This window comes from Cyprinodon tularosa, unplaced genomic scaffold (assembly GCF_016077235.1).
Source record: "Cyprinodon tularosa strain WSP-4 unplaced genomic scaffold, ASM1607723v1 ctg323, whole genome shotgun sequence".
NCBI lineage: Eukaryota > Metazoa > Chordata > Actinopteri > Cyprinodontiformes > Cyprinodontidae > Cyprinodon > Cyprinodon tularosa.
Genome location: NW_024039034.1, coordinates 721410 through 844857, shown reverse-complemented (window position 1 = coordinate 844857; position 123448 = coordinate 721410). Strand labels below are relative to the sequence as shown.

General features: G+C 38.1%; 1 protein-coding gene and 1 long non-coding RNA gene across 2 annotated transcripts; one reads left to right on the top strand and one right to left on the bottom strand.

The window, feature by feature from the left end:
* The first annotated feature begins 34664 nt into the window (after nt 1–34664).
* LOC119788676 lies at nt 34665–41587 on the top strand. Its single transcript, XR_005281501.1, has 3 exons — nt 34665–34878; nt 38273–38454; nt 40342–41587. It is a non-coding gene; the product is annotated as an uncharacterized LOC119788676 (long non-coding RNA).
* epb41l2 (erythrocyte membrane protein band 4.1 like 2) lies at nt 40725–97963 on the bottom strand. Its single transcript, XM_038293242.1, has 24 exons — nt 97800–97963; nt 77310–77548; nt 77033–77221; nt 76279–76536; nt 69993–70097; nt 69862–69904; nt 66201–66276; nt 64232–64328; nt 63986–64110; nt 63753–63840; nt 62228–62380; nt 62042–62139; nt 61529–61701; nt 60695–60780; nt 54763–54822; nt 52260–52427; nt 51665–51859; nt 50354–50422; nt 49015–49695; nt 46803–46931; nt 46486–46584; nt 45899–45979; nt 45053–45167; nt 40725–43520 (listed from the first exon to the last, which is right to left on the bottom strand). Exons 2-23 carry the CDS (start codon nt 77532–77534, stop codon nt 45063–45065), a joined length of 3303 nt encoding a protein of 1100 aa, XP_038149170.1. The 5' UTR covers nt 77535–77548; nt 97800–97963; the 3' UTR covers nt 40725–43520; nt 45053–45062.
* Between the last annotated feature and the right edge of the window lie 25485 nt (nt 97964–123448).

Genomic DNA, 123448 nt, shown 5'->3' with positions numbered 1-123448 from the left:
GAAAAACCCTTCTTTTTTTAATTTACACGTTAAAAAATACAGCATTTTTGTTTATGCATCTGCACGGTATGAGAATTGTTTGATTTATACCACGCCAAATTCCTCTGCAGTAAAGCTGATTAAACCAAAGAGACAAACACATCCGGCATGAGCGCCAGGTGAGTCACCAGTGGGCTTTACATCTGTTTTCTATTGCTTTCTGAAATTCACTTTCTGCCTTTCCGTTCCTTCACCCATCCATTTTCTTAATCTCACATTGTCCCCCACAGTTTGCTCTCTACCTTCATCATCCCGTCATCCTTTTCTTTAGCTTTTCAATTATTTCTTCCCGTCACTGGGCACCCTGCATATCTATTCCCTCATATGTATTTCCACTGTCTCTGTTTCTCTGATCCCGCCTTTCTTTTCCAGTCCCTCTCCTGTTTCAACTTCAACTCAGTTCCCTTCCTTTGTGTTGAGGATGACTTTAAATTTTCAGTTTCTCTGCAGTAAGTGCTGTTCAGAAAAGCAGGCAGTGAGACACTCCAGTGAGAAAAGATTTGAGTTGATCTCTTAAGGCAGTGAAGCCTCACCTGTTTGTGTCTCACTGTGGATGTTTATTCCAACTAATAAGGTCATCAGTAATATCTGAGAGAAATTCATTTGTTTCCACATTACTGGAAGCAAACATTTACAGATGGATCCTTTGGCTTGACCATAAAAAAATAACTGAATACTTGTAAATGGGAGTCTGAGCCTGCAGCCACTGAAATGCTGTGTAAAGTGTGTTACAATCAATGCAGCCATGTTTTCAGAGCAGTTTAATTCCATCTTACAATAAAATGTTAAACTAAGATTGGAAATTTGCTTTAAAGCGACTTAAAAAGTAGTTATAATATAATTTAATGTTGTGTATTCTTTGACCAAAATGTTAGATATATTAAATTAGTTTTCAGGTCAATAAACAGAACTTGATGCTTATCAAAGTTCAGTGCAGGCTGCTCTTCTGGAAAATCGCCCATGTAACTTGAGAGGGTCGGAGCTGTCTAAATGAAAATTGTGACCCACAGCACCACTTTACTGTAGTCTGAGCTCCCCTAAAATATGAGCGGATTTTTTTTTTTATTTTTTTTTTTTTTTACAGTGTCCTGTCTGGCAATGTGGCAATAAGAATAATTGTCTTGATGCCAAAAAGAGCCCAACAGATTTTACTTTCACAAGTGTAGCGGTATGGCAATTGCCATACCGCTACACTTGTTTCATGCACACTGCAATGTAAATAAAGCAGAAAAACAGAAGAAAAGGAAAAGAGAAAAAAAGAGAGAAAAGATTAAAGAAAGAAGAGATAGAAAGGAGACAATGACAAAACATTTTCAGTCTGCTTCATCACCTGTAACGAGATGAAAAAAGAACAGCACAACCAAAAGACATGGTACGAGACATACAATAAAGCAACACCTTGAAACTATCGCTAAAGTAGTATTATTAAGTCTGACATGTACTCTGTGTTACCTGAAGATATGAATGTGGGGTTTCTGTATGGAAGTGAATCTCTGAGTACCTGGAGCCAAGCACCTGTAATTGTTTGTGAGGGTGAAGTTGTGCATGTAAAGTTGATCCATAGAAAAAAAAAAGCTCAATAGTGGTTGTGGAGAGCTGGAGAGGCACCCCCCCCCCCAGAGCACTGAGTCCAACGCCGGGAGACCCAAAGCCCCAGGCGCCCAAAGGGACCCCAAGCACGAAGGCACCAAGGAGGGGCCAGCCCCAGAAATATGAGCGGAAATTAAACTACAAGTTATTGTTTCAATCTAAACAGCTGTGACACTGATTTAATCAGGAATTCATTGTCTGTATAAGTAGCTCCTTGCCATCTCAATCTGCTGGTCCAAAGTGGTCAGGTATTAGATACATAAACACAGAGAGAAATTGTTTACTTTTTTGACAGTGCAAGGCTTCCAGTAGCTTTGGAGAACTAAACCTGGAGGTTACTGTTTAGCAACCTTAGTGGTTGAAAGTTACAGGGTGTTACTTTAAGTATAAAAAAGGCTTGAGACTCTATTAAGACTCCAGACTTGTACTTGAACTTGTGTTCTGAGACCTGTCATACAGTATATGCAACTTTGATCTCAAGTAAAACTTAAATGTTATTGTGAATGGATGTACTTTATATTTGTGAACAATGGGCTGTTAAAAGGCCTATATGAGGCAATTCAATTCCATTCAGTTTATTTATATAGCGCCAATTCACAACCCATATCACCTCAAGTTCTCCAGATCATACAGTCAAATTAATTCAAAGTTTGCATCGACTCATTGACTCAAAAGCAATCTGTCACACTAAACATTATTGTAGCAACAGTGGAGAGGAAAAACTCCCTTTTAACAGGAAGAAACCTCCAGCAGTACCAGGCTCAGTGTGAGCGGCCATCTGCCGAGGCTGACTGGGGTTCAAGGAGACAGAAGCAGAGACACAAAAAGCAGCTGTAAAAGGCGGCCCGTCCAGGAAACACAAGGGCAGGCAGACGAGCTCCGAGCCAACACCCATGTCAGAGGATGAAGAGAGCACATCCAGCCAGTCACAGTCAGAGAAACAGGACTACACTGAAAAACAGGCCGATCTCTAAGCAAAATCTATTTTTTGAGATTTTAACCGTCATTATAACAAACCAACGAGTGAACGGTCTACGTAGAGCTGTCCTCTCCAATAAGTACCTAACTTAATCGTGCTCTGTCCACATAGTAAGCAAACAGTGACTTTCATCTATCAGGGAGGGGCGATAGAGGTAGAGCACTATGATTTCTGCTCCAATTTTTAAGACTAAGGGGGTCTTTTAGCAGAGTGAACCATCTGTTCTTATTTAGCTATCATCTGAGTTGTGAAAATTTGGTTTTTGACTATGAGAGGTCTCAGGGTTTTGTCCAGCTTCTGAAAATGATTTGGCAACGTCATTAAATGTGCACCACCCTTATGGGGAGAGGTGATTTAGATTTAAAGGCATGTGTTTTCCTTCTGTATTGGCAGAAAACAGCTAATATTTTACAACAAATAAAAAATACAAAGTGATACAGGTGTTATTTCATCATATATATGCCTATAATTGACTTTCAAAGGCTTAAAAAGCATCATAACACCTTTAATGTCTCCTCATGTTACCTTTAGATTCATAAAATAATGTCTTTCCAACCAAAGGCCTTCAAACACTCCAAGTAAGGAGTGTTATATGTCATTGAGAAAAAAAAAATTTTATGTGCAACAATTTGCTGTGTTGATTAACAGATTGTGTCATAAGGATAAGACAAGCAAAGAGGTTTGGTCCTCGACATTTAAATGAACAAATTATGTATGGGAATGGCAGTTTGAAATTGGCCGTTAAAGTAAGATGAAGTTCTAAGCCATGGAGATGAAGGTAATGATGATATACTGTGACTGGATTCTCCTTCTACAACTTCTCACAACATCCTTGACCCATAATATTGCATAGCATGATAGACCCATAATAATTATCAAGACATAACTTTGCTTTGTGCAAGGCCCCCCACCCCCAATGCCCCTTAACACACTGTAGGTTGTTTTCTGGTGGATGTTAATATTCTACTTATAATTTTCTTATAAGCATGCACTAATGCTATAGTTCAGTCAAAGTGTTTTTCATTTTGGTTTAGTTGCATATAAAATAGCTTCCCGCTGTGTTTATTTTTAGCCTGCTGACATTTTTTTTTTCCAATCTAAAATTATTCTACTATTGTTACTTCTGATGGTCCAAGTAGATTTATATGCCTGAACTCTCTCTCTCTCCATTGTCTGTTACAGTATCAATCCCTCCACAGTGACTAGAGGAATGTTTGTGTGCGAGTTTGCACCTGACTTTGATGCAAAAAAAAATATGTCCGCAATTAGCTTCAGGTTTAAAAATTACTTTGTGGGTGATTTTCTATTTGCATATCTTCCACCCATAAAATTCTAGTGACTCATTTTGGTTATTGGAATTTGATCTCCATATGAAGGCGCATACACAAACAACTCTTTGAAACCTCTTTGCAGAAGCACATTGCTTTGCACCTTGTAAGGTCAGCCTTGAATCTTATCTTGGAACAAGCTTGCAAATGTTTCAATGCATAAAAAATCAATAGAAGATCTAGCCCTTAATGTTTAAAAAAGTAAAGCTGGGTTAAAAACAAATTAACACAGTCTTCTTCAGATTTTATAATAATGTTTTCTTTTTTTAACAATAAACCATTTTGCTTTAAAAACTAAATGTGCATATTGTTTGGCACATTCCAACCATGGAAGTTTATTAATCAAACCTTTGGGTCATTTCTCCATTTTTGCTAACTATAGTTTTAATCATGCACATATGACCTCAATAAAAATAAATGGCTAAATATTTACCCAAAGGGCTTTTTTTTATTGTAAGCTGTTGATCTAATGTGGAGGACTAAAGGAATGGAGACAGTAAGCTGAAGAGGCTTGTGGGAAATTAAAACTCAGCAAGGGGTTTGTGGACAGAGCAGTCCATGGGCATGCTGGGAGGTAGTGTAGGTGGAGTGATAGAGAGGTCACACAGCTGTCTGTCGCTCCGTGTATGCACTTGAGTGTCTCCTGTGGTTTTAGTGCTTGTTTGTAATCTACAAGTTGGACTCCCATGACTCCTCAAACTAAAAGCTTTTTCATTAAACACAGATCTGTGTCTGTGTTCCTCACAAAACACCCAGACAGCGGTTTGGTTTCACTTCTCATTAATAAACTACAGTACACCGTGACTTCACCCATCAGAATATATCTGTTTAAATGAATGAATACATTAACATAAATAAACATGGCCATCTAAACAATTCTCTGTGTTTCCCCAGATTTGGCTATTCTATTCCATATATGGAAAGCAGTTGCTTAAACACATGTGCACATTCACATGTTCATCCATATGAGTAGCAACCCATGCATGTGAGCCATTCTGTGTGTTCTAAGTTCAACTGGACTCTGTACTCCCTGTTTTAGCAGGCATTGTCTGCTTAACCAACCAATCAAGAGGAAAGAACCCAGATCTCTCTTAACGAGGCAATTAAATTAGTTTTACTGAAAGGGACGACCTCAGGGCACCAACACCCCCTCTCTTTTTCTTCATTTCCTCCTCTAACATGCTGCTCTATAAGCTATTCCTGCTCTCTTCTACAGATATGCCATCCTAAGGGTGCAGTGCTCCTGCCTTTTTTCCCCGCAGCTGTCCTTTTAGTCACTCATTTTCTCACAAAAGATGCCCTCTCCATCTTTTCTAATGGTGCCTTTGCTTCCCTTTGCCTTTTGAGGGGCTTAATTGTGCTCATCAGTCAAGTGTTTTGTTTCAAAGACAAAAGAATACAAAAAAGCTCAATGTTCACATATTTGGTGCTTTGCTTCTGTGGCACTCATACCCCATGTTTGCCACCTCCTCTCATTATTCACTTATTCAAACAAGTCATTATTGTTGTATTTGTTCTATATTTGAATTACCATAATAAATCAGATGAATCTATGTAAAAATAGACACGTGTACATACTGAATTTGATGGAGTGGTGGCCCGGTTAGGGCATTGCGCTTGGAAGCCCCACTCCCACAGATTGCACTTCTTGGTCTCTGAGAAAAGACCCTTAATCCCACACCGCTCTCTGGGCGCCATACGATGGCAGCCCACTGCTGCCCAAGGGGATGGGTTAAATGCAGAGAGTTCATTTCGTTGCTGTGTACTTGTGACAGTGTTATGACAATAAAAGCTGGAAAAAACGAATCACAAGAAAGGCCTGTCAGAAAACACATTTCTTGCAATCACATTTTTTATTAGTTGAAAATAAAAAAGGAACTTATTCAGTCGTTTAATACTTTTAAATATTTTTATATTAGGATGTGGTCAATAATTGTGGTTAATAATGTGTTTTAAGAACTTTTTTTTTCTAGGAAGCAACGATTACACACCATACACCTACACTTTCAGTCTTTAAAACAAGAAATTTGAGATTACCATGGATATACTCCCATGCAGACTTCGAATTAATGACACACTCAACTAAAGGTTGTAGTAAGTGGTGCTGGCAGCTCTCAAAAGTCTCAACTTGACAGGAACAAGGGCAGTAATTGGTTATATTTGACTGGAGACATGGTTGGGTCACTTTGGCACCGTGAAATCGATTTATCTGACCACAAACATTTCAGTCAGAGCAGGATTCAAAAGAGCAAGCAAAAAGACATGTAAGATATTTTCAACATTTTGGACAAATCTGCAGATGTGTGTTTTTGAGGAGTAGAAATGTCTTTGCAGTGAGATTTGGCTAATGGCGGAGCTAAGAAGGAAACCCCACAGAACACAGATCGCATCAATCCTGCTCTCCAACGTCCGCTCACTAAATAACAAAATGGATAACCTCCGACTTGAACTCTCTTCCAAAAAGGAAATTAATAACTGCTGTTCCATCATTCTGACTGAGTTATGGCCCCCTGCTGTTCACCCTGATGACACATGACTGCGTCCGCAGGTTCACCACTAATCATATCGTGAAGCTTGCTGATGACACCGCAGTGGTGGGCCTCATCAGAGAAACAACGACCAGGACTACAGAGAGGAGGTGGAGCAGCTGGTGGACTGGTGCAGAGACAATTCCTTGATCCTGAACGTGGAGAAGACGAAGGAAATCATTGTTGATTTCAGGAAGAATCGGGCTAACCACGCTCCACTGCTCATCAACAGCTCAGCTTAGAGGTGGTCAGCAGCACCAAATTCCTGGGGGGGGGGCACATCACAGACACCCTCACCTGGACTGTAAACACCACCTCACTGGTCAAAAGAGCATAAAAGCGCAAAGAAATCCTGAGCTTGCACTGTCAAAGTTTGATGATTTATTTCTACCTGTGATTGAGAGACATGCACCTTTGAGAAGGTTTACCGTCAGAACATCGAAAACACCATGGCTGGACAAAGAAATGAAAGAAGCTATGAAAAGGAGAGACCAAATGAAAAAAACTGCGATTATAACTGGGAATAAGGAAGACTGGTGCCTCTATAGGAAAGCAAGAAACGCTGTGACCAAGCTAAATAAAAAGAAAAAAAATAATTATTATTAAGATAGAGTAAAGAAGGCGGGGAATGATTGCAAAAAAATGTGGAAGATAGTTAATGATTTGACAGGTAGGAAAAATAGAACACATTCATCATTTCTTGAGACAAACGATGGCTTCATAACTGGACCTAGAGAAATTGCTAATTATTTAAATAATTATTTCATTAATAAAATAGCAAAACTAAGAGAAAATATGCCTAACCTAAGTAATGAAATATCTCACTTATTAATAAGAAATGAAATAATGAAAGGGAAAAGGTCCAAGTTTAAATTAGAAATGGTTAACTTGCAGAGGGTAAAGGATTGCCTGAAAAAGTGCAAAGATAAACCACCGGGTGTTGATGAACTGGATGTCAGACTTCTCAAATTGGTTGCTGATGAAATCGCTCCTGTAATTACTCACATTATTAACTTAAGTTTTATGTCTTCAGTGTGTACACAAGCCTGGAAAACAGCAAAAATAATCCTATTACAGAAAAATAGGAAACTGCCCTTTTCCAGCTCAAATAGTCGTCCGATAAGTCTACTACCTGTGTTAGGAAAAATAACAGAGACCATAGTATATGAACAAATTAATAATTATCTGTCGATTAATTACATAAATTGTCACTCTCAATATGCTTATAGAAAGGCTCATTCTACAGCAATAGCACTAATTAGTATGTCTGATGACTGGCTTAGGAGTATTGAAATGAAAGATATGGTGGGAGTTGTATTTCTAGATTTTTCAGCTGCTTTTGATTTAATTGACCACCATCTACTATTAGAAAAACTTTCCTGCTATGGTTTTGAACAATCTGCACTGACTTGGTTTTACAGTTATTTAACTAACCGGTTGCAAACGGTATATTTTAATGGTGCATTTTCTGAAAAACAAACTGTAACATGTGGTGTACCTCAAGGGAGCTGCCTGGGTCCTTTATTATTTTCAATTTTTACAAATGACTTACCATACATACTCGAAAGAACTAAAATAATTATGTATTCAGATGATTCCACTATATATACATCAGCAAGAACAAATAATGAATTAGAAATTATTATGAATAACGAACTAGTGGGAGTGGATAAATGGGTGAAAGCAAATAGGCTGGTATTGAATACAGCAAAGACTAACAGCATGATTGTGAGGTCAAATTACAACATAAACAGTAATCATATATTGAATATTAATATCACGTCTCGATAAGGAATGTGCATGAGTCCAAGCTTCTGGGAGTGACGGTTGATAACAAGTTATTATGGAGAAAACATATTAATAACATGATTGCAAAGATGGGTAGAGGAATCACAGTCATAAGAAGACATGCAACCTTTATGTCCCCACATATTCTTAAAATGATAATCCAATCATTGATTTTTTTTCTCAAATGGATTACTGCCCAGTCGTTTGGTCAAATGCCCTGGAGAGATGCTAAATAAACTACAACGTGTACAAAATAGAGCTACCCGAATAATATTGAAGTGTGATTTAAGGACAAATATCATAACAATGCATAAAAAGTTAAACTGGTTGTTGGTTAAAGACAGACTTTCATACTCATGAAACCTTACAAACCTTACTTTTAGTTCGGAGAATCACGAATACATGACTAGGCATGCAACTGAAGGAAACTTTAGTTTGCCTAAAGTAAAGTCAAATGCCTTAAAAAGAACTGTGATGTATAGAGGTATGAAAGCATGGAATTTACTGCCAAATTACATTAAACTGATAACTGATTTAAGGAAATTTAAAAAATCATTGAAAGAACATTTATTAAATATAGAGGTAAAACACGATTAGGACTGTGAGGGAGTACATATGAAGGTTCTTCACTTGCTGTGCTTTGTAGTTTGTTTTGATTAGTTTGGATTGTTTCTGTTTATGTATATGGGTATATATGTATGTGTATATATGTATGTGTGTATGTATATATGTATATGTATAGATTATGCGAGATGTTGTTTTAATGTCCACATAATTTTATTTCATTTGTAATTTTTTATTTCATGTTTTGTTGTTGGACCCCAGGAAGAATAGCTGTAGCTTGCTACAGCTAATGGGGATCCTAAATAAACTAAACTAAACTAAACTAAACTAAACTAAACTAAACTAAACTAAACTAAACTAAACTAAACTAAACTAAACTAAACTAAACCATAGAGAGCGTTCTGACCAGTTGTCTGACTGGTCAGACTGGAAGAAGGTGAGAAGAGCGGCGAGAGCAGCAGAGATCATCAGGGCTCGTCTTCCCTCCATCCTGAGCCCGTAACATTATAAATGACCCCTCACACCCCCACCATGGACTGTTCTCCCTGCTGTCCTCTGGAAAGATGCTTCAGATTCCAAACGGCTTCTTCACCACCGTCATTAGACTGCTGAATGTTGAAAAAACATTAACTAACCAAAACACTGCAAAATTGCACCATATAAATTTAATGCTCTGAACTTCCATATCAATGCATTTTTTTTTTTTGCACCATGTTTTCTCTCTCCCACACTGTTTACATTTGATCACTACTGCACTTTAAGAAAATGGAAATGTCATGAGAGGTGAACAAAATTACATTTTGTTCTGTATACACTCTTTGTATACAAACGTCAGATGAAAACGATGCACATTTTTCAACATGGCAGGTGGCCGATTACGTCTGCGAATACCATCCCAGCAGAATCTTGAAAGTAGAACTCATCATCTCCAAACAAACAGCTCCTCTCACCATGCTGGGGCAGATGGACAGCAATAGAAGACCAAGCTAAGAATAAGATGCAAACAAACAACTCTGAAAAGGACTGAGGGTCCAAATGGACTGATGAATCCTGATTTCTGTTTCAACATGTTGATGGTGGGCTGAAAAACTGGCTTTTGTGACTGAGTCCATGACTCCATCCAAACTTCTGTTAACTGGGCAAACTGTTGAAAATTCATGTTGTTTTATTTGTTAACGCTAACAAAGGCTGTCAAAGGTATCTTTGTGGAGTTTTCTCGTTAGGCAGTGGAATTAAGGGGATCCATGCGGGAACCAGCAAAACCTAAAGACAAGACAAAATGCAGCCAACAAAGGTGATGAAAATGTAGACTAGAAAATTGGCTTATTCTTCATTTTCTACTAAGTAGGAACCAAATAAAATGTATATAAAATCTCAGCATGACTGGATAGAATACTTCTGTTAAAATGTGAATGGGATTTGCTTGTCGTAAAAAGCACCTTTGAACATAGATGTGCTAAAAATAAGCTGGATTCAAGAAAGATTTTCTGCTTATAAATAAATGGGGTCATTTTTTAGGGTATTTCAATATAATGAATTAAATTCAAAGATACCGAAACTTTAGAGGCAACAAAGTTCAGTCACAAGAAAAAGAATGGATATTTTATTTAAAAGATCAAAAGGATTTCATCATAACTCGATTAAACTGTGACCGCAATCTTTTTTTTTAGATATTTTGTATGGCTTTTAAGCCAAGGATGAGCGTGTTAAAAATAAAAAGCCATTTTTCTTGATTGGTTTAATGACTCATATGAGAACAAACCGAATCCGTAATCTTTCCAACCGTCTACAGTAATTACCTCACAATGGGATATAAACGGCTCACTGCATTATATACTTCCTTATCTGCAGGCTTTATATTGTAGATTTTAACAATCACAATTTAATTGACTATAGGCTTTGTAAAATATTGCATACCTCATCAAAAACACCTAAAGCACTGAGAAGGAAGAACTGATAAAAAGGAAGTCACTGACATGGGTTAAGCACTGGTGATGTGCAATCAGGTAGGAAGTATGTATGTGTTAAAATAGAACATGTCACATTTAAACCAGCATTTATAAAACCATTCACAGAAATATTGTATGTAACAAAATATCAGTTTAAGCCCAAATTAAAAGTTATTCTATAGAAATAATTACACAGCACTGTAAGAACAAAAAAATGCATTTAAAAACTCTGTATAAAACTCTATGTAGAATTTCACCAATATAACAAGATGTGTTCATTTTTCCATACTGCTTGTATTTTTTTCATGGTATAATAAAGTTTGCTTTTAAAGGTCCTTATCAAGGCCCACTGTCCTCTTGTGACCTTATAACACAGAAATCAATTTATTTTAGTTTCTTTTAACTGCATCTGTTTATGTTTTTGCTGTGTTCTCTACAGCTATAGCTCTACGGTGAAGCCATGAATGAGAACACTGAACTGTTTTCCATCACTCTTTTAAATGAAAAATGTTTGGAAACTATGTGAAATAGACTGTGGTAGAATGGTAATCCCTTGTAAATCTAAAGAGTTTAAATAAAACCTCTTTATTACTATATATAAAGTTAATGTTAACCCTTTAGAGGGCACTCAGTGAAATACTTTGAAAATCAAAATTTCAAGCCAATGGTATAACTGGAATCCGATACAAGACCTTATTATTACCTTTGTAAATTTCAAACAGTATGGATATTTTGATGGCAAAAATCGATGTCAATGTAATAAGAAACGACAACTTGCCCGAATATATTAAGAAAAAAACAAAAGTGCTTCTATAAGGAATTCATGAAAAACTCTGAGAGTGAAAAAAAAAAAAAGTTTTGGTACAACATAACCTTAAAGGCATTAATGCCTATACTGGCACTTACATTTCTTTAGTGTATAAACCTAAATATAATTGTTAAGTAGGCTTATTAACTTTTGAACTTTACATTTTAATTTTTAAATGAGCTTTTTTCTTATTTTCCCAACTTAAGTTACAGTAGGTAATATATCGTTCAAGGGATGAAATAATTGGTCAGATTCCAAAATAAGATGTACAGCCATGTAGCAGGATCTTTGCTGAATGGCTGGATATAGATCTTGTGCTTTTAGACCTCACTGAGGGGACTCCATTTGTAAGGGATATGCAAGTGATCAAAAACTGTAACTTGCCCTATAAAGGGTTAAGACATGAAACCTAAAAAACCCCACATGTATCTATACATATTGAGGAGATATTTGTGTACAGAGAAAAATTTGCTATTAGAAAGACTGAACTATTAAAGTATTTGTCCCGTTTTCATATTTCATATGCATCGTAAGATCATCTGTTCAGGTCTGTTGGGTCGTAGTAATGAACCATTTATATTTTCCAGGTGAAAAATCAAATACATGCAAAACTTCAGCCTGCAAATACTGACTTACTGAAACAGTGACATTAATATATATATATATATATATATATATATATATATATATATATATATATATATATATATATATATATATATATATATATATATATATATATACACTATATTGCCAAAAGTATTTGCTCACCTGCCTTGACTCACATATGAGCTTAAGTGACATCCCGTTCCTAATCCATAGGGTTCAATATGACGTCGGTCCACCCTTTGCAGCTAGAACAGCTTCAACTCTTCTGGGAAGGCTGTCCACAAGGTTTAGGAGTGTGTTTATGGGAATTTTTTACCATTCTTCCAGAAGCGCATTTGTGAGGTCGCACACTGATGTTGGACGAGAAGGCCTGGCTCTCAGTCTCCGCTCTAATTCATCCCAAAGGTGTTCTATCGGGTTGAGGTCAGGACTCTGTGCAGGCCAGTCAAGTTCATCCACACCAGACTCTGTCATCCATGTCTTTATGGACCTTGCTTTGTGCACTGGTGCACAGTCATGTTGGAAGAGGAAGGGGCCAGCTCCAAACTGTTCCCACAAAGTTGGGAGCATGGAATTGTCCAAAATGTCTTGGTATGCTGAAGCATTCAGAGTTCCTTTCACTGGAACTAAGGGGCCAAGCCCAGCTCCTGAAAAACAACCCCACACCATAATCCCCCCTCCACCAAACTTTACACTTGGCACAATGCAGTCAGACAAGTACCGTTCTCCTGGCAACCGCCAAACCCAGACCCGTCCATCAGATTGCCAGATGGAGAAGCGCGATTCGTCACTCCAGAGAACGCGTCTCCACTGCTCTAGAGTCCAGTGGCGGCGTGCTTTACACCACCGCATCGCTTTGCATTGCACTTGGTGATGTATGGCTTGGATGCAGCTGCTCGACCATGGAAACCCATTCCATGAAGCTCTCTGCGCACTGTTCTTGAGCTAATCTGAAGGCCACATGAAGTTTGGAGGTCTGTAGTGATTGACTCTGCAGAAAGTTGGCGACCTCTTCGCACTATGCGCGTCAGCATCCGCTGACCCCGCTCCGTCAGTTTACGTGGCCTACCACTTCGTGGCTGAGTTGCTGTCGTTCCCAAACACTTCCATTTTCTTATAATACAGCTGACAGTTGACTGTGGAATATTTAGGAGCGAGGAAATTTCACGACTGGATTTGTTGCACAGGTGGCATCCTATCACAGTTCCACGCTGGAATTCACTGAGCTCCTGAGAGCGACCCATTCTTTCACAAATGTTTGTAAAAACAGTCTGCATGCCTAGGTGCTTGAATTTATACACCTGTGGCCATGGAAGTGATTGGAACACCTGATTCCAATAATTTGGATGGGTGAGCAAATACTTTTGGCAATATAGTGTATATATATATATATATATATATATATATATATATATATATATATATAGCCTACATACTAAGTTGTTGTTGAGAACCACGGATCTCTGAATCAGTTTGTGGGAAAACATCTGCTTTGCATCAAATAGCTAATAAACTATGTTCGTAGCTTGGAGCTGTGTTTTTGTTTTTAACCTAATTAAAATTCATCACTTTGAGGGAAACGCAGAAGCATGACATGTGAATTTCCTCTTCATGACATTTTGAAGCGATCTTTTGCACAAAGACTTGTTCCTGAAAGCTTTTCTTGTCTCCCTTCCACCACCCTTTGCTGTCTTTTTTGCATCCCCTCCCTGAAATGCACACACATGACTCCATTTACAGTTATAAATTATACACCGAGCAGCCTACAGAGAGCTTAAAAGCCCCTCTCTGTGTGTGTATATGTGAGGACTGTGTGTGTGTATTACAAGAGGAGGACCAAAGAGAGAATCTGACATAAATCCAACGTGCAGAAGGCTTTGATTCTTCCAGATGAAGGGCAGGAGCTGCAATTGTCCTGTTGGCGCAACCGTTCTAGGTCAGTTACATCTAGCAGAAATTCCAGGTCTGGATCACATCACACACTTCCATCCTTGCATCTGCTGCTTGGTAATCAAATGAAAGGAAACCGAGGAGAACAACAACATTAGAGTCCTGTATAATTCCATCTGTGCGCCACAAACTTAATGTGAACTATTTCAGGAATTGTCAGTGAGAACAAGGGAAAACCCTTTGCATACAGAGTGAGGATTCTGCAGGATGTTTATATTGTAAACCAGCAGAAACAAACAGAAATGTTTGAAGCTTAGGGAAAGACTGAAGGGACAGCATGATTAACATGACGGCTCTTCTAATTTTATAAGGACTTAGAGTTAGGAGTAAAAATAATCCAATGGCTTTTCAAGTGCTTGAGAATTCTCATGTTCTCTTTCTATGCCAAAATCGGAGCATTTGGCGTGTTTCAGAGTAACTGAAGTGCAGACATTTTAGAAGGAGCAGAAGGGGCTCCAGAGACATCATGCCAATCCATTATCACACTGGGAGAAATTTGCTCTTTGCTGGGTTGATGCTGCTGTGGTCATTCTCTTCTTCAACCTCAATATTAACCCCAATTAAAAATACAGGTGTTCATATTAGATCAGTAGTAATAAATGATTAAGTTGCTTTCATCTGAAACAGAAAAGTATCAATTATTTCTACTGCTGCTAAAATAATGTAACATAATATTAATCATAATTTGTCCCAAGTATTTCTTTTAACTTTCTTCATAAGTAGTTTTCAGATGATTATGGCCAGAATGTACCTGCTTGTATAATAATAATAATTTTTTTTTTTCATTTACAGTCACACGTCACATTACAAGGGGGATAATATGGAGCAAACACACATTCTGAAACATGCTCTAAAGCAAAGTCACAAGTTCTTATGAAGCTAAAAACACAGAAAGTGGTTGAAATAGAGTCAGAGAAGTCAATTCACAACCTGAGAGTTATTGGTTTGCTTTCCATCAAATACCAACAGCAAGACTTCTAACCCCAAGCCTCATACCAAACTGCATATCACTTTATGGATTTTGAGAGACTGGGTGATAATCTAATCTGAAGAACTTTCAGTGGTGTGAATTAGCAATAAGAAATGCAACCAGAATACACTATTTGCTCATTTTCTATTTATAAATGTTCTCCTAAAAAATAGATATTTTACGAAAATTGTACTGCAAATGAATTGGATTTCTACAAAACAACACTTTAGTGTGTCGATTCATTAATTGAAAAGAGTCGATTAAATTCTGTTTATTTATATAGCATCAATTCAGAACACATAGGGAAAACCAGCTGATCTTCACACCAAGCATGCTTGGAGCGACAGTGGAGAGGAAAACTCCCTTTGAACTGAAGATACCTCCTGCAGAACCAGGCTCAGTGTGAACGGCCATCTGCCAAGGCTGACTGGGGTTCAAGGAGACAGAAGCAGGCATACAGAAAGAAGCAAAGATACAAAAGGTAACTGTCAACCAGCTCCACAGGCAGCCCGGTCCAGGAAACACACAATCAGGCAGACAAGCTCAGAAGAAGGTGCCATGTCAGAGGATGAAAGAGAGCACATACAGTTAATCAAAGTCAGAGAAACAGGACTACACAGAGAAACCGCTCAAGCTCCAAAATCTATAAACAAAGGTGTTGATGGCAGCAGCACAGCTGATATTTCTCTCCAGGATGGTGTCACAGCCAAACAGGAACAGACCAGATTAAGCTACTATGATGAGAAAGAAAAAGCAGAGGGAGCATAATGTTAGAGGCTGAATTAAAGGAATGGGAGAAGAGAGATAGCATGAAGCAGAATGATGAATTGTGCTCCCTATGTCCTCCAACAGTCTAAGCCTATAGCATAACTATAGAAATAGCTCAGGATAACCTGAGCCCCTCTGAATATATGCTTTTTCATAGAGGAAAGTTTCAAGCCTACCCTTAAAAGTAGACAGGGTGTTTGCTTCACAGATAGTGTGTTTTTTCAACTTTCACAAATAAAACAGTTGCAGAAAGAAGATCTGGGTTTGATTCCCGGCCTGGCTCTTGCTGCATGGAGTTTGCATATTTTCCCTGTGCATGCGTGGGTTCTTGCCAGGTACTCTGGCTTCGTCCCACAATCCAAAAATATGGCTATTAGGTTCATTTGCTTCTCTAAATTTTCCTTAGGTGTGAGTGTGTGCATGAATGGTTGTTTATCCTGTTTGTCTCTGTGTTGCCCTGCAATAGACTTGCGACCTGTCCAGGGTGTACCCCGCCTTTCGCTGTAGACAGCTGGAGATAGGCACCGGCACCCCTCGCAACCCCGCTTGGGATAAGCGTGATGGAAAATGGATGGATGGAAACATTTTCCTTCTCAAATTTTGCTGTTGTTAACCTCCTACCTATGACAAATATTTGCCTCTTCATACTTTAAAACGTTTGAAATATTTCAAGACTACTTAAGTTTTCCTTGCTAAATTATGCTTTCAGCTTTTTCACAATTTGTCACAATATATTTTATTTATTTTTTTATTTCACATTTGTCATGTTGGTTGGTAGTTTTTTTGACCCACGCGCAGAATCACATGGAGACCCAGTGAGTTTTAATGTTTTATTTAAAAAATCAACAAGAATCTGGAAACAGAGAACTACAGAAAATCAGATGAATTTTCTGGTTGGTTTAAGAAATGAAGGGCAGGTGGGATGGATCTGCCGGTTGTCTGAAACAAAAACAGCATCCACATTAAAAGAGATTCACAAGAAGGCAAATTTCAGCAAGAAGGATATTCCTGGTTTAGGTCTTTGGCTGAAAACCATCAGGGTTAATCATTTGTTGAAGAGAGATGATCCTTCGCCTCTTTATATACATGCTGGTCATCTTGATTGAAAAATGTTACCAGGTGTGAAGCAACACGGTCAGCACAGCCACCAGCAAAGATCCTCTCTTTGACAGGAAGCTCACTCACACCAGAGAACAGAAAAATCCAAGAGACCCTAACATTGTGAATTTAAAAAAAGAAATTAGATATTAGATATACAATTAAGGTACAGCCATGTGGCAGTGGTACATGTTTTCTTTTTTAAGTAAAGATCGTTTTACCTAAATTGGAGAAATTCAAAGTCAGGCAACAGGGCCCTAAAATATAGACCTCAAATATCAGACACTCAGCAGAGAAGAATCCTAATCATTTGCCACAAAGATTGGATTTCTCAAGTCAAGCATCTTATGAACCAAAGGCAGGACTGATGATCAGATTAAAGTAAAGTTTGCAATTTAAAGTGGAGAGGATCAGAATACACATAACCTGAAATCCAGTTTCCAGTGATAATGTGGGATGCCATCTGCAAATATATATCAGTATATCAATATGGAAACCAGTTCTGCTGCAGGTTGGGAGTTTTCTCAGCTCTTTATAACACAATAGAGGACTATACTTGTATTAAGTATGAGGAGAGCAGAGGAGTGAACCCACACCTAAAACAAACAAAGGCATCATTAGTTCTGGTGAGCTAGAAGGTCAGCTGAGGAGTTTAAACCAAATCAGAATTTTATTAGAAAACAATTTGATTTAAAGAAAATGCAGATTATTTTAATGTTTATATATCAATTGAAAGTTTAGCATCTTGAAAATACAAAAAAAAAAAAAAAGAAGTAAAGAAAAACCCTACGTAGATTTTATTAAAAAACATATACGAACGATCATCTAAATAAGTAATAGGAGAGTCATACCATGGTGCATTTTTAATTATGCTGACACAAGACATCAAATCTGTGTATCACTTTATTAGTACTTCAATGAAGGAAATGTAACTAGTTGTATTTGGTGCTTAAAGTATCTTTTTTACATTTTTATGAACATATACATTCAAAAAGGGAAAAAAAAGATGGAAGAAGGTGAGAAGAGTGGTGAGAACAGCAAAGAGGATCATCGGGGCTCCTCTTCCTTCCATAAAAGACATTTCAGCTCAACCATGTGTGTCCGGACCCTGTAACATTATAAATGACCCCTCACACCCCCAACATGGACTGTTCTCCCTGCTGCCCTCTGGGAAGAGACTTCCAAGCATTGGATGCAGGTCCAGCACAGTTTCTTCCCCACTGCCATTAGACTACTGAATATTTTGCAAAATGGGTTATTGTATTGTATTTAATTATATTTTATCATTATATAAAAAATAAATAAAAAACGTTAGAACTGTAAATTTACAGTCATATGTTTGTATTGCTGTTTTTATTTAAATATTTATTTATTTTCTTTACTATTTTTCAAGGCTGCACTTTTAAAAAAGATTGAAATTGTCCATAGAGCTGTTCCTAACGAAATTTCTTTTTTACACTTGTGTAAACAAAATGATAAATAAAATCTGTCTAAGTCTAAAAATTCATTCTTGCCCGATAATAGTACTATGCTATATTTTTTTCCCTTTTTATATCTATTTATTTTGTGTGGTTTGAAGGCTCTAAATTGCAATAACTTTAATTAATTTTGTCTTTTCTCACATTCGTGTCATCAACAACCTAACGCTTTTGTATTACCCTTTAGTTAAATGACTCAAAAATAAAGTAGCTAGCTTTATAATCGGCCTACTATTTTATATTATAACTGCAGGAGTAAATCAGTGAACTTCAGTAAAAAAAGCTGTCAAATGTGAATATCTGCTGTGAAATAGGTCTATTAGTTAAAAGCTCTCTGACAAACATTTCAGTACTGTGGCGTTACCGGCTTTATATCTCTCAGCGGGGAGAAATGCAGCCCGATCGTTGCTGCAATTAGCGCTGTTACTGTGAAAATGTTAAAAGGTTGATCTTAGCATTTAGATAAAAATAACTGCTACACAGGTGTATCATGGTAGAGCTGTACATTAATGAGTGTTTTAAGAAGAAATAAAAGGAAGTAGGTCTATTCTATAGATGAATTTCTGCACACATGTGGTCTAAAGTAGCAGGAGACAAAAAGACACAAACACACACCAATCTACTCTTTCTGTGTAAACCTGCTTCTCTATGTTTCCCTTTCCTGCCTCCAGTCTGCTTCTGTGCCAGCCTGCATTAAAGTGCAGCACTCTCAAATGTCAAAGGGACTAAGATTTAATTACAGGCCATCTTTTTAAGCCTCCAACTTCCACCTCTTTGAAGGAACTTTATATTTGTAGGTGTACATAAAGCTTTCAAGCAAAAAAAAAAAACCTTTATCCCTCCTTCACCTCTCCTGCTTGTGTTTGTCCTCTCCCACATAAAGGGACGGCAGAGTGTGATTACGCGCTGTCAGAAAACCTTAGCAAAACCTTTGAGTCACAGCCATCCTTGATCCAGCTTATCGTTTGCAGCAGACCGACTGCATTAAAAAGAAAAATGTTGGATGAAGTCCAATGTTGGGGCCTGAATGTGGCTTTGAATGGTGTCTCCTCTGCAGCTGTTACCTGTGGAAGGCATTTAGCTATCTTGAAATGTAACAGCTAAAGATGTACCTATTGCTTTAGAAAGTGGACTCAAATGGAAATCAAAACTTCACTATCACTCTTAGATACTTTTATGGAAGAAGAGTAGACTGAGGAGGGAATGAAAAATGTTATAGTCTGTGTAAAAGGTCTCTAATTAGCAATTACAATCCGTTCTGCATTTATAGAACCCTATAAAAGATCCTTACACCTTGTAATTAATGTAAATTGTAGCATTGCAAGTGTAGGTGTTCAGCCCCATTTACTCTAATTCTCCTGAATGCCTTTTAGTGGTACCTTACGCATTCAGAAGTAAAAAAACTAGTGCAGACTTGCGTCTAATCTGATCTCTGCATCAATACAGCAGCTCTGTGAAAGCCTCAGAAGTTGGCTAAAGATCTAAACCGCTCACAAAGAAATCAGTTCATGAGCTGAAATTTAAAAGTGTGTATAATTAAAAACAAGGGAGAAAATCAAGACAAACGAGGTAGAAAATGAGATCAGAGCCAAAGCCAAGAGATGAAGGGATCCTGGAGGAGCTGCAAAGATTCATGGCTCAGGTGGGAGAATCCATCCACAGTACAACTGTTAGTTCTGCACTCAACAGCAGTATCATAGCACAAAGGTAAACATGGATTATTAATAATGTCCAAAGAGAATAAATAGTGAGATAATGCAAAAATAAGTAAAGAAAAAAAAAACAGACTTTACTTCCTTAATGAAAAACATTCCTAGAATGGCTAATTATAAACGTCTATTGTACACTTTAATACATTTTGTTGTATATATATATATATATATATTTATATACGTATATATATATATATCTAAGAACAGATCACAGCAATCTCCCAGAACAAGAACCAGTAACTGTTACAACGGCAGATGTCCAAGAAAGAGCGGCAGGTATGAAGAGCTGGACAGCACCAGGCCCTGACATGATCCACACCTACTGGCTGAAAAAACTAACCGCACTTCATGCACGCCTCGCAGCACAAATGAACCAACTGCTGATGGATGGGACCCACCCAGAATGGTTAACCCAATGACGGACGATCCTGATTATGAAGGATCCGCAGAAGGGAACAACCCCATCCAACTACCGGCCAATAACTTGCCTATGTAACACATGGAAGCTCCTGTCAGGCATCATAGCGGCTAAGATGAATAGGCACATGGCTCAATACATGCACCCTTCCCAGAAGGGAATAGGCAGCAACACCAAAGGAGCCAAGCACCAGCTAGTGGATAGAGCAGTCACTCGAGACTGTAAGACCAGGCAGACAAATCTGTGCACTGCCTGGATTGACTATAAGAAAGCCTATGACTCAATGCCACATACATGGATACTGGAATGCCTGGAAATGTACAAGATCAACAGGACTCTAATAGCCTTCATCAAGAACTCAATGAAGCTGTGGAAAACAAGTCTGGAAGCCAATGCAAAGCCAATTGCACAAGTCACCATCAAGTGCGGCATATACCAGGGTGATGCACTATCCCCGCTGCTGTTCTGCATAGGCCTGAACCCCCTCAGCCAGATCATCACAAAGACTGGCTAGGGATACCAATTCCGAAGCGGAACAATCATCAGTCACCTCCTCTACATGGATGACATCAAGCTGTATGCCAGGAGTGAGCGAGACATCGACTCACTGATCCACACTACCAGGATCTACAGCAACGACATTGGGATGTCATTCGGACTGGACAAGTGCGGTCGCATGGTCTCAAAGAGAGGAAAGATGATCAGAACCAAGGGGGTTGAACTACCAGAAGGCCACATTACAGATGTTCAGGACAGCTACAAATACCTTGGGGTGCCACAGGCTAACGGAAACCACGAGGAGATGGCAAGAAAGACTGCCACAGCTAAATACCTACAAAGAGTAAGGCAGGTCCTGAAAAGTCAGCTGAATGGGAAAAACAAGATCCAAGCCATCAACACATATGCCCTACCAGTCATCAGATACCCCGCTGGTATAATAAACTGGCCAAAGGAGGAGATAGAGGCTACTGACATCAAGACGAGAAAGCTCCTCTCAATGCATGGAGGGTTCCACCCCAAATCCAGCACTCTGAGACTGTACACCAAGCGTAGCGAGGGAGGCCGAGGGCTAGTGAGTGTCAAGACCACTGTCCAGGATGAAACAACTAAGATCCAGGAGTACATCAGAAAGATGGCCCCCAAAGACAAATGGCTTGGTGAGTACCTCAGGCAGGAGAAAACCGAAAGTGAGGACAAGAAAGAGGAAGGAGAACCATCATGGAGGGACAAGCCGCTGCACGGCGTATACCACACACAAATAGAAGAAGTGGCTGATATCAAAAAATCCTACCAGTGGCTGGAAAAGGCCGGACTGAAGGACAGCACAGAGGCACTAATCATGGCGGCACAAGAACAGGCACTCAGTACAAGATCAATAGAGGCCGGGGTCTACCACACCAGACAAGACCCCTGATGCAGACTGTGCAAAGATGCCTCTGAAACAATACAGCACATAACAGCAGGGTGTAAAATGCAGGCAGGAAGTGCATACATGGAACGCCACAACCAGGTAGCTGTCATAGTGTACAGGAACATCTGCCATGAGTATGGGCTGGAAGTCCCAAGGTCAAAATGGAAGACACCTCCTAAGGTAGTTGAGAATGACCGAGCTAAGATCCTATGGGACTTCAAGGTCCAGACTGACAAACAGGTGATGGCTAACCAACCAGACATCGTGTTGATCGACAAACAGCAGAAGAAGGCAGTAATGATAGATGTGGCAATCCCAAGCGACAGCAACATCAAGAAGAAAGAACACGAGAAGCTTGAGAAATACCAAGGGCTGAAGGAGGAGCTAGAAAAGACGTGGAAAGTAAGAGCAGCAGTGGTGCCAGTGGTAATTGGAGCACTGGGGGCTGTGACCCCCAAACTGGGAGAGTGGCTACAGCAGATTCCAGGTAAAACATCAGAGGTCTCTGTCCAGAAGAGCGCAGTCCTAGGAACAGCTAAGATACTGCGCAGAACCCTCAAACTCCCAGGCCTCTGGTAGAGGATCCGAGCTTGAGGATGACACATACCACCCCACGAGGGGTGAGAAAACAGTTTATATATATATATATATATATATATGTATGTATATATATATATATATATATATGTATGTATATATATATATATATATATATATGTATGTATATATATATATATATATATATATATATATATATATATATATATATATATATATATATATATATATATATATATATATATATATATATATATATATATATATAAGCAGTAGTACAGGTGTTTCATAGCAGATGGTTATAGCCACAGAGACAAAGGACACATTGCCAGTGAGAGAGGAAAAACAAACTGAATCAGTGCTGCCAGCTTATACACTGTTCTATGAAACACGCCAATTCCATTATGCCGAGATGGAGATGCTTGATAAACAAACCGACAATTTATACAAAATGATTGCAGGGGATATGTTAACTATCTGTGTGCTTTGGTGATTATTATTATGCAGCTTTTTTTTTTTCCAAAAACACTCCCAGCTTTCACAATAAACACAGCAGCCACAATAAAAGTAATATAATAGAGGTTAACCCTTTGAGGCCAAGTTTATTATATTTGATGCATGAGTTTTTAAAACTTTTGCATCATCAGGGTGATATTTATTTTCCTTAAAACCTTGACTTACACAGTGAGATGCATATAGTGAACAGAAAATGTGTAAAATATTATACAGAAATTCTTTATCGAAATTGATTCAAATAAATTATCTAATTTAACTTATTCAAAACGAATTCTTTTTATTTTATTTGCCAGAAAGTTAATTGGCAACTCTAATAAAAAAAGAAAAACAGAATTTTCTGTCAATTATTTCATGGTCCAAGCTTTAAAGGGTTTTTTTTTTTTCATCCAACCCCATATCTGTAGCCATCCAACAACTTGCATAAACTGGAATATTTTTTGCTGGATATTTAATCGTTTTCACCAGATTTTTTTTATATTTATTTTTTTGTTTAAGGGTAGAATACCTGCCACGGGCTGGCACAGACCCTGATCTACTGAGATCCTAAATGATATTAAAGGAATAACATTTATCTTGTGTTCTGCTGTAAAGGCAAACAGCCTAAATGGACTGCACCTGCTATTTCAATCAATTAACCGACCCAAAAATCTGTGACACTGCTTAGTAAATCAGCTTTGCATTTGAAATATAGTTTGTAAATTTTTATACACGCAAAACATTTTAGTAGATCAGACCCATTTTGTATACATTTCCAACAGGCTCATAGTGGCCCAGTTCAAGTGTTAAATGTTAGGCTGCTTTATCCAGTTTCGATCATTGTTTTGTATGAACATTTCATCAAGTTTTTAAAAAGAGCCACTTGCGGCTGAATAAATAAAGCTTTGATTTTTTTTTTTATTTACAACAAGAACGTTAGTCTGGCACTATAACTTTGCTCCCATGTAATTTGCAGTTTTAGGCAATTTGACCACTTTAAAAACATAAATGCCTCTACATAGCATGATGCACCATTTTTGGCTCTTGAGGCATGTAAATTGACTTTGGGGGCTAAATTTAGCTTGCAGTCCTTCAGTTTGACAGATGTTTAAGAATAAATATGTTTTAATTATCATTTAAATCAAAGTTTAAGAATTATCTGAAGTCTATCCTCTTTGTGTAATGCATAATTATCTATGCCAGCAGAGTAAACCATTATGCTATCGCCAATGCATTTAAAAGCTGGTTCACTCTTAACAAATAATTTCTTATTATTACTGTCGAATAGCTCAATAATGTCTCCTATTATTACAAAACATATCTCCAGAAGACATTGAGACTGTCTCTGTGGGCAGCTGGAAATTTCAGTCAAAGCTAAAGTTGCTAAACGTGCAGCAGGGCCTTCCTCCTTGCTGTCTTTCTTTTCTTTTAATCTGCGCAGGTTAAAATTTAAAAAACATGAACCTATAAACACATTTTGATTATTTCTGAATCGTTATTTACTTGCTATATTTTATTATTGCAAATCTGGCTGTACCTTCCATGATTTTATTCGAATAGAAATATAGGCAATAGATCCATTGGACCATTTTCTACACAGGCTCATTATGTTAACATTTTAGAAAACATATTTAGTGCACATCATAGTTAAAATTTCATATGTGTTACTCATGTTGAACTGAGATTAATAAAAGCTAGTTGAGTACCAGAGATGTGCAGCTGAAATGTGCAGGGGGCTAAAAAGGCTCCTCAGTCTCATCTTCAAGGTAAACAGAGCTCTGACAGCCTGGTTACGATGCAGGTTGTGCGTATAAATTTAATAAAGAATGCTACTGGCCACTCTTATGTAATCGATCTTCGACTGTGGTGCTAAATTGCTGCTATAGTAACAAGTATAACTCGGTGCAAAGCTCTTCCCTCACTCAGGCTTCCTATGTTTCATTATTTGCTGTCACAGCTTTTGGTCTTGGCTACACCTAGAGTATATAAAAGAATAAAAAATTTTAACTATCCTGTCTCATCTTCATCCATTCAGCCACATGTTTCTCATCCCCAGTGGTTCTCCTTTGTCATTGCTCGCTCTCATATCCACCCACCAAGTCTCTTTAACCTCTCATCCTCATCAGCCTCCCTCGCTGTCTGGTCCTCTCTTACCTTCACTCTCCTCCTTCCTGGTTGATTAATAATTTCCAACACCATGTCTGTTTCATGCCAACTGTCAGAACAACAGATTGAATCAGCCAGAGTTACACTGTGATTTTTTTCCCCCACACCATTTTTTTAATATTTCTCTGCCTTGATTATTTTCTCTCCTTCTGTCTCACACTTCCACCCACCAGCCCTCCTTGCTGTCTGTCTTGCCATTAATCTCTGCAGCAGCTCTTATGTTAGGGAATACACTCTTACAGCTGATTAGTATTAAAACTAATTAAGCTTTGAGAAATTTGCCCCCTTATACCCCTCATAAACTATGAGACCAATCACCTTGTGCAGGCTAATTATTGTTTTATTCTAATTGTTGTTATCCTCTATCTAACCTTTCCAGCAAACCTTTGCAGCACTGCTAATAGTGCAGTAGCGAGTACCATGTAGGTGTTGTATGAAAGCACAAATGAGAGCAAAAAACGGACCAAGGAGCAATAATTCAAACACATTTAGTCAATGCTCAGGTAAAGACTTAGCACTTTTGATTGTTGTGAAACTTGCTATTTTATAAAATATAGTCTCCAATACATTTATATTCATGTTCTGCTTTCCAAACAAAGAACGGATTTTTAAACATGGATCAGAAATTAGCTATCGAGTTGAAGACATGGTTTTAAAATCTTAATGTGGATAAATTTTGTTGGTGAGATGATGCTAAAGAATTTTGAGGTAGTTATCTGCCTTTATTATTCAATACTTGGTGAAATTCTCCTGTAGCTGACCCTCAGGTTGATGCTGCCACCCCCGTGCTTGAATATTGGGGCATTCAAGCGCGTGGATGGAAAATAGCAAAGTTGCATCTTTACTTCTTCAAATACATTGTCGTTACTGAGGCCAAACAGATCAATCTTTTTCTTTTCTAAGCATGAAGGGTTCCAAAAAAGTTAAGAAACAATCCACTGGATTCCCATCCAGGAAGCTTTTTCAATTCAAAATGTTCCTGGATGGGAAGCAAAACATCTTCAAACTCGCGAACAAAGTCCAGTGGGTTTTTTTTTTTACTTTTTTGGAATGACTATGACCTGGATGACTGAGAATCTTCACCAACATAAGCATCAAGGGCTTTTCCCCAAAGGTGTTTGGCTTGTCTGTATGGTTAGCTGGTCATTTGAACAGGGCTGGGTACTGTTAAACTGGCTTCAACATTGACTATGGTGCTGGTGTTCCACCAGTTTATGAAAGGTTTAAATCTTCCCTCTTTCTGAGATGTCCCTGGAAATTCCAACCAGTTTCCTTTCATCTTAAGGCAACGGTTTGGATCTGATGGATAAAACCTGGACAGTTTTGGGTAATCCAAAAGAAAAATGATCCCAATCTATCTTTTTTTAAATTTATTTACATGAATTAAAAACGAAACATTTATCTTTAAGCCACACTAAAACATTGTATGCTCTGCTAAAAAAAAGTGTTGTCCATGATGAGAAACTAATTGGTTAATAAAGAACCTTTATATTTTTTTATAAAAGTGTTCAAATATACAGTAAAAAATATGCAAGAAACTTGATGTTGCCACAAAAAATAAATAGTTTCTCTGTAGCTTCTAACAAAAGGAAAAAAAATCTAACCACATCAATTTAGATGTATGCATTTCAGATTGTATGTATTTTTTTATTTCTGGATGAAAGCAAATCTACAATTATTTTCAGAAATTTTAGTCGCCCAGGGAGGTAGAGAGGGAGGCTTCTAGTGAGAATCTAAAACTGGTATCTGAGCCACTTCAGCAGACTCCTCTCGATGTGGTGAAGCAGCAGCTCTACAATGGGCCTCTTTCAGATGGCCATAAGCTCTACACCCTTTTCCTAAGGTAGTACTCAGCTACCCTGATCTGGTTCGTTTGGTCATCTTCCAGATTTCATGACCGTAGGTGAGGGCTGGAACGTAGACTGACCAGTAAATCCAGAGCTGCACCTTTTGGCTCCTTCATATCCATATAACTACATCCAAATCATAACTACATATTTTGTTTCCCAGCTCCATTGCCTCTCATTTACCCTCAGCATCCAGAGATACTTGAATTCTTTAACTTGAGGCAAGAACTGCCTCCCCAACATAATCAGGGCGAGCTACAGGAGACAGCTGTAGGTGATGATTTTCAATAGGCAAATAGGAGAGGTGGAATCTGCTGGTCACCAAACCGGACAACGTCTAATACTTGGATGTGCCTAGACACCTGTCTGAAAAGGTTATGAATAGGATCGGTGAAAATGTGCACGTAGAATGGGTCGAACATACTTCAGCTGCACAGAGATCAGGCTCCCCAGCTGCGTACTCTTTGAATTAACAAAGCTCCACCGATGGTACATGGACACATGCATAGTATTCTGTCAGTCATGACTCATCAATGTTCTATTATATGCATGCTCTGTCTGTATGTAAATGTCACACGTCTGGTAGGTAAGGTTTAAATCTCTCTATTTTTTAAACTCTCGGTTACTATGGAGATGAGCATCATTGGCGACCCATGACAAAACTTAGCTAAAAAGGCCAAGAGGTTGCTATGACAACTGGAAGCAAACAAGAAAAGGAGGGAGGGGTAAAGTTGGAGAGGGTCTCCTCCAGCATTTCTACAAACATAATCAGGAAAGCACAAACACAGGAAAAACAAGCAAAGAAATAGGAAAAGAGATTCATGTAAATGTGTTAAAATACATTTACACTTTTTCATTCCTTGTCACTCTCTATCACCATCATCCTGAAGGCATTCCCCTCAGCATGTGCACGCTCTCACACTATGACACAGTCGCATGGTGACAGCCTGCCTGGTGCTAGTAGAAAATTGTCAAAGGAATATTAATTGAGTAATGTGTAGCTTAGAGGTATAGCTTGTCATATCAGAAAACAGTTCTCTCACCGTGCAAAAATAAATAATTACTTAAAATTCTGGTGCAAAATCCTTGTTTTGTAGCTGTGTGTGGTGGCTAAAGGCTGATTAAACGGCACACATCGAATGTTGCTTGCATCTGGTTGAGAACCAGTTTGGCTGGTATGCTTCTGCACTGTTGGTCCAGAACAGCAGTTTCCCACCAAAGTGCGAGGGGGAGCCTATTCGAGAACTCGCGAGACCTTTGGCGGATGGTTATGAGAACTTTGTTTTGGCAGAGACCTTGGCATCTTTATATAATTTGTCTGAGGCATCGTACAAGTATTTGTACTTCCGAACCTCCTCGATTAACCTTTCGACGTAGTTGTCCATTGCAGTTGTTGCTCCGTTTTTAAAAATGGCGCACCCTGTCACCGAATCGAGAAGGACTACCACACAGACAGCCAGAAAGGCATACCAAGGACCAATTAAAGCTGCTTTTTGCCTTTCCGCTTGAGGTCTGTGCGGGTTTGTGACCGTCCAACGCATAGTCAGGATTTTTTTTTTAGGTGCACAACAACGCTTGCAGAACCTCTGCGAGGGGGGGGGGTCGCTATGCTTCAGAAGCATAAATTGGCTTTTAGACTTCGAAACTAGGTTGTCTGCGTAATGAACGCAGAGACGTCCCTGTCCCCTCTGCAGACACTCTGGTGCACCTCTCCCAAATTGTAGATGACCGCAGACAGCGCAGCAGACAGAAGGCCTCTGATTTGTCAAATCTACATCTGCTCTACACTATCCATAATTCCTGTTTGGTACCTTACCTTTTTTTGCTTGTATGACTGCAATTGCGGAAAACAACTTGTTAAGTTGGACCAGCTAAAAGAGCAAGGTGCATGAGAATGCTGGGACCCTTTTTCCACCTGGATCCCCGCTCTTTTTCGCCCTCACGTCCCTCCATTGTCGGACAAACTTGCCCCCACTTCCTCACCGCCTCAGCCGGATCTAGACCCACAGCTAGTTCGTGATTGTCCTTATTGCGCTGTGGCGTGGAATATAACATAGCGCAGACCACACTTCAAAATTGAGCATAAATCAAAAATGTCTGCATCAAGCTCACTGCGACACACTGCTGTGGGGAGTATAAACATCCCTTTAGACATAAATTTGTTCTTGGTGAGCCTCTCCTTTAACCAAGCCTATTTTTTACACTTTAAAATAAACAAAGTTTATATCAAATCAGCCTTTTTATCTTGTGCTAACTTGCTTTGGTCTAAAGAAGGACTAATACTAAGAAAGCACAAAAAAAATCTCTTGTTTTGTTTTTACAAATTAAGTAACAACTTTTTTATTTCATTTTTTGTTGAATGTCTGTTTAGAATTAGCGGTTGGAGGGGGAGCAAATGACATTATTGCTTTTTTGTGTAGTTAAGTGTCTTCCAATCTATGTTGCCCTAGGCTGAGAAACATGTAAAACAAAACAAGCCTGGTTACTTTACTTTGTCCATATGCTCATGTGATCTAACTTGTGTTTAGTATAGAGTTTGTTTATATGGGAAACCAGAGGCTTTTTGGCAGCCTTTATTCCCAGCAGCACGTCTATTAACGAACGTCTGACAAGCCCCCTGTTAGCTGTATTTGTGCTGCACTAATTGGAAGTTAAAAGACTCAGAAAAGGGACTCCACATGTCAACATTAACTCCGAGGGGCCGCATTGGCGCTTGTTAGAGAAAACCTAGTAATTGTCTGTCACAGATGTCCAATGAAATGCCTTCAAACTAACAACCTTTGCTGCTTTAAAAATAAATTGGATCAGGAAAAGACAAGCTGATAAATTCAGTTAAACGAGACACAAACTGGGAAGCTCATGAAGACGACAAAATCACCCTGGAAAGAGAACATACCTAATTAGTTGAGAGATGTAAAAAGCCATCAGTCATATATACACATTACTTGAACAATGATACAGAAGATATATGTTGTATTTTAAACATCCAAAAAAGCAGAGAATCAACCCAAGCTGTACATGAAGAGCAACTTCTTAATGTATGAAAGATGACAGTTTACAACAGGAAGCAGAAGTGTTTCAGTTCCAGTAAGACATGGATCAAACAGCTCTCTTTATTAAACCACTGCAGATTCAGACCAGATCCATAATTTGCTTTTACTGGAATAAGTACTGAAAAAGTAGTAATGTCCAAAACTAGCCACATTTCTTTTGCACTATATAGTTTAACGTAAATGGCAAACTTTTTGTAACATTTCTGAGAGACTTTAAGCATTACAACCATTTAAGAAGGGGAGACATTAGTGAGCAAGCTTCTTGTTTATTTTCCAACACTGTGGTTCTTAATCCAAAAGGTGAAACCCTTAAAAAAAAAAATATTCTTACAAGATTAGATGTGGTCACATCAGAGGAGAGCTGTTGCAATATTCACCTGTGAGCTGAGCATAGAACTAACATGAACCTCAGGCCAAGAGACCTGGTTGGTTCCATGATCGTTTGTGCAACAATAGCCAGACCCCATTAAGGCTTCCTGATTATTTTAAAAATGTAATGACCCAGTATAGAGGGACCCAGCATGCATACTAGACAGACAGTGGAATAACTTCAAAAGCATTTATTTAAAACTGGCAGATCTCAGTAGCAGCAGCTAGGACGTCTGAGGCAAGAAACTCTGGAGAGAGGAAACACAGGTTAGTGACTATGTAAATCTAACTGAGGAAGATTATGGACGTGAGTCGCTAACCTGGTTTACAAGTTCATTCCATACTCAGAGAACGAGTTAGGATACAGCCAGTAGGCTGCCAACAAAATGCTGCGGGCGCTGCCTAGAAGCTCCCAGAGAACATGCAGGAGTCCGAAGTCAGGTCAGGCAAACAGATCACAACAGGAACAGGCAAGCTTAGTGGTTAAGAGGCAGAGCAGGACATATGAAACACTAAAGTAGGAAACATTCTCTTCACTGGCACTTGAGAACCAGAAAAATCTGGCCCTGATGACAGAATGCAAGCGGCTTAAATAGAGGCAGGAGCAGGTGAAGCAGATGACAGGTAATGAGAAACCGGGCAGAATTGGACAGATGATTGAAATTAGTAATTAGGCCACTCATCAGTGCCAAGATCCTGACAAAAAAGGTGATTTTCCAGTCTGAGAATATAACAAGTTTAAGTTTCTCAAAAACCTTAAACTCCTCCTTTAAATTGTTCTATAAAATATTATAGCATAATTCATGTCAGTTATCATCGCCCTCACTAATATATTTCCATTATCTGCTTCCTTGTGGTTTTTATAAGTGTGATTAAATTTTACAAGGCAGTCTCTTCCATAAAAAGGCATTTATTGAACAATTGAGAAAGAAAACTCATAAAACCGCTTTAAAACTTTGAATTGTTTAAATCTGGAGGAGCTGAAAGCTTTGTCTCTCTTATAAACCCAAGTAAACCTAATAAAGCTAAGAATGGTGATTTATCAGACAACGGAGAAACACAGAAACAGAAAATGCCTAAACCTAATTAATTCAAGAGAGAAACAGAGAAATAAGGATCTATTCATGGAGAGAGATGTGTGTGAACTTTCAGAATTGTCTCTGGTGAAGAACAAACAGACACACCTCTTATAATAAGCTTAATATCTCTTGATCACACAAAAGGCGATCAATGTAATTGATTCTCAGGATGCCATCACTCAATCAGTCTGCATGGCTCGCTGACCAGCGCTAACTCCTGTGACTTCTATAACCTTTTACCCTGCTTCCCTACTGTGAGAGGGGGCAACGAGCGAGGACAATCACTGATTGCATCTGAGCAGGAAATAAATACATCTCCCTTTACAAGGTTTGTGCAAAGGTTGTTCTCTGTAATCACTTTAGAGTCCACTCAGTGGTGAATTCAGAGCTTCTGCTTGGAAGTTTAGGAGCTCAGAAAGAAAATGCTTAATAAAACATCTGGTGGAGTTATTTCAGATGGGGCTGCATTTTGATAGGACTATTAAGGAGTTTTTTTCCCCCTATTAGTTAAGAGGATGGCTGGTGGGAAACAAATTAAAGATAAAGCTGTTCACACTTACACAGAATGAATGCCTTTTTATTTGTACACAGATGGTAAGAGACTTAGAAAGGTCATTTAACCAAAGAAAAAAAAATCTTTCTAAATTCCTTGAATTTGACCTCCAGATACAAAGACTTTCACATGCCTGCACAACACCACTGATGATTAAACTGCAAAGGAACAGAGGGGTGATTTTATAAGAAAAGTCGGTTCATACTTACAATTTAAACTTCTGAAGGTACTTTAAATACAAATTTATTACATACTGTTCAATAAATGATAAGTGTTTTGAATTAAGAGTAATTTCATTTGAATGTGCTTTACTGGAGGCATCCATGCTTGTCAAAGAACACTACTGTCACCTACCGGTTTGTGACGTCACGGTACGGTATCAGCTGTTGATCAAGTCCCAGTGCTGTATCTGGTGTTCGTCACAATGTGCTATTATCTAAGCCATCTTGAAAACATTCTCCTTTGAAATGTTGGCTACATATTACGTATTTTTTCTCTGGTCAGAAGTTTGATGGCAAATCCTCCATCCTTAAAGTTGTCAATCCAACGACGAACCCGAGGAGGACCATGAATCGGAAAGATTAAAATGTTTTTTCACCTCTACCCGATGTATTACAACATCCAATTGCCATGCACGTGGGCATTGTCAGTTTAACTATAACTCTCGCGAAGTTCAATGGTTAAGTCCTCTTGAAATCTTAAATAATTGTTGTTGGTTGCATATGTAGTTTCCATTGATTTTGCTTGTAAAGCGGGGACCTTTGGGTTACCGCAACAAAAGGTCACTGCCGGAAGATGTCAGGAGTGAGGTGTTACTATATTTGGGCAAGTTTTAGGTATAGATAATGATCATTGATCATTCTTTGCTGGCCAGACTTCTTATTTAAAAAGCTGTTTACATCTTTAACAAAACATCCAAGTTGTTTATTCAACAATTCATCAAATTCAACTCTTCAAAAATGTGTAAAAACCTGGTTGCATAAATACACACTTTTTTAACATACTATTAAAGCCTCTTTTGATGCCGTTAAACTATTAGCATCAGTTGTTATTAATCTGGTAAAATGAGGTTCAACTGTCCATGTCTTATATTTTAGTTCTAACTGTTCACCATAGTTTTTCAGATACCTGTTTATATGTATCTACTGTTGGTATTATTTAAATATACTGTGCTGATTTAAAGGTGATATAAGATACAAGATGGAGGCTTGGAGCAACACTGAAGAAGCTGAATGAATTTCCAGCCAATAATGACTTTGCTCTATAAATGACAAAACCCTGTCATATAAAGTTATTATGTGATTAACTGGTTAACAAGAAATAAAAACATTGAGTGATCAAATACTCATCATAGTAATTAACACAACAGTGAATTTAATTTTATGATGCCTGGTACAAATACATGAATACGTTTACATTATTGGTTGTTAAAGGCCACATCTTCATAACCATCAAAAAATTATATTAGATTACATAAAAAAAAAAAATACTGTATTGATCCATAAGGGAAATTCAATGTTGTAACTCTTATCGTTTTTATTTTTATTTTGTAGAAGACTTTGATAGCCTTAGGTAGGAACAAAACCCCCACAGAGAAGCATGTGGGAGGCAGCATCATGCTACGGTTGGAAGTGGATTTATGTATAGTTTCACCTTACAGTAAGTTTTCACTGAAAAACCTTCAGACGTCTGCTGGAAATCTTAAATGAAAGAGGAATTTATTTATTTTTAGGATCATGCATGATTGCAGCCATCTTTATAACCACAGTGACAAAGGGAAGGACTTACCAGAAAATTAAATATTGTAGAAAATATGGTGCGTTACCTGAGACTGTTAATTAAGACTTCTTTTTCCATTTGATAAATCTAGATAACACTTGCAGGGGAGATGGTAAAAAATAGAAAAATCAAATGTAGGACAGAAGAGAGAGTTGAAACTGAACCGAATGTTACTTTTAAAAACATTAGCAGATCTGTCCAGACCCATAACTGGGCAGCAAAGTTATAGAAAAGATAAAAGGGAATTCCACCTAAAAAACCTACACAGTTATTGGGAATGAAGTAAATATATGAAGATGTTCTCCGGCGTAGCACTAAAATAACCATAGATAAAATATCCTTAATTTAAAAAACAAATTAAATCCAAGGCAAAACTTTCTGTTCTTTTCTGATTAGAAAGGGAAGCAATGACTTTGTTTGAAAAAAAAAAAAAAAAAAGATAGTAGGAAAATCTAAAGAAACGTAAGGAGCTGAGATAAACTGGAAATCTTTTCAGAAAGAGGAGAGAGGCGGCCTGAAAAAGCAGTGCTTGTGTTGTTGAGCATTTTATGAGTCAGCGAGTACAAAGTTCTAAGGTTCAATGATCAAAGCATTACTCAGACACATCTGCACACATTCACTCAGAGGGATAAACATAAACAAAATGCAGAACTCCTTTCAAATGCGGCTGTTTTGGAGGACACTGGAACTCGGAGTAATGCTGCACAGTATCGCCATGTTACAACACACACACACACAAAGGGCTAATCTTCTTACTAATCACAAGGTTTGACTGTTAAAACAGAACAAAGTTCACACTGACAACAGTGGCAGAGTAGAAAACAGTAACAGATACGTTGAAAAAGGAAATCAGAGCAACAATGTGCTTTTCTCTTTTTAAAAACATTTCCTCTCACCTTCTAAAAGCAGTCAGACTTTAAAATTTCACTCAGGGATAATTATTTACATCTGGAAGGAGAACTTAAACATCTACATATTGATGGATCCTGAAAACTGTGAGTTAAAACCTCCTAAAATAAGACTGTTTTAGTGCCTGCTTTGTTGTTTGAGGACACAGGAAGGTCTGTTCAGTTCCCTCCTCTGTTTTTCTATCGCCGTTGGCTTTTGTCACCAGACGTCAGTGGGTGAAACACAGACTAATTTCACGGCAGTTTGCTTCAGGAACAAGAGTGTAATTTAAATTCAGACTATAAGTGCTCTTTCACATGCAGGCTGTAATTTAAACAGGTTGAAAATACCTACCAAGAGCATGAATCTGTGCCACTTCAGCCAGTCTAAATCATACATGTGGGTGGTTATTGTACATTAACGTAAATTTCAGACACTGTGAAGATCAGTGGAGAAGTTTTGGGATTCATGTGAAAATCATGATTATACAGCTTAAAGCGGTTGTATTATGATTTAAACCTACCTACAAGGTGGGTGTAAAATGAGTTTTTATAGCAAATGAAACATAAATTGTTTGGATGATGTTAAAAATAGACAAAAAGGATAAAACATGGAAGAAAAAAAAAATCCAACCAGTAACTAAATCAAACAGTTTTATATAATTATGGAAAAGCAACCGTCTTTAGAAAGAAAAACACTAGAGATGCATTAGAAAACAGAAATGATTCATACTTCTAACAACATAAGAAATTAACATATGAACAAGACAATATAAATAACTTTAACTAAAAGCAAAAACTAAACATGTTCATCTTTAGCTTGCTTCTAATAGAATAAGCAGTCATTGGCTGAGAATATGAATCTAAAATCCTTTCTATGCACAGCAGAGTGATCATTGGCTCACTGGCTGCAGGATGGTCCAAAGCATCATCCTTCCTCCACTGTGCTCGGCAGTAAGCATGAGGCGCTGGTTTCCTGCAATGGGGTCAAACATCATATGACCAAAGAAGATTGTTCCAGAAACCGTACGTCATTTAGATGCTAATCAAAGCTAATTAAGCTAATTTTTTTCCAGCTAAGTCAGAAAGGCTTCAACCTGACATCTCTTCCAAATTTGACGTACATGTTTACTCTTTATCTATCTGTCTAGTCATAAACTTTAATATTCTAGGATGCTAAATGAGGAAGAGGAGTCTGAGATGAAGCTGTTTTGGTTTGATTGATTGATAGACTTTATTGATCTCACAGTGGAGAAATTCACTTGTAAGACTTGCTCAAAAGAAGGAAAAGGTGCATGAGATATATACAATGCATCCACATATATATATACAGTATACAGCAGCTGAAGTCCCTTATTTAACTGGTTATTGCATAGGGTATTAAATGGGTATTTATATAAATAGGTTTATATATATATATATATATATATATATATATATATATATATATAGTTATTGCACTAGGTATTAAATATAAATAGGTTATTGCATAGGGTATTAAATAGGTATTTATAAGTTAATAATTTATATAAAAAGCTGTTAATTGAGAAATCAGTATTTGGACTTTTCATTTTACATGGCAGAATGATGAACTTCAAATTATTTAACAAAAAATATAACCTTTCTTCAACTAACAAACATTTCTTGAGGCCAAATCAAATAAATCAGTCTTAATTTCCTGCTGGTTACCCTATAGAACAATTCTATGACTGGTTTCAAGAGCGTTGATTTTATATTCTAAAAATGTTACAATACATGAGTTTTTCATGTTTTTGTTCATTTTTAGGTCCGATTTAAATCATCCTAAAACCTGCTGAAGATCATCTTACTTTAATCATGTTTAGATGAAGCTGATTATCCTGGAGAAAATGTCCTTCAGTTTTATTACCACATCAATGCGCTGCTGGTTCCTTTATACACCTCCTGAGGATATTTCATCAATAAGTCATCTCTTTTAACAGTTGGAGCATATTTGTAGCTGATAAAACAGCTTAGTTAGTCCCTATCATAGGAAGACAGCTTTATAGTAGCTGTGCAATGGTACTCTAAGAGGTTCTCTATGATCAAAGCAGCTCCCTTCAGTTCAAACAGCTTCTTTGAGCGGTTTGGTCTTTTTGAACGCAGCACATTAACCAAAGAAGCTAAGCCTGGGAAAACACTAGGTTTTTATTTTAAGTAAATAATCTAATTTCCACACACTCTATTCACATAGTTACAGAAAGCCACAGCCCTTTTAAAGCTGTAGGTTTCTTTTACAACATGATTGCATCTTTTGCAGCAGGAGTGTGAGCAGGGTGTGTTTCAAGAGGAGCCATGTTGTTTTATGTTAACCCAAAACAGGTGTTTTTACAAACCAGGATGGTCTCCCAGCTAGTCAGGTTAGTTGCTGCGCATCCGCCCACTGAATTTAGCTTGGGGCTGTGGTGACAGATGGGATGGAAATGAAGCCAGTACATTCCTGTTCAAGAACATTGGAAATGTGAGACTCATGCAAACAAGAAAAAAAAACATAAATAAAACATGTGAGCATCTGTAAATGAGCTTCAAACGGTAGACTTGAAATATAAAAAAGGTAAAAAGTACATCTTTCAGGACGCTTCACATCATTTATATGGAGAAGAAAAAAAAATTTAAATCTAAGATTTTGTTTTTCTGAAACTGAATATAATAAAACTAAGTAGATAAATATCGTCTCATGCAAGAAAAACCAAATACCCAATTAAGCCATGTTGCTTTTAAAGCTGACATCCTGTTTATACTGTTTGCATAAGGTGCTGCTAATTAAATGCATTGTAGAAATCATTAGCAGGATCTGTGACCTCCTGTACAAACGGACATTTTGCTTTTCTGCAATATTTAGTTGGAAAAGTAACACAGAGGTTGGGTTTTACAGACTCTGCTGCATATTTTAATGAGCTGATGGTTAATCTAACCATCTCCAGCAGATTAATTAGCCTAAAGAGCTTATCTATCTGCTTAGGCTCCTTTTCAGTCCATTTTACTCCAGTACAAAATTATGAGCCAACTTTGTCCTCAGTGTAGGAGGACTTTCAGTGTAGTCTGAACATTAAAAAAGTAATAATATTTCCTTTTTCCATCCTTATCAAGAATAGAAAAAATAGTGAAATCAAATTCCAAACTTTTCCAAACCTTTCCAGGGTACATTGGAACACAGAGAATGGGTTCATTCAACGAGGCACAGAATCTGACGTTTAAGATGTAATAAATGCAGATTATCAGTTAACTGTGGTAATAAAGACATGGTTAGCAACAGATTTTTTATTTTATTTTAAATGATGACATGCTTGAACAGTAAGAGGGAAAAAAGCCCAGATATAAGCATTTCTTTTTGGCCCTAATACCGGTACTAGGTTTTTATACATCGCATCAAACATATGTCAAATTGGATGTGTTATTATGCAAATATGTCCTAATGAAGCAAAATGCCTTAAGTTTAATTATGTCACATCAGCCCTGACATTGTCTCCTTTTTTTTTTCCAGAACAAGCATGGAGGTGCTGAGTGGCCCCTGGGCTGATCTGGCCCTTTTCCTGCGACAGACTGTCACAAACACAGACACAGACAGCTTTCTTCCTCTCTGGCTCTTTGGATTGTTTCTATTCCTGTCAGTCTGCCTACTGCTGCTGCAGCTAATTATCTTCTTCAGCTGGAAACTCAGACAAGGTGGGCACGATTTTAGCTTTTCATTTCAGGTTAGCCAGATTACTCACATTGTTATATTTATCATGAAGGAATGTAACTAAACAGGCAATGCAGCAGACTGCCCTCAGGTTCAGATAAACTTACTTTTATGTTTAAAAGGGGAGCAGTCGATGACAAGAATGAGCAGAAATGATTTGCTACCATCTAAACACTCACACACGCTGCAAACACCAGGCAAGGGATTGTTTATACCTCTAGATTTGTTGGGTTTGACACGACTACTCATATTGCCTGTGGCTACAGAGAAATATTTTTGTGGCCTGAGTAAGCTACATCCTGGCAAAAAAAAAAAAAAAAAGGGCAAAGATTGGATCCCGGGGAAATAATAACTTGGATGTCAGCAAAATGACATTTTGAGATTAATCTAAATGTACTCAGTTTAACCGCGTGACTGAGATAACTACACATCTGTGATGCAGGAGGGTTAATTTTATATATCTGAGCCAATCAGAGTAAAGGATGAGAGAGAGGAGCTGAAGGTGTTTAAAAATCCCTAAGGTTAGTTTTCTTTTGTTTTCTGCTGAATTAACCTGTGCCCCTTTATTCTCTAAGCTGACATAAAAAAGTCGGATGCATCCAATCAGACACATCCTATAAATAAACCAATATGTCAGCCTTGAACTTCTGATCCTGCTTTTCAGGGTTTTATGGAAAACATGGTCAGTTATATAAGCAGATATTATCATAACTAAAAATGAGGAAAAAATATTCTTTTTTAAAGATTTCTAGATTAAACCAGCTAGAATCAGCCAATACATTAGCCATTATTAGAAATAAATCTCATCTGCTGTTTAAGCGGGAAGCATTTATAATCAGTTATGGCTGCTCAATCCTTGTTTATAGGCATTCAGTGATAATTAAATGTGGCTGTCATGTCGCATTTTATTATTAGCTAAACATCCACTCATTTGTGCTTTAAATAAAGTTTATTTTGTGCTTCATATGATCAGATAAGCTATAAATATAGAAATGTACACACAGGTTGGCTATCTTTTTGGTAAAGCAGAGGCACTAGTAAACTGTGCCATGAAGAGGTGCAAAATTTAATTTACATTTGATAAAAAAATATTTCTTTTCTACAGTAGGGCCCAGTCTAGATAACAGCCCCATGGGTCAAAAAAGGAATCAAGCTGTAGGCTTCCCCAAATGCAGCCATGCTGAGAGACATGATAAAAAAGTAGCAAAACACCACCTGGACCTTTTCCATTTATGAAAAGTCAGAATAACAAAAGAAAAAAAACAGCACACAATTTCTTCCTGCTGACACAAGCAGATTTGGTTAAAAAATGTTATTCTGTGAAAATCACATTCAGATGTTGATAGAGTATTTACCAATTTCAAATCGAAAATTTCAACAAAAGTAGTACGAAGAATTAGAAATCAAAAGGAAAAAAAAAATTGGAAATCAACACAGAAAACATGGAGGAGTCTTAATGAATGCTTATGACTGCTGTCATTTCAATCTGAAAAACTCACACGAAGAGAAAAGACGATTAGAAGAAGAGTATTGATACAATAACTTTGTCTTTGGCGCTCAGACCTCGGCAGGAAACATAGCACTGAATTTTGATAGATGTGCTTGAACAGAGCAAAGAATAGGGTTGTCCCCCTACACAATGTGTAAATTATTAACTAAAAGAATGTTCTTTGTCCCACCAGTAATAGATTTAATTCTAGTCATAACCGCCCAAACAAGACCAGCAAAAGTGATTTTTGTTTAAGTCATGATGATGAGCAGTATTCTTAAAAGCCTAGTGCTACAAAGCATTGGGCAAATACCTTCTTGTACTTTTTGCACTCTCTTTATAATCATTTCTAACCTCTTAATTGTGGTTTTCTTTTCCCCAGCTGAGGCGGATCTGTCCCAGTTTGAGCCGAACCAAAGTGCCATCCACAGGCAGAGGCACAGAAATGCCAGCCTGACCAAGAGAAGTTCTGGATTACTTCCTGATACCTGACAGGGATTAATTAAACTGATGGACAAATCTCTAACATACAGCTGGGTGGACGGATCTGGAAATATTAAGGGACACTCTGATCTCCTGGCACCTAAAAAAAAATTAAATGAGAAGCTTTTGTTTTTAGAAATACCAGGCAACCTCTAATAATAATAATTTAAAAAATGAGCAGTATACGTTGCACGGGGTTCCATGTTCTCATCTTTCATACATCAGCTTCCTTCATTTGCATCTGATTATTAATAAAATAAATGCATGGAAAACAAACACACGTTTGTAGAGTATAACAATCGTTTATTTGAACAGTGTTACACAGGGGCAAGAAGTGACTGCATGTGGAAACAACACGATTATGCAGCTAGACAAAATGACCTACCAGTGATGTAAACAGGAAGCAAGAGGTGGCTGGTTCATTTCTCCAAAATGGGCTTCTTTAGAAAAGTGTTTTAGATATTTGCTTGTTTTTTTCCTTCTGGCGAGGCAGATATAAAATTGTGCTATCATTGTAAATAAAGCCTGAGATTTAAGCGTGAAGAATACAGAGTTTTAAATATACTGTTAAAATCCATTAAAATGTCTTTTTTAAAATCAAAATGAAAAGTAGAATGAATATTTTATTAAAGCTGCAAACATTTTGGAAAAGTTAACCTGACAGCCCCAAAGCTCCTGTGATTGGTTGAAAGAGCCCAGAACCCCAAACAGGAAAGAGGTGGTAAAAAAACAAAACAGACATTGATCTTTAGTGGGTTTTCTTCATCGTCAACGACATACACAGTGGCAATAATACAAATAATCAGGAAGGTGGAGCAACAGATCCCACCGTCCCAGTTGAAAAAACTGTGAAAGACTCTACAAATACAGCTGATGCGGCAATATGGATTCATTTAATGAGATTAAATTAACAGCTTCCGAAGCTGCCAGAAGATTTTTATTCTTTTTTTTATATTTTTTTGTTTGTTTTACAAGAGGAATAGAAGTTAAAACTCCTCCCCCACATGGAATGTCTTTTAGCTGCATAGTAGAAGTAGGACCTGTGTTTAGAAAGCCTTGTCTTCACTAGACCGGCTTTACTTTCCAGACTGGATCATTATGGAAAACCTGTGCTATTTCAAATTAAAATAATTTCAATAAAGTTATGTGGAATGTGCGATTTTTTTTTATTTTATGAATCCATTTAAAAACATAAAAACATGTATTTTCTTTAAGCTTCTAACAGTAGAAAAGGAGTGATTTGGTGAAATTCTGCAACATGTAAATGCATAATGATCTACGCAGAGGTAGGGCACTAAGATGCTTACCTTTAAGCTGTTTTACCTCTCTAGCATTTTATGCAGCAATAATCTTTTAGAAAAACACATCTGAATAGAGCAGAAACTGTTGCACTAAAACAGCTACAACAAATCCGCTGTTAAAGTTAGATGATTAGAGCTGGGCTTTTAATCTTCTACCTAAAGTAGTCAACACAGCAGCAGCATCCTACCCTAGACTGGCAGATAAAAAGCGTGAAGCATGCTGAATTTAATCGTATCGTCTTAACGGTTGCTGCACATAGTGGGATGTGAGAAGCAGCTGGGATTAAGTGGAGAAGGACTACGACTAGAAACAGATTAGCAGTAAAAGTGAGCGCATAGAAGTTATTAATCTGAGTCTGGGACAGAATGAGCTTCAAGTTGCTTCATTTTGGTACCTTTGCTGCTCCCTAGCGTGAACCTCATTGTGAATGATTTAGTTGAAATGTAATCATGCATAAAGGTATTATGCTCAGAAAACACGGCAGATATGTGCTGGAACATGCACAGAGTAAGGCTAACTTGTATCAGTGCTCCAATTGGTTTTTATTCACGAGGTATTTGTTGGCTCTCTCCCAATTGTCATCCAGTTTACCAGGCGTCTCTCCCAATAAAATATCAGTTAAATCTCCCATGTTGCCCTGGGGCCCAATAGGAATAGTTAGTGTTGACGAAGGAGGAGACCCAAGGAGTCGCCAAGTTACTAGAAAGCTGCTCTTATTATTGTCATCTTCATTTTTTTTTCCTTTTTTAGTTTCGTACAAGAGATGTATCAACCCGCATCTAAGTCTGTTTATTTTCAGTTCAAATTCATCTTCAGCGTAAAGGAAAAATAATAATTAAAAAAAAGATTGCAAAATTTATCCCAATCTGTTTTTGTAGTTTAGGTAGTTTTACATTTCATTTATCGTCATCAAACGTGAGTAAAAAAAAAAGAAGAAAAGTAAGCTGAACTGAAGATGAATTGACTCATCAGCTGGTAACAAGAGGAATGTGGATGAATAGCTACATTTACAACAAAAACAAAAACTAAATCAAATCCAAAACCCTGGATGATTTACTGCCATATGCAGCTCACAGCTCCCTCCCTTTAGTAGTTAATAAAAAGAAAGTTTTATATTTTTTTATGTGAAATAGCTTTAGTCTACTGAGTGCTTAACATGTAAAAAACCAAAGAAAGAACAGGTTTGTTTCTCTCTTCTTCAAACCAGATTCATGAGTTACTTTTATTTGCATTTACGCTGATTCTTTAAGGGGGAAATGGGATCTGTAGTTTAATAAAAAGCTAATTTTTAAAGGAATCCATTAAAAAATCGTCATTTTCTATCAAAATAATCTGGATGAAGGTTATTTCAATCTGAAGTTATTCACTTTGTTTTACCTTAATGAAATTTACAGATATTATAATAGAGACAGATTCATGACCCTCATGTGTTGGTTCGATATCTGCAACACATGACAGACACTATATTCTCTCGCTTATTGCAAAACAGGTAAAGCTACAGCTCCGATATAAAATAATAGAAGGTAAAAATGTTAAGCTAACAAAGTGGTTCTTTTTGTTCCTGCAGAGAGTGAGGATATTTTTTCTCCTTTAGCAATAAGGGGTTGAAATGCACCAAAACAAATGTCTTAAAGACCATCCAGAATGAGAGCGGCATCCTCTGCCCCCCTCGGCTGAAACTCCTCCTTCTCACTCCCTTTGGCAGTCCAGGTTGGTCGTTGTAGAGCGATGAAGATGATGTTGGAAGAAGGAAGAGTCACTGCTGGTCTTTCAGTTCTGTAAGGCAGATTGAGGACAATCAGCCTGCAGCTCTGTGGTGGTCAGATAAATACCGGATCTTTTCTTCGAACACACACAGATCTCCTCTGTCATTCCACCTTAACTTACTAAGCACTGGTAAAAAAAAAAAACTGTAAAAAGTGCTTTTATTGCAGCAGCAGAAGCTCTGGCTGCCTTCATAGTCACATTTTAACTCTAAATGGAAGGAAAAAATGTCCACTTTTCGGGAAACAGAAAATGTTTCAAACCTAAAATAAAATAAATATCAATTACTATATGCATATTTAGTCAACATAATTCTACATAATAAATAGAGGCCATTAACATACCAACTGCTTTGTAGATATTCTTCTAAAAACAAACACAAATCCATTAAAATCAGCGTATTTCACTTAAGCAGCTAAGTAACATTAAATGCCATTGGAATAAACATTATAGCCAATTAAATAAGATAAATAAATGGATATATATATATATAAATGCATTTGAAATAAGTTCTCAGAGATGTTTTTAAGATTAATAATCAAATTCATCAGAAGACAGTTTCACTTACACAAATAAAGTGTATATATATATATATATATATATATATATATATATATATATATATATATATATATATATATATATATATATATATACCGGTATATTAATTTGAAGACATTTTTACTCACATTCACACATAGAATTGTAAATATTATTGGTTGTATATACTGAGATCCTTATTTTATTTTTATCCTTATCTTTTTTTATACCAATATATTTTGTAAACTGTTTATATGGGAATGGTGTAATTTTACTTATTTTTTTTAACTTATTTTAATTCTATCCTATTATATTATATTTCATTTTGCTCTATTTGTACTCCTGTTAACAGAAAATAATTTCCTGCAAGGGTATAAAGTAATTCTGATTCTGATTTAATTTAGTTTTTGCACTGTGGTTACTTTAGGAAGCCTTTCCTGATGTTTTCTCTTCTTATTCTGAAGTAGTTGTTTCCAAACTCCCCATCAGAAAAATGAAAAGACTTGATGGCTCACATGGTGCTGTAAATATGTATTTGTGAACATGGCTCTTTAGTGTTTGAGGATACTATAAATGGAGAGAAACATGCTGTTGTTGGCAAGGATTGCTGATACTAGTTAGCACCGCTACAAATAGAAAATCTCACTTTTGTCAGTATGGCAATTAGAAGATTCACAGCTCAGGTGGGAAGTTAGTTCCAGAATTTTAAAAAAAAAATATATATATATATCAATAATAGATGAAAATTTGAGCTTTGAGTCTTTAATTCACAACAAAAAATATCTATAAAATGTTCTGGATCCCCTTGGTCTGTGGAAATAGTTCAGATAGAAATAGACAAAGCTGATTGAATAAATAGACAGAAATTAAAGGCTAGATTTGTTTAAATAAAAATTATGTTATTGCAATAAAATATATAATTACTTTATGAAACCTCCTCTGGATCATAAAATGTTTCTAGAATTATGAAGGATATAATATGCTGTAATTCTTACTATTGTTACCTGAGTTCAGTCAATCCTCCTCCTCAGCCAGTTCAGTTTCTTTATGAACAACCACTCTGGTAACAGACATGTCAGGATGTTGCTCTTTGGCCTCCCTAATGGCCTGTGCCAATGCCTGCAGTACCCAAGGGCAGCCACATAGTGGCAACATCAAGCACAGCAGGCAGAGGAAGGGAAGGAGGGCAAAATGATGGGATTAAATAAAGAAAATAAATTAAATAAGAAGCATAAAGAAACATCATATGATGGCATGATGCAAAATTCAGTCACCATTTTACTCTCTTGGGTTGATAGATTGGTAAATAAAAAGACCGGTAGAGTAAATGGGTTTAGATTAGGAAATTATTCCAAGTGGAATAAAATTCCTAAAATGTAGCTAAACAGAATACAGACATGCAATTTAAATAAAGAATGGAAGGAGAGTCGTGCAAGTTTTTAATCCAAATCCATTTGAACTAAATCAATTCAGAATAAAAGCCACAAAATATCTGACATTTAAAGGAAAAGATGGCAAATAATAATAATAAAAAAGTAAAAATCTCAAGATCATTCAGGCATAAAGAAAAACATCCAACAAGGCAACATTTCTTTGGATGCAGAAATGAAGGGTGAAGAAAATAAAAAGAGCATTCTTGCTGCCAGCAACGTGATGGACATGTCACCAGAAATCTATTTACCAGTTGTTTTTTTTCATCCTAAAGGGACTGGTTGAGTAAACCTTAAAAGCCTGACACAGTTTCAACTGAACACATCTAAACCAACAACCTAAGAGTTTCCTTACATGGTTAACTCACCCTGAGATGAAGCTAAAACCTTAGAGACAAGCTGAGGGGCTTAAAAACCCACCTGATCGTGGTCAATGTCGCAGTCGCCTGTGATCACAATGCGCTTCTCGATCCTCGTTTCTGAGAGCCCACCCTTTAATGTCTGGAACAAAACGCAGGACAGGCCTTTGATGACTCACATTTGGAGATTTGCAATGGTGAGAAACAGCTGGGATGAAAGTCACAAACCAAGCAGGCTGTTTTGTTTTACTCCAGGGTTAAAATAAAACCCTTTTATTATGATAAAAAAAAAGCATCTGCACCAAATTCAGTTAGCTAAAAGGTCCAATTCAGGCTTAAAACAACAACAACTATTTATTATTCTTAATAAATATGAATTCCTAAATAAGAAATGAGTAAATTTTACAGGTGAGCATTTCGATTTTAACAGACGAGGGTCGCAGGTTAAATGTTCAGCTATAAAGGCATATCTGTATCAGTATGACTTTAACTTCCCACCCATACCTTTATACGTGGGAAAAATATTTATTTATATTTCAAATTAAGAAATTTTTAATAAAAAAAGATGCTTGAATTTAAAACACAACTAAAAGAAATTCTAAGTAAATGTATGTATGTATGATAATAATACTGGGTCCCTTCTCATACCTTGGTGATGTGTGTGGTTGTGGTGGTACACAAAGACTCGGATGTGATCGTCTGAGCGGTCATCAACACTCCAGGTTCACCATCACCATTACCATCCAGCTAAGTGAGAGAGGAAAAATTAGACTATTGTCGCCACATCAGCAAATTCCCAAACTGATCTCCAAACTCCAAGGCTGTGTCTGGATGAAGCCACGCCCAGCTGCTAGAAAGGAAGCACTTTGTAAAACGGCTAATAAGCAAAATTACAAACATCTTCCATAAAAATGCTAACAAACACAAGAAGAAGAAGAAAAAAACTCCCTGTGCTAAGAGTGCACCTGAGCGGCCTCGTATGTGATGGTCTTGGTTTCCGTGTGCACGATGGGCACCTCTTTAGTTGCTATCTCAGTTTTCTGGGCAGCAAACGTGTCTGATATAGTCACCATTTCTGTTTTTACCACAGGCGGCTGAGGAGGGAGGAGAGACAGGAAGGAGCGAGGGAGAAGGACAAGTGGTTAACAGGCTGAAATCTGAGACCGCTCTGGAATCAAACACATTAAGGAACTCTTTGGCATCACAATTACTTCCAAGGCTATAAAGTAAAGAAATGCTTCAAAGACATCGGTGCTTAAAAACAGTGATGTAGTTTAAGTTTTAATATGCAAAAATATTGGTCCCATTCAAGCCATGATTTTATGTGATAGACAAACACAAAGTAGTTCATAAATACTAAGAGGAAAATGATCCAGAGCTTAAAAATCTGAAAAGTGTGGCATGCTTTTGTATTTATCCAACTTTACTCTGATACTTTATCACCTAATTAGTGAAAAAGCTGTTCAGGGAGTTAGCAAACATGTCATATAGACCAAGACTTTAAAGATCAAAGTTACAACCTTTTTTCATAAAAAAATGCTGGAGTCAGACATGTTTGAATTCATGAGAAGGTAATGAGATGGATGTGCTCGACTCTGTGGACATAGTTTTGAAACTCATTCAAAGACGGCTTCTTTCTAAGAATCATCTTCTGCATCTAATCTACTTCGCTGGCTGAACTTGATCAGGATGCTAGACGGAGATACATAGTTATAAAAGGCCGCATGAAGATTGTGGAGCTGTTGTCCACTTCTCGGTAATCTGTGCTTTCACATATCAGCATTTAAATTTCCAACAACACAGAGAAAAGTAGGTTATTTGTCTCTATATGAATAAAAGTAACTAAAATGGTTTGAAAAGTTGCTAAATGTAAGGACAACGTAGCTCAGTTGGCAACAGTCCCTGTGGGTTCATTGGCTGATAACAGACGTGCCAAGAGATCAAAGCACAAAGAGAATAAATAACTGCAGTTAAACTAAATAATTGAAATCAGGTCAAATTAGATCAAAACACATTTAACATATGTATTTTTATGTATTTTTTCCATTAATTTTAGAGTTTCAATATGTCATTTTTATTTAAAATCACCTTGGGTGTGCCCACCACCAGGGGACGCACACACACCTCTATTTGTAAGCAAGTATACAAATATATATATATATACCAATACCAATGATTATTCATTCTGAATACAAATGCATGCTGCACTTTTCATATTTAAATGTTTCTTCTAAAACTGAATAAAACGTGTTCATTTATTTCTCTGACATAAAACACAAATAAATGCCACTGAATTTCAGGCTTTGAATATTTTCACATGGCACTGTGCATACTGTGTGAATGGCAGAGGGTGCAGATATATAAACAAAACAAACAGAAGCAATAAAATTCATGCAGATATGCGGGAGCTCTTAAACCCATGCGAACATCATGCAAGGAAATGCAAAACACAATCTAAAAGCTAGAGCAGCATCCCCAACACAGAACTTTCCGATGCATCAAACATGCAACTCCAAATATGAGACGGCACCAACATGCATAAAACATGAGCCAATAAAACCAGCAGGACTCTAATGGCTGGAAAAACAAAGCAGCTATTGAAATGTAAACAAGGCGACATTCAGATGAGTGGGTGGCATTTCCAAAGTGCTTGGCAATGACGATTTCTACAAATAAGAGGAGCAGCATCACTGCCAAACAGAATTAAAGGACACATAAACACATCTCATAAAGGTGAAAACCAGCATGCAAAATCAAAACACGCACACCTAAAAGCATCTTGCATCTCCCACTTAGGCCCCATTTACTTCACAACACAATTTAGGAGGAAACAAAACAGTGGCGCACCACAGAATGGCACTACCTATGAGGAGGATGGTATGAAATATGGAAAAGACGTGAGTCATTATGAATTGGTAAAATAGATTCATGAGGAATTAGACAAAACAGAGTGTCTGTAAACTGAGGTTTTCAGACACGTTCCTAACATCACCAAAGGTCCTTATAAGGCTTTAACTTTCACAGACAGATGAGTGTGAGAATGTACATGGGGCTTAAATTTTCACACAAGCAGGAAAAGGAAAGCTGGCAGAATGAGAAGCAGCAGGGAAAGAAGTGGGCGTTTCTACGGCTGGCAGGAAGGTTCAAACCCCGGAGAAGCTCTGCAGCTGGCTTTACCTCAGAGCAACATATAACCTGCGGCCGGGGATCCACTTCAACCAGCGAGGCTTCTCCGTTCATTTTAGGCTGCTCCTGTTCCTCTGTGGGATCGGCCATCTTGGTCTCCTCAGCATGGATGAGGCCATCTGGAGATTCTTCAGGTGTCACCATTGGATCATCCGTACTTTCCTCAGTCTCTCGTCCACTTTCTTTCTCCTCTTTCTCATCTGTCTTCTCTACATTTGTCTCCTCTTTCTCATCTTTCCTCTCTACCATGGTCTCCTCTTTAATGGACTCTTCTTCTTGATTGGTTTCTTCTGTGGGCTGGGTGACCTCTACAGCAAGAGATGGAACAACTGCAGCAGACACTTGCTGCTCCTCATCCTTCTTTATCTGCTCTTCTTCCTCTTCCTCCTCCTTCTCTTCTGGTATTTTAGTTTGACAGATGGATGCTGGAACATGAGCATGGTACTCTGCTTCCTCCTCACTCTGGCTCTCAGAAGAAGCCCCCTCTGGCTTCGTGGGCGCTACTTCCTCCACTGCAGTCGCTTCCTCTTCAACCTTCTCTTTCTGGTCCTGAGGTTCATCTTCGGCAGGGGGGATGACAGGAGAGTCGACCGTAATGGTCACAGCCCCGGATTTGGCTGCTCTGGAAACTTCTTGGATGACAATAGTTTCCTCGATTTCAACTTCGTGGGTCTACACACATGTACACAGAGTGCACAGGCACACACCATACGATGCACATAGAAGCAAAAAAAATGACACAAAAACAAAATATGATCATTGAACAAAAATGAAAAAAATAAAAAAAAAGAACATAACTGAGTTAACTGTGAAACATAAGGGAAAAATTAGATGATTCATTAAATGTTTCTGCAGGGTTTCCACACATTTTCCATGGAAGCTTTCCAGACTTTTTTATATTTGAACTTTCCAGAATTCACAACCTTTTAACTTAATGTAAAATATGAAATACTAAAGATGGTTATTCTAATACTACTAGAATATATGAGGAAGGAAGGAAGGAAGGAAGGAAGGAAGGAAGGAAGGAAGGAAGGAAGGAAGGAAGGAAGGAAGGAAGGAAGGAAGGAAGGAAGGAAGGAAGGAAGGAAGGAAGGAAGGAAGGAAGGAAGGAAGGAAGATTAAAAAGAAGAAATAACAGAGTAATAACATAAATAATTCTGGAAATAATTTTTTTTTTTTTTCAAATCCATACTTTCTGTGTAGGAACCCCGTTACTGGGTCGACTTAAAAAAGGGCAGTGGAAACAGAGCAGCTGAGACCAAATGAAGGCATGAAGGAGGCGACAGTCATGAATGGAGGGATGGAGGATCACAGACAATGTTAGTACCACCTTTGCAGGTTCTTTGGTATCAGAGCTGGGGTTATCAGCTGGAGAGGCTTCTGTTTGGGGAACACTGACCTGCATGACAGAGAAGTTAGGAGAACAACATCAATGAAGCACCAACAGTGAAATCATTGTTAGCAGCTAGAAACACTGGGATGCTTGTTAGCACAGCATGGGGAGGGAGGCTGCCTTTGTCATTTGCTCTTCCACTTCTTTTCCTTTCTCCCTGCAGCCTGCTGTTCTGCTCAGACACAAACTCGCTACACAGGAAGAACACAGCGGGCAGAGGGTCAAAATGAAACTAGAAATATTTGCTTACAAAAATAAGACAAAACAGAAAAAAATGCTACCGAAGAGTATTGTCCCCATACATGGAAATATGAAAGTGAAAACACATAATTTCATCTTAGCCTGGGTGAAATTATGTGCCTCAGTATCTGCTGCCTCCAACAGACTGAGGATGCAGATCTGGCACACTGTAGAAGATATGCAATCATTCAAAGCCAGAAGTGACAAACCCATGCAATGAACAGCTGTTAGTCAATTTAAATCAAATTAATTCTGAAAATAGATCATCAACAAGTGGCTGAGCATTAAATGTTCCCAGAAACAAAATGAATTCATGCAACACCAACAGAAGGCTTCTAAACACATCTGTCTATCATCCTTTATTTACTAAAATATTAAAAGATGTCAGTTTACTTTGAAACAGGCCAACTGGCAGCAGCAAAGAAAACAAGGTGAATCAGAAATTAACGGTTGTTCTAGAGATGTCCCAAGTATCAGCTCAATTTTATTAATGATCCACTGAGCTAAAACTCAACCCCTAATAGTCCCATTAATTCATTCTGAGGTTTCTTCAAACAGTTTAATGCTTTCCACCCTTTTCAATGACACTTGCAGCATGGAGAAGCCTGTACTGTATGCTGCAGTATAAGTGGGAGAGAAAACATCTAAAAAAAAAAAAATCACAGCAAAAGGCTAAGTTAAAGAAGCAGGATAGAAAAAGCTGAATCATATATATAAATATATAATATATAAAGTGAGTCAGATAACAAATTATCATCTGAAAGACAAATAATCCCACAGAATAAGAAAAAATATCCCAATACTGATATCTATGTATCATTTTTATTAATATAGACCTGATTTTTGATTGAATTAACCTTTTTTTATTTAACAGTGTAAAATCAATAGATATACATAATTTTATAAACTGGGTAGGACTGTGTAAGAGGGGTTAAACAGGGACATCGCTAGTTTTTAGGGTTATATAAGGTAAACTGACTCCTTAATGTTTAGTATTAGCAGAAGCACCTCAGTGGCAGAAAGTGCAGAGACAGGATGAGACAAAGACGAAGTGCAGACAGCAGTGGGAGCAGCAGCTGAGCATGTGGTCACAGCGCCTTCTAGTGTTGATTCAGTAGCACTGCAGGGAGGCCGAGTGGATGAACAGCACTCGGCAGCAGAGCGTCTGCTGAGAAGCACTGAAGCTATTTCGTCTTCAAGGCTCTACAGCAGAGAAAACGCAGACAAAACAGGCAGTAAAAGCATTTACTGAAGAACAAACATCCCTTCTGAATCGTAAAGCAACAGTTTCTCAGCAACTACAAGTAAAAAGTGTTTTAGTAGAGCAGAGTAAAAATGGAGTGAGAGTAAAACTCAGGTGCTGTGAGAAATAAAACCAAACATTAGTCCAGATATCAAAAGACAAAAATTTAAAGGATAATGAAGCGTTGGAAAAAATGTCAGGAAATAAACCAATAAACAGCAAGAAGGAAAGAAAAAAAACATTCAACCATCAAATGCAACAGAAGTTCCACCTTCACATAGAAGCACCTTAGTTTGCTTCGGCTAAAAAACACCCCAGCAATCATCAGCAGTCGAGATGAAAACATCCAGATGGACGTACCAACTGTTGCTGCTGGACACGTATCGTGGTGGCAGGAGAGGAGGTGAGACGTTTCTCCCACTGGTTGGGCTGAGGAGGAGAGGGAGGTGGTGCCTCCATAAAGGAGCGCTTGAGCTGGCTAATGCTAGCCTGGTGTTTCAGAACCTCGTCTTGGGTCTTATCGAGGTCCTGATGGGGGACGGGAGAGGATACGGGGAATGAGGGATGTGGGTGGAAGTAAATCAATTAAGAAAGGTGACAGGGATGAAAGGGAGCAGAGAGGAGGATGGGAGGAAATCAAAGGAGGGGGGATTAGGGCAGACAAGGATGGTTTTCAATAGAGTGTGTTCAGAGCAGAAGAAAATGGAGTTTCAGTGGAAGTATGGAGAGATTATGAGTCAGAAAAGTGATGAAAAAAAGAGGAAGATGGAGGGAAAAGATAAAAGGAGAAGAAACGAGGGAAAAAGATCGTTTATAGACATATTAGTCTGTCAACTCAAAGAGTGACAAGATGGAGGGCAGATTTCACTGAAGCTGTTTCTGTTGTTAAAAATGAGCTCAAAACTCTAAATAAACAACCTGACTTCAGTGAAACAGCCTTCCAACTCATCGAAGTTTTCATAAATAGTCATAAACAGGATGGCTGAATGTACAACATGGAGCTGATAGTATTACCTCTTTCTGCCATTTACTTTGACTTAGTAAACACGTCTGCTTCACCTCCCTTTGTATTTGGAGATTTTTTTTTCCTGCCTTAACTCTATTTTACTTTACATTTCTATGTGCAGTACTGTTGAAACATACTTTTTACATTTCGTTTTCGTCATTAAAAGTGTTCAGATGAAAATAATGTTAAAATGTAATCAGCGTTTACTGAGGAAAAAACTAAGCCTATAAACTGCTTGTGAGGGAAAACTCTCATCAAATCTTTGCACCAAGTTTTAAGCATCTGGAGGGATTTGGTCAATTTAGTCACATTCTGTGAATTGCTAAGCATGGATGGCTAATTTAAGGAAGTGATTTTATGCTGAGCTTTGACTAGGCTACTCCAAAACACTTACTGTTTCTGTTTTTTAGCGATTAGAAAGGACTGACTGGTGTAATTTGGATTACTGATCTGTTCAAAGACGACTTTATGTTGGAGTCAAACATTCAGAGAGCCGTTCTGGAGAACAGAACTCATGGCTCCATCATTAAAAGTGCTTTCCTCCAGCTTTCAAAGCAGACCATCACAGCATCAACACTGTGTTTAACTTTTAGAAAGGTATTATTTTTTATATATATTTTTTAAAAACCTTCTTACTTAAGTAAATAAAATTATCTTTTAAAAACTATATTTTGCATCAGACTCAGACTCCTTTTTTTCCTGTTTTAAAATGTGTTAAATGAACAATGCTAAAACATTTAGGAAACCAGAATTAACTTGGAAAAAATAAAAAAATATTTTTCTTATAGGTGAGTTACTAAATATTTATTTTTTTCATTCCTTCAAGCTGATGAAAATAAAGCACATTGCATGAGAGAAGACATCTAAAATAAATACCAACTTAAAATTACATTTGATAGAAAATTTTGCAAACCTAATAAACCTTTGATCAACTATTTTACATCTGAATCTCAGCTTGTTCAATAAAGCTGTATCCAGTTAAAAACCCTGATCTCTAATAGATCCGTTTGATGTTCTGCCATCCGTAGGAAATCGGTCAGTAGTTTAAAAGCAAAACCTAAAGTTTGTCTTATTTCCCCACTCTTTGAAACCAGGAAAAATATTTCCGATTTTACCCATCTAACCCTTTAAACTATCTAAATACCTAATTAGTACAATGGCAGAAGATCACTATCAGCCCCAATTTGAACAAACAGGTGTTTTGGGTTCGGTATAGCCAATCACAGGAATGAAGCTCCTTGGACAGAGGCAGGGGTTAGTGGGGTTAGATGGAGCTGCCTGGCAATAATCAAACTGACCAATCAAGGACAAAACAAGATAAAAACAGCCACACAAGCATGCACAGAGCATGCATTATAGTGGCGTCAATACACCACAGATCCTATTCACAAAGCAGCCATTGTGAACGCTCCGGCCTGGGAAATCGTTTCTAGATGAGCAAGTGTCTTCTGTGCTTTTGTGTTAAAGCACATCAAATAAATAGTTTGCATTTCACACATTCAGCCTGAAGAAACCTCCAAATTCTTTACTAGCAGAATGGCTGCAACACTTTAAGATGGAGATTCATGATTCAATCACTTTAAGTTAAAGTAGCTAAAGAAGCAGTTGATCAAAATAGCTGCTGTGCAAATCAGGACGATTAGCAATGAACATTCTTTAAAGTTTGTCAACCAGACGAGATTGGCTGAAAATCTGCAGGTAGCTGAAACTGAGAGAAAACTTTCACACGCCGGCATGCACACAGAGCCTGAGAGTGCGAGAGGGCAGCGGCCTCCTGGGTTTGTAGCTCTGAAGGCGTTAGAAAGAGTAGAAACATGGAGATCTGATTTTCATCCATCAGTCGACGCCAGTACCAACCTCCAACATTAAATTACTGTGCCTCACATAAATATTGTCCCCATGCACTCTCAATGGGCTCTGGAAGGCAGACATACAGCACAGAATGCAGAAAATAGAGGAAAAAATTACTCAAATGTGTAAAGAAAATTATATAAATCAAACAATTTTAATGTAATATTTCTAAATAAAACATGGGTGCAGGAACAACCAAACATTTTGGTTTTTCTGACGCTCTGGGTGCTGCTGCTCCTGGAACCCATGCCTCCATCTTATTTAGAAACACCACACCACCGACAGGCATGCAGAGAAACCAACAAACCCCCTACACATGTTTTCAACAATCCCAAAATGATGCAACGAACCACAGGCATGAAGCAATACCCCAAAACACAACCTGTGAAACTGACAGCCACAGCAGTACATCTGAAAGTGAAAATAATGGATGAAAAGGCCCATTCTTGATCAGCTTTTACAAACCCAGACCTTTGATTGAGTTTCTATCTTCTACAGAAGTGATAGGATCTGATCTGATCGGGCAACTTCAACCATTAAACCAACGAAGGCGAGCAGAGATGATGATTGACAGATCAATACACAATCAAGTCATCAATAACAGTGTTATAAACCTGAGAGGGGGCGGGCTCTGCACATCCAGGTGACTGTTGCTGGAGTATTCAGGGAGAAAGTGAGGACATGTTAGGATTACTGTCTTTCTACTCCTTTCCACTCACTTTAAACCATCTTAAGATCCAGCTTAGATTTGAGTTTAGATTAAATCAGACCTGGGACGGCATGGCTTCCACTTCAGCTTGGTTCAAGTTCACCTCCTTAGCCTTCAGTGTGGCAGACATGGGAGGTGGAGGTCAAAATGTAGGGGGGAGATGGGGGGAAGAAAACGGTGAAATGGATGATGGGAAAAGCTTATTGCCTTGTATTAGGGAACACTCCTGCGTGTTTGTGTGAAACTGTATGTATGACGTTGATAAGGTGTTATTCTATATAGAAGAACCAAATATGAGGATTTAACATCTTTATTTGTTTTTAATTTATTGTACAACAAAATAAAAACCAAGTGCAAAGATTTGTATCGACTAGAAAGAAGCTGAAATTTGCTTTACTTTAACCTCTGTGAGTTTTTTTTAATAATAAAAATGAAATATTGTCAATGGCTTTTATAGCAAGCTAGCAGGTATGTAGCGATAGGCTTAAAAGGTTACACACGTTAAACACATTATATAGAAAATGTTAAAACTGTCTTTAAACCATTCCTACACTGTTTAGCCTGATAGCAGAGGTTTTCTTTAACTGGGGTATAAAATGAAGCAGCACTACGTCTTTCCAGCATTTAGCTATCTACTGCCCGTTAGCCATTGTTACCAAAAAAAGCTATAAAACATTTTCCTCGCCCACAAGAAAAAACTTCTTGATTCTTTTTAAACATTTTTAAAAAGAGTCAATAGTGTAAAAAGTAAAGCTGCTGTCAGATGATTTTCTATTGAGAAATAAAGGTTAGAAAATTAAGGGTTTTTTTTCTTCTTTTTTACAGACCAAGAAATATCATATTGAGATATTTGCATCACCCGTTTTGGAAAGTATATGTATACAGTGATTGCTCTACTAATGGATCAACTGAATGAGATTTTAATGGCAGATAGGCGCACAATATTAAATAATGATAATGTAGAAGTCCAAAATATTTGGCTTATTTTGTGATCAAATGGTGTTTGCTATAAAATCTAATGTTATGTTAACACAGTTCAGTTTAAAAACATTGAAATAAATGGCAGATATAAAGTAACGGGAACATTTTTTTCTTATTTTTCTCAAACAAAAACAAAATATTCCCAACAAGCAAATTTTGTCGATGAAAATGAAGCTAATTATAGAAACATATTTTTAACAATTTCTTTATAAAATCTTTGCGCTCATCTCTAACACAATTTTCCAGCTACAATATATGGCAATGGTCTATAAGACTATTCTTTTTATTTAAAGGTGAGGCTGCTTAAACTAATTATCATGCTAAGTGTATGAGTTTTAACAATTTTAGCCAAGTTGACTTTTCTCACCCGGATTTTTTCCTCTGAAAACAAGATTTCTTAAGATAATTAAGATAATATCACTAATTGCACTTTTTTCTATAGCTTAGTAACCCCTTTTAAAACTACAGCTGGCAATTTACGATGAACGGGGTGTTTGTAAAGCAGCAGAGTGCAGGCTAGCTGCACTAGCTAACAGAGAGGAAAGCATGCACAATAAACGTTTTTAAACTGTTGGTCTATTGCATATACATACATACATATATACTGTCTATATAACAAAATCAACAGGAAAATTAAGGTCTTTTATAAAATTATGACTCTTAATCAGTATGGTAAATAATTTAACCAGCAGGATAAATATTTGCATTTGCTTTTCTGCTCCATCTAATCGATCTTATCAAACCATACAGTGATAATCTCCTACCAGCCCATTCCTATATTTATATAAATGTGTGTATAATTTATCTATTCCAAAAGTTTATCTTTTCTATACATTTTTATTAATTTAATACATCAAAGAGCAGCTGAATGTTAAAAAGGTAATAAATACAGAGTAAGAATCTAAGAAATGTATACATATTTTTAAATACTACATATTTTGACCTGCTCTGGTGATTTATGAGACATTGTCATCAGAAATCACTTCTGTTTTAATTTTACACTTTAAATACATCTACTTAGACTATATTTTATGTAAGTACAATTTAGCTTTTATCTCCCTTTTTAAAGTAATTTCAATTATTTCCTTCTTTGCTTTGGAAAAAGTAGAGCGAGGTGCAGGGCAGTTAAGAAGAGGTTGACTATCAGGGTGGCAGGGAAAAACAAAAGGAAGCATTTGCATTGATCAGTGTTTACATTCTCACCAAGACGGACAAAAAAAAAAGTGAAAGTGAGAAATCTGAATGTTTGATTTATGCGGCAGGATCACACATCTCCTGGATCCAGCTGGCGGCTGCATGGCGCCTGGTGTGAGGGGGGGTGTGTGTCGGTGTCAGAGCTGAGGCTTCCTGGTCTACACCAGAGCTTAAATGATGCTCGTCTGGCTGGTTGCTGATGAACACGGGCAAAGGCGTCTTTCTTCGACTGGAGACTGTGATCTCCAAGTAGGACAGGGTCAGACCGAGGGGTGTGGCTAAAATAAGGGCTAAAACCACTGACTGGCTTGCTGTCAGCATCACAAAAAGCAGGAAGAGTGCCAAGAGGAAGGGGAGGAAGAAAGGGGAGGGGTTTAGGAGGTAACGATGGAGAGAAGCAGTAAAGTTAGATGGATGGAGGGGGCTCAGAGGAGGAAGAGAGGGATGGGAAGAGAAAGAAAAGGAGGAGAGCGAGGAAAAGGAGACAATGTGAGGGCAGGTAATGGAGAGTTTGGGTAAATGTAGCTGCTTTGTGTGGAAAGGAAGAGTAGGAATCAGTTTTAAGACCTTTCGGGGTAGTTGTGTCAAAAATGCCAGAAAATGAGTCCACTGGGATGCTAAACTGTTAATAACTGGACGTAACTTAGACCTAAATGTGCTGAAAGCTGAATATTTATGTCCAGAGGTGTTAAAATAAATGCTCAGCTTTCCTGCTAATCCTGAAAATATATTCCTGGGAATACACCTGCTTTCACTCTTGCCTAAAACAGAGAGAAAACCCAAGATAAAGCAGGCAAATTTAACCACACCCTTCAGAGAGAACCACTGTCGCAAATCTGTCAAGCCAGTCGTTGCTGTGGTAACGCCCTCCTCGTGTTTCACAAACTCTGAACTGAGTGTCTGGGGGGCAGCGAGTGGCTGAGAGCTTGCAGAGGTTTGAATCAGGTGTCCAAGATCAGCAAGCCGCTGATCGGTGAGAAACGAGAGGGTGTTTGAGGGAAGACTCCACAACGAGTGTGCGGTGGCTTCCGCCTCGTTGGCGCGGTCGTCGTCTTCTGAGATGTCTGAAAGGGCGCGGTCAAGCTCCGAGATGGAGTCGAGGGAAGGGGGGATGGATGAGAGTGAGGATGATGAGGAGAAGGAGAGAGGAAACATAAAGATTGACTAACGGATGAGGGGGGGGAGGCGAGGTAAAACATACATGGGGATAAAATGGAGCAAAATAGAGGGAGAGTAAAATGCATAATGTTGGAAAAGTAAAAAAGCAAGATGTGAAAAATGAACAGAAACAATAAACCAAAATAAGTAAAAGCATTTCGTGACAGGAAAATATAAAATCATGCAGATGGGATGTGGGAAAAACAAATTATAGGGGGTGTTTTTGGAGGAAAAAGAGAAAGGGAAAGAAACATTACATTAGTCAGTGAACGACACAGCACAACAACTCAAAAAGTGATCGTAGCAGGGCAGAGAGAAGTGCAGAAAATAAAGGGCACGAGTGTTCAGAGAAACTGTCAAGTGAGGATCAGGAGAAAAGGGTTGGCAGTGAGGAAAAGGTGGCAAGACAGGAGACATGCACTGCAAAATACACTGCTGGGGTTTTAGGAGGGAGCAGTGCCCCCCTCTGGACACACTGGGATATTGCTGTTCAGGTAGGAGGATGCAGAATATGTGCACAGCCAGGGGTAATAGCTATTCAAGTAAAAATTAAAATAAAAAAATGGAGACTTATGTCAGGAGAGGGACTTTCTACTAAAGAAGAAACATCAGCTTCCAAATATATTGAGAGAAGGTGGAAAAGGGTCGGCCTAAAAAAATGGATCTTTAATTATATTTGCGTAATCCTGCACTGAGAATAATCCAACATTTCATCAAAGAACATTTAATCAACAGTTAATATGATAGGACAAAGCAACAGCTTTTGACGCCTTAAATGACTCTTGGTTAATACTTCATTTATCTCTTCTTTCTTTTATCGTGAAATTTGTGAGTACATTATAATTTTTTTATGCATGTTATATATGATTTATTCATATTTTTAATTTTATGCTGAATAGAGATAAAAATAAAACTGTATTCCATTTGAATGTGTGTGAGTTGACACAGAGGATCATTTATATTAGTTAATCTTCAAAATACGAAACTCCTGGAGGACATGTAAACTCAATAGGGCAGATGTTTCAAAAAGAAACCAGACCTACAATGTTCTTTATAGAGAATAGTAGGAAATTGTGACATTTAACAGTTACCAGTCATCCACCGTTAGATCCTCCTCTATTCTGTTCAACCATCACAAACGTAAACAAACACAGTTGCTAAATCCACTGGGAGTTTTAATGGAGTCGTGTGCTTTTGTCAGGTCTGGTGTAAAAAGAGTGGACTCAGGTCTCTGGATGATCTGTAATCGGTCAAAGATCATTTATGTTTAAGCTATAATGCTGTGAAATGTTCTAAAACGTTTTAATAGGAGGCTGATTTTCAACCAAACATTTATATAGAAGATTATAGATTTCTCAGAACTGGGTTTCATCCACTATCAGTTTGACTGGTTTTGGCTAATAAATGGTATATTTAAAGGTTTCAGGCTCAAATAGAATTGAGTATGGCTCCCTACGTCTCTTAAAATATATTCCAAGCCTGAAGGAATTTATTAGTTGTTGCATCGTCAAAGGCAATGTGAGGTTAAGCATAAAAACTGACACGCTGAAAGAAAACATTACTGTTGAATTCTACTTCTGTTAACATTTCAAGGATTTTATTAGGGAACATTCAGATAAAAGTAAAGAAAGCCAAGTCGTTATAAAAGCCTGACATCTGGATCCTCATTTTGGTTCTATTCAAGTCCTCCCTGTGGCCATCACTGCTTTCTGAAGTGAGCAGAGGCTCTATTTTTTAAAGTTAACAGAAACAGGAAAGTGATGCTTTTATCACGTCTCAACAAACTAAAGTGTGAGTTTTCTCCAAGAAATGGAATAAAAACATCATTAGTTATTTGCTGTTTTCTAGAGTTTAATCTCTTACTGTGGAAGCATAATGACCTTAGCTCATACACACCTTGGAGTCAGAGTGGAGCTCTAGATGAGGGTCCCGTCCGTTCTCAGCCGTCTCACTTCCAGCCTCAGTGATGCTGATCATTGGAGCTGAAGGGACAAAAAAACACCAACAAAAAACAGGTCATCTAACTGCTTAATATTTAGAGAAGAAAATTCAAGATCAGAAGTTTGATATAAAGATGTCGAATTAACGATTGTTTTGTTAATTTAGATTTAAACTGATTACTAATGTGATGATCTTTAAAAAAAAAAAAAAACTGTAGCTTTTACTGCACAGAGTAATGATAAGAATAATGGATGGTGAGCTGTAATAACACAATGTGTCCAGCAGGGGTCATTGTTTGTTAATTGGAAAATGTCTCGGACAGAAAACAGAGAAACTGCTGCAAAATAACCAAATGTGGAAAATCTTAGGAAAACACTGTGTTCTGTTTTATTTAGTTTTTTAAAGAGGAAACAAAATGATTGCTGGTGTTTTATGCAGAAACGACTACAGCTCCAACGTCAGGTTTAGTTCATGCATAGGTTTATAACTTTACTCTTATTACTCAATAGCCAGTGTCAGGTTTCTTTTTACTGTAAGTCTTTTCAATAAACAGAGGATTCTTTATTTTCATCTTTCCCTCGCTCTGTCTCTCAGTGTGTAACAGGAAACAGATGCTCCAGCTATTTCCGGTATCTGGTTTGACATGCAGCATATCAGATCCATTTCAAAAAAGATATTCAGACATAAATTTATGAAATTCCTATCGTTTCATGCTTGAAATTCCTTTTTTTGAGCATATTTCCTTTAATGTCAAGTGTTTCTCATATACTGAGGTGCAGCAAAGGTTACCTCCATCCAGACTGCGGCTGATGCGTTTAGAGGAGGTGCGCTCAAAGCTGGGTGCTGGTCTGTCTATCAGGGAACTGGCCAGCCGGGTCTGGGCCTGAGTTCGCCCACTGTAGCGGAACTTGGATCCCAGGGTCAAAAAGCGGGCCTTGGTAGGAGTCTCTGAAGCATTTAACCTGAAGACAAGAAACGGAGCATACCTGAATCATATTCAATGTTTTTCTTTGAAATAACCTCTCTCAGTTACCTTTATATGCACATGCCCAGTCAGACAGGATATTGAAGCTTATTCCATGTCTTATTTCATACAAACAGAGCTGCACAGGAATCCAGCAGCGTGCGCCTGGATTGACTTTCTGTGTTTGTGTGTGAGTGTATCTTTTACAGAAATGATCAGCCAATGAGACAAAGGAACATAATCGTGCTTGCTGAGCCAAATTAAGCTCCCAGAACTCTACACAGCTAACTCACATCCCCGTGCAGCATGTGTGTTTCACTGTATGTGGTCATTTCTACCTGAAGAAGCTGTGGTTTTCAACGCAGACTTTCCACAGCTTTTTAGCAGATCGATGATTCTGGAGTTTGAATCCCACAGTGCTTTCGAACTGCTCCGTCTATCCAAGAAAGCACAAAAAAACATGCAGAAACTGGTTAACTGCACAAACTGAAGTATGTGCAGCATATCCATCCATCTATCTCTACCTCTCCTGGTCTGATCTTGATATAGAAGTTGTTCCTCTTGTACGAGATCTTCAGGATTTTGGGCCAAGCGAACCGATTTATCCGCAGTCGGTCTTTGTACACCAGCAGTCCATTAGCGCAGACGCCTAGCATGATATCCACTCCCTCTGAATCCTGTCAGTCAGATAAACACATAGAAAATAAATAAAATCACTTGAAGCAAATATCAGTCTGATATTAAACTTGTGTTAACGGCACCAGTATGTCCAAACCAGATCATGCTGTGCATCAATTGATTTTTAAAGTAGTCAGCTAAAGGTTGGGGGGGAAACCCAATTACCACACACTCATCCACACCCACACACACCAGCAGGGCTTTTACATTGAAGCCCATTTGGTGGTAGTACGGGTGAATTGATTACGGTAATGAATTAACTGGATAATCAGTTGCACTAATGGAGAGTGCTGTAGGTTGACAATAGACTGTTTTACTAGATTTTACACATCAAATGAAAAATGCTATGCTAAAGGCTGAACATTGATTTTTGCCATTATTCTGCAAAGACTAATAGACTTTAGTTGTTTGATCAATAACACAGATAATCAAATTTAAACGTGGACAGTGGCACTATAAGCTTTTCAGACAGCTGAGGGATCTTCAGATTTTATTTACACAAAAAACTTCTTTTATTTAGCTTTTATGCATTAATTCTGCAGCCTGACATTTTAGAAAGACATGTTGGTACATGTCTTTGGTAAATGACATGTTTTTACACTGGAAAAAATTGAAATGTAGATAAGTCATTGTTTCTTAAAATAAGTGCATTTGTTCTTGGATTGAGGAGGTAAGAAAACACAACTGTATTGTCTTATTTAGAGTGCATATAATCTACTTATCTTATTTTAAGAAATGTTTACTTATTTCTAGATAGTTTTTCCAGTGTATATAACATTTGAATGATATTTGCAACAGTTCTCAACTATGTTGCAGATGCAAAGCAAACCCCAGGTTCCTTAAAACCATTATTAGCATTTAATTTTTGTCCTTCTTTAGTTGTAATAAAAGGTTTAAGGACTCCTTTCCAGTCTTTAGAGTAATACAACTTTCAAACACATCATAATTAAGCCAATATAGATCCTGCATTTCCAGAATCATAAATTTTATGTGACTAACTCTCTTGGTGCTGGACCTAAGTGGAACGTGTCCTTAAAGAGGACTCGCCTCTCTCCAGATTAAACTGGTCTCTCCTCATCCTGGTCTAACATTATTTGAACTCTTTTATATTTATCTCCATCATGATCCCTTATTCTCGTGTGTATTCCCGAGCTCATGCACATAAGGAAATATGCACCCAGTTGGCTGATGATCCGCTATCTTAGCCTGTTCCCATGGAAACGGCCTCCCCGAGTGTTTGCACAGCTGACAAACACAGATACAAACATGCGAGCGCACCGGCACGCTCGACCCACATCAAAGGAGCCGGACTAGGCCCAAGATGTCAACAACAATGGAGAGGAAGAGAAGGAGGTGTTCATTTATTCATACCTTAGCGGGGTGCAGGTCCACCCCATACATGGAGAGCTTCTTGGCATTTTCTAGAAACTGCAGGTCCGCCTGTGCGGGTGTCATTCCCCTAAAAAGGAAGAAGAGCCAACATTAAAAGAAATGTAGTTTTCGGGGCATAAATACAATCCAGTCACATAACAGCTGAAACAACACATCTATCAAACTAACATCTCCCTGAGCTTCCAGGCTCCCTGAATCCCTTCCTCTCTTACCTGTGGGATTTGTGGAGTTCAAGAATCTTCTCCTCCATCTCTTTGTTCTGATTGGACTCGAGCTTCAGCTGACTGATGAAGTCCAGAGGGCGGGGCTGATCGGGTTCATGATCACCAAATTCAGCCTGCAAAAGATTCAAAACAGAATCCATCATTGGAGCTAAATACACAATTACACATGCTTCAACGTGTATTACGTTGGAAACACAAAATGCTACACATTACGTATATTTTTTAGCTCTCTACCTGCAACGTGTATGACCCCAGCAAGGCGTGGGTGACGAACGAGCAAGGCAGCCGTCCAGAAGCAACATCCTCCCGCAGCTGCAGACACAAAAGGTATCTAAAAATGATAAGGTGAGAAAAGAGGCTCAAAACAGGAAGCTGGATTGGATCTTAGTCTTGACTCAGTGGAGCAGCTTTCTTTCTATTTTGCTGTTAAAGGTCTTGAATCGCTAAAGACACTTTAATCTAGCATCAAGCAGCTGTTAAACTTTTAAACTATTACTGCCTTCAACTAGATCCATAAGCTGTTTACATCTGGTATTAATTGTCTTTCATGCACAAATATCACACGTACATTTCGTACATCCATCTTTAATGGATCTGGTTCACTTTCACTGAATTTGCTGTATGACTCATTTTCAGTCATTGTGGGTGGTTGTTTTCAACGAATCTGAGCAACAAAGAGCCTAACATGAAAAAGCAGGCCAATGCAGTTGGATGTAATAGATACTTTATTAGGAAAAATAGCTCTGGTGGAGAACATAAACACTGCTGAAACACAAGGAGATATTGTCAGGATGTTTTTTGGATAGGCAAGATTAAAGTCCCCCCTCCAAAGAAAGGGAATATCAGTCTGGGTCTGCAAGTAGGAGGGACTGGTCAGCTTAATGGCTGGAAGTCAAGGTGAAAGGGGATTCTTTGAAAATGCTGCTTTCCCCCTCCCAATATGTGTCTTTGTCCTAAGAAGCCATAAATTAAAGCAGTTATGGAATTAAACATTATTTTATACAGAAGCAAAGATTTATGACACTAGATTGAGCTGAAATAATCTTTTAATCCCTAGACAAATATCTGAAACCTACAAAGAACCAACTAATAGATTAATGAATGATTTAATATACATCTGATAAAATTCTTTAAAGCAAGGATCGTTCTTTGCTTGCTTAGACTCAGTAAGCTTTAGGAACGTCAGGTTACTGGCAACACTGAGGGGCTCCACTGCCTCCGGCCTGTAATATCTTCTCTACCTTTGGCTATTAATGCTCTCTATCTGAAAACGGGAAAAACAGATTTAGAATTAAAAAAAAACATGACCTATTCTTTAGAAGATCTTTCTAATGCTTTTTTTTGTAAATTTACCAATTTAGACATTCTGAGGGCGACCTGCTCCAACAGTCCTTCTAAATAAGAGGAGAGCTGATGAAACCAGAGAGTCAGAGACCAAAGGTGAGCTGTCTGACCTCAACATAGGATCTATGATTTCTTCTATGATTAAATATAGTTTTCTATAGACAGAAAAATCCTTCTTTCCTCTGTACTAACTCAAGTCGCTCCTAGACACCAGACAATGGTGTTCATCACTACTGATCTTTCAAGTAGAATCAAAAAAATTTAATTCATAATTTTCCACAAATTTCAGCATTTAATATTATGTACTCTCTTTTTGCAAGTTTTTTATCATTCATTTTAAAACCTAAAAATTGAATTCCCACAGTAGTTATTTAAAAAGGAAAAATATCCTGATATTTATTGAATGCAACTTATTTTCCTTTTTTTTTTTATATTTCCTTTCATGTTGGCGGCTCTAAACATCTTTTATATGCTGGTCTGAAGTTAAAAAAATGTCTCTCTGGATTGCAAAGGCTGCAGACCCCAGAACTAAACACAAACCTAATCTTTTCTGTTGTTCCCACACGTAACCGTCGCAGTGAGATGACTTTGTGTTCATATTTGCATTTTTGTTTGGTTCCCTTTGATTCTCTGTTTTCTGGTTTCCCATGTTGCTGCTTTAACTTGTCAGCTATTCTCACCAGTTCCTCTTTGCACCGAGAGGCACACATTTTTCCTCGGTTGATCACACCAATTTCCTAGGGTTTTTATCCTCATTTTTAGTTTGCCTTAACTATGACTTCTGTTTAAAATAAGGTATCGACCATCTTTGAGATCATTTCTCTTTAACAGTGGAGGTGGAGGGTAAGTGTGTGGATACCTTGTAATGTCCTCAGTGAGCTGCGATGGGTCCGGTGGGTAAAACTTGACACTGAACACAAACTGCCAGTTGTTACCTGGATAAGGAAATAATCAAATTCAGTCAGATCCCAGCAGTCTTATAAACATTTGAGAGAAAAATTTGAAGAAATTGAGGAAGAAAAAGAAGCACGGCAGCTGTGAAGCAGCATTTTCAAACACAAATATGCAGATCTGGTGTCATGCAACATGCCCCAGCTTTATGAAATGCCAATCCTCATTTAGCCTTTCAATAGTATCAAAAACAAGCTGTCATCACCTAGAATATGACTGTAAATGTCTTCAACAGATGGGGCATTCATTTAATTCAAGCTGCAACCGAAGGCTGGAGCTGTCATGACTTTTGGTTCCACCCAGCAAGAATGTGTGCATGATGTCATGCAGATCACATCATCTGGATATTTTATTCTTAGAATCCCAGACATCAGAGTGAAACCAGCAAAGGAAAAGATGCATCACACTGGTTGAAAATCTCTGGGTTCAGGTTGGCGATGGCTTTTAGATTTTTAACAGCTGTCACATCCCTCTAATAAACTTTTTTTTTTTTAATGACTACAAAAAAATATTACGTGTCGAAAGCATCTAATGCTAATAGATGTTTTCATCATGACTTCTTTATCTAAACATTCTAAAATTTCAAAAAGACAAACAGCAAAAATGTCTCATTTCAAGCTCTTTATCTAAAACTCATCTGGAACAGCCTGTAGATGCGTCTGCTTCTCCTCATTAAAGCTGCAGGACAATCCTAGATGAAAGAGTCCACTGAGGCACGTAGACCTGTCAGATAGTTTGATGAAGGAGCAACTCTGACCACTACTGTTAAATATTAAACAGCCACCACACGCTCAACTGAAAAACCTGGGCCGGATCCAGGCCTGCTCACTTTGCATGCCCTACAGTTAGATTCAGCCAAATTAAAAGTGAGATTAAATCTCGCTGCTGTTTTCTGCCACTTCGTACATGACACAATGTGGGATCCATCCAATTCTGCCATTATTATGAGATTCATAGGCTCATCTTAATTTTTTTATTTTACATTTTTACTATAACCTATAATGCTCTAACAGAGCAGTGCCTAAACAAAATCAAGATAAAGGAATAATTATGTCTGCAGAGACGGTCTGTAATAACAGGCTTTTAAATCTGACAAACACATTGTTGTAGAACTGCATGTTGTGTGACATGAGTCACCTTCCTAAGGCAGTGCTAAAGTGCAAGTTTACCAACTTATTATTTCACTTGTTTGGGAATGTTTCAATATCAGTTCAAAGCGGATAATTTAGTTGCTTTATAAGTCGCAGCCATCATGCGGATAGATGCTACCTACAGAGCTCTGCTTATGCTTCTACTCCCGCCATCAGCTGCGGTCCACTTATCAGGCAGCCATCTATCCATTAGTCCAAACCATGCAGCCATTACATGCATGGTTCTGTTTGTGCTGCCTCTGAATTAGCCCATGAGAGTCCTTCTTTATCACAGCTGCGCTAAGTCAAGCCAACAATGTCCTTTTTATAAATTTATACACATATTTCTGTCATGTTTAATAAATATTTGACTCATTTTTAAGCACTATACATATATACTACATAAAGAGCAGTAATGTGCTTCAAGTTATCATCATCTATAAGGTACCGTATTAATTGCAGTGCCTTGCAGAGCTTTTTATACATTTCATCACATTCAAACTACAAACTTCAATTTTTCTTACTAAAAGTAAAAAAAAAAAAAAAAACATGCCGAGTAGGAAGAAAAGGATAAAGTTGAACATCTAACAAATACAAATTGGAAAGATTTGGTGTGCATTATTAATCACTACTAGATAGACTCCAGTGAAGCAATTTCACCTAAAGATCACCCAATAACTTAATATCAGTATGAATATAGAGATAATGTAAAGGTTTTAGAGGTTTAATAATGAGTATTAGCAGCAAAGTAAGGAATGTCAGAGATATTTTTTTACAGAGCAGGGTTAGATTAAAAACATGATCATCCAGCTACACTTGGAGGTCAGCAAAACAGGAGTTTTAATCAGAGAGGGAGTAACTCCAGGGGCTGAAGAGATCTACAGCTGAGGGGTGACTAGAGGTTAGGTGGTGCTTAGGAATCAACAATGCTGGTATATGCTATCAACATGACTAAAAAATGAGCAAAGGATCACCTTCAAGTAAGAAAAACTTGTATTAAATGTTTTAATAGGCTCCTCAGGATGCAACTAACTTCTAAATAGTCCTTTTACAGAACAAACTACAGGATTAATATGGGTCCAAGCAGACATGCATGTAAAACCAGCAGAAAGCTGGTCCTCTGGGACCCCTGGGTTAGCTCAAAGCATATTTGTATGCTTAATCAAAATGCACATTATGCACATTATCCAATTAAAATATATTGCCCAGCAGAAATGTCCCTAAAGACAGTTCAAGTTGCTCTAAAACAACAACCTAAATCACACTTAATATCAGCTTTATTGGTTTTCAAGCACTTACAGGATACAGAGTGTTTTTAGAGAACATTGTTTGTGATCTTAGTAACTTTTAAAAGCCTAAGATGTGAAACAAATCACAGGGAATAGCTAAGAAATCCCTGCCCATTTATATTTGCATCCCAATGCTGTGACAGCTGCTCTCAGAACTACGGTAGTTTGGAGCAGCATGGTGTGAACCCTGTGTTTTCAGTGTCCGCATATATACAGGCTGTGCCTCTACACTCTGTGCAATCCTCATTACTTTGTAAACATTCACACGCCAAAATAATGTACACAAATGAGCATATACAGTAAGATGCATAGCACTTATCTCAATCTTTACGCACACCGCACGCGTTGCGATGCTCACATAAAGACTGGAATAAACCACATGCATTCTGCACACGCCCAAACTCTGCTGCCTCACACATCTGCAAATTAACTAAAAAGTAAACTCTTCCGACCCTAAATTACACACTTTTACAGTGAAGTTACAGACTTGTTTTGACTTATTTTACAAACATAAGAAACCAAGTATGACTAGAATAGCAGAAAATACAAATTTCAAGTTTTTTACCTTAGTGTCAGATTCATTTATCTTTTTTTCATTAAAAAAAAACACCAAACCCCATTAAACTGATTAAATATGTGAAAAGAAATTGAGACGTTTCAGGAAAATAACGATCCAAACCAATCTCTTAACTATAATCTAGGAACAAAAAGGCTTTAACTGGATTAAGACAACATCTAAACCCAATAATGCGGTTTTCCAAAAGTTTCCACAAAGATGACATTTTCACCAAGTTGTGTAAGCTTCCAAAAACTAATGTCATGCTTTGCTGACATGCAATCAAACATAGCTTTGTTAGCCTGGCAGCTGCTAAGCCAACCTCCAAGCATAAACAGGTGAAACATCACACTGCAGTGTTCATTTAAATATTAACCAACAGTAATGAAAAGGTCTATAAATAATGAAGCAGATGATGACACCCTGGTTAACTCTTGAACATCGCATCACTGCTGTCTTTTAGCTTTCATTGTCTGTACTTTTGTTGAACTGCTTGTTTTCTTCTGTTCATTAATGATCAATTATAAATTAGAATGAGCTAGGGCGGATGAATGGATGTTATAAAAACCTGACATTTCTAAAAAGTGAACTTACTGCGAATTTGTCTCTTAATTTCCTTGGTGGGGTCCAACCAACACTGGAGAAAAAAACACAGCAAATAGGTCATAATCTGTCCTGGAATCAATGCTATTATTCATCCTTAAACTTACACAAGGAGAACACACCTTCTCATCATGGTTGTCCTTGTACGTCAGGCCAAAGTAGTCCTTCTCCAACAGATTTAGATGTTCACACACTTTGAAGAATAAGTACTGCCCCTTAGCTCGTTTCTGCAGAGACAAAATGACAGAAATCACAAAACACGTCTAAACGGCAAAACTATTCCAAACATCTTTTGAAGAACTTCAATATATTACGACAATAAAATATTAAAATGTACTTAATCTGTATTCAGTTTTTCCATGTGTCTCAAGACAATCCACTCCTTCATTATCCTAACATCAGCCTTAGGCCTAAAAACCTCCTCGCTCAGCTATGATGGTGACATTCAGTCTCCATGTTTTTGCCCCCAAACACACAGCGGCCTCCTTCACGGACAGAATGTCAAAGGAAGGCGGGTGGAAAAGAAGGGGCAGCCCATTGCAAAGAACAAAGTAATTATATAAGGTCAGATTCTTCTTCTTTTAGGTTATTCTGCAGAGCTGGACACTGACACTGAGAGGGGGGCATTGCTCAGCAAGCGTGGTGGAAGTGGAAGGAAGAGGATGAAAGAGTTCATTTTTCTTTTTGTCCTGTGAAAAGCTGGAAACATCTGTTGTATTTTCCGAAACATGGTCAAACAGGGGAGCCGATAACACACATTCTGACTATGGACCTGAAGCCCAAATGAACGTCAGAATGCATTTTTCCTCACGGCAAAGCGCCGCTGGACCAGTTAGGCAATGCAAAGCAAGTTTATTTGTTGAGCACAATTCAGTATAAGCACAATAAAAAGTGCTTTACATGAATTAAACAATAAAATAGAAGTACTATAAAAGCAAATAAGGATAAAAGCAAGTAGTAAAACAAACCAGAACAGCTGGATATCAACCTTAAACTACTAATATCTCAGTTAACAATTTAACTTCAACAGCTAAATACAGTTCTAAACAAATGGGTTTTTAACTTTGATTATGCTCCAGATAAGAGGAGCATAAGAACTAAGTGCTGCTTCTCCAAGTTAGGTTCTAGTTCTGGGTGATCAGAGTAGGGTGGAACTAGAAGAGTAGTTGGTTGGTACACTGAAAGCAAATCCGTTATGTATCGATGTGCTGATCCATTCAGTGATTTATAAGAGAAGGATTTTATAGTCTATCCTCTGAGCTACAGGGAGCCAGTGTAAGAACTTTAGAACGGGGCTGATGTGCTCTACATTCTTATTGCCAGTGAGAACACGTGCAGCAGCGTTTTGGATCTGCTGCAGCTTTCTGATGGAATGTTTAGGTAAAATAGATGCATGATAGGGAAGTTTGTAAATACCAGCGGTTTTTATTGCTGCAACAGATTAATAAAGTTTAACATGCGTTTCTACGTTATCACTCTGCATCTCATTTTGACACAGAGAAATTTTTTAATTTGTAACACGAGAGAAAGATAACATGGATTAAAATTATTTATAAGACTTCAGATATCAACATAGAAATGAATCCATAGAATTAGTTTGTATAAATTAGCTGGTTTCTAATGTTACAAAATGCATCTAGTATTGTTAAATGCTAGATTTGTGTACAGTCTGAAATCTGAACAGATTCTACCTAAATCGTGTGACACAAAAATATCCTTTTTAACCAAGTTTAGCGAGACTCTTAGAAACAGAATTAGCATCATGTGACTCCAAGAATCTCCCCTCTGACATATATTTGAAACAGTCCAAGTGATCCGGAGGTGTAAATCTGTGGTTTTGACAGAGTTGGAGGTCCGCTGGGAAGGACAGAAAAATCCAATCTCTGGAATGCTTTGCGCATCTTTCCATGCCGCCATGCTAACTGTGCCAGCATCCAGAGGGAGGGATAGATGGATGGATCTGTGTGTGTGCTTCACTACAGGACAATAGCAGCTAGTTGCAGTATCAGCGTATCTGTTGTGACACAAAGCAGCCACTGTTCAAACAACCACAGACTCTCACGGGGGAGCTGTTTGGGCGTTGGCAAACTGTAGATCAGGCAGCAGGTTCACTTTAAAGTAAACAATTGGAAACTCTAATATTGAAACCCTCCAGGATTTGGTCCTGCATTCTGTTTAAGGACACTCATAGCAGAAATGTCCGAGAGGATCAGTACAATGGCTATTTTTGGAATGCTGGATGGGGGCAAGTGTGGGAATGTGATGGGCTGTAGGTCTAAAAATGTTCAGTGTGTGGGAAACAATTTCAGATATAATTAACTTCAACGATGACATTTTTTTGCGAGAAGGGAGGCAGGGGGGTTATAGAAGATCAATACAAGAGGAAACGATGGGGCAGGATTAGATTCGTCATGTTTGGTGGTACAGGTCAACTGTGAGACACCAACAGTCCAACAGTACAAAATTTAAAGCTGAATCTTAAAATCTACTCATGATGTCATTTGGGTCCAGGAAGCGGCCTCTCCCCCCTGGTTATGCTCTTTCTGGGTGCTCTGCTTCTCTCTCTGCTCTGTCTATTCTGGACAAACAAAAGTTGCTCCCATTAACATGTAGGATAATACAGATGTGCTGTAATCCCTTATTTTTACTGTTTTAATCTGTTTTCATAAAGAAAGACCTGAAGCGAAAGTGAAGATGCTAACATATGCTGACTGAGTGAAGTTTTAGGCTCAATCCAAATACACCAAAATGTAGCTCTATCCTGGGTAGAAAAGGAGCTACTGTGTTTTTTCCAGACAGTGTTTATCATAACACCAATGAAAAATATATAGATGATTCTAGTCAAATTGGGAATAAAGCTAAAGGAACTACAAAAAAGGCAAGTTGTACAGATTTAGCGATTGGCTGAAATTGTATGTTAAATAAACTGAAGCTGTCAAACGATGGATTCCTTATAGTTCCTTAGCAATAGTTAGAAACTCCTTTATAATGTGAAAATTGAAGAAGAAGAAAAGAAAATTGACTTGCAATTTCTGTCTCTTAAAGGTTTATTGGATTAAAATTTGCTCCATAGAATTAACTGATAACATCAGCTATAAAGAATTTGTTTTTGTGTTATATTGTGCCACCGACCACTAGAGGTTAAGCATATTATTCACACTCTTTAATTAATGGCCACAATGACGCAGAATGCACTTTATGCAGTTATGCTTGTAAATACAAACACTTGATAAACTCCTTAAGTTATCACCTAAATAGCTTCTATTTAGCCATGCTGCTTAGGGGAGCAGCGTCAACTTCTCTATTGTGCTCAGAAGTTGAGGATGTGAGGACAGAAGAAAGAGACTTGCTGGAAATATGCACAGAAGATTGGGAATGCTTTTATGATTTAATGCACTTTATAGAGCCAAGTTTAACATTCCTCTGAGAGCAACCAGAACCTCCAGTTTAAAAGCACAAAGTCTCTCCTCTCTCCCACCACTGATTGGTGTGCATCAAAAACAGAGAGCTATAGCACAGTTAGCTTCCACTTCAATTAAAGTGGAAAATAGTCTGACAGTGTTTTACATATTTTACTTATCCTTGTTTCAGTCAGTAAACTAATAGGTTACTCTGTTTATATCATGAATATGTTTAGGTTTAATAATGTTTTTTATTAAACAATTAATACAAACTTTACAATATATTGTTTAAATATAAAGCTCTAATTATAAAAAAAAATATATTATTTAGTCCATCGTGTTTCCACACGAAAAAGGCAGCTAAGCAGTTAATTTAATCAATTGATAGGATCAATCAACTCTACAGCCTCCTCGTCCAACCTCCCTTCTTACTGCCGGCACTATTCAGACAGCGCTAATGACCACAGCAAACCACTTCCATTTGGTCCTTACTGATTTGATGGATTTAAATTGATTCAGAGTACAGGTAAGATTACAGAAATGTAACTACCTCTATTTATTTTTTCAATTCAATTCAGTTTAATTCTATAGCACCATTTCACAACACATATCTGAAGGCTCTTTCCAGCCACATTATAATCAGATGATCAAGTCAAGTTGGTTAAAGTTTTCCAAGGAAACCAGCTGATTGCATCATTCATAGTCATTGACTTTACAGGATTTGCTTCTCCTGGATGAACATGTGGCAGTAGCAGATATTTGCTTGCACTGTGTCATTGCACCTCATGCAAGAACTGTTTATACAAACAAATTAATTCTTAAATAATTCATAAGAATGATTACGGAAAAAATGTCACATTCACCAGTTTTTATTCTATTTCTAATCATCTCCCAGCTACAAACAAATTTTACAAATTCTCCAGACTTGACATAAGAGTCTTGCCCAATCAGACAGCTGTTATCCAAGCCTAGTTTTCCACTAAATGATTACAGTTATTTTATTTTAAGAAATTGTCTATTTTATGAGGCTACATATATTATGCAACTCCACATTTATAAATTACCTTTTTATTCCCTGATGACAGAAGTTGGTTATTATACCTGCAGCTGACCTGTCGGTATCCAGAGGTCACTGGTTTAATTTGTTATTTTGTCACAACAAAGAACAGTCATTGAGCTCTATGTGGGATCAAGCTACTATTGAAATAACACGAGAAACAGGAAATAGATAGAAAGTACAGCAACACAGCAAGACTTGCACTCATTTCACTTCATCACAGCTCATTGTGTTATTAGATGAAATGAGGAATAGTTGGGCTTGGGTCTGTCTGAATTAATCAAATTAGAGTTTCAGCCCTAACATTTTTGTTGAAATAACACGAGAAACAGGAAATAGATAGAAAGTACAGCAACACAGCAAGACTTGCACTCATTTCACTTCATCACAGCTCATTGTGTTATTAGATGAAATGATGAATAGTTGGGCTTGGGTCTGTCTGAATTAATCAAATTAGAGTTTCAGCCCTAACATTTTTGTTTATTTTTGAGACAGATGGAGAGTGGGATGAAGGGATGACAGACGTGGTCTGAAATGTTCATTATAAGTGTGCGTGCGTTAAAAGGAAAATTGGCAGGATGTTGTGTCATGTTTATGGCAAAGTCATATTAAGCCTTTACATCCTATGTTGCTCCTCTTGTCTCCATCAGTAGTTTTATTCACCGTTTTCAGATCAAATGATTTTTCTTTTTATATTATTTGTATTTATTTAACTTCTCTAACACTGCAACCACAACATTTACAGCCACTGTGATTTTTTTCACTGGTCGTTTAATTCTGCAGCTCAGCTTTCAGTCAGCAGAACTTCATCTCGAGACCAGTGAAATGATTTCTACTTCATCTTCAATGCCATTTAATGTCTTCTGAAAAGCGTGAGAAGACGTAGACCTCCAACTTATATGCAGCCCTATATGGCATAATTGGGCTGGTGATTATGCAGATTACCATTCCTCGAGAAAGAGGAGCTCACTTACAAACAGGTGGACTGCATCAGGCTTACTGAAGTTAAGAACATTGGTTGAATCTGATGTTTTCGCGTTCATAAAAGCTCACAGTAGGAGAAAAAGTAAGAGAAATTATGTTAAGAATGTAAAAATGTTGCATGAGGACCATTGAATTTTCAGCAATCTCTCACACCCAGGATGCATGCAGCTACAGTGGAGTGGAAAAACTCCCTTTTTAACAGGAAGAAATCTCCTGCAGAACCAGGTTCAGTGTGAGCGGCCATCTACGTAGAGAAGCGGTTTCAGAGACAAGGCCTTGCAAATTCATTCATACACCTTGAACTTGTTTTAACATTTTGTCAACTTACAAACAAAATAAGTCACGCATTTCATTGGAATTTCACGCAACCGACATAAAAATAAGAATGCATATTTCTCCAGTAGAGGTTAAGTGATTAATAGATTTTAAATTTTTCAGATGCCCTGAATCAACACCCCGCAAAACCACCTTTGGTTGCGGTTAAAGCCAGGAGGAGTGAAGAGTTTTTCCATGTCTGTAAAGGTGTGTAAAAACCTCTTAAAGCAATCTAAGCTGTTGTGTTTGTCTACAGGAGAATGATACTGGGGGAGGGGGTTGGGGGGGGGGGGGGGGGGGGGGGGGGGGGGTAAAAGAGACACGTGCCTACTGGGGACCAACAGATGGGGAAAACTAATCTGGGGAGACCCCTAATCTGACATGTGTGTGTTTTATTAACCAGACAAGCCCCCAGCAGCTTGGTCTGCTTTGCCCTTAAATTACATCCTAAACAATGTGAGCAGGTGGCACCCCCAACACGGCTATGCTCTAAGTCAGGAAGTTCAAGCCCCTCAGCTTTTTCCTCCAAAGACACACACCACATCTGATCCTATTAGCGATTACATCACTGACGCAGCAGCCGCCATGTGTAGACACTTTTGATGGAACAAACCTACATTAATTGATATAGGAGGTCCAGTGACGCCTTACCTCTACTTCACAGGTGAAGTCGGTCCCATCCAGGAGGGTAACATGACACACCACCACCTTCATCTTGTTCTTCCTCACCAGGCGAAGAGGAGACTGGAAAATGGAAGTCTGGCTTTCCCCACCGTCTGTTTCAGCCTCCACGTGTCCTTCAGACTCTTTCTTCTTTTCCTCCCTCTCTGCTTCTTCTCCCTCTGCAGCCTCTTTGGTCTTCTCTGGACTTTTCTCTTTAGTGTCTTCCACCTTCTCTTCCTTGGCCGGCTGTAAGGAAAAAAGCGAGGAATATGGTATCAAATAAACCAACCAACAGGTTTTTGATTGGTTTCACTCAAACATTTCTGAATGAGGTCTGATTTCTTCGTTATGGCATATAAACTTCAATTGTTAGTTCAGAGTGAGTCTGAGGAGCTCACTTTCCCCTCCTTTACACTCAGTGTGTTATCCCCTTTCCAATTTGATGTTTAAAGGGAAACAGGCTTTTTTGTTTTTTGGCCTGATGACTAAAATGTTGATGTCAATGGGTGGACCCCTTTGGAATAATGTGATCAGTGGTCTGAACACCGCATGTCTGCATGCTGGAGAACTTTTAGAAGCAATGAGGACAATTTTAAAGAGAAAAATAATGCACATAGAAACATATATCACATCTATCTCAGTTTGGTTCTTCTTTTCTGCTCTGAGGTCCGTTCTCTAAAATCATTGAAAACAGCATCTGTTTATGCTGTATTGGGGATGATGTGTACAGCTCAATCAGTACCTCAGTGTCTGCAGTGGCGTTGGAACCAGATTCAGCTTCTTTTGTTTCCTTCACTTCCTCCGACTTTATTTCCTGTGTCTCTTCCACTTCCTCGGCGTGACCGTTTAGCTCCGGGACAGGCTCCTCCGCTCCCTCCGTTCCCTTGCTTACAGGTTCCTCTGTCGGTGGGACCTCCTTTGTTGGAGACGTCTAAAATAATGAACAGATTTTAAACAATAACAAACCTAGCTGATAGTAAAAGTTATTTCAGTCTCAAAAAGAACAAATAAAAAATTACCTGGCTTTGAGATTTCTGCTTCTTAAACCATGTTGGCAGGTATCGAGTTATCCCTTTGCCTTCTTTGCCCTCTTTTTCCTTCTCCTTGCCCCTTTCCTTCTCCTCTCCTTCAACGTTTGCTACTTCCTGACCTTCCTGCTTGGCCGTATCTGATTGGTCCTTCTGAGCAGCTGTTTCTTCTGCTTTCTCCTTCACCTCTGTCTCAGAGCCTGCTTCTGTTGTCATGGTGACGGGTCAATCTACGAAAGAGAGGGGGGGAAAAAACGGAGGTAAGTGATGAAGCATGAGTCAGCCATGATGAAATGATTTTAGGACCCTGTGTTCTTGGGGCGGGAAAAGAAAACAAACTGAGGGTATGTCTTACTTTCAACCTCATGCAAATGTTTGTCTTACATCAGCTGGAAGCAAAAATATGATTTCATGTTTCCACACTGAGGTTTTCCTTAGGGTCAAGCACATAGAGATCAACCCAGAGAAAGAGCAAATTCCCCTTATTGTTAAAACATGAGTCACAACGTCTTCATCCTGCAGCTGTGCTCAGCATAAACTAACATTTCAACCTAAATTTCTCTGGCAGCCCTGTCCACACAGCCTTTCACAGTAACAGATACTTTCAAGCAGCATGACACTAATTTGTTGCTAACGCTGCGAGACTGTGACACCATTCAAGAGAATAAGAGGTCACGGATGATAGTGAATCAAACACAACTCTAACAGCTTTGAAGAAAAAAATAAAATCCATATCATTCAACTCGATTCATGTCTCTCATGCTGTCCTTCATAAGGCTGACTTCTTTGTGCCGTGTTAAATAAAAGAGGACGCAAACATTCATGGAGCAGCAGCGGTGCAGAGGGAGGGGGTCGGAGTAAAAATAGAACAGGCCTTCTTACGCATGATTGGCTAATGAGGTAGAGCTAGGGGAAGAGATGGATGGTGAAAGGTGTGTGTGTCTGGGAGAAGCAATAAACTGCTTGATTAGACAAGAAAACATGCCATATAAGAGACATGGCTGGTAATATTGTAGAGCTTTCATCAATTGAGAAACTGATTCCTTAGTAGTTCAACCTTCAGTCAAAATAAAAGAGCAAAGGAAATAATGACTTCAGGATCAAGGATAGAAAATAAGCAAAGCACTTATACAAAAGAGGGTGCTTGTTGATCTAGGAATGTAAAAGTAACATCGAGGTATAAAGCTTTCATCCTGATGTAGAGTCAAAGGATAATATTTCTTTTTTTTTATCTGCATCAGAGTAACTGTAAAGATATACTACTACATCAGTTATGTAAACCTTCAGGCTTTTTATTTATATGGCCATAATTTCCAACATATCATCTCCAGGTGCATAGAGAAAGAAACAGTTAAGCATTCATTCCTCCCAGCTATGTGGGCCATGCAAGGGAAAAGCGTCCCCACACCATGATGCTGCCACCGCTATGTTCCAGGGTGGGAAATGTGTGCCTGGAATGAAGTAGTGTTTAGGATGTATTGTAACATTTAAGGAACACTAAGGCCATTTCTTACACTGGATTCCAACTGTAGGAAATTCTGAACTTCCTCCATTTTTCTTCGACTTTATAAATATGTTTCACTTGTGGTTGGGTTATAAAGTGGTAGTTTTAAACTGATTAAATATAAAATTAAAGGAATAGTACACCCAAAACATGATTAGCCTTCATTTTCTACTCACCCCCATGCTGAACAACACTCTTGAGTACTTTTTTGATATCTCAAATGCATCTGGAGATCTGGGAGGCTTCTTGCTGTCTGCTGACATTCAAATAATGGAGGTCTATGGTGTCCGAGACAGAAAGGTCCATAAAAGTCCACAAAAAACGTGTCAATATTCCTCCATACTGCTCGTCCAATGTATTCCAAGTGTCCTGAGTGGGTAGCATCCAGAATTTACTCGAAACGAAGTCATTTAGAATGTTTTTAGAGCATAAACAGTAGTGTATAGGATTTCCTGAAAGCCCGCACATGCACGCTCCCGACGCTACGGAAGCCGGCAGACCAAACCAGATGAAAGTGCGCATTCAGCGGCTGCTCTGCCAATAATGCAAGCGTAGAAGAAGAAATGTGCTGTTTACCTGTGCAAAGAAAGAAACAACGAAAGAAAAATGTCTGAGGACTTCAGTGTTGAGGAAGAGCATGAGTTCTTTGCCGAGCTGAATGCGCTGGTTTGGTCTGCCGGCTTCCGTAGCGTCGTGAGCGCGCATGTGCGCGCTTTCAGGAAATCCTATACACTACTGTTTATGCTCTAAAAACATTCTAAATGACTTCGTTTCGAGTAAATTCTGGATGCTACCCACTCAGGACACTTGGAATACATTGGATGAGCAGTATGGAGGAATATTGACACGTTTTTTGTGGACTTTTATGGACCTTTCTGTCTCGGTCACCATAGACCTCCATTATTTGAATGTCAGCAGACAGCAAGAAGCCTCCCAGATCTCCAGATGCATTTGAGATATCAAAAAAGTACTCCAGAGTGTTGTTCAGCATGGGGGTGAGTAGAAAATGAAGGCTAATCATGTTTTGGGTGTACTATTCCTTTAAATTAGATTCAATGAATTCAATTGTCTTATAAAAAGAGATCCAAGTGTTTAACACTACTTAGATTTAGGCTGGTAGAATAAAAAAATTAATAAATAAAACAGAATGAATGCTTCTCTTTGAAAGTTTATCCGGAGATGCCATCTAAGTGGAGCTTCGTCATGGCGGCTTAACCCTGCTTTAAACTCACCCTCTTTTTGTGCAGCTATTTAACACCAGGAACTTTGTTCTGGTGCTCCCACAGCTTCAACACTCTCTCTTCTCCTCCGCCTTCTCCCCATTTCTCTCTTTTCTTTTCTGCTCAGGAAGAGCAACTCTCTCTCTTCCAAAGCCCGATTTTAACCTCCCCCATTTACATTATCTCCATCTAAACTCATATGCTCTCTCCTTTCTTCAAACAGCACTTGTAAGACATAGAAGCCCATAAAACTAGCTTTACAGCATCTAATGGTACAGCAGCTATAACAGCTGGTTCAAACAAATGAGGTCACATGCAGGTTAAAGCACATGGCCTCACCTAGCTAGACAACTCATTGAGGACGGTTCTGAGTTTGTCTCCAGGTGTAAACTGGGGTAACAGTGCATGTTGGTCAAAGATTTTAAGCTCAATTAGTGACGTTCAAGAGGTTTAAGTGGTTTAAGTGGACATAAGAATCCAGAAAACACGGTGTAAACAAAGCTAGCAGATAGAGGACAGATAAACACAAAAGCTGGGGTTGGTGATTAAACATTCCTGAGCTTTCTCCCCATTTACCTTTGCATGTCCCCACAGATTTAATCATTATCCCATAGCATGCATTACTGCTTTTCTCAGCCTTGTGCATTTAATGTGATGCAGTTTACATTCATTAGCTTTACAGCACTACCACAGACCGAAAACTTCCTCTTTTTAAAGCTGAGAAATGTTGATTAGATCACATTGTCTGCCTCTGTTAGCTTTGGTTTTCTAAATGAAGGGATGAATTTGTGGTATTGAGCTGATGAAGTCATAGCCTTACCTACTCTCTCTTCGATCCTTCTCACCTACAGTTTCCTCCTGAAATCACGTTCAGCTCTTTCTGCCTTTATTGTCGGGTTTTTTCCCCTTTCTACTTCTCTCTCCTTCTCTTTCACAAACAGCCTGCCCTACTAAGTGTGATTGCCATTTTCTGTCCTCCGTCCCTCAGAGCTCCACTTCCCCCTCGGGAACATCACTCGGAGAAACGAGGGCAGCAAGCGGGAGGGAAATTCTGAATCTGGAGGGAGGGGTGGAGTTAGAGAAGATGGGTGGGAGAGACAAAACACATGAAGGAAAAAATACCAGCACATGCCTACTGCACCAGATTACCAATGGACGTCGATTGACTTCCTCCTCTTCCAAAACAACCTCCTTCACTCCAATTCCTCCTCCTTTTTTATAACACTCAATTCAGCATTTATGAGCATCCTAAAAGCAGCACTAGCTGAGTTATCAATCCCTAATTTTTGGACTGCAGAGACAGTACAACCCAAAAAGTAACCTCAGAGACTTTAAAATCCCTATGATAATCATAAGATATGACCAGCATTCATATAATATGTTTCGCCCATTAAATACTGGAGCAAAAACAACTGATTTAAAACAGCTTTTATATATGGAAAACGAGGAGCCTAGAGTAGAAAAAATGATCTTCAACTAAAGATGACCAAAATAATCAAGGTTTATAATCTGTCTCCCTATATTCATGTTCCGTTTCTATGCTTTATTGAAGATAGTAGGGCTTTCTAGGTGATAAAAAAGCACATACGTACCACCCACCCTATTCTACAGGGCGTAGCAGGGCGAGAGTGGAGGAACAGGTTTCTATGGCAAAGGCATTCATCGCCTGCAACAATAAATCCCCATGGAGACAAGAGATTACAGCGGCACAAATAAATATCAGTGGACGAGGGGATTGGTGACAATAGAGAACATAAGCGTGTCGAACTGCTTTCAGAGCACATCAAGGTTACATGCAATGCTCATTGAGGACAAATCAGAGGTGGAACGGTTACTTCTGACCGCCTCCTTTCATAGCAGCATCAGGAGAAAAGTGTCCTGCTAACACCAGCAACTTTATCAATGACCGTCTTTAAAAAGAGATCCTGATGGTGCTGAATTTATGACTTCATTGAGCAAAGTAAAACCAAGGTCAACTGATTACCATTTGCAAAATGAGGTGGCAGTGTGCAAACTAAAGAGCTACTTCTGTTTACATCCAATCCGGTATTTTGAGTTCTGATATCAACACATCACAAGGGTTGAAATCCAAGCTGCTCTGTTGGCTTACTGATAATGTCAATTTTCTAAAAAGAGAAAGACACTGAGCAATGTTAGCAGCCAGCTAGCAGGCTAGCATTCACAGCAGCTCTGTGATTAACCAGCTTTTAATCATGTGTCGCTGAATGGGAAAAGTTTTACACAAGAAACACGTTTTAATAATGTTAAACTACCAAGAGGTGGAAGCATCAGCACAACCTGCAATATAATTAACTTAAACTTTTGAAAAGCACCACGTTAAAGAGCACAGGGGGCAGACAGGGTTCAGGAAACACGTATGGAGTCATTTAGAAAAAAACTAAGTAAATGTTAACACTTATTGCACTTTATCAGGGGTCTCCCCAGCATGTTTCAGGGTAACAGGTCATTACGCACAAAAAAGTCACTGTTCTCCTGAAAAACCAGGCTGATACCAGACAGGTCCTGATACAACTGCTTAATTTCTTATACAATACCGATATTGCAGCTGGCCGATACCGATATTGTTTTAATATGCCGGACGACGAAACGTGGATGCAATATTAATATCGGATTGGGACATCCCTAGCCAATACTGGCCCTTTGACTGACACATCCTCCCTCCCTATTACAGCACAGACGCTGGTTAGGCTGAAACTTTTAGAATTTTAATGGAAATATGCAATATCCTGTGTATTAATGAGCATAGTGGCAATATAAACAGTGTTTTAAAACATATTTAGCTCCTATTTACACAAACACCTTAGGGAAGTTCTGTGAACACCGCACCATCAGGACCGTTATCCATTTTTGGAAAACCTTGGAATTGTTACTGCAAAATGAGCCAGTAAACTAAGTTTCTGCTAATCAGAGAAAACTATCTTTTTATTTCATTTACAAAGCGGTAGTTTTAAAAAAGTTTACTATTTATGGTGATCTGTCTTGGCCAGATACAGAGTTTACCAGCTTTATACTAATGTTACAATGATTTTTCTTAAGAGGCCAAAATAATTTTTCTAACCAGCTAAACTGAAGGGCAAATTAAAAAGTTCATTCAAGAAATTTGTATGTATTTTAATTTATATTTCTTTTGTGTAATTAATTTTCCTCTTGATCATCTCTGAACGATGAGTAAAATGGGTCTTGTTTGAGTGCTCCGTTAGGTTTACCAAAAAAAGCTTAAAAGTGTAAAAAGGCCTTCAAAATTATATTTAGACAGTGAAAGACAGAGGGAGGGAGGGAAACGAGTCAGTCTGATTTCAAGATATTGGAATAAAAACACAAAAAAACACAATGCTCTGCATTAGTATTGATAACCAAGCATATATAAGAAGGAATAATGTGAAAATTGCAGTTATTACACTAAAAGTTGAAGGTTGACAGCACAAATAGTAAAACAGTTTAACATTCGAATCAAAGTCCACACCGATAAACTAATATTCAAATCAAAAATCCACTTTTAGAGGTGTAATCCTATTTTGACACCAAACAAACACCTAATAATTAATCAGCTTATTATTCCTGATTATCCACTCATCCGGTTTCTGCCTAAATCAAAATAAGAAAATCTAAGCAATCTACAAAGCAAAGAGCTTTAATAGGAAATCTCTGCACCAGCTGGACCTAATGAAATAAAAGCAAATCCACCAGATAGAAGACAACAGGTAGAACATTAACAGCTTTCCAAAACATTGCATCATCAGGCAGGAGAGCAGAATCCTACTCTTTGTTGTTATCTTCTATGATCTCTCCATCTGTCACGCAACAAAGCACAAACATGTACAAACAGATGCATATGCATTTCAACCCACTAAGAATACATTTGATATCAGACTTTTTGAATTACAGAAGGAAACAAGATGATTAATTTCGGTCTGATCCATCATAATGCGCATCTTTTCTCAGATACAACAAAAAGACACTTAGCAACAGTCCTGGTGTGAAAATGTGTGGACATCTTTCCGCAGCACCCTGACCCTCTAAGTGAGGATTACATGCAGGATAATCCCTGTGTATGTTTGTATGCCTGTCTGTCAGCCTGTCCATACCGGGATCTTTTCCACTAGCTCCCTGTCACTAATACAAAACAACAGAAAGAAAACTGCTCCCTGGAGCCTTCCTTGAGCTTTCTAATGAAAGTTCCTCTCAATAGATAAGTCTTAGAGGATGAATAGCGTGTAATTACTCTGATTCCTCTGTCATTATTGCCAGCTCTACTGTCTTCTGCAAAGCACCAGGTCTTGGTTGGTTGGTGCCAACTGTAAACATCATATTCCTGTATATGAAAGCTATGGGGGGTGGAGGGGAGCGGAGGGGGGTGGCGGCCTAATGGTTAGGGCAGAGAGCTTGGAATCCTGAGGTTCTGAGTTTGAGCCCCGCTCCCACAGACTGCCACTCTGGGTCTCTTAGCAAGACCCTTAAAGGAATAGTACACCCAAAACATGATTAGCCTTCATTTTCTACTCACCCCCATGCTGAACAACACTCTGGAGTACTTTTTTGATATCTCAAATGCATCTGGAGATCTGGGAGGCTTCTTGCTGTCTGCTGACATTCAAATAATGGAGGTCTATGGTGCCCGAGACAGAAAGGTCCATAAAAGTCCACAAAAAACGTGTCAATATTCCTCCATACTGCTCGTCCAATGTATTCCAAGTGTCCTGAGTGGGTAGCATCCAGAATTTACTCGAAACGAAGTCATGTAGAATGTTTTTAGAGCATAAACAGTAGTGTATAGGATTTCCTGAAAGCCCGCACATGCGCGTTCACGACGCTACGGAAGCCGGCAGACCAAACCAGATGAAAGTGCGCATTCAGCGTCTGCTCTGCCAATAATGCAAGCGTAGAAGAAGAAATGTGCTGTTTACCTGTGCAAAGAAAGAAACAACGAAAGAAAAATGTCTGAGGACTTCAGTGTTGAGGAAGAGCATGAGTTCTTTGCCGAGCTGAATGCGCTGGTTTGGTCTGCCGGCTTCCGTAGCGTCGTGAACGCGCATGTGCGCGCTTTCAGGAAATCCTATACACTACTGTTTATGCTCTAAAAACATTCTAAATGACTTTGTTTCGAGTAAATTCTGGATGCTACCCACTCAGGACACTTGGAATACATTGGACGAGCAGTATGGAGGAATATTGACACGTTTTTTGTGGACTTTTATGGACCTTTCTGCCTCGGGCGCAATAGACCTCCATTATTTGAATGTCAGCAGACAGCAAGAAGCCTCCCAGATCTCCAGATGCATTTGAGATATCAAAAAAGTACTCCAGAGTGTTGTTCAGCATGGGGGTGAGTACAAAATGAAGGCTAATCATGTTTTGGGTGTACTATTCCTTTAACCCTGCACTGCTCCCCGGGTGTCTCATGATGGCAGCCCACTGCTCCCCAAGGGGATGGGTTAAATGCAAAGGTAAATTTCTCCAATGTGAGATTAATAAAGTTCTATTACTATTAATAGAGAAAAGTGTAATTCAGCATGTCTGTTTCTTGTTCTGATATCCCTGAAATATGTTTATCTCAAAGAGCTAAAGTGATTATCATGTATCTGATCCTCTGGTATATAGTGTCAGCCCCTCTCTGTGTTGCTCTGTCTGGGGGGGTGAGAATAATAGGTCAGCTCATAACTACTATTGTTAAGGACTAAACTCCTCTTTTCAGCGATTAAAGCAGTCAGGCGCAAATGGGCTGTCTGCCTGAATGTGAGACAGTGTGTGTGTGGGGGAGACAAAGAACAGGGGCGGGTCGCACAAGTGTGTATGAGAGGGGTTATATTTTACTGTGATACTCTAGTATACAACAAGAGGGAGAAGAGGAAAGGAAGAAAGCAGGGACAAAAAGAAAAAAAGGACCTGAAGGATGGGCGGAGAGACTTTAAACTTGAGGTGAAACTGCACAGCTCGCTCTGTGGCAGTGGGTATGGTGACAGTATGGTAGATAAACATTTGATCATGGTTGGTAGCAGCAGGTGTTTTGGCAATAAAAGCACAACTGTTTTAGAGTAGTCCAGTACTGCAAAAAGCATTATGCATTGAGCTCAACATTTAGGCATGGACAAAACAGAGCATTTTCCTTCACCTCTTTAACATTTTGTCACATAATAACAATTCTCTTTCATTGGGTTTTGGTTTCCTGCCTGCATGCAAATGACTTTGGTGGAAAACAAACACAGCACTGCCCTGAACACACAGTCCCAATGGTAGACGGTGGGAGTATCATGTTGTGGGAATACTTTCTACAGGATTGAGAGGAAAACAGGCCTTAGAGCCAATGGGAAAACAGGTGGATCTAAAATAAGACTCATCCTGAGGTTTCTAGGGGCTAACTTGTTGTCCAGAATGAGTCGACTCAGCCTAATTAAGTTGACTAGATGACAAATTGACACATTGGTGAATGCCATATAATAAATACAATAAGGTTTGTGTTTGTATTTTTGCATATGTTGGAAAAAAGGGGCGTGAACAGACCCACACATCACCAGTCCTTCATTAGCTCTCCATCCTTAACCCTTAGCTCTAAAATTAGAGGTCTCCCTGGCGATCACAGCAAGATGTCCTCTTTTAGACAGCGCTCTGCCGTTTCCTCCATCACTTCAAGGACGCCGCCACTGCTGCCGCACTTTGGTCAGTGTGAGAAAAATGTGTGCTGTGGTCAGGGCTTCACACGTTTACAAAACGCCAAAACCAGACAGATTATTTAGGCGTGTGGTATCAGCTAATCCCAGACCAGTGACCTCTGACCCCTAACCAGGAAACAGGAAGAGAGACCCTTCTTTTGTTTCTCTTAGCTGAATTCCCATTGCTTCATGTTTACTTTACCATTTTTATTCCATATTTCTTTTTTTAAATGACAAATGTAGGTATCAGTGTCTGTTTTTAGGGAAACAAAAAACTTTTGGGAGCATGTTTCTAGTTAATGTCAGTGGTTATTAAGAAAACATATTTCTTAGTAATTGAACTCAGTATTGCCTTTTTATGGGTTAAGAAAATTCAAAGTTTTTATGCTCATGAATTTCATCTTTGATGTTGATTAAAAACAAAATAATCTCTAGGATAAAATTAGAAACAAAGGTAAAGACTAATTAAAAAACCAAATACCTGAATTAAGAAACCATTTATATATTTTCAAATCATCCAGCATTAAACTTATTTTGGAATTTGAGAAACATTGTTGATCTTCTGACAGGCTATTGGAACATTGGGTCATAATCAGGGCTTCTTGCGGCCACTTCCTGCCACAAATATTTTGACCTGAACAGAGTACAGACCCAAAACTCCGACTGCTTCCATTTCCCCCTTTAACAAACACAGAGTTCACAGAGTTCTTTAAACTCTCTCCAAAAGGTTTTACAAACTTCAGAGCATCTCAATAGCTGCTAATGAGAGCTGGTTGGCAAGACTGCGCCTCCACTCAACCTCCTTGACCGGGACACTCCGTCTCTCATTTAGTTTACTCTCAGTATCCTCTCTTCTTTGTCCAACCCGGCTTCCCATGGTCCTGATTTTTCTTCAATTGAATTCCCAACAGAGAGATTTTCAATTTAATATAAAAACGTAACTAATTATTAAATATGACCTTAATGGGAAGACTTCTAATCTGATTTATGTATCAATTCAGATGATATTAAAATGAAAACATTATTTAGCTGGGTTAGACGTATTTAATAATGATAATATAACTGCAAATGACGACGTATAATATAAAGTAATTTCTATGTCTACTTCTGGTCATGTCCAAAAGAGAAAGAGATGAACTCTTCTTTCAGGAATCCGGACAATCCTGGACCAAACTTGAGTTAGAAAAGCATCAAACACCCCAGTATAAAGAAATGTCAAACCTAAATAGACATATTTAGCCATTTTCAACAGTGTTTTTTCGGCATCATCTATGACATCATATAACACCAGTGTTTTTATACCTCGACTACAGGAAGTTGAAAAGATGAATAGATGCTCTTTAATACGATATCATCTATGGTCTGCAGAAAGACAGCTCAAACCATTGCACCTCAGCTGTGGCTGATTGAGGGAGCTGCATCTTTGTCTGCGGATCCACAGCTAGACACTTCCACTATTTTGAAAGTTTTACAGTTTCTTCTTCTGTTGCAATGCTTGGATTTACAGCGAACAAGTGAACGAAACATTTGTGTTTCCATTTGATTCAGCAACAGAGTAAAGGACTATCTACTATTTTTCACATCTGCAGACTGATTTCAGTTAGCTCTCCTTCAAAATAAAACACCTAACCAGACCAAACTTGTACTTCTTTTTTCTACACTAGTGTGCACTGCAGGTAAAGCACTGACACATCAGCTCTTTTCAAAGCATCTTTTGATTCAGGGACTTATAGATCTTTGCTCTGTTAATAAAACACAAGACTGTCAAATGACAATGTAAAAGCCAAGGCTGCAGTATGTTATCCTGAGGTCAGAGAAATCAAATCATTCTCCTTTGTTCATCTGATCAGCAGAAGCTGAAGTAAATAAAATTGTGATGAAAGTTTGCAACTGCTTATTTTAAAGCACTGAATCCATTTGGACAGCATGCAGTAGGACTGCTACAGAGTCCAGCCGAGGCAAAATATGCTGGGTGAAATCCATCGTTAGTCAAAGCTGCCATAGCCGAATGTTTGCATTATTATCTTATGTTAAATACTGAATTATTTTGAATCATGACTATAAGATAATATAATTTGATTCAGTTAAATGTTGAAGAAGTTGTACGATTTTTATTGTTTTCAATTTTTCAGCCATGGGCTAAAAGCAGGCTTGGCCTGTTGTGATATAAAAACACAAAGCGATCTATAATTAAGTTAGACTTTATGAGATAATAAGGCAAATAACAATTCTCTACTTCCTTATTCACACGCCATTTTTTATCAGATAGCAGCATTTCTATTGCAGACTCCTGGACACCTGTCCAGAGCTGTTAAGGTGCAGCAAAGCAAGCAGCCAGAACAGATGGTTGGTGCTCAGAGAGCAGAGAAGACAAAGCTGCCCTGTTTGCATTGACAGATTCATTAACTTTAGACCACAAAAAACACTGTTTGTAGAGCTGCATCTAATCTGAGAAAATTTTAGTTAAAGGTGTAATGCTAAACATTACTTATTCTTATTAATCGAACATTATAACTCACATCTGCTATAATCCTGGTTATCACATTGACCATTTAGGTTATTTTTTATTTTTACGTTCCTTAAAAATCAAAAGAAAAACTTTGTTAAAGTTGTTCCCACATTGTTTTTTTTTTTTTGATTGATTGATTAATATCCTAAAGATATTCTGCTTGGATTATACAATAATAATGTACTAAAATGGAGCACCGTTCTTATTATTGCCTCGCATCGATTCAAATATCAGGAATCAATTCAATTCTAAGTCTCAGGATTTATAATGGCTTCCTTTCAGCCCAATCAAATTTGATCGATGGTATCAAAAACATTTTGTTAGCTTTAACCCCAGTTACATGACTGCACAGATTAAAACCTATTAATACTAATCATTTATTAACATTTAACTGCAAATTGATAAAGCAATTGTAGTTAGAGGCAGAGGTAAGGACAATGGAAAATGAATATAATTGATCTTAGGTAATTCCTTTAAGAATGGATTCAGATGGGAAAAAATCCATATTTTTTCAAACACCTGTAGTTCTTACCAGATGGCTTCTATAAGAACATGAACATTACCTAGATTACTAGAGGTTGTATAGCAACTAGTGTTTACAGTCTCTTTTAATCCCATCGATTTTACGGTCCATTCACATCCTTCAGCTTTAGTTCAAGCCTTATGAGCTTAAAGAGAACTTAACATGTTTTACTCTTATAAACTGGTAAATAAATGGAATAATTTCTGCCATATTTTCAGTAGTATTAGTTAAACTAGCTTTGAAGATCTGCTCTTTTCTAACGTCCTAACTTCCAAAAGTCAAGAGATCAGTGTTGATGCTTCCAACATCAACCAACTGTTTCTCGTTTCCTCCCGCTGCATCCTGACCTTTTAAAAATTAAGGCTTTGCCCCACGCCTCCATGGCCTCTTCAGTCTCTCCCTGTGAGAATGTGACCCTATGCTGATTAATCTCCTTTTAACTATGTCTGGATCTGCGCCAAAGCAACAGGCCTACTATGTGTCTGTTTTTGTCATTTCTTTCAGAAACGGAGGCATGCTGGGGAAGGCAGCCTGCCCTCTCTTTCTCCCCCGTTTAAAACGTTACCAATGAACACAATGGTCTCCTTTTAATATCTTGCTTTTTACTGCCACCCAAGAAAACGTATGTTAATTTCTTATCCATTTTACAGGTTTACCCAAACAACCAAGCCCACACATCTCCATCTATTGGCTGTAATAAGCTGAACATTGCATTACAGTTTCCATTCATCCGTGCCCCTCTCTGATCTCTTCTGTGTGAAAAGGGCTCCTGTGACGCCTCATCGCCCTGCAGCTACAAAACCAAAAGGCCTGTCATAGCTGAGCACAACACCGTTTAATATGTCCACCTTGATAATGCTGCGGCAGTCTTAATGTCGTCAACTACAGAGGACATGAAAGCGCAGACGTTCTGCTTCTGTTGAAGCCACTGAGATGATATCACAAAAATCACACAAACACATGCACACATCCCCGGGATGTTCCCATAGCCTTTCCGAATGGTTAGGCAATATCTTTCACTCTCTCTGCCTCTTTAACTCACCGCCTTTGGTCTCTTAAGTCTAAATGGATTCACTTCCTCTTTGCTCAAATGTGTTCCCATCTTTAGGTTTCACCTAAAGCCACTTTTAATGTCTCTACATGTACCCCAACCTGTACTACCGGTATGTATTTTTTTTTACAAACCAATTAGATCTAAATTAGGAAGATAAGTAGTTAAAAAGAATCATGATTCACAAATGAAAGCCAATTCATAGTGTCTGTATAAAATCAGAAATAATGTGAAGTAAAACAGATCTGCACTTATGGCGAGCTCCCAGCTATATCTAATGAGCTGATTCTCCCCACCAGAACAACCAATTAGGACGTCTCATTAGTGGGTTTGAACAGAGCTGCCACTGTTCTGCACATCCTGACAGTCTGGGACCAGCATGGCACCAGTGGTTAGAGATAAATTATACACACAGCAGGAGGCCAGACAAGAAGAGCATCACCTTCTTCACGGTCACATCTAGTTTTATCTCATACCTAGCTAAACATTGCTAAAACATAAATATGTATTCTCTTGTGCATGTTTATTTTGAGCCTAATCTTTTCAATCTCTCTTCCCAGCACTTCCATTATCACTCCCATTAACAGTGGGCTGTTTTGTGACGTCTACATTAGGGCTGAAACAACTAATCAGATGAATTCTGATTAATAGATTATTAAAATAATCATCAACTAATTTAGAAATCAATGAATCATTACCTGAAGTATAGAGAGTGCCTTTAAATATGCCTTTAATTGAGAGAGCAACCCACTTAGAGCAGTAATTATACAGAAATTGTAAAAAATAAATAAATATATACACTCACCGGCCACTTTATTAGGTACACCTGTCCAACTGCTCGTTAACACTTAATTTCTAAGCAGCCAATCACATGGCGACGACTCAGTGCATTTAGGCATGTAGACATGGTCAAGACAATCTCCTGCAGTTCAAACCGAGCATCAGTATGGGGAAGAAAGGTGATTTGAGTGACTTTGAATGTGGCATGATTGTTGGTGCCAGAAGGGCTGGTCTGAGTATTTCAGAAACTGCTGATCTACTGGGATTTTCACGCACAACCATCTCTAGGGTTTACAGAGAATGGTCCAAAAAAGAAAAAACATCCAGTGAGCGGCAGTTCTGTGGGCGGAAATGCCTTGTTGATGCCAGAGGTCAGAGGAGAATGGCCAGACTGGTTTGAGCTGATAGAAGGGCAACAGTGACTCAAATAACCACCCGTTATGACCAAGATGGGCAGAAGAGCATCTCTGAATGCACAGTACGTCGAACTTTGAGACAGATGGGCTACAGCAGCAGAAGACCACACCGGGTGCCACTCCTTTCAGCTAAGAACAGGAAACTGAGGCTACAATTTGCACAAGCTCATCGAAATTGGAGAATAGAAGATTGGAAAAACGTTGCCTGGTCTGATGAGTCTCGATTTCTGCTGCGACATTCGGATGGTAGGGTCAGAATTTGGCGTCTACAACATGAAAGCATGGATCCATCCTGCCTTGTATCAACGGTTCAGCCTGGTGGTGGTGGTGTCATGGAGTGGGGAATATTTTCTTGGCACTCTTTGGGCCCCTTGGTACCAATTGAGCATCGTTGCAACGCCACAGCCTACCTGAGTGTTGTTGCTGACCATGTCCATCCCTTTATGACCACAATGTACCCAACTTCTGATGGCTACTTTCAGCAGGATAATGCGCCATGTCATAAAGCTGGAATCATCTCAGACTGGTTTCTTGAACATGACAATGAGTTCACTGTACTCAAATGGCCTCCACAGTCACCAGATCTCAATCCAATAGAGCATCTTTGGGATGTGGTGGAACGGGAGATTCGCATCATGGATGTGCAGCCGACAAATCTGCGGCAACTGTGTGATGCCATCATGTCAATATGGACCAAACTCCCTGAGGAATGCTTCCAGCACCTTGTTGAATCTATGCCAAGAAGAATTGAGGCAGTTCTGAAGGCAAAAGGGGGTCCAACCCGTTACTAGCATGGGGTACCTACTAAAGTGGCCGGTGAGTGTATATATATATATATATATATATATATATAAACATTTCGCATTTATGATTAAAAAAACTCCTCAAGTGAAAACGTTTTAGTTTGACCTGGTTTACTTTTGTAAAAAATCTTCTTTAAGAAAATTTTGGCTATCCGATTATTGATCATAAAAATAATTGAAAGATTAATAAATTTGCAAAGTAATCGTTAGTTGCAGCCCTATTCTACATTCTACTTCTCTGCATTAAGGTTGCTTTGAGGTCTTGAAATACTCACTATATCACTAATAATTACAAAAAAAAAAAAAGAATCATGAAGAATAAAGAACGTAGCATTAGTGTCTCAGCTGTACCTGAATGCAGAGCTTGGAGCCGTTTGGAAATTTGCTTATATTTCTAATATCAAAATTAGGGCTGGGCAATAATTCAATAACGATATATATCGATCAATAGACGTGTGGCGCAATAGAAGAAAAGAGCGTCGATAAAAGTTCGATTAAAAAAAACGCAGTTTTCCTTCCTTCTCATTGTAGCCTAGCATGTAGGTTTATGCTAGTCACTGCTTCCTCCCAACCAATCACAATCGCGGACCCAGGCACGCCGTCACAAAGCGCTGCCCTCTCAAACCACAACACAGAGCACATGAAGATGTCGCAGCAAGGAGAGGCGGAGGAAATTTTTCTAAAGAAGGGTTTTTGTAGTTCGCCAGTTTGGCAGTATTTCGGTCATGGCAAGTTGGACAGAAAACAAACCACAGTCATCTGGAAAATGTGTAGGGAACCAGTGAAAACGAAGTCTGATAACACAACCAACTTTTTTTTTATCATCTCAGCCGCTCACACCTGCAGGAGTACGAGCTGTGTAGGCCCCGGGGCGGCTCTGCATCCGAGGAATCTTCGGGAATTTCGGGAAAATATTTATATATTTTCAGTTCTGGGCAGTTTCCCACGTAGTTCTAACAATTGAGAGAAAAATGCTGAGGGGCCAGTACCTTCAAAGTAATAACTCAGGTTAAAGCAGGAAACTCAGCTTAGAAGAATTTAATATAGTCATTTTCTTGTTTCTGAATGCACCCGTGTGAGAGGTCAGATAAAGCTTTAATACAGATTTGCTTCTTTATGTTTAATAAATCTGGCCAAATGAATCAATACGACAGAGTATTAGGGCCAGGCTAGACATTTGTTGTTTTTTTTTATTTCGAGAATAGAATATGAGAATAGAGTCATAAAATTACAAGAATAGTCGTAAAATTACAAAAATAAAGTTGTAACATTAATTTTCCACTATTTGTATTGTTATTACACTGTCGCAAATATAGAGCAACAAAATTAACTCTCTGCATTTACCCCATCCCCAGTGGCAGTCCATTGGAGTGGGGCTTTAACTCAGAAACCTCTGGTTTCCAAGCGCAATGCCCTAACCACTAGACCTTCACTCCCCAAAGCAGGCATTAGCATGAAGGGCCCCACACACTGGCAGCTCATTCCCCCCCAGCTGGGATACGAACAGAGACTTCCTGTTTACAGGACAGGTGACTCACCACTTGAGCTAGCCAGCCGCTATGAGAATAAAGTTATAAAATTACAAGAATAAAGTGGTAAAATTAAGAGTATAAAGTCATAAAATTGCAAGATTAAAATTCTAACATTATGAGAATACAGTTGTATTTTATGACAACTCTTACAAGACGCACTTTCTTTCCTAAAATTAGGAATTTCGAGCATCATGTGAAGTTACACATTGGCATCAGTTTGAAAAATAGGGAAATCTTTTAGCGCCCCAGTATCAAATTGGGCAGTATGTCAAAATGGACTCAGGTTACTGTTTAGTGAAGCTGGTCAGCCGTCAATTGCTGGTCAGAGCTTGAAGCTTTCTTTCTGAAAGGGGTTGTGGTACAATTAATTCACTTTATTCTCGTAATGTTACAACTTTATTCTCGAAAAAAAAAAATTCTCTAGCCTGGCCCTAATACTCCATCGTTTATCTTTTGCTTAATTATATCAAGATACTATTTTCGGTCTGGAATGATTATATGATACAGCAAACAGCAAAAATCTGGGACATCATCTGATTTTTAAGGAGTCCAAGTTGTGTCGAACTGAGCGAAATACCTCACTGTTATTGAAAAATGTGTAAACCCAACCAGTTCTGGTTTGGTCCATCTTACTAACTGTGTGCAACAAGTGTGATAGCCTGGAGCCCTCTGCTAATTAGGCGTCCCTTTTTAAAGTTTCACCACAGAACAGAGCCCTGCTCACTTCATTCTGCACATAAACAAACAGTGCCTGGAGCTGGAAAACAAAGTCTGGCACGCATGCTTCCTAAACTTACACCTACAACTCTGCACGGTAGGTCGTTACCATGCATTAACATGCTGCATTCAAATAATATAGCCGCAGTAACTGTCCCTGCTCTTGGGGACATGTTAGATTAGATTTCAGCAACCGGGATGCTAAAGCTCAGGGGGAGTGGTACACGATGAAAGACATTTATAAAAATCAGCATAACTAAGCATATTATTAAAAACAAAATCAGCCGTCTGCTTGAGTTAAAACAAAAAACACAACAAAACACAGGAAGTCATCAATCTGGAAAGTACGGCTATGAACATGGAGGAGGGTCAGAACCTGATCGATGTATCCATCAGTGCCTCTAATGGGCTGTCTAAACCAAAATGGATTCCTATAACACCAATAATGGAGCCAGTTAGCTAATTCTTCGGGAGCTGACATTGCTAACTGTTCTCCGACTGTAATCCTGGCTTAGACATAAATGACTAGTGCACACCACTGACATAAAAGCAGAGCTCAAAACCAAGATGGATTCTCTGTTTGCTGATTCATAAAGTTGAATTCATAAATTCTGGAGAAATAACAATATGACAGGCATTTCTTCTAAACATCAGAATCGGTTAGAAACTCTTATCTGACTGTAATTATCTACAATGGATATGATGAATCTCACAAAAAAGTAAAAAAAATAGTCTATTTTTTTTTATTTTCATTTCATTTTTTTGCCACACAATTATTCCTGCTCCTTAAATCGTGCCCAAGCTGTTGCAGCTCTAATATACAATCAACAACATTTATAATATTGACATCTGCTTAATTTAGTGGCAATTTTCAAGCACGTATTGCACAGAGGATTGTACATTTTTCACCAATTTTTTTCTTTCTGTGAGAAAGTGAAACAAAGTGATTTTAGTTTGTTAAACTCAAAGCTCAGCTTGGTTTGGCTGTTCACAATTCGCACTCTTCATAGGTTGCAAGCTCGTTTTAAGTTAGTATTAAATTAAAATAAAAAAGTGATGGATGGTGCTCCTGTTATTTCAACAACATTCTGGCACCTATGTCTCTATAGTGTTTGCACCTGTATGTTTCACCTGGTGCTCTCTAGTCACTGTTAATGTTTTTCTTAAAATCCCTAAATCCAGAGAGGAAAACTGGGTAGTGGGCATTTTTCTTTGGTGAACAATCTCCCAAAAGATATTAGACAGGCATGTTCTGTATCTTACACTAATTTACTGTTTTATTATTTTTATTCAGTTCCTTTTTTATATGCTTTTATTTCTATTTTATCTCTTTCAATTATAGTTTTACTTATATTGTTTTACTTTTTATCATTTGGGTCCTGTTCAGCACTTTGTTTGAAAACTTTCCAATTAAGGTTATAGTTGCAACAGAATGGATAAAAGGTTTTGAGTTATAAAGGCTCAAAATCTTGCATCCAGACTAGATAAGGATAAAGATTTTGTTCATTTTCCTCTCACCCTAACAGTCGGCGAAGGTACAGACTTCCAGAGGACACATCTGTGGACATATTTAAAAGCAAAAACACCATAATTTCATCTCTTTCATATGACCAGAAAGTAGATCCAGATACATACAGACATAGGCTGCACATTTAGTTTAGAATCAGAGGAGGGATTTTTATATATATATATATATATATATATATATATATATATATATATATATTAGATATAAATAGCTGGAATGACTAAAAGGGTGTTGTTAATGACCAGTGTAGCATATATTAGATTACTCAAGTATTTCATGGTCTGAGCTAACTGTTGCCATCTGTCCAAATTTGAGTAAAATGTGATCATACAAACACCCTTTAAATGAAAAGAAACGTAGGAGAAAAAAAACAATTGATGCCTTAGTAAAAACCACAAATCAAGAGCAAAATTATTATTTAAACTCACAGGAACAACAATAATGGGACCTCATTTCCCACCCATACATGCTTCTAAACTACCTACCGGAAGAAAAACACGTGTTCATTGCATTAACTTCGAACAAACAACAATAATAAAGAGATTTTATAATTGAAAAAATAAATAACATAAAAGAAAATCAAAGTAGCAATGCAGCAGCGTAATGTTTTAGAAATAAAGCATCTACTACTTTGTTTCCTCGGCGACAGGAAGCTGTTACGTGTGTCGTCCCAAAAAAAAAAAAAAACGGGGCCGGATGTTTAAATGCATCATTTTCAAAACCTACCGTTAAAATACACGTGAAGGCACCACTATCAATAGAATGACCTGTAGAGAAATTGAGTCTGTTTAATTTGAATGAAATAGCATAATGTGGCTAAATTTACCTGAGCTGATAGGAAACAAAAAAGAAAAAAAAAAAACCCCAGTGAGTTACGCCAACGACGTAAATAAATCCGAAGGAGAAGCAGCGGGAAGCAGGGAGGGGGGTTAAGGTGATGATAACAGGGATAACATGGAAGAAGGCAGGCGCCATGAAGCGCATTACCTCGAAGGTATGAATTAATTTCCTTCATAACGGCCTTCAATGGAAAGGTTCCTTGGACCGTTAAGATAAACATTTCCCCCAAGAATTAAGAGCAAGTGGAGCATATTTAACTCAAAATGAAAAACATAAAGATAACAATGTGATGCCAACCCCCCCCCCCCAAAAAAGACACGAAGCAAGCAGATATGTAGCACATATCTCCATCACGTGACTTTAAAGGAGGTGAAAAAAATCAAACCATACCTGTTTAAAACCTCCAGAGATGAGTATAGAGAGGCTCTTTTTTCCGAAACGCGGACTCGCAGTCGGTTCTGCTCCGAAAAATAATGCACGTCCCACTACCTCAGCCTCCTAAAAATCTCAACTACAGTCTACACACACACAGCGAGTATCTGCCTGGAGCTCAAGGCAGAGGTGTCCATCATCCTTAAGTCCCGCCTTTTACAGTGAAAACCATCATTTACTCAATACCCATTGGCTTAGATGAATCACGTATTAAATTATGGAATTTGATTGGTTGCTGTGCTTGTCAGTTTTAAATAGAGGGGCTGGGTCAAATGTGTAAAGAGCTAGAGTAGCTCGGCAGGTCCCCCCTAGAGGGTATATTCTACAACATCATCTTAAGATATATTTCTAAGACTTTAAAAATGTTTGGGTTTTTTTAATAATAAAAGATAAATAAATAAAAAAAATGTTCATGCTGAAGTTTATTTATTATGCGTTTTAATTAAGCCAACGCAAAGTAGAAAATAAGTGTAAAATTTAAGGAAATATTAATATCAGAAATTGTGTAACAAATATAAAAGTTAAAATCATGACATATATTTATATTCTACTTCAGATGCACCTAATTTAAATCTAATGAAAACAAATGCATACCCAATTAGTGAATAAATTCATAAAAGGAGTCTGTCGGGGAACAGCTGATCCCAGTCTGAATTTATTCAACTGTTCTGTGGAGCTCTTGAAGGTTTGCTTGAAGAGTAGGCTTATCAAAGGAGAGTAAGCTTGTAAAACAACATCTCAAGCTCAGATACTGTCCAATCCACAAACAAAAATAAAAGGAAATTAGTCAGGCACCACTACAAACCTAATAAAGGGCTCATGGTAGTCCTCCATGATATGCAGAGATCCACAGCTTAGACGGGAGAATCCATCAACAGGATGTACACACATCTACACACAGCCTGTGTAACAAGGTGCTATTGTAAGATGAAAGCAAAACTGAACTTTCCAGCCAATATGCAAAACACTACATGTGGCAGAAAAAAAACGGTGCATCACTCTCAGCACAAGCTCCTCACCATGAAGTAGTCTGAAACATGTTGTGGGAATGCCTTACAAGAATAGGGTTGGGAAGCTGGATAGAGCAGATAGAAATAGATGCAGGGAAACTGAAAAGGGAACATCAAAATAATGCCCTAATGTCTGTGTTCAATACAGGTAAATCTAGCCAGGATTTTTTTTGCAAAGAAAAGAATGGCAAAAATTGAGCTGCATATAAATGAACTGCCCATCCTCAGATTTTTAACTGCTTACATTTTTTATTTTTTTTTGCCTTCCACTACACATTTCTTTCTTTTTCTGGATGCATATCACAAAAAAACCCAAATAAACAACAATGGCAGCTGATATGATAAAAAAAAAAAAAAAAAAAAAAGAGCTAAGGGAAATTAACACTTAAAAAAATACCAGTAATGTACCTGCTGTCTCTGGTATGATTATCATTAAACGGAATATGGAGCAAAACATTTAGAGTAATTCTGATAAGACATACAAAAACTTTTATTGATGAAATGAATAAAAAAATATAAAGACAGACAATGCATGGGCAGATCATTGCATAAGCAATGCTACTGTCCTTAAGCACCCACACAAACACTATTACATACGCCAACCTAATAAAGAAGCTCAGGTAATTGGATTACAAAGTAAGGAACCATGCAGATTTGACATCTACATGAGAGGAGTAAACAACCACACAACGACACCAGTCACCCCTGGCTGTAGGAAATAAAGGAGCTAAATAAACCTGGAGGAAAACAAGACTGATTTCTAATAAAGAGGTGGGTGGAGTGTGCATCTTCAGACTCACCATTATTGATGTAGCATGGATCCAAGGCAGGACAAGTGGGAGCATGCGCAGAGAGACAGAGAGGGAAAAGCAGAGTATTTTTAGTTGCTTTAAAGCTCTACCCCACCCCTCGGCTTCACAGTACATCAGCATGTATGTTTAATGAGCTGCATCTGCTAATCTTAGCTAGATGCTGTCAACCAAAAGCAATTATGTTAATGGAGAAAAACTTAAAACGCTTTTCACTCACATTTTACAGTTTTACACAAGAAATGCACAAAAAAGGGGAACATAAATTCTGGAGCAGATCAGATCATTTGTGTAACAACCTGGGATGTTTTAGTTTATTTAAGCTGAAAGTGATTAGAGTACAAACATCTAAAAGCAGCTATTAACTTGCACAAATTATACAGGATTAAGCAAATAGTCACTGGCATTCTTTGAGGCTTTTGGATAACTTAGATAGAAGATGTCTCGAAGTATTTCTTTAAAGAACAATCACAAGAAACATTCAAATCAACATGGCAATAAAAAGAAAAAATCTACCTGATATTCTGTTGCCCCATCCTGCCAGAAGAGTTCCCACAGTGAGAATAAAACAGTCATGGATCTACAGCTAATCAGCCTGCTGTCACCTATGATTCTGATATTCTCTTTCCCTCCTTTCTCTCCTCTGCTATCCAGCCTTAACCATTCTGCTAACACCGAGAAGCTCACAGAGCAGCTCCTCGCTCTATGTGGACCAGTTTGATGATTGCTGCAGAGGCGATCACACCAGGACAGTCATATCCTTGCAGTAAAGGAACAGATTATGCTATGATCTTTAAGCCAAGAGGCTTCAATGTTGGAAAAAATAGCAAACAAGAAGGGTACTAGCAGTTCCGTCTCCCATGCAGGCATGAGATCAAGGCAGTTCAGTTTCTCCGGAGGATTAGTGTCAGCCGCTTCTGAGGGGAATTACTCCGACTGAGCCATCTGGATAGCAAAACACTGACTGCAAGAATAGGTATTGTTCAGCGCAGATTGTGATTTTCTGAGGTCTGATCTAAACCCAATAAGAAGAAACAAATTGAATTTAGCCCTGATATATAAACAAGATCTACCCTTTTCAACCAGGTGCTTGGATCATTGAGTTGTCTTTGAATGTGTGCTTTAGACAAACTCTAACAGAATCGTGCCTAACAAGTTTTCTATTTAAACTAATCAGCTGTGATTAGTTTACCTCATCAAGGGCTTTTCATGGATAAAACAGACAGACTCAATTGGGTTAGAAAGTTGTTTAATTAACTCAAAATATCGATTAATATTCTATTGTAACAGAACATGGTGCATAAAGGGAAAAGATCAGTGTCTCCCAAAACTGGGATTGGGACAATGGGTTAAAAAGTGGAGAATCTTGTGAAATCAAATTCAACCTCGAAATAAGTAAATTTTTGTTGATTAACTAAGGCTCCTGCTTAAGGTAAAGGACAGTAGTCATAAATTAAAATAAAATTGAATTGAATCTACTTGTTTTGATTTTCTTTTATAGTGACACGCTCCCAGATTTACTTTGCTTTTGCTTAACTGCAGATAAAAGACAAGTTTTTCCACACATATAAAGAATAAACTTCATGAGCCCAACTTGATTGGAATTTTTTTATGCTTCCCATTATAAAGAAAAAATGACCTCGGGTGAATTCATATTTAGAAATGGCTTGCTTTCATTTTTTTCTTTGTTTTTTCCCCTAAAAATAAATGTCAAACATCATTTAATAACATTTAAGTGTAAGATTATGATGCTACAACAAAATTTAAATTTAATGTCAGATTTTTGCTAATATTCAACTGTAGGCTTAATATAAAAACAATACACATGCGAACTTTTATTTGTTTGTATAACTGCTGGCCTGGTAAGATTCCCAGTTATTGACATTCTTATTTTTTAAGAATATGTTCCACTGCTGCCACCTGTTGTTGTGTTCTTGTATGTTGCCTCTGGTGTGCCCTAGGCTTAGCCACTATGTGTCGTCATCACTTACATGCTGTGTGTCATAATCTGGTCCATTGGTGTTGCTCTGAGAAAGAAAGATTAGTGCCTACAGCTCTGTTCAAAGTTCTCTAATAAATGTTAATGAAAGAAACTGAAGCATCCATCGGCTCACTATTTGTTACACTGTTATTACCTCTGCGATACAGTCTGATCTGTATAGCCCATTGTCATGTTTTATGTGGTTGAGTAATATGACCATATTTTAGGCAGGAACTCTAGAGCAGCATACTGAGTTGAGGAATCATAAGGACAAAAAACATTAGAGTAAGAAACATGTAAATTTAGCAAAGAACCGAAATCCATGGCAGTAGAATGGAGGGATCCAGTGGAGAACAATGGCAGAACAGTGAACTTAAATATTGAGGGATGTGTGGAGAATCGCATGGGAAGTTGGTGCTTTAATCAAAGAATAATGATTTGCCAGAATATAAACCAGACTAAGGTAATTGACTAATTAACACAGAGACATGAACTAAGACAGAGAAACAACTGAGAAGAAGATGTGTAACAGAGAGCTTGCATAAATTAATCCAAATGTACATGAACAGATGTTTGGTCCTGTGGAGCCAGCTAGCTTTTAGTCTGTGAGACAGACACCTTGTCTACTTTAAAGGCTAGGCTTAAAACGTTCCTCTTTGATAAAGCTTATAGTCAGAGAGGCTATGGTTATCCTGAGCTATCTCTATAGTAACGCTGCTATAGGCTTAGACTGCTGGAGGACATAAGGACCACTTTTCATCATTATGGCTGTCTTGCATGCTTTTTATAGATTATTTTAGAGATTACTTATATATTATTTATAGGATAAAAAAAAAACCTGGTCTAGATTATCAATACAAGCCTAGATGTTATTATTGTCATATTGGATTAAAATAACTGAAAAAGTCCAGTGCAGTCCTGATATTGAGAGTTTGATTTAAATAAAAGGAACTGCACATCCTACTTTTGAGTTTTATTTTATTGTGATAGGCTTAACCAGCTTCTAAAGATACTTAAACCTAACCTCAAGTGTCAAAGCTACACCCATGCCATTAAGAAAGTTTCATGTCATCATTAAAGTATGATAGTATAGGCAACCATAAAACAGGACATTACACAGAGGACTGAAGTTGAGTTTTCTCAAACTCTAGAAGCTATCTCAATAGTAATGCTGCTATAGGCTGAAATTGCTGGAGGACATAGAGACCACTTTTCATCATTATGGCTCATTCTATCTATATCGTCTCATTCTGATGTATGTGTTAGTTCAACTCCTAACTGTATGTGTTCTCTTTAACCCTATTGACATAAAACCTGGCTCAAAACATGTCTGTTTAAAAGTATCTTTCCTAGACGGAGCCATCTGTGGAGCTACACTCTAAAATAAAATGCAGCTCCAACCTTTATCTTTTTAGAGAATAGTTTACTGTTGCCCTTTCTAACATGGGAAGTACCGGTATTTATTGCTCAGTGCTTCTATGTTAGTTTTCTATGTCTGCTTCTTTCTCTTGGGTCAGCCTTGGCAGAAGGCCGCTCACACTGAGGCTGGTTCTGCTGGAGGTTTTAGGTGTTAGAGTTTGCTGCAGAGTCAAGGACAAAACGCAAGCAAATCCTGCAAGTCAATCAACCGATCCAATCAGCAGGTTTTTCCTTAGAAATCTTTTACCAATCTGACTGTATGATCTGATTGAATTTTATGTAAAGTGACTTGAGATGACATGTGTTGTGAATTAGCACGATAAAAATTAAGAGAATCGAAATCAGTTAAAAACTAAACCTGAGAGAAAGAACTAATATAACAAAACCTAGTAAATATAAACAACAGGGTAATGTTGAAGAAAGATATCTAAAAGGATCATAACACCAAGAGCTGGTCATTCACATATAAAAAGAGCATACCACTTTCAACCTAAGGAAGATAAAAAAAGCTCGCTTAACATGTTTCATAAGAAAAATCGAACATTTCATCAGCAATCCATGAGCTTTAATGTCAGGTTCTATAAATGGGTTTATATCACCATGTTTAGAGTATTTCACAGGTATGCTGTACAGAATACCCATCTCCTAAGCTAAAAGCATCACAATAAGAGCAACACGCACACATCATGGCGCCTTTTACCTGGAAATCCGTCGATAACCAACTGGAACAACTTGAATCATTATTTCCTCATATGACCTCACTTGTCCTGCTCTCTTTATCTTTCTGTTGTTCAAAGACACTGGGCAAATATTTCCCTGTCAGTTCACACCTGTTTGCTTGATGTAATGTCAATCGCTTGTGCCCTCTGGCTTCCTCTTACACTTCTTTGTATGTGTGAGTGGTAACTCTAAACTTAAGGATCGTGTGTCACACAAGAAGGAGAAAAACAACCAGATGAGCAGTGAGATAACGCAGGCAGACATAGACCTTAAACATATAAGTTATATATCTAAGACAAGCACCAGAAATAAAGCTATTCATAAAATGTACATATTGATTGAATTTGAAACATCTTTAAATAATTACCTGATCCCAGATTCAATGTTTTCTATTTTCAGTTTTTCTTTTTAGATCTGACCTGTATTCTATTTTAATAAAACCTGAAACTTGGTGTTATGGGTTCTATTCCTTTAAACAAATGTTCTCAAACAAAGATGTTCTGTGTGTTTTATAGGTATGTTTGCTAAAAGTTCAACACTTGAAAGCCATAAACAGCAAGACACAATTGTGAGACGCTTCTTTGTTTTGATTCAAGAGCCAAAGTGAGTGACTTTGTCACAATTGTGTTCCTTAGAGAAAGAAATGTGAACTTCAAAATAGTGTCCACTATTTATTTCCTTCCTTCCTTCCTTCCTTCCTTCCTTCCTTCCTTCCTTCCTTCCTTCCTTCCTTCCTTCCTTCCTTCCTTCCTTCCTTCCTTCCTTCCTTCCTTCCTTCCTTCCTTCCTTCCTTCCTTCCTTCCTTCCTTCCTTTTGCCATTTTTTCTTACTTGTCCCTCTATATCTTCTTTCCTTGTGTCATCCATCTTCCTTTCTCCTCTTCTTTACATGTGTCTTTACTTACTCTTTGCTTTCCATCTATGAATCTCCCCACCCGCTTCAATCTGTCCTTCCCTCCTTCTTTCCTTGTTTCTTGCCTCTGTTCCTCCCATGTGGCCTTCTTTTTCCTTCCATGTCTTTCTTCTTTCCAGCTTCGCTTTGCTGTTACCAATTGTAAGCAAGTTAATTAAACAAAAGGCATACCTTAAATTCTATTTGATAAGAGAGTATTATTAGATAGATTCTTAATAATTTCACATCAGTGGATTCTTCATTGCACCTAAAACCTTTGTTGCTGTATTTAGGTCACTGCCATAACTTCAGATAACATCTATGAATCAATTTCCTGAGTCTAAGTTGAACTCACTTCAGTTTTGCTGTATAATAAAGAAGCTGTCAACAAGCCAAAAGACTGAAAATACTCTCGTCTTTGGCAGTCATTGTCAAAAAAGATAGAGATTAATCTACTGCCTTCTTGCAATATACTCAAAAGCCGCTAGAGGGCAACAGGTATTCATTTCATTTCTAGAGCCTCATTTAAGTTCATTTTCTGCTGACGCTAAATAATGGGTGGAGATGAAAAAAATAATATAGATATTTATTTTTTCTTGGAAGATGAAACATATTAATTAACAGGAAAGAGTAAATAAGACAAAACGTATACAATATCTTCCACTATTTAGTTTTATATAATACAACTATAATACAACTATAATACAACTTTTAGTCACTACAGATGATTAGTATTGTGATAAAATATGTTTAAAACTGTTTAATCCTTTTGCAGAGGTTTCAATCAGAGATTCCTAGAGAGGCTGCTCTGGTGCAAAAACATAAAAAGTGAAATTTGTATAACAATTACAGCTGCATCTGCAGTGAATAATCCCTAAGAAGTTAGTTTCAGTAATTTTTATGACCATCATTGGTTTGAGATAAGCTCTGCAAACTGTTTGACATCTCCAACCGGCCAGACAACTGGACTGAAAAACAGATGAATTCCTTCCAAGTGAGATTTATGCTCATGTTCATGGAGTGAAAGAGCCTCAGAGTTTGTTGATGAAGAAGGAAGTCCTAGCTTCAAAATCAACACTTTCAAGCTTGACGGACCTCTGCAAACAAAATAGAGGAGTCTTAAGTTTTCAAGAGAAAAGTTTTTATGGTCAAATATCGAGTTGCTCAATCCCCAGGCAACAGGAATGTTAAAAGAGTTAAGCATATTGTTTTAGATTGTTTAACATGGTGGTGGCAAAATCATGCTGAGGGTCTGTGTCTCAATCAGAGCTATTAATGGATTAGATAAAGTTCTCTGAACAAAAAAAGGAGTTCTTTGCAATTCTGCAAAGTTGCCATTTCAAAACTCTCAAAACTAGGAGTCCCTTAAACCCAGAGTGTTTCAAAGGTGCTATGAGTTTATTCTGCTAACTCCTCCCTTGGGAAAAATGAAAAGACAATTAAGGGAAATTAAAACAAATACTTTTTAAAAATTCCTGTAGTTCCAGCACTCATATACGTCATTTTTTCCCCTTTCACCTCATCCTCAGCATTTCAATAAAGATACTCATTTAAAAATCTAAAGCCTAGCACAGATTCTTTGCATATGTTCTAGTTTCATATGCAGTAAACCCAGAAAATAACCCCCAGCTGATTTATTACTCTTAGTGGACGACAGATTCATTTTACTGTGGCTGCTACCCTGACCACATTCAAATCAGTCCTTTTCAGCTCTATCTCTTAGTTTGACTCAAAACGCTGTCGCTAAATTAATTCATTTAACCTTTATACTCCTTAAAAAAAAGCAACTAATAAATAACAACAAGGAGCCAAAAAGAGGACAAGCAGTTCAAGGAAAGTATATTTAGAAAATATTACTGGAATTGGGTGAATTGCATAAGGCTGACAGTAGACAGTAAAACTGGCTGACCCCACCACAAATAATTTAAGTATCTGGCAATTTAATGTAGTGATGTATTTTATCTTCCACACACCTTGATATCCCTTAGATATCCAGGCAAAATGTATGGGGATTACACAATATTATTCAGGGTGGTATATATCTGTAGCTGCAGCTTAGTATTTAGTTTTAGTGTGTATCTGTGAACACCTGGAACCAAACTTCTGTGGCATGTATGCACGAGCATGCTCCTGTTTAAAGGATTTACAAAGCCTCTTCAGAAGGAAAATATGCTTAATAGCAGGTGTGGGCAGCCCCAGACTCACCCTACAGTGCAGTGGACCAATAAAGAGCCAATCCCTGTCACAGATATCTAGACGCAGCCCAGAAAACTGGGGCACAAGGAGGGCAGACATAGGACATGTCTGCACTCCTTATGCTTTGCGCAAGGAGATCTTAATTTGAACAGCTTAATAAGATGATCTACCAATGGAATTAGTATTTTATAAGATAAGTAGATATGACGCATTTTAAATAAGATGATGGAGCTATTTTTTCTTATTTTAAATGATCTTATTCTATTGGAAAACTGACCTACTTACCTGCTCAAATAAGGGAAAATTACACCCAGTTTTATTGAGTAAAATGACTTACTTAGAGTTTAGTTTTTGCTGTGTATGTTTTCAGCACAGGAACAGTAACAGGAGCAACAACAATTCTAGACAAGCACTGGCCCCCGTTGGTTCCTGTTTAGAGCCACCTATGTGTAATACAGGCCATTTACCACTTTCACTATTCAACACAGCTGTAAGATGGCATGTTTTTATTCATTCATTTATTTTCTTTATTAACATCAAAGTGATTAGCAATTACTATTAATTGAAACATCATTTAAAATGAAAACAATACACTGTTCTTTTTTTGTTTTTGTTTTTTTTATTAGAATGCCCTCTCATCATGCTAAACAAAATATACTGAAATCTGAACATCTCTACGGTGGATCGAATAAGGTATTTAGCTGCAGCTTCACGTAATACTGTTGCTTGTACTGTTTAGCAATTGGTATTTTTTTTTTATTATTATTATTTTTTTTTTTACATCTGTCTGGACAGACACAGAAAGGAAATATTTATCAAACTTTCCCACACATAGACACTGCAAAACCATTTTCTACTGTGTCAATAAAATGGCTCAGCCTTCAAATTTTCTAAACCTTAACAGATATATGGAAACAAATAGAACTAATAGAAATTCCTCAGAAATGTTTACTTTTCTGAAAGGATTCAATTCAGAAATTATCAAATTTATCATTAAAAGTTTACTAAGACCATTCATATTATGGTAAAAGATATATAATCATATACACACATAGACAAAATTGTCGGCACCCTTCGTTTGATGAAAGATAAAACCCAATGGTAACAGAAATAACTTGAATCTGACATTGGTAATAACAAATACTAATTCTATCAAAATGAACAAATGAAAGTCAGATATTGCTTTTAGTAATGCTACAACAGAAGGAAACATTGAAAACAATCTTACCAAAGGGACATGTTAAATGTGTCCACTATTTAGCAAGACAAGTGTCTACGTTCTATGATATAGCACTAAAGGTAGCGCTATACACTCACCGGCCACTTTATGGTACCCCATGCTAGTAATGGGTTGGACCCCCTTTTGCCTTCAGAACTGCCTCAATTGTTCGTGGCATAGATTCAACAAGGTGCTGGAAGCATTCCTCAGGGAGTTTGGTCCATATTGACATGATGGCATCACACAGTTGCCGCAGATTTGTTGGTTGCACATCCATGATGCGAATCTCCCATTCCACCACATCCCAAAGATGCTCTATTGGATTGAGATCTGGTGACTGTGGAGGCCATTTGAGTACAGTGAACTCATTGTCTGTCATGTTCAAGAAACCAGTCTGAGATGATTCCAGCTTTATGACATGGCGCATTATCCTGCTGAAAGTAGCCATCAGAAGTTGGGTACATTGTGGTCATAAAGGGATAGACATGGTCAGCAACAATACTCAGGTAGGCTGTGGCATTGCAACGATGCTCAATTGGTACCAAGGGGCTCAAAGAGTGCCAAGAAAATATTCCCCACACCATGACACCACCACCACCAGCCTGAACCGTTGATACAAAGCAGGATGGATCCATGCTTTCATGTTGTAGACGCCGAATTCTGACCCTACCATCCGAATGTCGCAGCAGAAATCGAGACTCATCAGACCAGGCAATGTTTTTCCAATCTTCTATTGTCCAATTTCGATGAGCTTGTGCAAATTGTAGCCTCAGTTTCCTGTTCTTAGCTGAAAGGAGTGGCACCCGGTGTGGTCTTCTGCTGCTGTAGCCCATCTGCCTCAAAGTTCGACGTACTGTGCGTTCAGAGATGCTCTTCTGCCCACCTTGGTTATAACGGGTGGTTATTTGAGTCACTGTTGCCCTTCTATCAGCTCGAACCAGTCTGGCCATTCTCCTCTGACCTCTGGCATCAACAAGGCATTTCCGCCCACAGAACTGCCGCTCACTGGATGTTTTTTCTTTTTCGGACCATTCTCTGTAAACCCTCGAGATGGTTGTGCATGAAAATCCCAGTAGATCAGCAGTTTCTGAAAAACTCAGACCAGCCCTTCTGGCACCAACAATCATGCCACGTTCAAAGTCACTCAAATCACCTTTCTTCCCCATACTGATAATCGGTTTGAACTGCAGGAGATTATCTTGACCATGTCTACATGCCTAAATGCACTGAGTTGCCGCCATGTGATTGGCTGCTTACAGAGATGGGAAGTAACGAAGTACAAATACTTCGTTACTGTACTCAAATAGATTTTTCTGATATTTTTACTTTACTTTACTACTTATTTTTATGGCGACTTTTTACTTCTACTCCTTACATTTTAAAAAATTGGCTCGTTACTTTAGTTTTGAATCATTTCAATGGAGTTACCGTTATTATTTTTAACGTCATCAATACCAAATTCAATCTAATTGGATGGGAATCTACGTTGCATTTGACGCACCACTACAAGATGAATCGACAGATTTCGGCGGTATTCATTCGCGGCAAATCATTGCAGGTTGGTGGCGGTGGCGTTAGCATAGTAGTATGGACGATGAGATGATTGAAAATGCACACAACGGAGATCTAGTCCTATTGGCAGACATCCATTTAAAATGTAGGCAACGGTATGAAAAAACTGGTTTCTACTTTTACTTTTATACTTTAAGTAAATTTACAAGCCTGTACTTTGTTACTTTTACTTGAGTAAAGAAGTTTAATCAGTACTTCCACTTTTACCAGAGTATTTTTTAACACAAGTATCTGTACTTTTACTCAAGTACGGAAAGTCAGTACTTTTGCCATCTCTGGCTGCTTAGAAATTAAGTGTTAACGAGCAGTTGGAGAGGTGTACCTAATAAAGTGGCCGGTGAGTGTATATACAGGTAACCCTATATATATATAAGAGATACCAACTCCTCCACAGCTTTTTGGTGACGTGGTTTATACCGCACTCAACATGAACCAGAGGAAGCAAAGGAAAGAGTTCTCTCAGGACATCAGAAAGAAAATTAATAGAGCAAGAGTGTTAAAGGTAAAGGCTATAAGACCATCTCCAAGCAGCTTGATGTTCCTTTGAAGACAGTGGCACATGTTATTTTAGCCCATTACAATCCATGGGGACAGTAGCCAACCTCCCTGGACATGGACACAGGAGAAAACTGTGACAAATCAAAGAGACAGATAATACAAATGGAACAAAAGAGCAATAAGAAAAATGTAAATATATTAAAGGTGAACTTCAAGCTCAAGAAGATCAGAGTCAGATTGCACCATTTGCTAGTCAACCAAGGTGGACACCACTGTTGAAAAAAAATAAGAAAAAAGACAGACTGGAATTTGCCAAACACCTATCAGGGTTGGGTGATATGGCTTAAAGATCAAATCTCAAATTTTTTTCTACCTGTCATGCTGGTTTATAGTTTTTTGACCCACATGCAGAATCACATGAAGAAAAAGTGAACTTTAAAGTTTTATTAACAATGGAACAAGAATCTGGAAGCGGAGAACTGCAGGAGGTCAGTTGAACTTTCTGGTTGGTTTGAAAGATAAAGGAAAGGTAGCATGGATCTGTAGGGGTTTGATTCATCAGGCTTTACAGACTGAACCCTAGAGAGAACATTGGTACTTTCAGAACACGTCGTACTAGAGAGTGATCAGGCAGGTGATGAAGACTGAGATCTGCTGCACACAAGTAAGACCTCGGGGATGAACTGAAGTTCACTAGTTGTCTGGAACAATAACAGAGTCCACATTAAAGAGATTAAAAAGAAGATGTCATAATGGGCTTGAAAGATCTGACCCACATGCAGAGAACCACTCAGTGACCAAGGGTAAAAGTTTAACAGGTTAATTGCAGGTTAGCAAACACTGATGGAGATTGAAACTCAGTGGGGAAACAATGCTGGCACTCAGCGGACTGGTGAACCAGAACCGGAAACTCTAAAGGGGCAAGGGGAGATCATAGTGATCAGTTCAAGGACAGTGGGAAAATAGACTGAGGCTTGAATATTGCTGGAGAGGTACTCACTTTTGGGGGGCTCTTTGTTTGTCCTTGGATCCAGTTTGTGGGGGTTTAATCCAGAGAAGAGGGAACTCATTCAGGGGTTGATGTTAAGGATTTTTACCACTTGCCCTTAGGGCAAGTGACTTTCACATTTCATTTGCCCAGAAACAATTTTTACTTGCCCAGTATAATGTTTGATAAATACAATTCCTAATATTCATTTTTGTATATATATCAATGAAACATGTTTGTTTTTTAAATGTTTTTTGTAATTCAGTATTTTTTAAGTTTACAGGTTCCTAGTGTGTATATGCATGCGTCAGATAATAAACTCAAGCCTACATTATCGTGTTAACATGCTTTTCAAGCCTTCCTGCACATTCTTTTCAAACTAAACTTTGCTTTAAACTGTTGTGTGCTTGGAAAAATATAAATTGTAATGTTAAAGATCTAAAAACAACTTGACAGGTTAAAAACTTAACATAAATCACAAGACAGAAGTCAATGTCACAAATGAATCACTTTTATTTTAGAGTCACAGTATGTTCATACAAGATAATACTATTAATATAATGTGACTTTTCTAGAGAATCATTATACATAGTTATTTTATACAGGGTTTCTACAGTCTTACATAATTTCAGATTTCCCTGACTTTTAACTGACTATGGATTAGTTTTCCCTGACAAAATAAATGCAGCAACAAGACAATAATAATAACATAACAGGTCACCAACTTAACATGTTTAGCTCTATAACATTTAAATGCACCTCTCCAATTTCTAAGAGAAAAAAAATTGTATGAAAATTTTTTAATGTATGACCTGAATTACTGTACAAAAGACTGCCTTAAGATAGCCATATTTACACTGTGCGCATGGCATACAATTGTGCAGTGTGCCAAATACCTGTCAATATTTGTGGGGGTCCCCCACATATTGTTGCACAATACCGATCTAAATTTTCTCAATATGCAGTAGGCCTATAACATTTCAAAGTCAGTCAGCTTTAATGTCAATTCTTCACATTCACCAGACATACAAGGACTCGAGAGGATGTTTCTCATTCACCAACAGTGAAGCAGATAAAGTGCACAGGCACAAAAGATAAGATCAGTTCCTAATACTAAAATTTAAACATTCAATTTCACAATAAAATATAAAATGTACAATAATATAAAATATGCAATACTTATGCTAGTGCAAAAAGGCAGATGGTAATGGCAGCAGAAAAATTATTATTATTACCAATTATGTAAGATATAGCATTTGTAACAGTAACAGTGCAAAATAACAGTAAATAAATATAGTATTAATAGTAGTGCAGGAGACAGTTTGTCCGGAGTGTTTTTTTTTTTTTTTTTTGAGAGGGGCTCAGCTTCCTGACAGCTTGGTGGATGAAGCTTTCTGTGAATCTGATGGAGCGGGCAAGAGCCTGAACAGACAGTCAGTCTATGAAAACACACACATGCACAAAGACTGTCTGTCTCTCTCTTTCATGCACGCACATGTCCTGCTTTAATCCAGTTTCTGACGAATGGAAATGGGTCAATTTGTCCAGAGGAGGTCAATTAAGGTCCACAAAAAGCAGTGAAGACCTGCTTTCTTCACCCAATCTGTTCCGCGTTGCCCGTGTTATTAACCGCCGAAAAGCACATGGCTAATTTGCATAGGCGAACAGGATTGGCTGGCTCAACTTCGCAAAAAACAGAGCATATTTGTGAATAAAGGTTTTGAATTTTAATACTGGACATGTTGAGCTTAAAAACATTTTAGTGACCATTAGCGACAAAAAAAAAAATATTTTATGTCCTGCCCTCACTCTTAGCTTAGCAGGTAGATAACCATAATTCCCAATAACCACACCATAAGCCTTTTCTTTGGATTTATTGGCTGGATGAATGAATGGTAAAACTGCAACAAAGAAATAATGTGCATAAGTCTTTGTGTAAACAGGCACAATTCCAAATAAACAGACACAATCATCCTAAATAATAAACTCAACATATTGACATGTTAACGTTAGCCGCTAGCTAGCGGCATCGCTAACGGCTAGTTAGCGCGTATGCTAGCGGCTACTTAGCTCGTATGCTAGCGTCTTTTAAAACTTCTCTTCTCGGTGACCTTTCTTGCAATAAACCTCCAAACACAACATGAAACATAGTACTATATGTACATAAACGAAATACACCCATCACATCAACTTATATGCTGTACTGGCCAAAATCGCAGCACAGAGAGAACAGATGTAGCTATGCAACGTTTACTCCTTAAACAGGAAGACACCAACTGCTCAAATTCCGGTGCTTTCAAAATAAGACTATATCAAATATTATACATAAGAAAGCTTATAGTGTATAACTTAGAAACAATATGCAAATATGAGCAATGGCTTCCTAATGAGCCAGAACATTTTATTTAATTTTTTTTGACACAATTTAAGACCCCCTTTAAATTTTGCTTTTGAGGCTTTCAGTGGGTCTCATGGGGTAAATGGGGGTTCGAACCCTCCGATTACCCCCATATTTTGCACTCTGCAATTATGCCAATTTTCCTAATACCTGACCGATAATTTTTAATCTAGGGTTATCTGGGTGGTGGGTGTGTCTGATTCTCGCCAATTCCCGGACAAAAATCACGCCATCTGGCAGAAAATCTCGCGGCTTTTTCAAATCACGCGAGAATGTGTACAAAACAAAAAAAATTGGCGCCAGCAACGCATGTGGGCAAGACGGTCCTTTTTTAAGCGAATGTCGGTGATTTAAAAGTAATTTTCAGTGATAAATAATATATTTTTTTTATCATTGCACTTGCCCGGCGGGCAAATGCAACGAAATTTGTACTCTCCCGACAATAAAAACTACTTGAAGTGGGCGATCGGGCGATGGTTATAATCGAGCCCTTACCCCCTTTTACACTAAATGATGTCATTTTTTATATGGACCATCTTCCCCAGCCTGTTTCTTATACTATTAATAGCCTCCTGCTGTTGGTTAAATATCATATCCACTGTGCTAAATGGAGAAATGCTAAACCTTCCTTTCATTCATTTATTAATTACTTTAAAACCTTTTTTTATTATTATCTTAAAAAGATAAAAAAAAAAAAAAAAGCCAAAAAATTGAGACTTGATTTTTCCAAACATCGGCTGTTCTAGGTGCGTTTAGCTTTTTGTTTTTATTATTTCTATGGCTCTGTCTATGTCTGATTTAAATGTTTGCTGCGATAAATCCCCTGATAGTTGTCTTACTTTTTTGTTTTTCTTTTATTGTAATTGATCTTCATCTGTTCATGTACACCCTTGCTATCCTCTCTGAGAGTATTTTTTTCATGTAAATGACTCAATAATAATAAAAAAAAAGTATTCAGGTGTTATCCAAAAGTAAAAGAAGTAAAATATAAAATTATAAATAGTTATTATCCAACAGCAGAAACTCTGAAGAAAAGATTTGGATTTGAAGACTTTTTTTTTTTTTACTTTTAAAAACACTTTATTTATTTAAATTCAAACATATAAACAATTGAAAAACAGTGATTGACTGAAAAGATTTGGCAACAAAATAGTCCAGGAAACCATCGTTTTAGTCCAGGCATGTTTTTAATCACTCTGTTGAAACATGGTTGGAAATTTATATCTGATTTTAATTTATTTATTTTTCATAGAATTCATTATTATTTTTGTGAGACTGAAGTTATTTTTCTTTGACCATTTTATTATAATTTTTTCTTTCATCAAACGTAGGGGGGGACAAGTATTTTTTTCCACCTACTTTGTAATTAATTTATGGAAATATTTATCTTTCATTTATTTTAAGATATATTTATGTGTTTGTTCATTTATTCATTCATGAATTTATTTCTAAATCTTTCCCTTTTTTATCTTTTATATTGTAAATCTAATATGATTTAATATTTTTTATTGGCTAATTCACAACACAAGTCATCTCAAGGCATCAACATATAAAAATTTAGGATAGTATTACTGCTTAACCCCTTCTTTTTTTCAGGACTTTTTTTATATCATCTTATGCTGTTATATTGAAATGCGTGGGCAGTTTTCTCATTAGGGCTGGTGCAGCTTATAGCTTTAACCACCATATAGATCATGTTTATCCAATCTAAACATTTAGTTTTCTGCAATATAGAAATACTGTTAGACATTTCGCACAAAGCTGATTTTTCCAGTTGAGTTTATCATCAATAATAAATCCAGAGAAATCTAACTTGATATCTCCAATTAAATAGCTTTAGTATACAGGCTGCTCAGTGGCGCAGTGGGTTGCACTGCTGCCTTGCAGCAGGAAGGTTCTGGGTTCTATTCCCAGGTACTCCAGCTTCCTCCCACAGTCCAAAAACATGACTGTTAGGTTAAATGGCTAAATAAACTAGGTAAGTCTCTAAATTCTCCTTAGGTGAATGATTATTTGTTTGTCTCTGTGTTGCCCTGCGATGGAGTGGGGACCTGTTCAGGGTGTACCCCGCCTCTCGCCCATAGACAGCTGGAGATAGGCACCAGCACCCCTTGCAACCCCCACTTGGCATTAAGCATGTTAGAAGATGGATAGTTTTAGGATTATAATATGATGGTTATGTACAGGAAGGTTGAGATACTCAACAATAACCTGGTTTTGAACTGTAAACCCAGCTTTATATTAATAACTTGTAAACAAAATCTTCTTGGTGGTAAAAGAAGCAAAAAATGCAACCAGCTTTATAAAAGATGAAAGTGGGATTTCCTCAAACACAATAAAGTCGACTTATAGTTCCAGAAAATAATGAAGGATGTGGTAGTCAGGGTGCTAGACTGAGCTACAAACACGCACACAACAGTCAGAGAGAAATTTAAATATATATATATTGAAATATACAAAAAAAACATTTTATAATGTGTACAAAGGCCCAGTGGATCCATGAGGGACGGGGCTCAATCACAGGATGGATCCCTGAGGGACGGGGCTCAGTGACAGGAGGGCTCGAGGGACGGGGCTCAGTGGCAGGAGCCAGGAATGAAAACGGAGATCCAGGGTGGGTCGTCTCCTACTGTCCTCCTCCAAACACAGGTGCAGAAAAGCCAGGCACTCTGGAAAGAGAAGCCAAGGGTTAATGGTCAGAAGCACAGGCGAGCGGTAACTAGCAAGGCACTTGCTGGTTATGTTCCTATACCTTTCGAAAGTTTTCTGTTGAACTTAATGAGGCCCCGTGTAAAAAGTCTGGTTTCAAAGTGACACCTGTGCAGCATTTGATACAGGATGACGCCCAGCTGCCAAACCGTGGTCGGAGAAGGTCTGTATTTCCTACTGCTGAACCACTCTGGGGGGGCGAATGCCAGAGTACCTGGAATACAGGCATAGTCAGAGCAGACTGTTATGCTTTGTTCGTCCATTTGGTTTCTAAAAGAAATGACTCTTGGAGGATCTCAGTTAAATGTTTAATAAAGCAGAAACCCACCACTAAAACGTTTGTAGACTTTGGTCGTCTGGAATCTTCCACAGCCGAAGTCAATAATCCGGATGCAAGGCTCCTGGCATCCCATTTCCACCAGTGTGTTTTCACACTTTAAGTCTCGGTGGAAAATCTCCTTATTTTGGAGGTCTATGGCAGCGTCCACCATCTGTTTCATAAGAATCTGGAATAAAACAATGAAAAACGTGTCTTTATCATTAAAGATCTCATCTTCAGTTGTTGAGATTGAATAAAACTTTAACAAATTTATTCTCTCCTTGAAGATTTCTTTGGTTTTTATGTATTTATTTATTTTTTTACACATTAATGATTCAGATCATTAAGCAAAATGTATTATTAGAAAAAAATAAACCTAAAGACTGGTTGAGTCTCTGTTTGTGGCGACAGCTGACATCAAGCCTTCATGATAAGACGCGTTCATCTTTTGTATCGGCGCACAGGAATTTTATGGAGGGGATGTTGTTCCATTATTGTTGTAAGAAAAACATATTTTTGCTAATAGAAATTGGGAGAAAAAAAAGCAAGGCATGGATGAAACTGAAAAACGTTTTAAGAAAAGGTTTTGAGGAAAAAACTAAGTTGTTTTCTTATATTCTTGAATTCGTTTTTTTTTTCTTCAAAGTTATATTTCAGATGTAATTTTTTTCAAATGTTTTATTTCAATTTTTTAAGATTTTGTGTTTTTTTTTTTTAATCAGACTGAGTTTTTAAAATTGCATTCTTTTCAAATTTCATTCTCCCAGATCATGTTTGGTCACATTTGGGGGCGGGTTTCCTCTGAAGGAGGGACCCATTAAAAAAAACAACAAAAAAACTATAAAGTATGCTTAAAAAAACACTTTTTGATTCAAACTGTTTCATTCCAGAAATGCATTTTTTTAATACTTCCTTCAACTAAAAAGGTTCTTTGCTTGCAGCAATAATGTCATAAAATTCACTCCATAAACTTTTGCTCATCCTTTATTTTTTTGCTCTAACGGTCAGATTTTCCTCCCTCAAAGTTTTGTTCCAACAGGCTGTAGAAACGCTGCACATTTTTTCCTGACAGACATCTTCCTAAAAGTTCCCTTCTTTACTCATCAGCCTATAAATAGTTTTGCTAAAAGTCTTGGGGATCATCGGTTTGCTTTTTGATCAAACGTGAGAGCGGCCTTTGTTTTCTCTTTGTCTTGAAACTCTTCCATGGACGCCCCTTTCTCCACTCACCCAAACTGACCCCAGCGAGGCCTGCAGGGCGTCTCTGGATGAGCTGCTGAGCAGTGAATCTGGATGCTCCAGCTCCTCCTGGGAAGGTTCACCACTGCTCTCTGTTTTCTCCATTTGTCTAGAATCACTCTAAGTTTCTCACTCTTCAAAATGCTTTGTTTTCTTTACAGATTTCAATAACTTTGGTTTTCATCTGTTGACTTGATTTCAATGAACTTCATGATGTTTTAATTTCTGAGATTTTAGCCAGCTCCATGTTGTCAGACAGGTTCTACTTAAGGGACGCATTCTACAGGTCCGACTGTAATGAGCCCTGGGTAAGAAAATGAAAGGTGCAGTCCAGAAAATAGACTTAATAACAATACATTCTTTCACTCAGTATTAATACAATTATTGTCATTTTGGAAAATGCCTTTTGTATTTAATCAGGTTTCCTTTGTCTGATTGTACAATTTATTTCCTAATCTAAAAGGTTTGCAGAATAAAATAAAAACTGAATCCTCAAGTCAAACTAGGAAAGAAGTTTCCATCACATTTCCTCACTGTTAAGAACTCATTTAGTAATTATTAGTGGGTCCTTTTTATTATGTTAAACATTTAATTAAGAAATGATGGTTTATCAAAGATAAAAGTTGTTGCTGCAGCTGTTAAATGGAAAAAGCAGAAAAGCTCTTAGTCTGCCAGCGAATGCAGACGTAGCAAAAACATCCAACATCCAGCCTCCCTACCCTGGCCATGTCTTCCTCCAAGCGACCTCCTCTGCAGGACACGTATTCCAAAAGATTCATGGATGCTGGTGGCCTTTCTATTACAATGAGCAGGTCCTGATCCATAAGGTACCAGTCCAGGAGGGTGACGGCAGCAAACACCCCCACTGCATTTGGCCCACCTCCGGCCTTCTGCATGAGGGCCACCTCCAGGGGAACACTGTCCACCTTAAAAAAACCACAATGACCCGATTGTGTAACTAACAGCAAAGGACAAATACTCTCTACTAAGATGACTGGGAGGCCGGCTGCTTCTAAACCAGTTCACTCACTTCACTCAGTCTGATGTGACCTATCCTCATGTCCATGTACTTGATGGCCACCTGTTGGACACAATTACAACTATTATCCTCGGCAGTGATGCTTTCAGGATGCCTGCTTAGATTTGAGTCAAAGACAGACAGAAGGCCAAGAACACAATATAATACCAACCGGTAATGAATCCTCCAGGCGAAGGTCAGCGTAGACGGATCCTAAGCCCCCTCTGCCAATCAGTCCAAGCTGCTTATATTTTCTTTCAAACTCAGCTAAGAGTGAACAGAGAAATCACCCGATTATAATAAAGCTGTGAATACTGTCAGATTATTGATGTTAATGATGAACAACAGCAGTCCGAGATGCAGACATCATGTCTGTTGCTTTCAATGAACCTCCAAACTCTTTGTTTCTGTTTGGGTTTTTCAAGGATCAGAAAATGTCTGCAGTTCCTTCTGTTTACATTCCTGTCGGAGGTTAAAATATTTTCCTTTTATATTTTCAGGATGGATAAAATTATTCTTATGATTTCTTCAAATTTTAGTAATTTAACACTGCCAATGGTTGATTAAGGGGGTTATTACTGTTAGCTCTAGCTTTGCTATTAAAAGCTGTCTGGCTTTGAATTAAACTTTTAAACATAGAAGTTATAACATTTCCTCTCTTAACGCTAAAACTGAGAAGGAGTAAAATAGCTTGTCTTTAGCCTAAGCAGAAAAAGGAAGGATGTTTGTGTTCCCACTTCAGGAATTGCTGAGGTGCATTTATTTCAGTGTTGGGCTCATTTGTCAGAAACTGAGCTGCTGGTGCCTTGCTCTGCCTCAGAGACTCTCTGCCTCTTCTTAGAGGACTCTTCGGGGACATTGGCCTTTCTCTTCCTCTCCCTAATGGGTTCCAGCTCTTCCTCTGGCTCCCTGAGGCTGATACTGGGGCTGCTTATCACTACTATGCTGGCTGGTCCCTGTCCAGTAGAATTGCTCTTTCCCTTTTCACAATCAGAATCAGAAATACTTTAATAATCCCAGAGGGAAATTACTTTAGTTACACGCTCCAGTTACAGTTTTATATATATATATATATATATATATATATATATATATATATATATATATATATATATATATATATATACATACATATACATACACACACACACACACACACACACACACACACATCCAACAACACAAATAAAGATAAAAATAAAAAAGAGATCAAATATATACACATATAGCTCTTCTGTATATATATATATATATATATACATACATATATATACATACATATATATATGTATGTATTTTGGTACTTTTGATATTTATTTTGGTACCTTTTGGTACTCTCTCACAAACTCTACGGACACAGGCTGATCTTGTCCAGCGGTGAGGTGGCTGAAGTTGTTGCAACTCTGTTTGCATAACTTTTTGTTGTCCAACTCTGTGACAGCCTCCGCCTTTCTTTTCCTGCAGCTTGGTTCATCCAGACGGCTGCTGGGTCCAACAGAGACGCTCTGGTTATCTGAAAGAGTTCATTGGACAAATAGCAGATCTATTTAGGAAGTAATGGAAGAGGATGCAGACTGAGAGAAATCTAAAACCCCTCTTTTTAGTTATAACACATGAACCACCAAATACTTTCTAAAGAAAAAATGACACTTTCCCATGAATCCACTGATCCTGCATCACCAGAGATTTGATAGAATAAATCTTGGCACCAAGGAATTAGATTTTGCAATTTTTGGAGGAAAAATAATCAAAATAAATAATAACATTTTTACATAAAGGTAACTACAAACCTTTAATTGTCAACTAATTTAATGTTTTTCCATTAAATGTAGTTAAACAAGTTTTTTGGATTTTACAAAAAATGAACGTTCATCAAATAACAGGATCATCAATGTGTTACTCAAACACGTCTAATTTTAGTACCGTATTTTCACGACTATAAGGCGCACTTAAACGTCTTTTTTTTCCCTCAAAATGTGCGGTGCGCCCTATGGTGCGGTGCGCCCTATGTGTGTTGTAACTGCGACTTTTGAGACCACCTCATTGAGGAGATCATGAAAGAGTGGCTGAATGTAAGGAGACCAGGTGTTTTTTTTCCACCCCTCACCATCGCTGTTAATATGTAACTCCATGCGTGCCCATCTCACAGCTGATGTGAAAAACATGGGGAAACAAATTAACGCTGTGCTCGCTGTTCAACCGCTCAACATCGGTGTGAACCGGACCCAGCAGGTGCAGCAGAAGCAGCGAGTTTACATGCAAAGTCAATGGTTGACGCGCATATAGGTGCAGCAAAAGGTCCCGCAGCGCGTTTTGGTGCAGCACGTCGGGAGCGTTTAAGCATCTGAAGCGCCGCCAACGCGCTGCTGCTGCTCGAGATGGAAAAATTGAAGTTTTGCTGCTGGACGCGCCGCATCAACCAATCAGAGAAGCTGATCTGGGAGCTGACAGCGAGACAGACACAGCGCTCTGATGACATATGATATTAAATGAAAAGGCTCGGTGGATGCGTGGCTGAGACAGGTGTATGTGAGAAGACTAGGTGGTTTTTTCCACGCATCACCATTGCTGCGTGCCCATCTCACAGCTGATGTGAAAAAAAGATGAATCAAATGAACGCTGTGCTCGCCGTTATCCCGGGGGTCTGACAAAGGAACTTCAACCGCTCGACATCGGTGTGAAGCGGCCGTTCAAAGTAAGGCTGCGAGCGGCGTGGGAGCGATGGATGACAGACGGAGACCACAGTTTCAGGATAAATGGAAGGCAGCGCCGGGCAAGTTACGCCACCGTTTGAGGATGGATTGTAGATGGACTAACGTGTCTGCTGGCTCTGTTGTTCAAGCTTTCGCAAAAGCCGGCATTATTTCTGAGGAGCTGCGCTGCATGGAAAGTGACTGACAGCGAAGAAGGGGAAACTGGCATGTCTGATTTAGCGCAGCTGTTTAATTCAGAAACAGAGGATGATGACTTTGATGGGTTTGATTAATACTTTGTAATAAATACATGAATAAAGCACAATCATACTCAGTTTTGCTCCCGCTCTATTTTTCTACCTGAAAACTTAATTCAACAGCAGCCTCTGGGCGCGTCTCCTCCTCTTCACCGCGGTGGCTGGCAGGTGTTTTTTCATCTAAATAATCTAAATCTTGCAGCTATATTTGCTGTGATCAGTGGGAATAAAGTAGTTTTAATATGTTTTTAAGTGAGAAAGTCCACCTGAAAACTTAATAATTGCAGTCAGTTCATCCAGATTATCTATTTCTGTCGGAGGCGCTCAGACCCCCACATACCAGCGGTACACCGACAGGAGAAATCCTTTCATCAGCAGCCTCTAGGCTGGGTCGCCTGGGGTTCACCGCGGCTGCTGGCAGGTGTTTTTCATCTAAATAATTTTAGCTGCAGGCACCAGGATACCGGCAATAAAAGCGAACATATTCCGTCGGCAGGTTTCAGGATTTTAAGTTAATTTAGGAGTGATCACAGCGCCGTGTCATCTGCGATGTGTCTGTCTCACGGCCAGCTGCCAGGTTTGATTAATACTTTGTAACAAATACATGAATAAAGCACAGTCATACTCAGTTTTGCCCCCGCTGTATTTTTAAATACGCAGTAGAGGTATTTAAAGGTAGTAGAGGACATGTACCTGTATATAAAAAACGCGCCCTATAGTCCGGTGCGCCTTATGTGTGTGTTAAATACAGAAATGGGACACATAACTGAGAGTGCGCCTTTTAGTCCGGTGCGCCTTATGGTCGTGAAAATACGGTATATTAATATAACACCTCTGCAACGTTTGGTTCCCTAAAATTTAACTCTGAATTTGAATTCCTGTTTCTTTTTCATACACCTTGAACATCACCTTGTTTTCCAGAGACAAGAGCAGGTGTCTCCATGTTGCTGAACAAGTTTAAAGGCCTCAGATTTAAAAAACTCAAATCACGGTGAGACTTTCTGGGGATTTATACCAACGATATCGATATAGAAGCGATCTGCACTCAGGTACAATTAAGTTCTTGCAGTAAAACCACAGAATATTTGTGTTTTAAAACCATCGTCATAGTGCCCAGCTGTCCATCCGAAAAATGTTGACATTTGAGAATTTGGCAATTATCCCAGCTGTGAAAAAAATAGATCATAAAAAAATCGGAGAAAACAGCAAAGTTACTCTCAAAACTTTTTCTAAATTAGCTTTTCAAAGTTTTATTCTTGGTTAACATTTCTTTTTGATATTTTTTAGCATTTCCATTTATGAAAGAGTTAATTGGACAAATGTTTACACTCTATAGCAGATCTATTTAGGAAGCACTAATCGGTCTCCGCCAAGTGACGTCAATTGTTTACCTCGGGCGCGGTACACTATGCCTTTTCCACTTAAAATGGCGTCTTAGCAACAAATGTCACGTGACTGGCGGAGACCGATTTTCCTAAATCCGCCCCTGTTTTCAGGCTTATGTTAACTGTAATGACTTATCTTGGACAGGCTGCTATGTAAACAGGCCTTTAGTCCTTCGTTTAGCTATGCTGCGGTTGTTTACACTACACCTTTTCCAACTAAAATGGCGTCTTAGCAACAAAAGTCACGTGACTGGCGGAGACCGATAGAGGATGCAGACTGAGAGAA

What these genes read in the sequence shown, in the direction of transcription:
- epb41l2 (XM_038293242.1), bottom strand. Translation starts at nt 77,534, where the DNA reads ATGACAACAGAAGCAGGCTCTGAGACAGAGGTGAAGGAGAAAGCAGAA. An exon ending in ACGCCACTGCAGACACTGAG is followed by an intron (nt 76,537 to 77,032) that starts GTACTGATTGAG and finishes TTTTCCTTACAG; the next exon opens with CCGGCCAAGGAAGAGAAGGT. An exon ending in GTGTCCAGCAGCAACAGTTG is followed by an intron (nt 51,860 to 52,259) that starts GTACGTCCATCT and finishes TCTCTGCTGTAG; the next exon opens with AGCCTTGAAGACGAAATAGC.